The sequence below is a fragment of the Misgurnus anguillicaudatus genome, chromosome 11, assembly GCF_027580225.2.
Source record: "Misgurnus anguillicaudatus chromosome 11, ASM2758022v2, whole genome shotgun sequence".
Lineage (NCBI taxonomy): Eukaryota > Metazoa > Chordata > Actinopteri > Cypriniformes > Cobitidae > Misgurnus > Misgurnus anguillicaudatus.
Window position 1 is genome coordinate 7,577,452 of NC_073347.2, and position 111,680 is coordinate 7,689,131.

Here is a 111,680-nt window from a genome sequence, read left to right on the forward strand (position 1 = left end):
AGTACATTTACTAGACAAATTATGTGAATGCTTTGATAAAGAGAAATGTCTTAGACTTAAATTGATCGACTGTGTCTGATTCCCAAACGTTTTTGGCAAATCATTACAATACTTAGGGGCTAAATAGGAAAAGGATCTACCACCTTTAAATATTTTTGATACTCTAGGGATAATTAAGTAACCAGAATTTTGCGACCGCAGTGTATGTGACTGATTGTATTCTAGTAATTCTCAAAGATATGAAGGTGCTAGGCCATTTAAGGCTTTAAAGGTGATTAGCATTATTTTAAAATCACACTGAAGGGGCTTATTTACCCGATAACTACCGGCTGCCTTTACATTATCCCGCTTATTACACGGCTAGTTGCCACATAAGAAAAAAAACTGGACATGAATATGAATTTGAAACATTTTATTGGCATATTTGTTTTAAATTAACATTTTTATCCTTCCGCGAAACTTTGCACAGATGCATAAAATGATTGTAATACCTATTAAGATCCTCTGCTTCATACTTGTCTGTCTCCATTTTTTCTCTTTTAGCCAGTCTTTGAGAAGTTTTAATGCCCATTCTGTATTTTTTTGTGTGTTGGCTTCGTAGCTGTCATGCTCTATTTTGTCAAGTTCAGTCTCAGTAAGCTCTCTGTGTCTTGTCGTTGTTTGTTCTTCTATCCACTATTTAAATGTTTTGTTTTGTCTGTACATGTTAAAATTAATGTCAAAATGTTCCATTCTTAATTGTGGTTGTCCAGTGTTTGTCACAAGATGGCGCCAAACAGTAATCTTTGTTGGCGCGGAGGGATTTAAAACATACAAGTACTACCGGCTATGCGTTATTACTTTGGAGCGGTTATTATTTGAAAAGAACGAACCTGCAAATGTCTCACCTGCTATGCGGCAGACATTGGAGATATGACTATTGAAGGATAGACTGCTTTAGAATAGAATAGAATAGAATTTGTATGTTGTCATTGAACTGCTGTACAGTGAAACTTCTGTAATAATTATAACCAGTGTTACACTGGGGTAATAGCACTTTGGGGAGTACTTCGACTCGCCTGAAAAGTCCGCTCCCCTTCTCCCTCTCATAATGGGAGAGGGAGGGTGTTACTGCGCCGAGTCGAAGTATTCCCAAAAGTGCTATTACGCCATAAAATATAGTTCCTTTTTTAAATCCACTTAGAAAAGAGCTACGTTTTATTTTGTACCACCAAACTTGCGGATGCAGAACGTGACATATGGGTGGGCATGGATTAAGTCCGGGTGGGCCTGAATCTATGGGTGTCACTTTTGAATAAGAAACTATAACAAGTCTATAAAATTCGTCAAAACTTCAGAACACTAATTTAAACAGCATACACACACACCCGAACTGCGCGTCACATTTTTGACATTATTGATACTTTAAATTGTAATGCAACGTGACATTTATTAAGCCTTTTTGGTAAAAAAAATATTGGGCTCTCATAGCCTACAAAAAAGAACCTGCACACAGTGACAGGAAATATAAATGAACCCAAAAAAACCTTATACTTTTTTAAATAACCTATTAAAGTGTTTAAATAAATACGGCTACTAAATGCTTAAAATGAAGCTTCTTACATCATATTCTCTTCATGCAAATCACTAAAAATATATTTTGGTTCTCACATATTTAAGTTAACTTACTAAATAAAGAAAGAAAAAGGGAATTGCTAGAATAATGTTAGACTCTGGGGTTAAACGAAATGACAAATAAATAAACATTTAACATACTTTTTGATGAGCACAAGAGCAAGCCTACTCGTGAAGAGCGGAGCTAAGGAGCGCGCATATCAGACGTGAACGAAAGGAATAATGGATTTAATGCTTTTACTTTATTTCCTGACAGTTTCACTTGTTAGTGAGGATAGTAATGGCTAACAAGATGACGCCGAATTACATACAACATAATTACCTAACTAAATCTGAGAGAATGCAAACACATTACAAAATTTTTTCCTCCGCCCGACGGCCAAGGCGCATCATTTTTTTTTAGCCCGACAGGAATTCGCCATAGCCCGTAATGGACGTCGGGCAAGAGATTTTGCGAGGTTTGTTTTGTAGAAAGACTTTCTTTAAAGTGAATTTCGTTTTGTATAAATTGTATCTTAATATTAATCAATGTTTGATCAAACAATTGCCTCGATTTAATAAATAAGAAGCAAACCAAGAACGTCTGTGGTGTGGATTGAAGTGAACCCACTATATTTCCGCAGCCTACGTCTTTCTGCTTTAATGCATTTCATTTCTTAAATTAATGTCTCAATTACACAGTAGGCTTATAGGTTGTTATGATAGGCTATTTGTTGCTTAAAAGCAATAGGCTATATTGTATAAAGTGTAGCAATAAACGTGGCGTGACTTATAGTGCTGCTATATCGCTATATCAAACAACATCACTATCACTTATAACGTGTTGTTATTCAAAATACGTTTTCTACTTGCTTGCAAAAAAAGTTCTCAAAGTGATCATGGCTGAAAGCTGCTCGGGAATATTTCATTATAACGCAACATTCAACTGCTTTAATAGTTTTTAAATAGTTATCAGGCTTACTTATAATTTTACTGTTTTTAAAATAACATGCAATAGATAAATTACACCACATAAAGTAGTATACATGTCTAACTATACAGAGTAGTATTTTTTACATTTCTGATTGGGCGGGCCAGCTGTCAATCTGGGCAGATATATTCATAGATATAGAATAATGAGAGACAAACATAATGCCTAGAGTAAGGCACCATCTTTGTAAAACTGCTTTTAAAAAAACATAAGTTAAGTACTTACTCTGGCATTTTAAGTATTTCTATGAGTTACCCCTGAAGCTAATAAATGAATGTCAAAAACACAACTGTTACAACACTGCTTATTCAATGTACAATAAACAGATGATGATGATAATAATAATAATAATGTTATTAAATTCTGAACAAAAATGTAATTCAAAATAGTCTTGTATCGTGATGCGCATCGTATTAGGGCCCTTGTATTGGGATACGTATTGTATCAGGAAATTGTTGGCGATACACAGCCCTAATACGCATGGGTAAGGAGAGATTTATGAATGGCATTACAAGATTTGTCAAACCCATGGTGTGAGTTTAGGGTGTGACTATCTTTTTCCGCTTCTCGGAACAGTAGAAAATGAGGGAGTGTTCAAAAAACTAAATTGTAAAGTCACAAAAATGACAAACCTTCACCTTTAAGAATGTCAGAATTGCTCTGGTTTAAAACTCAAATTTGGTTCTGGGCAAACACACACATACAAAATGTTCTTGTCTCATTCAATCTGTAAATCTCCTCTTTTTTAGCAGACCGGCAGCGTGTCTCTGCTGACTCAACCTCTGACATTTCCACCACAGGATCTTGTGCAGTGGCCAAAACATGGGCTGAACAGCAACGTCTGAGTGTTTAGACTTCTCTTTGTTGTTTGTAATGGCACACAGACACACACTCGTTCCTCTATTCTGACTCTGAGCAAAGATTTGTTATGGCACCTGCTTGTGGCGTCTACTGTTTCATTCACTGTAGTTCATTCACTAAGAGAGAGAGGGAGAGAGAGGAAGCATGAGCTCTTTTTACATACCCTCATATAAATATATGGTAGGCCTGTTCAAGTACTGGCATCAGAGACCATTATAGTTTGATACCGTACAGTATATACCATGCAAACGCAACACAGGCCTTAAAATTGACTGTGATCCATAGCTCATCCTTTATTCTCATTACATCTGCTGACCTGTATACATTAATCATTTAAATCAGCATGGTCAGTAGCTGCTTACTGGAAACGATAAGTGCTAAAAACACTGTGTTTGACTATGAGCTAATGTTTACATCGATTGACATTGGCACACTCAAAACGCTCAATGTTGAAACAGACTGTCACTCGGGAGGGTGAAACTCGAGCACTTTCTTTTCTCAGTAAGGGATCTGATGATGGGGTAACACCTCCATCTGCTGAGCAAGATCACATGAGCTACTTCACTATACAAGACAACACACAATTCAGCTTCATATACATTTGAGATATTAATATGAACTAAGGTGAACTTTTTGAGTACACCCCCTCCAGTGACAACTATATGGACTGTTTTTGGACATTTCTTTCTTAAAGTGTAGCTGAGAGCCACAGGTGGGTTGCAGAAGTTGTACCCTTATGTAAACAACTGTCTGAAGGAGGCGTCTCCACAGGTCACAGTCAAACAGCCATTGTTGAATAAGACAGAAAAAAGTACAGACAGAATATTATAGACCCAGGGGAGGGCCTAAGGCTAACATTACCTTTTTAAGGTTATAATGTCTCTTTTAGATGAAATTCAAGACAAACTGCTTTGAATCAAAGTGCTGGAGTAAAGCCAAACCTGTAACAATACAGTCAGTAAAGCAGAAGGAGAAAATGAAGCTCTCAGACTTATCCCTGAGCTTGTAACCTTACATCCATAGGTGACACATTTTCTCGTTTGACACCTGAGGCACTAATGTACTAATGTATGTGGATTAGTGAAGTAGCCCATACAATGCACTGGATCAACACACATAAGAGGCTGTGACCGAAGCTGACAGCTGACCTTTGACGAAAAAATCTGTGGTAGATATTACAGCTAATATCTTATGGTTCTGATGGATAAAAAATTATATTCCAGCACCATAATTCCTTAATATGTGTTCCTCATTTGCAGGCCGTTGGGACTTGGGGTGGAAAACGAAGAGAGTTGCAGCTTGAGACATGATTACGTTAAAAAAAATGATCTGAGCTGAAAAATCCCACATTTATTGTCGTGCTATTATTTTGTTTTATGGTGCTACTTAGCTGTATTTTTTAAGTTATGAAGGTTTAAATCAAAACAAACCAACTGCAGTTGAATTGATATTAATTGGAATGCACAACCAAAAAACGAGATTTCTGAACAATTAAAAAACGGTGGTTATCTCGTTTTGCAACGAAACTCTTCATTTTCAGTCTTTATCTTCTACAGTAAGTTACTGGCAACCAGCTGCATAATTACAGCAAATTTTTTACAGTGCACTGTAAAAAAATTCAGTAGAAATTGCAGCTGGGTTGCCAGTAACTTACCGTAGATTTAAATTTATGTTTTTTACTGGCAACATTTTGTTCAAAGTTAAATGAACATTAAACATTTACAAGTCTTTGTCTTTATAGAGTAAAACTAAAAAAACAGCATTAAGCAAAACATTCTTGGAAATAAAATCTGAAGCAAAAAACAGAAAAAGGTTGATGATGATTTCTGGTTTCCAGAATGCTTTGCATGAGGCTGTTATTGTATAGTTTTAATCTGTAATGATAAAGACTTGTTAATATTTAAAATGTATTTAACTTTGAACAAACTCTTGCCCGTAAATCACATAAATGTAAATCTACGGTAAATTACCGGCAACCCAGCTGAAATAACATTGTAATTTCTACAGAATTTTTTACAGTGCATGATAACATAATAATAAACATGTTTTGACAAAAATGTTAAAAAATTGATTTATCTTGTTTTGCAACGAAACTCTTTAAATGTTTCATGTTTATTTAACTTTGAACAAACTGTTGCCAGTAAATAACATAAATTTAAAATCTACAGTAAGTTACTGGCAGCTAGCTGTAATACTGTAATTCTTACAGGAATTTTTTACAGTGTAGACTTCTAGATAAATATGATCAGGGTTTGATTTTTGTGATTATATACTGTAGTTTTGTGTAAATAAGGATGTTGTGTATTCAAGACGTAGATATGAGACAGAAAGTATCTGGTTAAGAATGGGGGTTTTGGGGGGTCTTTGGGAATCCAGCTGTTAGTTCTTTAAAATGTGGGTGGTCCATCACTACAGCTCCACAGCATCAACACTGATGTACATTAAATCAGGCACAGATCCATGAGGATGGGTTTCTTTTTGGATTAACTATACTTTGCTTTATCATATGGATGTCAAAGGTTTTGCTATACAAAATCTAGTTTTGGTTTTGTTTGATTTGGAGAATCATCGTAAAAAAAATTATGGAAATTGCGAAAGTGGATAATGGGTAGATAATGGACAGAGTGACCTTCAAAGTAATAATTGACTCTGAACCACAGCTGTGTTCACGTGCTGAGACCTCACCACACAATGAGATCACACCTGTTCTGGACAAAGACACAGACCAAACAGGATAGACATATGATATAAAATAGTTTTTAAAAGATGTGTAATACGTAACTAGTTTACAAGGTGGATATAGTTTTGATATGAAGTTTCATTCATATCGTTATGTTTGATCTACATTCAGTGCTGGTGCGTTTAGTGGAGGGGGTAGTGGTGGTGCTTCATTATTGCTTTTTTCGAATAATTTTATGTTTTTTATAATTCACAACGTACAAATTTGTTGTTAAAATAGTTATGAATTCCCGTGAGATCACGATTCTCTCTCACACCAAAACCGAATTTTAATAAATTCTGTATTTTTTGCATGATTAAAATGTTACATCATCATTTTGTTTGGTTTCATATGCTGATAAATACAAATACACAAAACCTACAAAATTACAAATGACAGTACAATTACAAAATACATACTGTCTTTTCTTTTTAGATATTAGCAACACACTGCAGACTGAACAGTGCCAATTACTGAGAGTGACAGATCTGTCATCATTTACTCACTGTCATGCTGTGCCAAACCCGCATGATGTTATTTCTACAAGAGGAGAATAAAGTATCCACGTCTGTCAAGCTCACGCCAAAAGAACACAATAAAAGTGCTATAAATGTAGTCCATATATGATGAACTCCTGCTCTATTTTCAAATACTTCCATAACTTTCTGTATAAAACAGCTAAAATTAAAGTTGTTATTCACTGTTATACTTTTAGTTTATGGTGCCTTTAATGTTTTTGTCTCTTCAGATGAGGTCATTATAGAAAGATATTTTACATATGTGTCACAAATGACGGTTTGTGAGGGCGGAACCAAAAGTGTGGAAGACGGGTGAGCTGAAATTAACCTGTGCTTATAACAATCACCTACCTGTGTCCCAGCGAAGGCTCCGTGTGAGCGAAGATCCCCAATGCTGTGAGTAACGTAACCTGTGAAGTGGAATTGTACTGTGCTTATAGCAATTACTATCTGTGTTCCAACGAAGGCTCCGTGCGAGCGAAGATCCCCAGTGCTGTGAGTAACGTAGCCTGTGAAGTGGAATTGTACTGTGCTTATAGCAATTACTATCTGTGTTCCAACGAAGGCCCCGTGTGAGCGAAGATCCCCAGTTCTGTGAGTAACGTAACCTGTGAAGTGGAATTGTACTGTGCTTATAGCAATTACTATCTGTGTTCCAACGAAGGCTCCGTGTGAGCGAAGATCCCCAGTGCTGTGAGTAACGTAACCTGTGAAGTAAACTTTATCTGTGCTTATAACGATTACTTACCTGTGTTCCAACGAAGGCCCGGGTGAACGAAGATCCCCAGTGCTGTGAGTAACGTATTCTGGAAGTGGAAATTAACCTGTGCTTACAGCGAATACTTACTAGTGGTTGAAGACTCTTGGCGAGTGAGGACCCCCAGTGTTGGTTTGAAGAGCCGCGTGACTAAGGCACGGGAGACAGAGAGAAAGAGGAAGAGGGGTGAGAAAAGTAGCGATCTGCAACAAAGTAACATACCAGCAACTAACTTTTATTTGATTCTGCCTCCAGGAGAAGCGGAGCGCGCCACGGATTCCCGGGCCAGAGCTCTAAAAGAGCCCTGTCCCCAGTCCTTATCCCAAGTGGCCCTGGAGGAGAGAAGAAGACCCATTAGTTTTAAATTACCCCTTCCCCTTTTTCCCCCCTTCCTTTTAAATATTTAATAAAGATTATTTTAACGATAGTTTACTCGTCTGTCTGGTCATTGGGGTGGTCTTGGGAAACTCCTCGAGGTGGAAGAGTTGAGAGGGGTGTGACCCTTAGTATAGTCGGGTCCGCCCCCGTGGTGTGACAGATTTGGCGTAGTCGGCAGGGTTTCCACCTCGAGTTGAGCGACCAAGGCCCTCCAATGGCCGACGACGAGTTGCCCGAAGCCCCGCCCCGTGTTGTGCCTGAAAGGCCGGAAACCCCGCCCCGTGTTGTGCCTGAAAGGCCGGAGACACCACCCCGTGCCATGCCCGTGTTCCTGGGAAACCCCTGGGTGCAGAAGTATAGTGGGGTCGAGTCCGAGGTCCGTTTAACTGAGTGGAGGGCCCAGATCGAGTATTTGGCCGGCCTTCAGGGGCTGAGTGCCAGTCAACAACAGCAATTTGTATTAAACTCACTAGGAGGAGAAGCCCGGCGAGAAGTACAAGCCGCCCCCGAGGCCGTTTGAGCCACCGCCCAGACCATATTCCATTTCCTCACCGAGCAGTATGGTGATACCACCCCTGTGGCCGTCCTGAGGTCGCAGTTCTTTAATTGCAAGCAGGGCCCCCACCAGTCTATTCGAGCCTTCGCCCTGAAGCTGCGCGAGCAGTATACACGCCTACAGCGACGACGAGATCATGGGTTGGGAGATGAGGAGACCCTGTTAAGGGACCAGTTCCTGCTAGGGCTACGGGAGGGCCCCCTACGTCAAAACCTCAGAGTACAGTTTAGAAGAGACCCTGAACTTACGTTTGATGACCTGAAGAAGGAGGCCATGGCCTTGGAAGGCGACCAAGCAGAAGTAAAGGAGGCCCCCGTATGTGCAGCAGTGAGTGGCCCGGCGGCAGCCGCGGAGGTATCAGACTGGAAACAAGCATTGAAGATGGAGCTCCTAAAGGACGTGCGAGATCAGATGGCCGAACTAACTAAGGCCCTGGTAGGGGAACTGCGCCTAGGGCCGGGAAGGAAAGAAGAAGGGCCCGCCCCCCGAGAACGGACGTACTCTGATCGAGGCCGAGATGTGATGAGGCGGCCCTGGCAGGCTAGTCGGCCCAGGTTCGAGTGGGACGAGCAAGGGAGGCCCATTTGCAATCGGTGTGGGACCGCAGGGCATGTGAGTAGGCAGTGCGGACCACGAAGAGCCTCCGAGGGGGGTTTTTAAGACGACCGGCCACAGTGGGTCATGTGGTCGGCGCCCCCCAAAGTGACCCCCATAGAAGAATGGAACCCAAGGACGGGATGATTGGGCTTAGCCCAACAGTGGAGGCCCAGGTATGTGGCACCACGGTGCGCTGTCTCGTTGACACTGGTTCCCAGGTCACCTTATTCTCCGAAAGCTTGTCCCACGAGTAATTTGGAGCCTACCCCGCATACAAGGCTGAAGCGCCCTGGCTTACCCTGAAGGGGGCGAACGGCTTAGAGATCCCCTACATCGGCTATCGACTTACCGACTTTGAATTGTATGGAGTACGAGTTCCTCAGAAGGGGGTCATCATCGTACAGGACCATTGCCTTGGCCGTCATCGAGCCCTCCTGGGTATGAATGTTCTCTCGGAGTGCTGGGAGGAGCTATTTCGGGCTAGGCCCGTTCAGACAATACCGAGGGCCGAGCGGCCAGGCTGGGAACGAGTAGTGGCCGACTGCAGGCGAGTGCAGCTGGCTAAGAGCCGAGATGGCCGAGAAGAAGTTGGACGAGTAGCATGTCGATTTGCATTGTCGGTGCCAGCAAAAAGTGAAGCCATAGTGTGGGCCAGGGTGCCACAGCAGCATCAAGGCCCCGAGAGCTGGGTGTTGGTCGAACCCCACGAAGACTGCACACAGGTGAGAGTGGCCCAAGGACTGACGGTGGTGCGGCGGGGCCGAGTACCAGTAAAGGTCTGTAATGAAAACCCCTACCCAGTACACTTACATAAGCACCAGCGGCTGGTGACGGTGACGTCGGTCGAGGGCCATCAGGTGCGGGATAAGGAGGATGTGAGTTTCCGGCGGGTGCATCCTGCAGTAGTTGAGGTAGCACTAACGCAAGCAGAAGGAGCATCTAGGACGAGGGAGAAAAAGGTACCGGCCCATTTGACAGGGGACTCCTTACGAGGAGAGGACCTGGAACAGGAACAGGCAGAAGAGCTGTGGAAGTTACTGGAGAGATGGCAACACGTGTTTTCTACCCATGATGAAGACTATGGGTGTACGACGGTAATACGACACAGTATCCCTACGGGAGAAGCTGCACCGAGTCGGGAGCGGTATCGGCCGATACCCCCCCACCTTATACACAGAAGTGAGGACTCTCCTACAAGGTATGCTGGAGCAGGGGATTGTGCGGGAGAGCAGCAGCCCATGGGCGGCACCTATAGTGCTGGTCCAGAAGAAGACGGGGGCATGGAGGTTCTGTGTGGACTATAGGAGGCTGAACCAACTGACCAAGAAAGATGCGTTCCCCCTGCCTCGTATTGAGGACTCGCTGACAAGTCTGACCAAGTCTGCATGGTATTCCACCTTGGATTTGGCCAGCGGGTACTGGCAGGTACCGGTTGAGGAACGGGACCGAGAGAAGACCGCCTTTACCACGCCTTTTGGTCTTTTTGAGTGGGACCGGATGCCCTTCGGTCTTTGCAACGCTCCCGCCACCTTCCAGAGACTGATGCAACGATGCTTGGGAGGTCAGTTAATGGAATCTGTGCTAGTATACCTTGATGATGTGATTGTGTATTCCCCAGACTTCGAGACTCACCTGCAACATCTGGAAAAGGTGTTCCGAGAGATGGAGAGGTACGGGCTGAAGCTACAGCCAGAAAAGTGCCACCTGCTGCGCCGTAAGGTGCAGTTCTTGGGACACGTGGTGAGTGCGGCTGGCGTGGCCGTTGATCCCGGGAAGGTATCTGCAGTTCGGGACTGGGAGGCCCCTAGGACTGTAAGGCAAGTGAGATCGTTCCTAGGCTTTGTAGGGTACTATCGGCGATTTATAAAGGGGTTTTCAAAGATTGCCAAACCCTTGAACCAGTTACTGGTCGGGACCGGGCGACCACGAGGGCGGGGATCCCCTACGGTGGAGTGGACCACAGAGTGTGAGACGGCCTTTAGGGTTCTGAAGCAAGAATTAGTACAAGCCCCGATTTTGGCATATGCTGACTTCTCCCAACCATTCTTACTCTATACAGATGCCAGCAACCTGGGCCTGGGAGCGGTGCTCGCACAGAAACAGGATGGAGTGGAACGGGTGATCGCCTACGCTAGCCGGAGTCTCCACCCCGCTGAAAGAAATGATGCCAATTACCAGAGGTGTCAAGTAACGAAGTACAAATACTTCGTTACCTTACTTAAGTAGATATTTTGGGTATCTATACTTTACTTGAGTAATTATTTTTCAGACGACTTTTTACTTCTACTCCTTACATTTTCACACAATTATCTGTACTTTCTACTCCTTACATTTAAAAAATCGCCTCGTTACTTTTATTAATTTCAACTTGTTTTCTTTTTTACATTACGGCTTGTCATCGTTAAAAAACCTATCTTGATAAATTGCATCATCCAGATGAATGCGACTGTGATTGGTTGAGAAGTATAAACATACACCATTCCGACTCCCTATTGGTTTGTACGCAATCCCCGCCCCCCAGCTGACTGCAGATGATCAAAAGTTTGTTCGATGCTGCTGCACAGAGAAACATAAAAGAACCGCGAGAGCGATTAGAAAGCATGCAGAGTGTCTCCCCTCGCGATGCTTTGATATCATCCGCCATCTGTTTGTACAGTAACAGAACGCGGCATTCTGTCTTCAAATGGAAAAGTACGAAATAAAACTCACGCATCACTTTCAGGTCAGTTCACATTCACAAGCCTGTGTAAATATATAGCTGGCTGCTGACACCAATCCATCTGTGTGATTTAAATAGTGTAACAATACATATCATGTAACTTCAGTTGTTCAACTTAAATGACATTGTGCTGCGTTGTTTTGAAGCATGGCAAAGATATCTAGGCTAAAGACATTGTTGTTTTGTATATGCTAATAACTGCCGTAAATTTTATTTGCATTAACAAAACCTACTTAGCTGAATGCTTGAGTGTTAAATCAATGAAACACATAACCATGCATACCAACTTTTGCTTTTGTTAATAGACATCAGCTGTTTCCTTAAACCTGACTTTTAATTTACTTACAATAAAGACATTTAGTAATTCTCCAAAATTGCTTGGATTTATACTGACTAAAGTAAAGTATACAAAAGTCCATTAGCTACACAAGTACAGATGCAGAAATATAGGCTTTAATATATAATTGCATATTTGTAGTTTGTGTTGCTGTCAAAATACAATTATAAATGATAACACTAGCATATTTGTATTCTCACACATACTATAGTTGTGTGTGATTTTGTTGTTTTTTAACTTAAGAGGGCACCACTGTAAAAGTTTGGCCACCAGCGGCACTGCTCTGAAGATTGACTTTTTGCACCATTACAATATTTATAGGCAACTAGTCATTATATCTTCCTCTCTATGGAACACATGTTAATGCTCAGTAGTACACATATATGGTTCTTTAATGCAGTTGTTATCAAACATTTTTTGCGGCCTGCCTTGTGTAGAGTGGATTGACATAAACATTCTAAAACTTAAAATTTGAATTAAACAAAACATTTTAAATTATACAATTTATTGCTTTTGTTTAGTAGCCTTATTTTTCTGAGGTTTAATTACACAGAATTTATAATAAAGTAATGTATTTCATAAAATATTATAAAACTGGGGCCCCTGGCACCATCTGGCGACATCCAGTTTGAGAACCACTGCTTTAATGTATTTGTTTGCATTGTATTGAAATGCGTTCATTTTTAATAGGCATATACCGTATGTGGTTGAAACAGATAGCCTAGTGCAGGGGTAGGCAACATGGAGTGCCGATGTCCTGCAGTGTTTAGCTCCAGGTCTAATCAAGCAGACCTGAACAAACTAATAAAGGTTAAAGTCACCTGAAACTACAGGTAACCAAGGTTTAAAAAGGGTTGGAGCTAATCTGCAGGACATCGACACTCCAGGACTGACGTTGCCTACCCCTGACCCTAGTGCATCCCAAATTTTTTAACATTAACATTTTAATAATAGTTATTATGGCCTTTAGAAACATTTTTTAGAGGAGATAGGGTAGTGCCCAAAAGGCCCCTGTGGTGCGGCCTAGGCTTTTTTCTCTAATGACATTTTTTTCCTTACATTACTTTTACTTTTATACTTTAAGTAGTTTTGAAACCAGTACTTTTTCACTTTTACTTGAGTAAAAAGCTTAAGTTGATACTTCAACTTCTACAAAAGTCTTTTTAAACCCTAGTATCTATACTTCTACTTGAGTAATGAATATGAATACTTTTGACACCACTGCCAATTACAGTTCCTTCAAGCTTGAACTGCTGGCGCTAAAATGGGCCCTGAGTGAGAAATTCAAGGATTACCTCTGGGGAGCCAAGGTAACTGTGGTCACTGATAATAACCCTCTGGTACATTTGCAGACGGCCCAGTTGGGAGCAGTAGAACAGCGATGGGTGGCCCAGCTAGCCAATTACGACTACCAGCTGCAGTACCGTCCGGGGCGGGAACACACCAACGCAGATGCCCTTTCCCGGTTGCCAGCAAGGGAAGATTCTAGGGGCCCGGCCCCACTCGAAGGAGAACAAAGAGAGGAAGGACTGATGGTCGGAGTAGTGGAGGCGCCTGGGAGCCGACAGGAGGCAGCACCTGTAAGTTGGGGATGGGACCCCCAGCGTTGGAAGGCTAGGCAGCAGGAGGATCAGGAGCTGCGGAATCTGGGCGAGTGGCTTAGGCAGGCCCGGCGACCGACCCCCGCCGAGAGACAAGCCCAGACAGAGGTGGGTCGTAAAATACTGGGACAGTGGGAGAGATTGAAGTTGAGCGAAGGTGTATTGTGTAGGACCATACGGGACCCGGGGACCGATGAGGAGGTTAGCCAGATTGTGGTACCGGCCAACCAAGTCCGGGCACTGCTGGAGGCCTACCATGACCAGATGGGACATCAGGGGCAGGAACGCACCATGTCGTTGCTACGCCGACACTTCTATTGGCCAGGGATGGAGATTTCTGTGAGTACGTTCATTCAAGCATGTCCCCGATGTACTCTGTTTAAATCCCGGCAGGAACCCCGAGCACCGATGGTCCCGATTCACCACCATCGTCTCCACTTCGCATATGAACAGGTCAATAAGAAGATCCAGGCGGCCGGGGAAAAGAACAAGAGGATGATGACCGGACGGCACGGGACGCCCCCTTGCTCCCTGGAGAGAGGGTACTAGTCCGGGACAATCGGCGACTAGGTGGAGGCAAGCTGAGTGATCGGTGGGAGGCGAGGCCGTACATTGTGCAACGGCAGCAGAGACCGGGGCAGCCGGTATACACGATCCGGCCAGAAGGGAAGCCTGGACCGGATCGGGTGGTTCATCGGAACATGATCCGCCCCTGTCCAAACTATCCCCCACTAGCCACAGAGGTAGCTCCTAAGGAGCCAGAGACTGCTGCTCCTTGGTACGAAGGGTGGGTTATCTTCCCAAGAGGCCCGATAGAGGGACCGGCTCAGGCGGCCCCAAGAGAGCCCGAGAACTTACCTGTTGAAGCGGGTTTAGTGAACGAAGTAGCCCAAGAGGCTCCAGGAGAGCCGGATGATTTACCTGCCGAGGAAGCCCCAGAGCCCCTACCACAGCGTCCCCAGCGGGAAAATCGAGGACGGCCGCCTATCCGGTATGGAGAGTGGGTTACCGGAAGCGGTTCTAGGGACTAGAACCATTTCGGCGGGGGAGGATGTCACAAATGACGGTTTGTGAGGGCGGAACCAAAAGTGTGGAAGACGGGTTCCGCCCGATGATGGTTCCGCCCGGACGCTTTACCCTGAACACCGGAATTTCCGGGGTTTCCCCGAAGCCGAAATTAAGCCTGATTACGCTCAGGTGGGGTTAATTTACACAGCGGTTGCTAATAGGCTGACAAGGAGAAGAGTCAGAGCTTAAAAAGACCTTTGAAGAGATCAAACGGGGTGCTTGTGGTGTACTTTGTATACGCTGTGTTGCTGCTTTGCAGACGGACTACGCTGGCTTGATCGTTCCCCTGGGGAAGAGAGAAAGGCACAGTCAGCTAGCGAAGGAATACTGGGAGACTTCACTCGTGAGAGAGCGGACACAGAGCATTCAACAGGGCAGATATTAGAAGTCATTGACAACGAAGAGTGAGTAACAGCTGTAGTACTTATCTGTATAAAACTTGAAAGAGGAGTTGCTTGGTGTGTGTTTTCCTTGTGTTTGAGGTCCCTGGCCCCACTGGAGAGGAAAGCGTGGGCGAGCCGCGGGTTGACCGGAAGCACGGACGAGACAATTGGTAGGACGCACCGTTCACCAATAAAGCAGTGGCCCTGTGGGAAAAAGGAAGCGCAGGTGAGCCAGAGGAGCGATAAACAACACGCCGGGCCTGTGAATAACACACATCTCACTCTCATTGGTGGTCCAGCTATCGCACAACTATCCTCTCGAGGTAGTCGTAGCCAGGCGGCGAGGGCGATCTAAAAAATCACGTGAAGTTGTATAAGAGTGCTGTGGGTGAGTCTCACTGATTGATGGTGTTTATGCTTTACTTGCTGTGTGTATGCTGTGCTTGTAGCGTCCAATCTGCCTAGCCTCAGACGAGCCGCGAGACGACGACATCTGTTGTGGCCTGGGCCCTAAGGAGAGCGAGGAAAATTAAGCCCTGTGCCCTGGGTGTGTCAACGAGAGCTTCGTTCTGCCATAGAGCAGACAGTGGTGAAACCCAGTGAGTATTATAGAAAGTGTACCGTGCGGATTGAGGGTTATAGCTGTGTGTGTACTGACCTTTCCAACAGAAGCTCGTGGTGAGCGGAGCCCCGACGAAAGTTCGCCCCAACTCGGGACCCCGGCCGTGGAAGTAGGAGGGGGAGTTTGGGAAGCGTTCGGCTCCGTGCCACTGGACCCACCAGTCCCTACAACGCCCGGACAGCTTGAGTGGATGGGCGAAGAAATACGGTGTACCAACGCTGTAGCGAAGATCCACTGTCTGCAAGCGAACGAAGACATCCAGTGCTGAGGGTAATGTAACTGGTGAGCTGAAATTAACCTGTGCTTATAACAATCACCTACCTGTGTCCCAGCGAAGGCTCCGTGTGAGCGAAGATCCCCAATGCTGTGAGTAACGTAACCTGTGAAGCGGAATTGTACTGTGCTTATAGCAATTACTATCTGTGTTCCAACGAAGGCTCCGTGCGAGCGAAGATCCCCAGTGCTGTGAGTAATGTAGCCTGTGAAGTGGAATTGTACTGTGCTTATAGCAATTACTATCTGTGTTCCAACGAAGGCTCCGTGTGAGCGAAAATCCCCAATGCTGTGAGTAACGTAACCTGTGAAGAGAAATTGTTCTGTGCTTATAGCAATCACCTACCTGTGTTCCAACGAAGGCCCCGTGTGAGCGAAGATCCCCAGTTCTGTGAGTAACGTAACCTGTGAAGTGGAATTGTACTGTGCTTATAGCAATTACTATCTGTGTTCTAACGAAGGCTCCGTGTGAGCGAAGATCCCCAGTGCTGTGAGTAACGTAACCTGTGAAGTAAACTTTATCTGTGCTTATAACGATTACTTACCTGTGTTCCAACGAAGGCCCGGGTGAACGAAGATCCCCAGTGCTGTGAGTAACGTATTCTGGAAGTGAAAATTAACCTGTGCTTACAGCGAATACTTACTAGTGGTTGAAGACTCTTGGCGAGTGAGGACCCCCAGTGTTGGTTTGAAGAGCCGCGTGACTAAGGCACGGGAGACAGAGAGAAAGAGGAAGAGGGGTGAGAAAAGTAGCGATCTGCAACAAAGTAACATACCAGCAACTAACTTTTATTTGATTCTGCCTCCAGGAGAAGCGGAGCGCGCCACGGATTCCCGGGCCAGAGCTCTAAAAGAGCCCTGTCCCCAGTCCTTATCCCAAGTGGCCCTGGAGGAGAGAAGAAGACCCATTAGTTTTAAATTACCCCTTCCCCTTTTTCCCCCCTTCCTTTTAAATATTTAATAAAGATTATTTTAACGATAGTTTACTCGTCTGTCTGGTCATTGGGGTGGTCTTGGGAAACTCCTCGAGGTGGAAGAGTTGAGAGGGGTGTGACCCTTAGTATAGTCGGGTCCGCCCCCGTGGTGTGACATATGTTCTCTGTTTGTGTTCCACAGAAATATTTTATGCATCCTGTAAAAAAAGATTTTTTTGGTATAACTTAAAAAAATAAGTGTTCGTGCTGCCTTAAAATTTTGAGTTAATTGAACTTAAAAATATTAGTTGATTTTTGATCACAAAAATTACACAACTTTTCTGTGAGTTAACTCAATTTAAAACTTTAAGGCAGTACCTTTTAAAGCAAACCTTGGTAACACATCATTTGGATAGGGCACACTCAAACTTTTGCTGGGTTATTTTTAATCAAATGCTGGGTAAATATTGGCTTATTTATTAACCCAATGTGTTCTGTTCGATATTTACCCAGCATTGGGTAAAAATAACCCCGCAAAATTTTAAAAGGATTTGTGTATGCATGGATGCACAAAGGTGACCAGGACCGGACTCATTTTCAGCCCTGGAGTTTCTAGACTGGCCCACTTTAGCTCACAATAATTAAATCCTCAGTTGCCTATAAGTCTGCAAAAGTGCACTGTTCTCTGCAGCCTTGCAATTCATTGTATTCTTTAAATACATAATTTTCAATTTAATACAAATACAGTAGTCTAAACATTTATTTTTTGCCATAATTGCAGCCCTACCATAAGGTATTTTAATATTATTCAATTAAACTTATTCAAAAACTACTTAAAGGCAATAAATGTTTTCTATTTTTAAAAAAGTGTGTGTCTTGAGATTACCTGTTGGGTTGAAAAAGTTTGAAACCCCTGGTATACACTACACAAGCAAGATTGATCAAGTATACAGGGGAAACAGATGGAAAAATAAAAATTCCTTAACTTAATCATGTATATTGCCAAATTACATAAGGTAGGCCTACCTTGTGTCAAAAAAGAACAAAAAATATTGGACTTTCATATTAACTTTTTTGCATCAAATAGATTTCTGTTACTCTTGCAATAGATGATGAATAATGACTATTCAGACAGTTCATTGTTACATCTATGACTTAGATTTTAAAAAATTAGAAATTGTGGTAAAAAAAAACGGCCGGCCCACCGGCAATTCTCTTGGTCCTCCCAATGGCCAATACGGGCCTGGAGGTGACTAAATCCGCTGCATTATGTGTGCCGGGCCAGTACATGACAATAGGATACACTTACATGCAACCAAATAATCCATTTGTAATCATATTGATGGCTCAATTGTATTGAAAAGCCTTCATGTAAACACCCTAATCAATATGATTGAGGATGATCGGATGCAAATTTGGATCGTATTGAAGGAGGTGGTGTAGTATGATCTGTAAACCAATCAGCAGGAGAAAAGTACGCATGTAAACGCATGAATTGTAGTATTTTTACAATCGAGTGCATAAATACATTGTGCACATGCACAGAACATTTGTGCTCAAGTTCAAGGTTTTTTTTTTTTTAGTTTTGAGCTACTGTTTAAATTGTTTTCACCAGTTGTTTTTTCTGCGGGTTAAAGATAAAAGGATTTTGTTCACAAGTTATTAAAATGCACAAATACTTATAACACAAAACGTTATCTTTACAGCATATAAAATGTGTAAAATCTCAAAGGTTTACACTTGTCAAAAATAAATAAAAGTATTTTCCCTTTATGAGAGATCCAGTTGCACAATCCGTTAACCCGGGTGCAGTAAAAATCCATTTGAAGGACTGGTCGAGTTCATAAAACCCACTTATAACCATCTTTTGATTGAGGCAATGAACAGAGTTAAGTTTACCCACATGACAACCGAGTTTTCTCATACATGTTGATGGGAGAGTCAAATAATACACTCACTCAAAGAAAAAGAGGAAGAGAATAAAAAAGACTGGCGGACCTGTGTTCAGACCTTTCCCTTTTAACACATGTTGTTAATTACACAAGCGTGTTTGACAAAGAGTTCAAATTGCAGTGTTTTCTACTCAAACAACTCGCGCACAATTATTCTGCCAAGGTTTGTATGCGTTGGCACGTCGTTTCATCTCTACTATTGTTTGGTTAGTTATTAGTGCCTGTTTTCTCAGTGCGTGTATGTGTGTAAAGTGCAGCTTCACATGGGCCTCATGATGACTAAATAAAGTCTCCTGTTAATACTCTGATCTTTACCCTGCATAGACAGCCAGTGAGAGAAACGCACAGACGCTTCCCAAGAGTATTCGGTGAACAACGATTTACAGATCTCTTAAAATATACTTATGGTTACCTCATGATCAACCAGACCATACAAAGCATCAAAGTATGTGTAGCAAACCAAAATTGCAATATATACATACATTAAAGGCACAAGATGCCGTTTTTGCCACTAGAGGTGCACAAAACAATAACAAAGATGTAGCTTGATGGTGCTGCAGGTCAAAATGCAGATGGAAATCAATTCAAGTCCGCTACTATTTAGTACTGTTCACTTGAATGCTTCCGTGTTAAATCATAAAGAGCTTTCTGTTTGGTTTATAACATCAACATTAACCTATTAATCATATTAATATGTTGTAGAGGGGAGTTAGAACAATATAAGACTTTCCCAAACACATTTTTATTGGTTCAAAAAAAGTGTCTGTTGTAGTTGCTGGCAAAGGATCCAGGTATGAATTTTTGTCAATATCGCACACACCTAGGCTGCATAAATGCGCAAAGGTAAGCTATTATTAGAGTAATAAATTATTTTACACTTTTATGCGCATGCCCAGTTACGTGATTGGTCATGTTTCATGCGTTTACGGTGTGGATGAAGATTCTTTTTAAAATGCCGTTTTTAAACACAAATGCTCTAATGTAAACAGGGCCTAAAGGGGATCGCACACTGGCCGCGCAGCTCAGCGCCGAGCCGTTCTAAAAAAATCAAACACATTGTTTTCTATGAGTATACGCACACCAGCGCCGCCAGGTGCCGCCTGTCCGCGCCACCCAGCTGTGACTCAGGAAGTTGCTCAAATCCCTGTCGCGCCACACAGCGCCACTCACATAGTTTAACATTAAATAACATCATATTTGTCCCAAATCATTAACGATTAACATTGGCTGCTAACGTATATTTAGCATTTTGAAGTAGACGCTATCTGGCGAAGCTTGCGCTATTTAATGTGCACTTCCCGTTTACGATACCTCCGAGTTGTCCTTGACACGACTCGATGCGGCGCGATGTGGCGCAATGCTGAGCTGCGCGGCTGGTGTGCGATCCCCTTTAGGTGAACTGTGTATTACTGGAAAAGGTGCTTAGTCTAGCGGTGATACAAATTATTTTCTTTTGTGTGAAATATAAACAGCTCAGAGTACAAATAATTCAGTACCAATAGAAAAGTTATTAAATATAAATGTCATAAGTTAAAAAAATATAAAAAATACTATACTGTAGTGGAGTTTTTAGAATTAAGAAGTCATCAGCTGACATCCCCGGGCCAATGAGCATTAAGCAACGCAGTCAGTGGAGAGCAACTGCGCCCGACTGCAGAATCCGACGAGCCCGCCCCGCCATCGCGGGACTTCTTTGGCACACGTCAAGTCGGACGTAACTGGGATACATTTCTAGCCAGCATGCATCTCCCGGCGATCACCGGTGATCGATTCTGTGCAGAATTTTTTCATCTCAAACGAGCCTATTATTGCTTTCGAAATGCTTTCAATGCTTCGATGTCATAGCCGACTGATCTGCGCATTGCAGCAACAAATCAAACACACCTATGATTTCTATGGCAGTAAAAGTGGAAACCAGAACATGACAAAATTGCCATAATCAGGAGATGCACTCTGCAAATAAAAAATGGCATGAGGAAATTATTCACAATCTTTAGGAAGCGAGGTCATCCTAAAGCTTAATTTCCCCACCAGAATGAAGGTCTATGTCTTCTTCAATCATCATCAGTTGAGGCTTATCGTTGGTAACAGTGCATCTGCTTTGTTGTTTGCGGCACATGGAATGAGCCGTTATCACAAAGCTAACTTTACATAAGCTCTCTTCACACAAGCACTGATAAAGAGTCTCCTCTCGGCAGAGAAGAGGGATCCTAATACAATGCCACTCTTCTTCCTGTGTACACACAGAAGGCCCATCAATATCCTTTCCACGATCTGAGTCAATAGGGAAATATTTGGCCTTGGTGTCATTGAATCGGCATGGCTGGGGTGAGCAGGTGCCTCGGTTCTGTGTGAGAATTCTAGCATGTGTGAGTCTATGGCACCTTGTTGGCGTTAGCTTGGCTTGTGTCCCAGGGACGCAGCACAGGTCGTAATGATTAATAAACATCAATGTAAGCATCAACCTTCCACTCTCTGTGCCAAGAGTCACTTTAAATCACAACTTGAAATCGATTCACTTTCTGAATTCATGTTTTATTGCATAACACACTGGTGAACAGTCTGAGCAGATTTTTGCTAAGCAAGATGTGAATGCATCTAATCCAAGATACTTTTTGAATGTTTATATCTAAATGTGAATTATGTCAATGTTTTAAAACAGATATAATAATTTTTGAGATAAAACATAAAATAAAATTTTTGTTTCATGTGGACAAAAATATTAAAGGATTAGTCCATTTTCTAAAAAAAATCCAGATAATTTACTCTCCACCATGTCATCCAAATTGTGGATGTCTTTCTTTGTTCAGTCGAGAAGAAATTATGTTTTTTGAGGAAAATCTCATTTTGATGGACTTCAATGAACCCCAACACATAAGGACTCTAAACGATCTCAAACGAGGCATAAGGATCTTATCTAGCGAAACAATTGTCATTTTTTACAAGAAAAATAAAAAATATGCCTTTTTAAACTACTTCTACATCTATCTCCGGTCCTGTGATGTGCCAGCGTGACCTCACGTAATTGCGTAATGCCGTGGAAAGGTCACGTGTTACATATATGAAATGCACATTGGCAGACCATTTTAAACAATAAAATGACACAAAGACATTCATTTGTATCATTCGACATACAAAAACGTCGGAACGCTCCTCTTTCTCCAGACTTGTAAACACTGGGGTGTAGTTTCGCATACGTCCTCCGTGACCTCTTGACATGATGACGTATTACGTGAGGTCGCGCTGGCACGTCATAGGACCGGAGATAGATGAGAAGTTGTGGTTTAAAGGTGTATATTTTTTATTTTTCTTGTCAAAAATGACAATTGTTTTGCTAGATAAGACCCTTATGCCTTGTTTGGGATCATTTAGAGTCCTTTGAAACTCTGTTAAAAAAGTGTTTAGTTAAGTGTTAAGTGTTGGGTTCCATTAAAGTCCATTAAAATGAGAAAAATCCTGGAATGTTTTCCTCAAAAAACATAATTTCTTCTCGAATGAACAAAAAAAGACATCAACATTTTGGATGACATGGTGGTGAGTAAATTATCTGGATTTTTTTTTAAGAAAATGGACTAATCCTTTAACAATATATTTTGCAGATATTTGAAGCTAACCAACCAATAGCAGATGAAGTGATGGATTTCAAAACCTTTGTTGCACAGTTAAACCGCATTGGTCAAGCATTTGTGTCTCTACATGCTTTGAGTGTTTCCTGCTTAAGCCATGCATGTCATGAATCCTGTATCCACCCAAAGCCATTTCACAGATATCCCAGCATGCTTTTCACTTGACCTCACCGTCAGGCTAAAGATCAGGCCGGGAGATTCTTCTCCTCAGTGTCAGCTGTGTTATGAGAGCAAGGTCACACCTGCAGGTACCCGTCCGGGTGATAAATGATGTTTCTTTAAACTCTAGAGACCACGGTTTTCAGGAACTGACTGGTTGCTCTCTCTTGAAGTATAATGGGAGCCTTTGAAGGGGCATGATTTCTCAGACTGGTAGAATACGGCTCGATTAGTTAATGACACATTCGGTTTAAATCAAGCATAATCACCATTAACCACTCAGGCAGCCCACGTCAACTCCGCTATTTCCTACTAATAGCAGCGCAGCCTTTAATAGCTTTGCACATCTTGCAGAAAAACAAGAGTTGGGCGAGATGTGAAAGTTTTCATTTTAAATGAATTGTATTGGTCTGGGACCAAAAGAAGTTCCAACATATGATAATATTGTTAACCATACTGTTTTCTCTCTGGTTTTAAACAGATTTTACAAACCTAAAATGGTGGTCTCAGCTGGTATGGTTTTAGATTGGTATTGGACACTCGTCCGGTGGTCAAGCAACTTGGCCGAGCTGGGAGAACAGCTAAACCAGCATAAACCACCTTAAACCAACCAATAATTTTAACAGGTATACACTATGTGGCCTTGTGCCAAAACCAATAAAGACCATGCAACAGCACTCCTCCTTCTCTGCAGAATGCAATAAATCCATTTAACCAATCACAGCGCACCATTTTACGCATTGTAAACAATAATGGTGGTGCTTTGAATACACACAGAATCCTAGTTTTCCTCATCTGCTTTGTACTTCATGATCAACAAATAAACAAAAACAAAATAACAATTTTGATGGCATTGATAAATGTGGGGGTTTTCTGTGACATGCAGGTAAAGAAACGTAAGCCATCAAAATCGAATAATTTACCCGAGAGGCACTCGGGCGAAGAAAAATGCTGGCTGTTGCTTGTTCTCACACGGCAGCATCAAGCTTCTGACCCAAGAAGATCTTATGAAAAACTTTCCATTAATTTACTTGAAGGCAACGGAAATCGAGGAGGACACAAACTTTTTACAGTTGATCGCCGTCAAAAAAGTTCAGAGACAATGTCCTAAGGATGACAGCAGCAATGACAGCGTTATTAATATGACAAAGTAAGTGTTTGATTAATGCCATTAATGTTTTTTTATTAATCAGTGTATAGCACTAGTCAACTAAATAAATATAACATGGCAAAGATGAATGCACATTTATATATTGAGTCAATAGATTTATAGCATTTTGTGGAAAAAACTGTGATAGATTTATTGGATGTTGCAGAAATAATCAGTTTTTGTAATAAATCTTTGAAAATCAAATAATGGATTTGAATTTTTAATGTTATTATAACCTAAAGATGCTATGTGAAAGTTTGTAACAGAAAATAGTGGTTTTCATCTTGTCACTTTCTTGAAATAGAATTTTTTTACCCAAATTAGTCAAAATGGATTTATTGCGTTTTGGAACCAAACTCTTCATTTGTTTTCTATGGAAGTCAATGGTTACAATCAGCTGTGTGCTTACCATCATTTATCAAATTATCTTCTTTTGTGTTCATTAAAATAAAAAATCATACATTGTGTGAATTATCCCTTTAAGCAAAGATCATTAAGAGCTGCAGGAATTGCGTTATTTTGTAGCCCAATCCGGAAATTAGGTTCAACTTCCACCAGAGATAAAAATATCAATGAGATTTTTCCATAGGATTTCCATTGGGTTATCAAAAAAGAATAAGCTCTGTGATCAGCAAGAGGGTATAAAACTGTACTTACAGATTTTGTACACTGCAAAAAATTATTTTCAAGAAAAAAAAATCTTAGTATTTTTGTCTTGTTTTCAGTAAAAATATCTAAAAAATCTTAACTTAAGATGCTTTTTCTTGATGAGCAAATGACCCAAGAAAATAAGTCTAGTTTTTAGACCAAAAATATCACATTTAAGTGTTTTTGTGCATAAAACAAGCAAAAAAATCTGCTAATGGGGTAAGCTAATTTTTCTTGAATTTTTCTTGAATATAGTGTTTACGAAAAATGTTCAATATTTTTTTGCTTACCCCATTGACAGATTTTTTTTTTCTTGTTTTATGCACAAAATCACTTAAATGTGATATTTTTGGTCTAAAAACTAGACTTATTTTCTTGGGTCGTTTTGCTCATCAGGAAAGGCAACTTTTAGATATTTTTACTGAAAACAAGACAAAAATACTAAGAATTTTTTTCTTGAAAAACATTTTTTGCAGTGTACATTAGAATAATGTTCTCAAAACGCAATGTCAATGAATTTTAAATGAAGTCTGCATTTACTAGAAATAAAATATAAACAAACTACACCACACTTGCTCAACTTCAACGTCATCACCACTAAGTTTCCTCTATGAAACTTTATTCAAAACATATTGTTGTATTGTCATTGAGATTTTCAAGCAACATGACATTTAAAGTCCCCGACAATGTCTGCAGTCCAATGTAGAAACTTTTAAGCAACCACCCTTTTAAGGACACATGAAAACTTTTACAAATCTAATTTGGGAGAGTGTCAAACCCAACGCAATACCATGCCAATTTGTAGTTTACAAAGTGGCTAATTTGCACAATGTCATTCGCCTTTGCAATGGGGTTATGGGTGGAGTTTGATTATTGCTTGTTTTACGTACACTTCACATCATACAAATTTGTATGAATTCGCCAACTTGTAAAATAGCAAAATAACTCATGTGAGATCTAGCCTGGCTCCGCCCTCCTACGTTCTTCCGCTTCATTTTCATTTCGCTTCAGAGCAACGTCTGGGACTGCTGTGTAGAGTTTCGTTTTCTCCGGCAAAAATCTGCAGGTCCAATCAGCGAACAGCGGGGAGTGGCTAAGAACGCAGACGTTGAGGTCGTGCGCCAGACTGAGCGATTGGTTATGGCACATTCAGAGTGACTCTGGGCAGATCCAATAGTTTTAAACTTCAACAGAGCACCCTCCTAAACGGAAGTAACGCTTTGCAATGGAGCGTGGCCAGACTCTCTGTACAAATGAAATGAATGTACGAGAGTCTGGTTGCACCGGGCTATGTGAGATCAGGCTGGTCAAAATAAGTGATCCAACACCGATCATTTTGCCAAATTACCAAATACATCATGGTATGAAGAATTTGTCTCAAACGGAGGCAAAAACTATACAGTGTGAATCAGTGTGAAGATTTTACACTATACTTTCAGACGGTTCTGGGCCGGATTCGCACCGAATACAGGCCGAAGTCAGCGGCTCTGGTGCAGATCTGGTGCGTCTAAGTCGTCTGCTGTCTTTGTGGACCTTTGATATTAGGGCCACCTGCATTACAGTTTCAAAACATGTTGCCCCAAAAAAGCTTCACATTCAGGTGTTGTAGGATCACGGGTCACATGATCTGTTTGCCTTGTGTTGTCTTTTCTTAAAGAAGCAGGTAGGACACGGATATAGGAGGAGAGCAGATAAATTTACAGCCCGCGAGGGTCAGTTAAGCTTCTTGTCAAGTGCTCTTCTTCAGATCCTGCCCTTACGGCACAGGCATGATGTCAGAGTGACAGTCTAGACAGCAGCTGTCTCACCGAGAGCTCTTCCAAAAACTCCACACGAGACGTCCTTCCCTCCTACACGCACAAATCATTTATCTCTATTCAAACCCAGTCAGCTTTCACTGCATAGTTTGCTTGAAGATGAGGGTTTCATTGGACCGTGTGCCCTGCAGAAACATTCCATCAAAAAATTGTCTTTAAAGTAAACATTGGCACTGACGCCTTCAGGCATAGAAGTGTTAAAAAGCACCTGTTAGGACACATATGGAGGCTAAACAAGTTTAAGAGGACTATTAGAAGAGTGAAATTTAATATGAGAAATGATGAATCTCTATTAATGTATCTGTATTATATTATAGACATTAATATATGAAATAATTAGATTATTTATTTAAAAACCCAGACAAAGAATTTAACTAATACTCATGTGAATTGCTGATGAGACGATATGCTTTCAGACTTGCGATATTTTTGTCTAGCGGACAATAACACACAAAAATTCATAGACTTACATTGAAGATGGGCTTTTGTGGCTTGTAATCCCATAGCATCAGCCCATAACACACTAGCAACCATATAACAATGCCTTGCTAACAAGCTATAACACCCGAGCATTGTGGTGACAAATTCTTTATGGGCGAGCACCGCTATCATTTTCTTGAGAAAATGTAAAGATCTTGAATTACACTTATAAGGCTTATGTGGCAAATTCCCACACCTGCGATGTGGTCTGTCCCTCCATGTAAAATAAAAAAAGAAGTCATTGAAATATCTGTCTACTAAATAAGAGTCTTCAATCTGCTTGCTTTAACTATTATTGTTCGTGCTGTTATTTATTGTCATTTGTATACTTTGTGCTAATTTGTTTACATTATATGGAGGTTTAGAAGCTTATGCATTAAGACAATGTGGTGTGCTGATAAAAATATGCTGTCTTACAGCGTCACCTAGTGGTCATTAATTGACATTTACATTTTGCATTGAAGATGCTTTAATCTAAAGTGGCTTATAAAGTGCATTACAAGGTATAGATTTGATCAGAAGGCTTATGTGTGTTTGAACTCAGGACCTATCATGCTGCTAACGCAATGCTCTACAATTGAGCTATAGGTGAACACATTTATATGTTTATAACTGTGTTTTTGTATTTTTGAAGAGAGAATGTCATTGGTTACTGTCTGACTTATAAACATACATCAACTATAAGGATTTCCTCTATTCCTGCTGACATAAAACTTTTGACAAAAATGATAAACTAAAAGTTTATATAACAAATATTCATTTAATACATTCATTTGATTTTGCTCTAGTCTCTGAACATTCAAAAATGTAAAAAAAAATCTGAATATCATTTTAAATTGTATATTGTCGTATCAAATAATTATCATAAATACGGATCTTGCATATCTTTTAGATTTGCAGAAACAAATCTTACATTTAATTCAATAAATTATGACTAGAAAATAGTAAATCTGAACTCATAGAAGAAAGAAAGTCTTTATCTTTACAGAATAAAACTATAAAATAATAGCTTCATGCAAAGCATTCTGGGAACCAGAAATCATCAACAACCTTTTTCTGTTTTTCCCCTTTGCATATTGGTTCCCAGAATGCTTTGCATTGTTTAATATTCATTTAACTTTCAGTAAATAACATACATTTAAATCTACAGTAAATTAATGGCAAACAGCTGCAAGTAATACTGTAATATCTACAGACATTTTTAACAGTGTAGATTTTTCAGGATGCACTTTTTAAAAATGCTTGGTTTTAAAAGTCAGTTTCACCTATACATTAAGTTTGACTTGTGATTAGTTGACATAACTTATAAAGACAAGTTGAAATTGCTTAACTTAATTTGTTAAAGGAAAACACCACAGTTTTTCAATATTTTACTATATCCTTACCTCAACTTAGACAAATTAATACATATCTATCTTTTTTCAATGCGTGCCTTTAATCTTTGTACAGCGTGTCATGAATGTGTTAGCATTTAGCCTAGCCCCATTCATTCATTAGGATCCAAACAGGGATGAATTCAGAAGCCATCAAACACTTCCATGTTTTCCCTATTTAACACACGAGTAAGTATGGTGGCACAAGATAAAACATAGTGATTTTTTTAAGCGAATGTAAAATGAGAACTATGTTGTATGGCGGAAGAGCACTTAGTTTGCAGCACTTCGACCTCAGCGTGCAGTAACAAAAAAGCACCACGTTTTATTTTGTGCCACCACTTACTTGTGTTTTGCATGCGCACGTGAAACTATCGCGTGCTCACGTGAAACTTTCGCTTTCGCGTGCGCCCGAAAAAGTTTCACGTGCGCGCGCGAAAGTTTCACATGTGTGCGCGAAAGTTTCACGCGAGCACGCGAAACTAAACTTAAAGGAATAGTCTACTCATTTTCAATGTTAAAATGTGTTGGTACCTTGGCTGGGAATTGTTGATGCATCCCTCTATCATCTGTGTGCGTGCACGTAAGCGCTGGAGCTAAATCACTCCTCAACTTGGCCATTCTTTGTTTTCACCGTCGCAAACGGAAATACCTATGACACAGGTTTTTTTACCTGACGGGAGGGGGTTCTGGTGGACCAATCACAGCGCTTGCAGTCCGCATAGAACTGACGCGCTGTTAAAAGTTTTGCGAGGTGCGCGTCAGGTATACGCAGAGCAACGCACAGGATACGGATAGCCTACGCCGTAGCTACGGCATAGAACCTACGCACGACTATAAATCGCCCTTAAATGCTAACACATTCATGACACGCTGTACAAAGATTAAGTGCACGCATTGAAGAAAGATAGGGATGTATTAATTCATCGAAGTTGAGGTAAGAACATAGTAAAATATTGAAAAACTGTGATGTTTTCCTTTAAGTTAAAGTAGCATAAAATATGTGTTGATTTGGCATCATTTTACAACGTGTAAACAATTTTTTACAATAACTGATAAACATTCCTGTAACTAGGCATGTAGAGCATTGTGGTAGTAGCTTAAAAGTCTTAAATGTACTGTTAGTCACTTTGTATAAAAACATCTGCCAAATGCATAAATGTCAAATATTATATAGGGGCGGTTTCCCAGACAGGGATTAGACTAGTCCTAGACAAAAATAAATGTAAAAGCTGTCCAAACTGAAAACAACTTGCACTGACATCTTAAAATACATCAGTGCCCTTTGTTTTGCCTTAAAATGCACACAAGTAATGTTTTTAGTAAGGCATGTTTGTTAAAACTAGTTATATGATACATTATATGATATGATACAGATTTAAAACCTTATAAAAGAGAAAACATCCCGTGCCAGGACATAGTAATAATCTTACTTTAATAGATACATATTTCTGTGTTAAATATATAACCGTTGAAAGTGCGCTTGAAGGTTAGTATATCCTCCCAGTCAGTGTATTACATTCTGGAAGTGGAGAGACTGCTGTATTTCAGCTACTTCATTCAGATCATAAAAGTGAAGAGCCCAGAGTTTACAACACCCTTAACTACCGTTACACTGAACTCACATCAGTGTTGAGTCTGCTACATACAGTACACACTCCCCACATACAGCCATAAAACAAACATGACACCGGGTAGACTGCCTCCCCTGATATTCAGTAAAGCAGCATTTCAATAGAGAGAAGAACTCAAAACCTAGCAAAGTTCATGATATGCTTCTATACTGTAACAGTACAGCACTAGTACAATATCAGTCCACTTATATAACATACCGAAAACACCACAATTGTCTTTTAATAAAGTTTTACTTTTGCATTTTTGTTATTCAGCTGCTGTTGTAATGCCAGCTGTTGTTTACTGGGTGAAAGTCACAGAGCAGATCTGATCCTGTACATCTGCCTTACAAATGCACGACGACACGCATTTTCCTGTAGCAGTGCGTGCATATAGACCATCCTTAAAACCTTATAATCTGTCATTTGGGAGAAATCTAAATTCACGGCCTTCACTACAAGGCAGAAACATTCTTCAGGAAATATATGTAGCGACAGCTGTGGTTCCCTCTCTCCAGAACTGCTGAATAAACCACTGTGTTGGACCGAATCCATTACACACCACCTCGCTGTGTGAGATCCATCACTGAAGAAGAACCTTACGAGGGTTTGTGGCCTTTCAATAGTTGGCAACCGCTTCAAAACCCTTACAAGCGTTCGGTCAACTTTCACACAGGTCCGCTTTCAAACTGAACAAATTAGCCTACATGCTGCTGAAAGGATAAATAATGAGCGTGGGGTATAAATGATGAAAATATCTTAAATAAGTCCCTTGCATCCATAGACCTCAGCAGACGGGATATTTAATGGGCCGTGAAAAGAAAATGAGGCTGCGGTCCAGGTCGTGTTTCACGCTAAAATCCATAGATAAAAGAAATGCAATTTAGCTTAAAGAAAATATCAAATTACTGGGATACATAAAGATGAATAATAATTAGACATAAAAAAAACCTTTTACGAATTACGGTACTGAAGTTTGGTAACATAAATGGTGTGTCAAAATGTTAAAGACGTCATATTATGAGATTTTTTTTAATGTACAATAAATCTTTGGTGTGCCCAGAGTACATATGGGAAGTTTTAGCTCAAAATACCATACAGATGATCTATTATAACATGTTAAAATTGCCACTTTGTAGGTGCGAAAATGTGCTGTTTATGGGCGTGTCCTTTAAAATGCAAATGAGCTGATGCAAACACTGATCACCATAATGGTGGTTTGTTCAAATTGAAACTCAATTGTGCTGTCAATTATCTTTAATCTTTCTCTCTCTCTCTCTACTAAATGGCAGTGCCGTGGTTGGATAGTGCAGATTAAGGGGCGGTCTTATTATAATTAAACTCGCTACCTATGTCAACAAACTATATCCTTGCAGAGAATGGTTCACCAAAGTAACTTACTGGGTTGATCTTTTTCACATTTTCTAGGTTGATAGAAGCACTGGGGACCCAATTATAGCACTTATGGAACATGGAAAAAGTCTGATTTTCACACTATGACCTAATTAAAAGGTAGGATTTTTGTATTAAAATACACCTTGGAAATCATTTTCATAAGATATGCCATCGCGGGTCTATTGTAATGGAAACATGTTTTCATGAAGGATGATTGATTTCAGAATCCACAAGTCGCTTTCACATAGCCACGAATGCAAGCTTAAGACTCTGATCAAAAACCTGCACGCGTGCCTTCAGCATGCCGTAATTTCCTCTTAATGCAAAACCCCTGTGAGTCTGAGAATAAGAAACGGAAGAGGGGGAGATGCTCGCGGGCCTGTAGGCTCCGCGGTGGGGACCGGGCTCACAGCCGAGCTGACTTTCAAAAGTAATTTGTCCCACTCAGCCCAGCGAGGGTAAATAAAAGTCTCTTATCCTGATTAATCTATCCTTCTACACCCAACAAGGTGAATAGAAGGTGGCAGAAATGAGGGAGAAGAATGTTTGGTGTGCTCGTGTAAACAGCCTCCGGGTCAGACTCCACTCCATCACTCACGGCAGGGACGGCCTCTCTTGGGTCCAAGCCCTGACAATTTATTTAGAGCCAATAACAGCACCGGTGAGGTCATGAGTAGTGATTAGACTGCGAGTAAAGGGGGAGGTAATCCAAATGAGTTTGGGGTTCTTCCCATAACTTCCTCTGTTCTTTTCCCATTACTTCTGTCATACATTCATCACAGGGGTGACGTTTGAAACAGTATACTACTTGTAGCATTTGTGCAATATTTTGTTTCAGAGCACATTAAATGTATTGCTGGATTATTTCAACTCATGGTTGGGTAAATATTGGACAAACCCAACTGTTGGGTTCTAAATAAACCTATGCTGGGCTGTTTTAACCTATATTGTTGGGTCAAATATAACATTTTCTGGGTTAATTTATGTAACTCAGTATATATAACAATGTATTCAATGTTATTGTAATGATACTGAATCAGGACACTGCCATTTTTGGACTGAATTAATTAAAGCAGTGGTTCTCAAACTGGGGGCCCTGCAATGGTGCCGGGGGGCCCCGGATTACTGACATTTTATAAAATAAATTAATTTATTATAAATTCTGTGTAATTAAATCTTACACAGCACTACATTAAATCATTTAATATGTTTTAATTCAAATTTTTTGTTTTGGAATGTTTTATGTCATAAATTTTCTTTGGGGGGCCACGAAGTGATGCACCAAGGGGGGCCCACACGCTAAAAAGTTTGAGAACCGCTGCATTAAAGGAAGAGTTTTCCAAAAAGGAAAAATCTGTCATTATACCTTTATTTGGTCTGAACATTTCCATTATGCTGTTATTTATGTGAAACACAAAATGTAACGAATCTTTATCCAGTGATTTTACATGTATATTTATGTCATTTATCTCGATAAAGTATAAAAAAATATATGATTCTTGCACTTTATTTAAAGAGTTCGGCAACTATGAACAAACTCAAATTTTGTTTCTCACTAATCATGTTCCTATTTTATAGAGGAGAATTGTTAAAACACTACATTATTGTGGCCATTGTAAACTGTCATTGTATGGGGAAGAGAAGTCTTCAATAAACTGTTGTGTGGCTAATTCTGGAGAATAACCGTGTTTGTTGGCCTGACTGTACTTTACTAAGTGTTGAGAAGTTAAGCCACCAGCGACTGTTTTAGGTTACGATACACTGCAATAGTTTTGTGTCCCCTGGCTGGAAGCAGTGAATTCTTCAATGCTAATTGTAAAGAGTGCACATATTCATTTTGGCTGTATAGGTCAAGTTTTATGAGACTACTATAAAGTTCACCGGCAGACCACCTCAGCTTATTTAAGTTTGACCAGCCGTTGACTTTCCCCATTTGAATGCCCCTTTTCCCCCACTGCAGCAGCCTGACCTTTTCATACTGACCCTGAACTCCTAGCGGGTCATTCATCTGTCACTTGTCCCATTAAATACATTGTTTTTGGTAGCACAGACGCGGACAAATTGCGAGGACAAACATGGGAAAGAAAATCAAGTAGTATTACATTGCAAACACACAGAGCAATGCTGTGCATAGGTGTGTAATTGTTTTATACACAGATTTTATCATTAATGGGAAATGTAGTTCACCGACAGATTAACTTTAGCCTGGTTTGCATTACAGATTTGTGCAAAACTTTTGCAACATTTTTTAAATCTCTATAAACATTATTGTGAAATGACAGTGTTTCCATTAACAGATGTTATACGACTACTTTTTTCCTGTTGTAATAAGTCATTCCAAAAATAACGGTGACGGATGTTCGTTTATGTATATCGCAATGACTACTACCCAATATTTTTAATCGATTGAAATAAAGGCATGTTATCTAAACAATAATTGCAAAAAAGCCTCTTGGAGCACCAATATATTCGGTGTTTCAACACTGGAAAAATACATCAAATCAACATATATTTTTATGTTACTTTAACTTAACAAATTACGTTAACAATTTCAAATAGTCTTTATAAGTTATGCCAACTAATCACAAGTCAAAACTTAAAATAGTAGTCAATTCAACATTATTTTAAGTTTTGACCTGTATATTGTTTCTATTTCAGATTTGTGACATATTCCTAAACAACTCATGCAAACCTATTTTTTTGCGATAGTTTAAAAAAAAAACATCTTTCCATTAAATTTGCGCAACTTGTATCATAAACAAGATGTATCATAAACTTTATTGTGCTACCCATTTCTATATGACTTGAAAGCAGTTTCATTGTAGAGGTACTACAGTACCAAAGCAGAATTGCACTGGAATACACTTTTATGTACATAAATATAGTAATTATGACAAAATGTTTAAATGATAAAAACTTATAAGATGACTCTCATGTCTTTGTCAAAAAAAAGCTGTTTAATTGTACATAATTACCAGACACTGTGTTGAGATGACATGACCAGCCAAATGTTATTTTTCTGAAGTCTTTCACTTCCACAACACATTAATGCTGGCCATGGGTAGCAAATACTCCTGTGAACTGGGCATTAGTAACCCACTGTGTATTTCAGTGAAAGGTAATACCAGGCTTGTGAAAATATACTAGTGTCAATTATTTATACAGTCAATTAACAATAACAGAATGGAAATAAAGAGCTGAAGGTGTTCATAGTTCAGTGAGGGACTGAATGTTTCTTTCAATCTGCCAAAAATATAAAATACTTTCAAATAAAAGGAGGCTTTAAAATTTTAATGGGGCTGCTAGTATGAATGGTCCACACAGAACATTTCAGATAACCCCAGATATAAAACACTCGCGAGACTATGAAAAACAATGGCTCTGGAAAAAATTTAACTATAAAAAGGGGTTGCATTAAATGTCTTCTTTAGTTTGAAATAAGTCAGTCTCTTGAAAAAAAAAATGATACAGTTCAGCATATGGCAGCATGGACAGTCACATTACAAAAGTTGAGCATCCAAAGTTGTTTGCGCAATCAGACGACATTATAAGTCAGCAAAATAACTTTCCACAAGGCACACAAAATGTCCAGCATGTGTGTTTTACAAAGTCAGCTCAAATCTATTTAAACCTCTTGTGTTTTCCTCTGACAGAATGCTCAGTTTTGTCCTTTCGTTTCTTGTCCTCTGCATCCCACAATGCATTTCGAACGAACCGCGAGGCTGCATCTGTGTCGAGACGTCCAGCTTTTTTCCTGTCTGTGATTTCCTTCACTTTGTTCATATATGTCCTGATTCTCTCCTGCGAGGTGAAAGAGTCGTTCCTGAATTACTTTAATTGATAACTATAAAGCATGCTTCACAAACCATAAAGTCATTTCAATCATAAAGTGACTGATATAGTGCCCTTATATATTTTTATTAAAGAATATATTCAATGCAAGGTAAATATTAAACCATTTAATAATTTCTAGCTTAGCACAAAGACTGGAAGTAAATGGCTCCAGCTAGCATACTGCTATTTTCCTATTTATATGTTGTGATTTGTAGTGTCACAGCGTGTACAAATAACAAGGTCATTGGAGACACAGACATCTTTTAACCGTATACATAGTGCACAAGGATAAACTTCATCGGTGACTAATATCAGTTTTAAAAAAAGTGCACTGGTCTTTGCACCTCAATGGTAAGTGCATTATTGTAACCATTGATAGGTGTTTCTCAATGGTCAAGGAAGGATCCTCAAAAGACAGAATTTCGAGGATACTACATCATCAACATTCGTCGAAGGACTGTTTCAATGTCAAGGATCCTCAGAATTTATGTGTTCTCCGAATGCTAAAGAGGGGCCTCGTCTAGCCTCTGAAAGAAGTGACTTGGAAGGACCAGTCCTGCCAAGGAAGTATCCTTGACATTGAGAAACACCCCATGTGTCAATTAAGCTTAACTTGTACTTAACCATGAATAAACATCCCTGCAAGTGAAATGATAAGGCAATATAGGTATTGCAGTTAGATAATCCTCTCTTACCAATTCTTGTTTGATCCCATGGTCTTTTGGATTGACTCCTTGTGTCACCAAATACACTAAAAAACAGAAGTTCAAAACCTTAAAAACATGTTATTGCACGTGATAAGTAAACTTTATGTTTAAAAACTTACTCCAGAACATTGAGTTGAGGGCATATGCAGACATCAAGTCCAATTTAGCTTGATCAAGAGGATCTAACTGGAATTAAGTAGAAACTTTAGAATAAGCCATTTAACATACATGGCTGCTCATAACATTGATGTATGCATTTATTGTTGCTTACTTTAGCCAAATGGCTGCTTCTGGATACAGACACGAGACTCTGGACCATCTTCTGTACAGAACCCACAGAGGACTCAAAATCATTCAGGTTATCCTCTATTTCAGTGGGATAATCCTCTGCTGGACCTTCATCACCCATTGTCTGTCAACACAATGAAATAATAAATTTATATTCATCCCATACTTACATGATAAATCAGGCTGTTAACTTTTTATGTTAACAATTTTAACATCTCTTAATATTTAAGAGATTTTAATTTTGAGGAGCTCTTGTCTAACTTACTACATATGAGGAGAGATGTTATGAGATACTGTACAGCTATGTACACCGTATTGATGTTAATACTTTATATTGTCATGTACTATCAAAATAATATTAAAATAAAGCAGTATAAATACGCACTGACTGGCATCGATATACTTAAGCAAGTGATTATTAAGTGAATAAGCTAAAGTCCCAAAAAGTCAGCGTGATTTCCAGCTGTTTGCACGCACGTGTCCTGGTCACAGGGTTACAACAGCACGTAACGATCCCGCATTATAAAAAACGTTTTCTACCTCAGCTTAATACGTTTTATTTACATTAGTTAAAACTAACAGTAGATATAATATAATGAGATTTACAAGCCCTCACCAAATTAAACAGGACACTGCACCTTCGTTGGTGAGCACAGATAAAACGCAGACATTCAATGGATTTTAAAATAAAAGTCGAGACTCTTAACTGTGCAAGGATGGAAAGAGAAATTACCAAATTTTTACAATAAGTTCATTTTCATCTCTGTTTTTGCCTAAAATAAATAAAGCGTTCAAAAGCGTAATCGGTTAATGTTTAATGATTACTGTAATATAACTTATAATATTATTAATTATATATCGATTTTTTTTTAGAACATTACAACATAGTTCCCACATCAGTTCACAAATCAGATTTACTTTTATACACACAGATGGCATTAAACAAATGAAATAAAGTGGTAGGGAAGGACAGTGGGAGTTCGAATTTTTTTATTATTATTGAACGTAGTTGTACCATTACAACGAAAACATCAACACATAACAACAATTAGGAGGAACATAAGCAAAAAAGGAGAAAGAACAAAAAACGAAATAAAAATTATCATGGCTCAAAACAGACGAAACAAAAAGTATACATTTAAAAAAAGGTGAGGACATTACCTTGTACAAATTAAGAGAGATCCCAAATTAAAAACATTCAAAATATTATAAATTGTGCAAATTGTACATGTTCTGAGTGCTTTCTTGTTGAGAGAAAGTAAAAAAAAATTTAATATTGTTTTAACTCTTGTAAAAATACAAAAAAGTTTGGTTTACAGTTAGTAAGTTTGCATTTTGTATATAAAACTTACGCAAAAACAAAATCAGATTTATTATAAAACAAGCTTTTGAATTTCCTTCAAAGAATCCAAAAAGAACAATTTTAGGTCTTATAAAAAACCTTTAACAACTTATTTGAAATAAACAAACCAACATTTTTCCAAAAATGAGTATAATTTGCACAACCAAAACAAATGAAGAAGCGTTTCAGTGTCATTTTGACAAAAGATACATTTGGTTTCAAAATTAGAATTGAATTTTTTTTCTTAGAAAATATTTGGTAGAGTATATGGCTTTTCAACTTTATGCAGCGCCTGAAGAACAAGTCGATGACGTCAAGTACCGCGAGAGGGATTCGAGAAATCATACGAGAAGTATAATTTTGACTCGCTCTCGCGGTACTTTGATGTCATCCGTCTGTCAGATTTTTTCGGCGCGGCATAAGTCGAACGCACCCAACACTTCAGTAATTACACGAACATATGTTACTAGTATTATATATTAATTAGGCGTACACGGTGGACTCTTCAGGCATTAGCACTCGTGTTTAAAATCTAAAACATTTCGCTTTCCCTCAAGGTACTTTTATCGCGCAACGGAGCTTTTAATTTGAAATCGTATCAGAATGACCATTTCCTTCGCACAGTCTGTTGTGTGATCACAGTCACAGACAACTGTTATCATCATGTACTGAGATTGTGTTTTGTTATTGTCTGTCTACGACAAGTAGAACTGCGAAAGATGAATTCACCTAAAATCAAGCTATTGGTGAGTAAGTTATCATTAAAAACATAATTTGGACAGAGTAACAGTGTTGTAAATATTGAGCAGATTTGTGATTCATATGTTAAGGAATGTTATATAAATTCGTGTGATTTCCCTGTAAAGAAGACTTTGTTTTGTGTTGAGATTATCAGTTTGTCCAAAACAGCTGTTTCTCCACATTGTTACATATCAGTGGTCATCAGCCCTGTTCCTGCAGAGTTCACCTCCAACCCCAGTCAATCAAGCTTTTTACGGCTAGTCGGCTACCCGAGGCATGTGTGCTGAAGCAGGGTGGGATCTAAGTATGCAGGAGGTAACAGGTTTGGTGACCACTGGGTTACTGTAGAGTTAAATATAAGCACAGTCTCTTTATTGGCCAATATTGTCTTTTTGTTTGATGTGTCAAATGATACACTTTTCTTTAAAGGAACACGCCCACACTTTGGGAATTTAGCTTATTCACCGTATCCCCCAGAGTTAGATAAGTCCATACATACCTCTCTCATCTCCGTGCGTGCTGTAACTCTGTCTGACGCAGCCCCCGCTAGCTTAGCTTAGCACAAAGACCGGAAATGCATGGCTCCAGCCAGCACACTGCTCCCAACAAGCGACAAAACAACGCGATCATTCTCCCACCCATGTGCCGCGACTTGTACAGTCAAACCGTGCACAAACAACAAGGTGATATGAGACACAGCGATCCCCCAACAGTATACACACTGAGAACCACACTCTCCGAAGACGAAGCACTGCCGCATGGGCGGAGCAATTCGCACAACTCTGACCGAACTCTCTGCTTCTCACCAGGGGCTTCTCGTGTGCTGCGAGCAGATCACTCCGCCCATGCGGCAGTGCCCCGTCCCCAGAGAACACAGCTCCCAGTATGTACACCGCTAAAAGATCGCTGTGTCCCACATCACCCTGCCACCTGCACACGGTTCGACCACACAAATCACAACACACAAATAGGAAAATGATCGCGTTATTTTGTCACTTATTGGGAGCAGTATACTAGCTGGAGCCATGCATTTCCAGTCTTTGTGCTAAGCTAAGCTAGCGGGGGCTGCGTCAGACAGAGTTACAGCACGCACGGAGATGAGAGAGGTATGTATGGACTTATCTTACTCTGGGGGATACGGTGAATAAGCTAAATTCCCAAAATGTGGGCGTGTTCCTTTAAGTAAAACCTAATTTCATTTTACTCAAAGAAGTGGAACTAAAGTTACTCCTCATAACTGCATGTTCTCTGTCTGTCTTGTGGTGTCACGTGATTGAACAGCAGGAACCCTGTGTAGAGCAAATTAGCACGTGAGCGTTTTGTAACTGGTGTGAGAGAGGGATTTCAAACATCAGCAGTTACAGAAGTCATAGAGTGCATGTGTAGTAGAGAGGGAGAGAGAGAGAGAGAGAGATTGTTCATTATAACACACGTGTGTGTTGTTCTCAATAGGATGTGATCATTGCTTTACTGTAAATAATGAAGTGAAGATGCCTACTGTATTTATCTCTTGCAGAGTTGAGTCCAAAGTTCTCCACTATGTTCTGAAAAGAAAGCATATTTCATCCATTATAGCCTCATGGTCGTTTTACAGATGAACAGCTGAAGTTTTAGTAAGTAAGATGTATACACTCCTTTTTTGGTTGTTTAGTATTGTTGGATGATATCTTTGCATTTGCTTTATTAATGGTTGTATTACTTTTACTCATACTAAGGGTGTTTTCCAAAGTATTAAACATCATGTAATTAAAAGGTGTGCTGTATCCTGTTGCAAAACTAATCCTGCAGAACTGCGCCATTATTATATTTTTTATATAAAATATTTGTGAGCTTATTTTCATGAAGATACTTTAGCCTCTTTTAAGATCATTTATTGCATCGGTAACACTTTACAATAAGGTTGTATTTGTTAACAAGTAGTTAATGCATTAGCTAACATGAACTTAAAATGATCAATACTCCTACAACGTTTATTAATCTTCTAGTTCAAGATAATTTAAGCAGTTATTTACTAATACATTTAAAATCAAATGTTCAAACTGTTAACATTAACTAACATGAATAACTCTATTGACATTAACTAACAGCCTTGATGATATAGAGCTATATCCCGACTTGGAGAGCAATATTGCTTTTATACAATAGTTCAACGCAACGGCTTTGAAAAAAAGAAAACAACTAGAAAACAACAAAGCGTCTTTGTTGGGGAACTACTTTCTTCCACAATGGATTTGAAGCTCAGAATGACAGATAACCCCTTCGGCTGTTTGTTTTGAATGTCATAATAACTCAATAGAGGGAATAGCCGTTTCTTAACATTACCGTTTCTTGGTTATAATTTGTGGTGTTGTGGTATTTTTTAAACTTTAGTTAGTGTGTAATGTTGCTATAATAGCATAAATAATATCTGCAAAATGATAAAGCTCAAAGTTCACTACCAGGCGATATATTTTCTTTAACAGAATTCTCCTTTCAAAGCCTACAGCGAACGGCCGGTTTGGAAAACAGCCCTCTACTTCCCGATTGAATGACATCAATATAAGAGTTTTTGACTAAACTTCGCCCACAGTAATACGTCAGTCGCCAGCTAAGCTCAAATGGCTCTGGCTAAGCTAAGCTGCTGTCGAATGACAACACACTAAACAAACTACACAATCAGAACTCGATACGTATTTCTGAAGGAGGGACTTCATAGAACAAGGAGACATCAGCCCGTTTTTGGGACAGTGAAAACAGCGGGATAGAGATAAGTAAATTGTGTGGAAAAATACTGCGTTTTGGTTACACAAGAACATGAACACATGTTATATTGTGCACCATAAACACAATCATAGCTTCAAAAACACAGCAAAAACGGGATCTTTATGATTAGTTCAGGTGAGAATAAATATGTATAATATTCAAATCTCGATTAGTAAAGACAGCGCCTATTTGAACATTTGCTTAGAAAGATTCGGATGTGAGATCCAGACGCAGCCAGCGGGGGCGTCAGTATTTGCTTTCCCCGCTGACCACAGCCTGATCTTGGACACTTATAATGTACTGCTGGCTCTGATGTATCCATGTTTGGTGGTCAAAAATTAGATTTTATTTGTTTTGGGTTGATTAAATCAGCAGTATTTGGTCTCATGAATCTATTACTTGTTTCTTTTATTCTTATTTAGTGTCTTTTGTCTTGTCATTGTTTTGGCTCGAGGTAAAAGTTAATAAAACTATATTTATATACTATTGATTTTTAGGGCTGTAACGATTAATCGTGTGTCCCATTAAAAATGCTGAAATTGAAATTGACTCTGAATCGCAAGGCTGCGATTGTGTGTTTCATGCACAGCTTGTGCTTGAACTACGGCATTTGGTCAGTACGAAGTTCTTATCAATCTAAAATCATTATGAGTCGGAGTCGTTTATAATGTGCATTTGAAAAAGCAACACTCGTCAAACACAATCATTCAAAATACTCTTTATTATCATGAAAATACCTGAAACAATCTGAAGAACGGCGATATAAATATTATTGTAGACATTTCCTGGAATAGCGTCATAGATATATACACTAGATGTCGCCTTGGGGCTCTGAGCATGCGTCAAAACCGCCGCCATCTTAGAACAGGGGTTTTGTCATAGTAAGTATCTAGGTAAAGCTGCTATCTCCGCCTGTACTTCGTATTCATGAACGATGCCGGACTTTTGTGCTGCCCATGGATGAAAGGGCTACTAGCACTATGCATTACAGTCAGAAAAAGTAATTTTTCATAAAATCAAAACTTTTATTTTTTCCTGTACTAAATGCTAAATACATGTCTGACTGTTGAAACGAACCCAAAGAAAACCAAGAAAATCGCGTTCATGACGATTTATGGTGATTTTATTTCTGTTACACCATTGCCTACAATGACGCTGATGCGGGATTCCCCTGTTTCAAGATGGCGGCTCTGTTTGACGCATTCGGTCCAATGAACTGCCGTAGCCAGGGCGACATCTAGTGTACATATCTATGGAATAGCGTTTGTAATGCTACTTCTTCTGTAGCACAAAGAGAGTTTCTGCAAGAGAGCGCCCTCTGGCTTTGGGATGTGCCGGAATTTCACCGTAATTCATTAAAATTTATTCATTGAGAAAACGCGCATTTGCACGATTAATCGTTACACCTAGGGATGCACAATATATAGGCCGACATATTGTATCGGCCGATAACTGCTTATTTTTAATATTATCGGTTATCCGTCTGATAGCAAAATTAGGCCGATAAATGATGGATTATTTTGGTTTGTTGAACCACTTCACTTGCTCATTGCTGGCCATGTGGAGTTTTGATTGGTGCTTTCTGTGACATAGCACGAAGATGACACGTGTTGCGGGCTTAAGAAGAGTATGCTAGTCTAGCGCAAAGACAAGATGTCCGCCGTCTGCGAGTTTTTCATTGTGAAAATTATATGAATATTTATCGGCCTATAGATATCGGTTATCGGCCCCCAAATTTAAAGAGTTATTGTTTATCAGTATTGGCCAAAATTTTCATATCGGTGCATCCCTAGTTACACCCCTATTGATTTTCCATTAAATCTTAACGTGGTATGAGCACTCGCTTTATTACTGAACTTAGTTCTTGTCAGTACTACATAAAACACAATAATTGTGTGTTTTATATTGTAACCAGTTTTTATTTTATTTTTATAGTCAGAGAGATGTTTCTGCATGCTGCTTATAGTGGTGATATCTCACAACGTGTTTTAATAGTCACGTCACCGGAAAATAAGTCATCAAGTGTTCCAATGTGAGCCGGTGTCCTTACCTTACCAGTGCCAGAGCCCCTGTACACAATATACTGGGTGAGTTCCAAAAGGGGTTTTTGCATCCTTTTAAGGGCACTTCGGGAAGGGTACACTCGTAAACAGACGCTCCAGATTGCTTTATTCGCCAAGTGTATTTTAAATGTAAACACAATGTGACGTTATTGCGGTACTCCCTCGAAAGTTTACATCCAAGAGCTCTGATCTGAGGGATAATCACTTCCAATTGGGATTCACGGACTGGTTCACGAGCTAGGGAACATATTGAGACAAACGGAAAGTGTTTGTGCTTGTGGATGTGTGTGTGACCATCTGCTCCGTTGGCAGCTTTTTCCAGTCACAGATATGTTAGTGACCTTGATGCGTGACTCAAGTTCATGCCTCCTTTACCCATTCTAAAATAACCAGTGGCGGAAAGATATGTAAAATATGTGAAATGGTTACCATTATTATAATGGTATCAATAAATATATAACGGCTATCATCCAATAAAAATGGAGAACCACAAACAAAAGTTTTTGTATAAGTAATAATAAATGCTTAAAAACTAAATTGCTCACTGTAGTTAATGCATTTACTAATGTTTACCAATACAGCCTTATTGTAAAGTGTTACCATTGCATCTTAAAAACACATTTCTACTGAAATTCATATAATCGTAAGGCATTCGAAATGTTTTACTTCGAGGTTTTTTATAATTCCCTTTATCCTCAGTTGTTACTCTCATTGGGTTTTAAATGTCATAACATTTTTCTATACATATATAATTCTGAAATGCATGAATAAAAGGCACTTTGAGAAATGCTACCATGATAATACCATTTAAAATTTTTTTTTTGCATAATTAAAGGTACAGTGCATAACATTAAGCCTGTTGTGGGCAAAGACAACAACATACTCCATTCAGAAAATGTGAAAATATAGCGTTATGTGTTTTTGTGTCCCTATTTATTTTTCTTCTTTTATTCCTCTTGGTCATCCATCACCGTTTCCCAGCTTCCTCTCTTAATTTCTTCTCTATGAGAATGGATGGCAATCAGTCATTAAAGTCCAGTTTGAACTCCTCCTACGTTCCTCCTGATATCTCCTCCATGCATGATGAAGAGGGTTCTGAGGGCGAGGACGTTGGGAGCGACGTCTCCCCTCTGCTTGGCCGGCACCACCTGGCGGCCCGTCACTCCCCGGATGACTCCTACAATATGGTGTACATCATCTTTTTCCTGATGGGTATCGGCTCTCTGCTGCCCTGGAATTTCTTCATCACGGCCAAACACTACTGGCTGTACAAGCTGAGTAACAACACCAGCCCTGCAAGCCATGAGGAAACTCACAATGACCTCAGTGTAAGTGTGTGCGTCTTTATATCTTTGTGTGTAATTCATATCACTCTTTCCTAAAAGTGAAATGATACTGTGGCTTTCTTCCAAAACATACCGAGCATAGGCAAGATCTTTATAGGCCTATAGGGTGTTTTTTAAGACCAAGTTTTGCCTAAATTCAGAAATGTACAGTTCTGAATACAAGTCTCTCAGATTGAGGAGATGAGACAGGAAGCTACTGTATGTATCCAAAGTGTTGCTAAAACATGTCAGCTGATACAGGGTGTATTTGTCACGGTAAACATGCTGAATGTTATTTAAAGAATCAGAACATGTTTGAAAGAGCCAACATCATTATTATGATCCTGCAATATTTGAGAGATTAGTCATCTTATTGTTTTTAAAAACAACTAAATAAATAGTTTTAAAGAGGATTTCTAGTCAAGTTTGTCAATAAACTTTTTGTATTTGTCATGAATAATTGTTTTCAGTCACATTATAAGCATTTATAAAGAATGATTTTATAATGCATTCCTGTTTTTTTACTCTCACTTTCATTCTGACTTTAGTTACAGTACAGGAAATGTTGAAAGTGTAGTAATATTGGAATAAAATTTGCAATAATACCATACAGTGGGCAAAACAAGTATTAAACACGTCACCTTTTTCAGTATGTCTCTAAAGGTGACCTTTTTTAATATCACCAGATATTAGTAAACAACCCATGCAATCCACACATGCGGAGAAATCAAACCATAGATAAAATAGGTTATGTGCAATCATGTAAAATGACACAGGCAAAAGTATTGGATCCATGAAGAGAAGGAGGTGCAAAAAGGCATGGGATGCCAAGACAGCCACTAATAAAAAAGCAATCGTGCCCCTTGTCAGTGAAAATAATAACAGTTGGTTCAGTCCCAACTGATGGCCTATAAATAAGTGTCTCATTTCCAAGGTGTCATGCAAGAAACATCTCATCATGGGTAAATCCTGACCCAAACACACAGCCAGGGACTCCCAATTGCTTTCAGAGAAAGAAAATAAAGCTGCTATTCATAAAAGAGGCTCACTGAACCTTCAAGATTTCAAGACGAATGAAAGGGTCAAAATCACACCTGAGCAATGCATGCAACTCATTTCTGCATACAGGAGGCTTCTTGAAGCCTGCATTACCAACAAAGGCTTTTGTATAAAGTTTTAAAAGAACAGTATGTAAGAAATATCAATTAATCATAAAATGGCCCTGATATGTCAATAGACATTAAGAAATCATTTTCATTTCAAATATTTATATCACTGCCAACAGTGGTCTGGCCAGGATATTGTCATTTAAAAAGTGGAGTTGCAGCCCTCAACTGATGTTTATGTTGTCATGTTATGTATTGGCTACCAGTTTTGGTATTGCGGTACCAGTTTTGGTCACAATCCTACATACTGTTCCTTTAAGTACATTTCAGTAAGCATGTTCAATAATTTTCCCTGTCATTTTACATTATTACATCTATTTGTGGATTTCTTTGCATGTGTGTGTGCATGGGTTGATACCAACTAGTGCTGCCTAACGATTAGTCGCGACTAATCGTTTGCAGAATAAAAGTTTTTGTTTACATAATATATGTGGGTGTACTGTGTATAATAATTATGTATAAATACACATACACACATGCATGTATATAATTAAGAAACATTTGCATGTGTATATACATGTTTATATTTATATATAATCTATATTATATATAAATATAAATATTTATTATATTAATATATTTTTTTCTTAAAAATACAAACATTTATGTGTGTGTATTTATATAAACATAATTATTATACACAGTACACACACATTTATTATGTAAACAAAAACTTTTATTCTGCAAACGATTAGTCGCAACTAATCGTGAGGCAGCACTATTACCAACATCTGGTCAAAGTTTCATATCAAAGGCATCTTCCACAACACATGCTTTGTGTTTTGATGTGTGGGCGTGCTTTTCCGGGGGAAGTGCCCATAAAAGGAATATGGGGTCACTGATACGTAACGGCTACCCATGTTAAAAAAGAAACGTTCCCAAACTTGTAGGAAAGAGAAGGCGTAACTGCTTTTTTGATTCTTTGCATTTGTTTAGCATGAGGATTACAACTCTTAATCTGTGTTAATTAGTCGAAATGCATGACTCACCCTTAACTGAGAAAATTGTATTTTTCATTTTCCCCCCTTTTTCTGTGGTTTCTTTTCTTCATCTTTCTTGTAAAGCTATATAAAATGGAAATCTTGTAAATCGCTATATAAAGAAATGTGACTCTCAGGATCAAAATTACATACCATATTTTCCGGAGTATAAGTCGCATTATAGTCAAAATGTGTTTTGAAGAAGAAAAAACACATATAAGTCACGTTTATTTAGAAAATTATTTCACAAAATCCAAGCTGAAGAACAGACATTTATCTGGAAATGCAATGTTATTCAACTAAACAATAGCACAGAACATCAGGCTAAATAGGTGTCCGTACGTTAACGTAACATAAACAGTTATTTACATGATACACAATAGCATACAGAACATACCTGAGATGCTGAATAGGCTGAATTAACATGATAAGCCAAATCAAGTTCAAAAAGGTCCCGAAGTCATTCAGCATCACTGAATCCATTGAATTACATAAATACAGGAGCAACATAGAGCGGACCGGGTGTGCCTCATAAGCCTTGAAAAGTGAAGCCTCTGGCTCTTTGATCGCCCCCTGGTGGCTGGCTGCAGTACAAGTCATAACCCCGCCCTCTCCATTCAAATGAATAGGACTTTGCTCTAAATAAAAAAAATATTTACACTTCCAATAAAAGTTTTCGAAAGATGGCTTTGGTCCTTTCAAGTAGTTGTTATCACGCTGATATATGTTCAAGTGTTAATTTTTGTGATAAGTTTCATTTTAGCTTGTAATTTGATGCTATAGCAACGGGGCGTGTCGTTATGATTGGAGTGGTTGAATTGGCCGCGCGAGCGTTTGGGCGGAAGTTTGATACCGCGGCTCCGCCTCTGGCTTCACGGACGATTCCTTCTGCGCATGCCTCGGCTCCAAACTGACGTTTTTACGTAACATGGCGGCGACCGTGGTCGGACATTTTTGGCTTCAATTCATTACAATGGTGGGAGGCGACGTCGCGTCGTCCATCTTTTTTTACAGTCTATGGAGCGGACTCTCACGGCTGTAGACGTTAATGGTTTCTCTTCGTTCATATAAAATAATTTTGACGTACAAGTCGCACCTGAACTTTAGTTCCAGGACCTGCCAAACTATGAAAAAAGTGCAACTTATAGTCCAGAAAATACGGTAAATGTATGCTGGTCACACAATGCATTTTTCTGAGTGTCTTGTTTTCATTTGTTGATCAGGACTACTTTGAGAGTTATCTTGCCATCACTTCCACTGTTCCATCAGTACTTTGTCTCATCCTCAACTACCTCCTGGTTAACAGGTAATAACACAAACACACCCACACAGCTGTCTTCATAATGCAGAACAATGATTCATCTAGTTCACACGCTGCTCAGTTTAGTCGTGTTACAGTGATTTGAGTTAAGAAGATAAGCTTTTTATTAAAAAGATACACTATCTTGCTAGTTGATGAGCTTGATAATTTTTACAACTTTGTTTGTTATGGTACCTCCTGGTTAACAGCTAATAACACAAACGTATGCAACTGAGCTAAAGGGACACACATATGTTTGTAGTTTTATGCATTTACTAGAAAGCTGCTTAGCAGCATTGCTGAATCAGGGCTTGACATTAAGCTTCTCCAAACCGCCCAAGAAGAGTTTGGTGATGAACATGATGGAGCACCTTGCCATAAGTCATAAGTGATAACTAAATGGCTCTGGGAACAAATCAATTTCTGGTCCCCAGACCTCAATTCTATTGAGAACTTGTAGCTAATCCTCAAGAGGCGGGTGGACAAGAAAACCCCACACATTCTGACAAACTCCAAGCATTGATTATGCAAAAAATGGGCTGCTATCAGTCAGGATGTGGCCCAGAAGTTGACTGACAGCATGCCAGGGCCAATTGCAGAGGGCTTGAAAGAAGAAGGATCAACACTGAAAAAATTGACTTTTTGCAACTTAATTGTAATCGTCAATAAAAACCTTTGACACTTAGGAAATGCTTGTACTTGTACTTCAATATACCATAGGCTGTGTCTGAAATAGCTCCCTACACCCCCAAATAGCGCACTATTTGAGACAACATCCATTTTATATTAAACGCATTTTTGCGGTGCATTCAACCCCACAATGCACCGCAATAATGAGTCTACATCCGATGTACACTCGCAGCTAGATGCTACTCGTCCACAGAGGTTCGCGCTGAATGAATTCTCGCTTCTCGGCGAAAGATGCCGTCTGCACTGCAGCACTTCTGCCGAGCTCAAGTGTCCGAATTTAATCACTCGTTTTCATTCACACTATCGAGTGATCTTTATAAGTGGACTAATATAGGGACTTGTGAATGAGAGTCTAAGGGGCTATGTCAGACAGCCATAGTAACATTTTAGGAAAAGATCTAAAAACACTGAAGCAGCAGATTTTGTGAAAATATATTTCTTAATGAATAAAATTAATGACTTATCCAGGCATAATCTGTCTGCATTTTTTTCAGGTTTTCCTCTCAGGTCCGGATCCTGGCGTCTCTGTTTTTGATTTTGCTGGTGTTCGTGGTGACCACAGTGTTGGTGAAAGTGGACATGTCTTGTTGTAGGATGCAATTCTTTGGGATAACACTGGCCAGCGTAGCGCTGGTGAGCGGGGCGTCCAACATCTTCTCTGGCAGTGTGTTTGGTATCAGTGGCCACTTTCCTATGAGGATATCTCAAGCACTCATATCAGGTACTGTTCAAGTCAATCTTGAGTAAAATTGATATTATTAATTAGGGATTCACCGATACATCATTTCTGTGCTGATACCAATATTTGATTAATTAGATTGACGTCTACCAATATTAATAGTTTAGCTTTTTTCTCAATTTTTTAACTCTGTTATCCCCCAATTCAATTATCCCCTAGTTTTAAAAAAATTGGCTGATGTCTGGTAAAATTTCAGTCCCTCCAGAAAACCGTGATTGTGCGATCGCGCGATATATTGCATAATCAGCCAAAGTCCGCATATTTATGCGGGGCTGCATTTTTCCAAATACGACGCACTTTCGCCGCATTAATTACATATTTCCGCGCACAAAATATGCGGGGCTTGCTTGATTTCATAATCTCTGCATTTTCGTAGTAAAAAGTCACATATATATTAGCAGAAAGTTGAAAACTGTTGCATTTACTTCCCAAAAGCGCAGCTGTGTCCTCTATTGCCATGGGAACGTTATGAAGTGACGTGATTATGTGACGTGAACATCATTGCAGCTTTTGCAAGTTTCCGCAGTTTTTGCAAGTTCCGCAATTTTCGCAAATTCCCGCAATTCCATCGCATAAATATCCCGCATATTCCATCACATTTTTTAAGAAAACGTGCCGCAAAATCGAGGATTTTTGCCCGCAACAATCACAAAAAAACTTTGCGTTTTTCTGGAAGGACTGAAATTTGAAAAATTGCTTTTATCTGCCAAAACAGATATATCGGTGCATGCCTACTATTACTATCTTAGGATATCCGTTTTGAATATAAATTCAATAAGTATTTCATGTTTTTATTATGTGTATTTTTAGTGTTTGTATAGACCGGTTCACGTCACAGGCGGTTTCCACTGCGCATGTCGGGGTCAGAACAGCCATTACAGCAGATTGAGTTGCGTATTATTCGGTATCATCAAAAATGCCTACTTACGTCGTGGGCTGTGAAAATCGCACCAGGTTTCGTTAAGTTTTCGCGATTCATGCAGAATCTCAAAAACAAAAAATTACAACATCTGCGGCTCCAAGCAATTAACGTGCAGACTGGAACAATGCAAATATCAAAGAGGCTTGTGTGTGTAGTGCTCACTTCATTTGAGGTAAGTCATCATTTTTCAGCCCTGTTAAATTATAAAGCCTGGATGGTATGAACAGTGTGACCCCATGCTGCGCGCGCACCCGATAGTCATTCAATGTTTACAAACCTTGAAGGGGTTTATGTGACTGAGATTTGTATTTTTTGCTTCAAATGTAACATCCTTTATGTAATGTTCACACTCATGATATTTAAATCAGCCTATACATTTTGAAATTTTTTCATCACTGTTAGCCATTAAACTCGGTTTGTGTCTTTATGTCAGGTCAGGCCATGGGTGGCACTATAAGCGCATTGGCATCTATAATAGATCTGGCGGTGGCCAGTGATGTGACCAACAGTGCACTCTTTTACTTCCTTACCGCCGACGTCTTCATACTGATCTGTATCTGCACGTACCTGCTTCTGCCCAGACTGGATTACTCACGGTATGTGAGTGTGCTTAACATATCACAAATCCCTTATCAGCATCTTATTTCATGGGCCAAGTGGTTTGATATCATTATGATAACTTGTATCATGATGTACATATTTTTTTGTCTATTAAACAAAATGTAGTTGAGTTGTGGTTAACATTATTTTTTGCGATAGTTTTTTTTTGTCATTACGCCATGTATTAAATGATGATGTAAAGCACCTCCTGGACTTTAGAGTTTCTGCAGTGCTATAAATTAAATAACAAAGTCTCTGCTGGTTGACACATTTTTACCGTTGCACCAGCAGTACGCCACCGTATCCATTACACTAAACAATATACACACAGTACAAACAAAAGAAACATACTTCTCTTTCATGTGCCACATGAGGATCTTCTTCATGACCACAGCACATGATCTGGACAGTGTGTTATTTGATGAGCGAGGATTGAGGGGAGACGAAAAAGAGGAACTGTACTGAATCCATGAGTTTCTGTAGCAGTCTGAGGTCAAACCACAGTTTCATGACACTGTTGTGATGTAGAGATCAGCAGATGCTGATGTGGCATAGTTGTAACACACTGTCACTGTATGAATACTGTTGCTCGGTATGAGATTCTGCCGGTGTGATGGCCGTAAGCAAAAGTGCCACGGTGTTGCGGTATTGCCATTGTAACATTAAAATGTGTCATTTTCAAATGTCTGCATATAAAAACATCAACTTTTTAACTGGACACAACACATTTTATTTTTAAGCAACATACAACGTTTATGCCAGGTAAAAATAAAGCCTTTAAATAAAAATATTCTATTAAATATATGTCATTAAAATGTAAACATGAATTCAATTACATGATTTAATGAATTTTGTGTAAACACAGCTCATTCCTTGAAAATGGTATCACAGAAAATTTTAGTTGGTTTGAAACCGTGACTCTTTAAAACCTCGGTATACCTTGAAACCGGTAACCGGCCCATGACTATTGCTCACCTTTGGGTTAAAGGTAATAAATCTGCCATACTTAACCACATGCTGTTTCAACAGACTCAAAATATCATAAAATTCCTAAAAAAGTAGCCCATTTGATTCCAAATGTTTTGTATTCCTTGGCGGGTTACTGGTTTCAAGGTATACCGATGTTTTAAACAGTCAAGGTTTCAAAACCACTAAAATGTCCTGTGATACCGTCTCCAAGGTATGAGCTGTGTTTATGCAAAATTCATTAAATCATTATGTCATGCGATTTATTTGATGTTTCCATTTAATATACATTACGAAAATATTATATTTTTTTAAAAGCATATTATAATTTGAAGGATTTTTTTCCTGGCATTTGAAAATAACACATTTTAGTGTTGCAATGGCAATACCGCAACACCTTGATGGGTGATTCTCATGAAAACTTGGTTTTAAAAATGTCAAGCATGAAAATGTAAAAATTGCTTAAATTTACTTTTTTTCCCACCAGACATTGAAAAACAAAGTCTGGAGTAAATGGGAACATTAATTTACAAACTTTTACTTATCATTTAACACTTTTTGTAACATAATTTAAAAAATTAGTCCTAAAAAATCTCATTACCGCAACAGTCAGAAAACATCAACACTGACATATTTTCAAAATGACATGACAAACCTGAAAGAACATAATTTGGAGATTCTGCACATGCATTTAAAATCAAAGTATTATGCTTCTATTAATTAAATTAACATTTAATAAGCATCTGTTGCGGTAATGATAATCAAAATGTCGTGTAAGCATTCTGACAAGACAATATTTCAAATTAACTGTAAAAAAATGATCTTAAAATGATATTCAGTAAATATTTTTTCTGTCATCTAAAGTAGTCTAGCAAAACATCCATTTATTTTTTTCTTAATATTTTTGTGTTAATTTGATTAAATTACAACATAACACATGTTCAAACACAGCCGGACACATTGCGGTAATGATAATTTCAGCAGAAAATGAGATAAAATGTACAATTATAAATTCTTATGTTGAAATCACACATTGTGCAAGGTAGAACACAGTATTGTGTTAATTCTGATGCTTTTTAATGTTACTATATTACACATTTTAAAGCTAAAATCATTAGTGCCGTGGTGTTTCAATGGTTTCATGAGAATCACCCTGGTATTTTTGCTAAAGGTTATCATACCGCCATAATCTTATTCCGCCCCATGCCTATTCCCGAGCCATAGAAAGCTTTTTGGAATTGAATATATTATTTGGCAAACATCTTCCTCCACCCTGCAGCTATTAAAAGTCATTCATGTTTGTGTTCAGATGAAACATTGAGGCAGTGATACCAAACAGAATTGATTGTTGCATGTGTCCTAACCAGGACAACTATTACTACCATTAGGTGGCACTATAGTGCTATATGTACAATACATGCCAAAAGTTTGGACACACTTGACTAAAATGTTAACTATGATCTTAAAAATCATTTCAGCTGAAGGTGTATGGTTAAATGCTTAAAATTACTTTTGTAGACAAAAATATACCTGCGCCAAACAGATGAATTTTTGTTTAATAGAAAACTTAAATATAGATGACTTACACTGAATATTGAAGAAAAAGCAGCCAATAAGAGCCCAGATTAAATATGAACTTCTTCTATACTCTTTAAAATTCATCCTAAATTGAGAATTTAAGAAGCTTCTTGAAAAAATGACACGCATGCGGTTCAGCAATTTCTAGGCAAAGGGTGACTGCACTTTAAAATATATCAGTTTTGGGGGGGTTTTCGGATGCTTTTAGTCACCAACATAATTTACAAAGTTGCATTTGTGTTATGCCATAGTTTGAATGAGTTTATTATTATTATGTTATATGGAAAAATGATTATATGATGATAAAGAACGATTGAGTGCATCCAAACTTTTGGCCTGTACTGTATCTCACCCACTTTATCCACCTGTTCAATTAACGTAGTGATGATTATTGTGTACAAGATTCCTGTATATCCAGCAAGGTCATAGGTTCAATTCCCAGAGAGCATACATACAGAATAAAATGATATCTTATGAACACTGCGTGTATACATTCATGTGCTTAACAAATAATTGCAAATGCTCAAATGGTATGATGACTATAAATGGAAGTGGATAGTGCACCCCAAAATGAACATTTTCTCATCATTATGTTGTTCTAAACCTGTATGAGTTATATATTTTGATAAACACAAAAGAAGATATTTTGATGAATGATGGTAAGCGCGCGGTTGACGGTACCTTTTGAATTTCACCATATTTGTTTTTCCTGCTTTGGAAGTCAATGGGTACAATCAGCTGTGTGCTTGCCATCATTTGTCAAAATATCTTCACAGAAAAAATAAATTCATACAGGTTTAAAACAACACGAGGATGAGAAAATGATGACCAAATTTTTATTTTGGGGTGAACTCCCTTTAAAAGCATTACACAAAGCAGTCCATTTACAGATTTCATTTTTAGTTTATGTCCACATCTGGAAAACACTGTATTTCTCTCTCTCTCTCTCTTTCAGGTACTATATGGAACAGGCTGCTACATCATGCAATGAATCTAATAGCCAAAACAGGAGCTCAGACTCTACAGCTGTATCTGTGCCACCCCTCACACCCATCCTTAAGAAGACCTGGGTGCTGGGCTTCTGCGTCTTCTACGTCTTCTTCATCTCCATCATGATTTTTCCCGCCGTATCCTCTGGAATCCAGTCGGTGAATACAGACCCTAAAAACCCTTGGACTACCACATACTTTGTGCCCCTCACTAGTTTTTTACTGTACAACGTAGCGGATTTCTGCGGGCGTCAGACTACCGCCTGGCTCCAGGTGCCAGGCCCCACCAGCCGCGTGCTGCCATTGTTGGTCATCCTGAGAACCGTATTGGTTCCACTGTTCGTATGGTGCAACTATCAGCCTCGGTACCATCTACACAATGTATTATTTGCAAATGACATCTTCCCTGTGATATTTGTTTGTTTGCTGGGGCTATCTAATGGGTATCTGGGCACACTGCCTATGATCTATGGGCCTAAAGTTGTGCCACGGGAGCTGGCTGAGCCGGCAGGCGTCGTCATGTCTTTTTTCCTGACTCTTGGGTTAGCTGTCGGATCGGCAGTTTCTGTAGGTCTTGTTCACTGTATCTGAGTGCTGCTAATGATGATAGTCAGCGAGATATTTGAAAAGTTGACACAGATTTGATCATTTACACTACAGCACTCAAGCACAATCTATTGCCAAGATTTTATAAAGTACCTTTTAATCATTTTTTATCACACAGACATTAAATACAGATCGGAAACATGAATGTACAAAGATTAAAAAGTGTTATAAAGCTATTATGCGTAACAACCCACATGTAACATGTTCTCTACAATTTAAATCTGTGCCTTCAATATTAAATGCAAGTATTCAAATTGACAGTGTGACTTGTGACAGTGAGGGGCAATGATGTTTTTACTTTAAATAGTAAATACCTCAAGTTTCAGATATAAAATATTTTATTGTTATTTTTAGGACCATTTTATTGTCATCTTAGAAAAAAACATGATTTTAGGCTCAGTTTTATATCTTTTTATAATAAAAATTTGACCAGCATTACTTTTTTGAGTGTCTATCTTGTCATACACCACTACTTTCTTTTTTAAATATTACAGTATGAACATGTTTGTGAGTTTGAGTTATGAGTTTTATGACCTTTAGTCCATGTCTGTTTACTCTGTTTATCTTAAACTAGCCTGTCTCACATGCCTCACAATTTTAAAACCTTTTGATCTGACGACTTATGCTTAAATGCTTACACAGTTGATCAATTTAAACTGTGCCTATATAGTTGTTTTTTAAAATTAAGGTGGTTCATGGTGCCTTCATGTTAGTTGAATGGTTCAATAAATTAAATTCAACATCATGCGTTTTCACAATATGTGTTTGTTGCGTCATGTGAACCATGTGCATCGCGTGTTTGTCAAAGTAAGTGCCTTCTGCACACGTTTCAAAATAAAAGAGACGCTACTGTAAACTCTGATTATGCGAGTATCTGGCAAACGCGAACGTCTCTTTTATCATATACCCTTTAGATGCGTCTGCAGCGGGCACTTGTTTTGACAAGACACGTGATGCACATAGGACGCGCCGAACACATATTTTGAAATAAGGAACCACACACATGACAGGCTACATACATGTTGTGACAATCTTTGCATCGACCGCCCTCGAAAAAGAAGTCCCCGGCCACCACTGTTTAACATTCGATAGACCTTTCTGCATCACAAAAAGACATGAAAGAGGTATAAAAAGAAATGGTTCTTCTAACAACTTTGACTAAATGGTTCAGTTTGAGGAACCCAAAAATGTTTTTTTATACAGCACAGTTGTGAAAAACCTTTAAAGAGCACAAATTACGTTGCTAAAAACTTTGTTTTCTGTATTTGGTGTAATACAATGTGTTTGCATGGTTAGGGTTAAAAAATATTTCCCACATACCGTAAATTATTGTTGTTCCTCTATGCCCTGCCTCCCTGCAGTGGCGGATTTAGCAAATTGGGAGCCCAAGGCGAAGGTATGTATGGGGCCCCCCTATCCGATCTATAAAAGAGGATGACCTTTTTTACTCCAAAAGAAAGCAGAGAACACACAAAGTGTACAAAGTCCAAACATGTTTAATGCATTAATAAATTCATTACAAATACAATTAATTTTCTTCTTTATATACTGTACATAAATTATTATTTTTTAACTTTACCATACTCTTAACATATATTTGCCTTACTGTAAACCATTAAACTTACAATCAACTCTTTATTACTGTGTTGTAAAAGCTTTAGGCTACTTTAACACAGACTTGAGTAAAGAAATCACATTCTTATGCTGTAATCACTACAAAATGTCTCCATGCACTCTAAAGATATCATTTGGCCAGGACTTGTAAACTCTAATCTGAGGTACTGAGCACAATGTTTTACGTCTTTTCTGACTTCTAGCGTGAAAACACAGCAGTGTACAGCGCTATCTTTAAGCTTTCATTGATAAAACTAAAGCAGCTGATCTCTGCCTCTTTCATTAGTTTCATTTTGCGAGCATGTGGAAGTTGCGCTGGATTATTTCATCAACTGCGCTAAAATATCATAGAAAGCTACGCGTCGTCTTCTTCGTTGGATAACTCCTCTCCCTGGACATCATGGGATAGTGAAGTGTCCATCGTATGCACACTGCAAAATCTAACCGGAGGTAGTAGGTCATCCAGGTACTTTTTGCATACTGTTTTTTGAATACTGTGTATTCGGACATGCTACTCGCCTCACCTACTGCTTTTCGCGTACTGTATAGTATAGAAGTAGGCGGTTTCGGACGCAGCAAAGTAGATTTTGTACAAAGCTCATCGTTCTAAAAAGTGCAGATTGGCTAGCTAACCAGAACGTTGTGATTGGCCTGAATGCCTCTGTCATCAGCCGGAAATGTGACGCTCCTTTGGAAGATTAGCTTCCAATGCAATGCTGACAGGAGTTAATATCGTCTTTACTACCTTATCAACACAAGCCGAATCTGATCCAGAAAATGCAGATGACCAATATTGTGTCATCGTTTACTTTGGGATTTGTACCCTTTGCATATTGTTAACATTTACTAATACACACCAACGGAAATGTAAAATCGTGAATCAGATAATAGGTGCTCTTTAAAGCACCTTATATTTTTAAGGGTGTAATAGATAAGTTAAGTAATGTAATTTTTAAGCGGTAAAGATTTCTGATCTGTCATATTTTTCACCTCTATCTGACATCGCTGTTCTGACCTTATACTACACACTGCTTTACCTTGAAACAATCACTTCATAGGCAGACAAACCTGTTTATTCTTCTGTAATTATATATCTTAAATGCTTTTTTGAGTGTGTGACCCATTTATGTAGGGTGTATCCCTTTGTGCTGCCCCCCGCCCCGCAAAAAAGCATTTTAGAACTTAACATTTGAATTAAACAAAACATATTCAATTTTAAATTATACAATGTTGTGCTTTATTTTTCAGAGGTTTAATTACACAAGATTTGTGATAAATTAATGTATTTCATATAATGTTATGTCATATAAGAGCCACTTCTGTAGCATCTGTATGGCATGCATTGATGTGCTGAATGCAGATATGAGGAGATATAACTCCTGTTTATAACAGATGTGTTGTGTTGTTATAACCGATGACCATCTCTTCTCATGGGGGTTTGGGTAGTTTGAATAAACCCAGCCCACCATGTAAAAGGCAGGACTATCGCCGGGTAGTGTATTGTCTACACTACTGCAGGAAATGGTAGGTAAAATTTTGATATTAAAGTCGAGATTTAACTAATTTATCGGCTTAACTTGAATATTTGCTTTTAAAATCGAAGGCACATAACACATTCATTGGAGGGGAATGGGCGTATACGTCCGGGTTGTTGCGCGTAATGTACAGCTTTAAACAATTTTAATCTTTGTACAGTCGCGTTTCAGATCTGTATTTAATGTCTGTTTGGTGTAAATGATGTTAAGGGTTTGTTATTAATTCTCAACACAATGTATTTTGGCTCTTCGGCGCGGGATGGGAGAGATGAGACTAGCAGTGTGCGTTTAAACACTTGACACTTTCTGTCATTTTCACTAATGGCATCGATTTAAAATGTAAGTGTGACAGAAGACACTGACCGGAAGACCAATACAAGTTTCCGCAATGAATTCATTTGTAACCAATAATTTTCATTGTCTTCGAAGGTTTCATTGTTCGTTCTTGTTTACTAAGCAGTTGTCGTAATATTAGAATTGATAAACACAAACGATGCTAATTTACTTCAGCTTTGAAATTTAAACAATCTTAGATATGGCATAAACCCATCAACAAACAATGTGTTACAGGCTCGACTAACATTTGTTTGATGTTTTACGCATACACCGATTAATGGTTTATTTATTCCTATTTATTCTGCAGCCGGTGTAGCGCACGGTTATGACGCCATTGTCACTCTGCTCTCGCTATCGCGGTACTTTGACGTCACGTTTCAACAGTCTGCGCAGCGCTGCATAATGCAAAGCACGCAAAATATCTCCAATTAAGATGTCTGCAGGTAAAATGTAATGCTGTTTGCTATCTGTATCTGTAGTCGAGTCTCTCAGAAGGAGAAATCATGCTGGATGAGGTGCCGTCCGCGGACACACAGGAGTCAGTCCCGTGTTTCCAATCTCCAGGACCTACAGTCACTTTCCATCATCTCACGTACAGCGTGCAGGAGCGACTGGGAATGTTCAGCAGAAAATGGGTTGAAAAGCAGATCCTCAAAGATGTCAGGTAATGCGTGACATTGACAATAACCATGTATGCATCTGCACAATTACTAGGCAAAAGTGGGGACACCAGGGTTGTCAACTTTGGTGATTTGTCTGGAGTGAGATTTCTCCCCAAACATGCGCATGCAGCGGCCTACTGGAAATTTTGGCCGGTGGCCACTGCTGCCGTCACCACAAGCAACTTAAGTTACCATCTAAACCTATACCGACTAAATTAATTTACAAATGTTTGATGTTTTTGTTTTGATGAGTTTCATTTTGTTCACTGTTACTTTGACTATTTGATTTATCATGTGATTGTTATGCTCAGGGCATTGCTGAAAGAAAGCTGAAAGTTCATCAAGCTCCCCTGAATAAGTATGATTGATTAACTAAGGTCACGAGGTTAATGCATGAGTGAGGACTATACATGTCATGGCATTGCATTTATTCTACTTTATCGTCAACTCATGATCTGATTCAATAGGTTGTGTTAGTAAACTCAGGTTAATACACAGATGAGGTTAATACATGGTTTTGTTTTTTGTTTGCAGTGGAAAAAAAAACAATGCATGGTGCTTATATAGTTTATTAGTCAGGCTTTAGACAGAATGCAATAAAATGTTTACATTGGTGAAGACATAATCAGTTGTTCACCAAGATACTTACTAAGACAGCTACATTCACAAATGTTATTATGTGAATTTGTTTGTTTAAGCCAAAAAACAAACATGGCTTATTTAACCCTTGTGCATCCTTGAGGACATTTTTGTCTCTTTCAGTTTTGTTTTTTTGATAACTTTGCCTGCGTTAATGCTAAATGCATACAATTTGCCACAGGTGTGCATTTTTTATTGGAATTTTAATATTTTACCTTCATTTCCTTTAAAAAATCTATTTTCTACTAGGTACACAAAATACTTCCTCTCAGGACCTTTTGGACAAAAATGTCCCCATTGAAACCCATTAAAACTGCAATTTTTAATCCCGGGGACTTTCAACTATAAAATGATGCAATCTTTGTTAACAGGCTTTCATTCTGTTGGCAAGGCTTCAAAATTTAAATTCTTACTACTTTTTTACCAGATGGTGCCATTTTTTTAGGTTTGGCATATAAAGCAAATTATCGCTTTATTATTGTTTTCTGCTTATGCATATTATAGAGCCAATTAGATATATTATGAAGCTATAATTGTGTGGGTGTGTTGTTGGTATGGATGTCAGAGTGTGGTTTGTATGTGTGTACTGAAAATTTTATGTGTGTGTGTATGTGTACCTGGTAATTATCACGTTGTGGTGACCAATTGTCCCCACAAAGATAGGAATACCAGTATTTTTGTGACCTTGTGGGGACATTTTGAGGTCCCCATGAGAAAACAAGCTTATAAATCAAACAGAATGATGTTTCTCGAAAATGTGAAGTAGTAGAAGGATTTCTGTGATGGTCGGGGTTATAGGGAATGGGGTAGGTAAGGGGAATAGAATATACAGTTTGTATGGTATAAAATGCATTACGTCTATGAAATGTCCCCACAAAACATGGAAACCAGAATGTGCGTGTGTGAACAGTTTGAATGAAAAAAAAAATATTGTACTGGAAATCACAAGACTACAACCGCTGCAAAGGAGGTGTCGTTTTTTTTTTCATAAAAAACAACAATGGCATTGTGTAAACAAACCAGCATTTGAAGGGTTAAAATTCTGAAAATGAATGAATGTTTGGTCATTGTGATTAGAGCTGATTCTGCTTAACAAAATGGCATCAATGAAAGTGGAAAAAAATATTAATCTATAATATTTTTATGACACTTTTTTGACATGGACATTTTTGTCCCCTGTGAACCTATGTGTATGGACCTGAGAGGTAACTTTTTTTTTATCTGATACTGCATAAAAATATTTGAATGCATAAAAATTTATGTTGTTGTTAATCATTGACATATCCAAGGCTGTAATACTCAAAGTAAAAAAAATCTGCTTAGCATTTTTTGACATGGACATTTTTGTCCCCTGTGAACCTATGTGTAACTTTTTTTAATTGATGCACAAGGGTTAAACTCTTTACAACTTAACCAACCTCCTACAGTTGAGTGTAGTGGAAATGAATATAATGTTATATATTTTACGTGTTGCAGTGGTATCATGAAGCCTGGAATGAATGCTATAATGGGTCCTACAGGAAGTGGAAAAACATCGTAAGTTATGTTCATGTATTTCTTATCTTCATCATATTACTGTTGTCATCACAGTTATATTTGCAGATTTATTTATGTTCATGTAATTTACCATAGTGAAGAACAGTAATTGTATCATCACTCCATCGAATTTAATAGATCATACATTGTATTGTTCATTTTAATATATTAAATGTGTTTTGATTATTTAAAGGGGTCATATTATGAGATTTCTTTTAAAGATGTAAAATAAGTGTTTGGTGTCCCCAGAGTGCATATGTGAAGTTTTAGCTCAAAATACCCCACAGATAATTTATTATAGCATGTTAAAATTGCCACTTTGTAGGCCTGAGCAAAAATGTGCCGTTTTTGGGTGTGTCCATTAAAATGCAAATGAGCCTTGCTACCTATCTCACAAAACAGGCAAAATCTAAAACAACCTAATTTTTCACATGCTTGCAAAGAATGGCTTACCCAAACTAAGTTACTGGGTTGATCTTTTTCACATTTCCTAGGTTGATAGAAGCACTGGGGACCCAATTATAGCACTTAAACATGAAAAAAGTCCGATTTTCACGCCATGACCCCTTTAATCTAAACATAAAAGCGAACGTTAATTTTAACATGTCTTTCTTTAGGCTTCTTGATGTTATTGCAGGAAGAAAAGATCCTAAGGGATTAAAATCAGGTCAAGTTCTGGTTGACAACACTATTGTGACCTCTGACCTCAGGCTCAGCTCTGCCTATGTGGTTCAGGTGGGAGAAATATATAGACTGTATATGTACAGTTGAAGTATATGTACAGTTGAAGTGTTTGTTTTCTTTATGTCAAGAAATATTACATATGGGGGATTATATGATTGCAGGTAAATTTATTTCACTATTTTTTAATTGTTTTAAGGCAGTGGTTCTTAAACTGGGGGCCGCGAGATGGTGCCAGGGGGCCCCAGTTTTATGACATTTTATGAAATACATGAATTTATCATGAATTCTGTGTCATTAAACCTTAAAACCTAAACCTAAAAAAATAAGGCTACTAGTAGGGGTGGCACAGTTCATGAAAAAAATCTGAACCGTTCGGTTCGCTTGTCTCGGTTTGGAGCGTGTGTGCGCACGGTTCAACGGTTCATGGCATGTGCAATGTAGCCTCGTGCCCTGTATGTGACCTCTTATAGCGTGTTTCACTTTCCCGAATCGCGCGAAAGAAGAGGTGACTGGTGTGGAGAATGAGTGCTGCAGCTCATGTTACGTGTAGAAATGGCAAGTGGGAGAGAAAAGGAAGTCTGTCCAGAGCATTTTTTATTTCACGTTACCTGATAGCGGAAATAAAACAATAGATAGAACTGCAATCTACAGATTGAATGTGTTCGAACAGCCACAGGAGACCGCCTTCTCTCCGCCCATTTATCTAATCTGAGGTACTAATCACAATGTTTTACGTCTTTTCTGACTTCTGCTGCTATTTTTAGCCTTTCATTGATAAAACTAAAGCGGCTGATTTCCGCGTAGTTTGCTTTTGCTAGCGTGTGAAAGTTGCGCGATCTTATTTTATAAATTGCACTTCAAAATAATCAGGACAGAAGTGGTCAATAGTGGACAAAAGAGACGGATTTAAATATTACAGGTGTAAAGGTTATGTTTCTCTGTAGTCTACATACTCTCTGCAGTTTTTAAGCAGCCTCTCAGTGATAAATCTTAGAGCTACACTGAAGTTGGCATTTTGATAAATGCAAGTTATCTTTGTGTGCTAAAAATGCACATAAGTTCATGTAGATGGCAATACACATTCTCTTTTTTGCCAAATAAATGAAAAGCATGTTGAAATCATCAATGTCTTCCCTCTTGCTGTATCAAAATCTCGCCTGGCTTTCCTCAGGGATGTTCCCAATAATGTGCTTAAAGTCAGATTCAGTTTGTGCATGATTACATGATATAACTTTTTTAATACTGTATCCTAAATTATGGATAATTAATACATTAATAAGATAATACATTTCTGGAGTGTTAAAAATTAAAAGTTAAAAAATAACAACAAGAACCGTACAGAACTGAGAACCGTGACCATAAAACCGTGATACGAACCGAACCGAGGGTTTTGTGAACCGTGCCATCCCTAGCTACTAGCCAACAGCACTATAATTTCATATGTTTTGTTAAATAAAAATTTTATGTTTTAGGACTGGTTTTTGTCCAAAAAATTTTCAGGGGGCCACAAAGGATTGTGCTGTACACAAGGGGGGCCATGCGCTAAAAAGGTTGAGAACCACTGGTTTAAGGGTTTTATTTAGCATTTTGGCATGCATCACAAGATGTTACAGATAATAACAATATATATAATAAAGGGGCAACCTTCTGATCTCTCAGATTAAGCCAATACAAAGAAAAGTCTCTGCAGAACAGAAAAGGAGCGTTTCCCAATTTTGGGGCGTTTTCAAACTGGGATTAGGCGTTTTTAACTATCCAATCAAGCCATACATCATTATTTTTTAACACCTATATCGGTTTGAAAATGTCCCAAAATTGGAAAACGCCTCTTTTTTTTTCCCACAGAGAGCCTTATCTCAATACAGAAGTGATTTAAACTGCATTTCAACTGACCGCTAGGAGCTGGATCCAAAAATGGAGTCAATTCCCATAGACCCCAAGTTTAAATGCCCAACTTTACAGCAGAAATATCTTAAAGGGGACACTCCACAAGACGTTTTTAAGATATTAAATAAATCTTTGATGTTCCCAGAGTACATATGTGAAGTTTTAGCTCAAAATACCATATAAGTAATTTATTGTGGCATGTTAAAATAGGCAGTTTATGGGTCTACCGTTTTTGTGTGTATCCCTTTAAATCCAAATGAGCTGCTCAGGTGGGCGGAGTCTCAAGCGCTCGTGCTGTAGAGAAGACAGAGCATCAAGATGGAGATTCTCTCATGAAAGAAGATATATACACTAGATGTCGCCTTGGGGTTCTAAGCATGCGTCAAAACCGCCGCCATCTTAGAACAAGGGTCTTGTCATTGGAAGTAGCTAGGTAATGCTGCTATCTCCGCCTGTACTCCGAATTCATGGACGATGCCAGACTTTTGTGCTGCGTATGGATGTTAGGGCTACTAGCACTATGCATTATAGTAGATTTTCAAAATATCAAAACTTTAATTTTTTTCTGGACTCAATGCTGAAAACATGTCTGACTGTTGAAACAAACCAAAAGAAATCCAAGAAAATCGCATTCATGACGGTTTATGGTGATTTTATTTGCGTTACACTATTGCCTACAATGACGCTTATGAGTTACATAATCCCCATCAAGACCAATATAAAATGAATGTCCATGAATTAGACTTTTTTGATGAACTATTCCTTTTAGTTGAATATATTTTCATAAAATCAATAATTTTGTTTTGTATTTCTATAGAATGATATTCTGATGGGTACTCTGACTGTAAGGGAGAACCTGGCTTTCTCTGCCAATCTTCGTCTGTCACTGAAAGAGTATTCCTCATCGGACAAAGAAATGAGGGTCAACTCCGTCATACAGGAGCTCGGCCTTAAGGATTGTGCAGACACAAAGGTAATGAACTCAAATTTTGTGGAAAAAAAATAAAAAGTTGAATAACTCAAGCTGTGTTTTCATGCTGTGTGTGTGGAGGTAAGACAAGCCCCCAACGTCTCCAGGTCTTGCTGAAGAGAGACTTGTCAGATACCACACATGTGCAAAGTCACTCCCCCAGAGGATGTCATTCTTTAATGATTGATGCTTGGCTCTTTGTACTTAAAGGCGGGACTGCAGTGATCATACTGATCTCCCCCATTCATATCAATACCAGTAATAAATAGTTTTGATCAAGATTTCACAACAAGGCCAAAGTATGGTCCATTTTTATGTATGTTTTTTACGTTTTGAATGCGTACTGTACGTGTACATGCACAGCTGGATTTTTAAAACCATGCGTACATTGTACATGTAGGTTGTGCATGTGCCTACAGAAGAATATAGTATGTAGCCCAGGACATGCATTGCATTTTTTCGCAATGTGCATGCGTTGAATGTCTGTGTACACGTACAATAGTTTGCAAGCCTGTGTGTTCGACCGTGCACGTACGTTCGTGTACACAGGACCCCCGCATACACGTAAAAAATGGACTTCGGCCTTCAGACACACAAAGATATCTTTAATCCATTCTGCTTGGGTCTTATACTGTCTTGGTGTCTTTCAGATTGGGACAGTATTTTTGCGTGGTGTTTCTGGTGGAGAGAAGAAGAGATGTAGCATCGGTATGGAGCTCATCACCTCCCCGTCCCTCCTGTTTTTGGATGAGCCAACTACGGGTCTGGATGCCTACACTGCCAACTCCATCATGGAATTGCTGCAGAAGTACGAGATCAGTTACCCGTGTCTCTGTTACATACATGTTCACTTGTAAAAGCCGTCATGAATTTGTGCATGTGCCTTTTGGCGTTCTTCAGCTTGTACAAAAATGCATTCGGATGACGTTCCACTTCATACAGTCATGTTGTTGTTTTTGTTACCCAGGCTCTCCAAAAATGGCAAAACCATCATCTTTGCCATTCACCAGCCGCGCTACTCCATCTTCAGGCAGTTTGACCACCTCACACTCATGAACAAAGGAGATATCATCTTCGCAGGGCATGCAGATAAAGCCATCAGCTACTTTGAGGACTTGGGTACTGATAAACGCACTGTACTAACAAACACACAAAAGCAAATGAGCATGGATTGACTAACTGCATCAGTGCATGTGTACTCATCTTCATAGGTTACAAGTGTGAACCGTTTAACAACCCGGCAGACTTCTTCCTGGATGTTATAAATGGGACCATCCTGTCTGATAATAATCACATCAAGAATACAGGTGCAATATATCACATTTAATAGTTTTCGCGTTTTGGCTTACTCAAAATGCCTGGCCTCTGACCTAGCTTGTATCAGTTTGTAATCTGACTTTCATAATCTGCGATTGGATTGAATTCATTTGAATTGAGAGACATTGGTGCATGTATATTTCTATAACCAGTGCCCATCTGACATTCATTTATTTGTAGAGAAGTTGAGCAACAATGCGGTGACAGAGGGACATGACGACCATCTCGCTGTGATGTACAAACAGTCTCCGTATTTCATCAGCATGAAAGACCGACTCACAGAGATGTCGGATGGGCTCGACCCTCAGGTCACAAAAGGCGACAGGGCCTCCTACGTTACACCTTTCTATTATCAGGTACAAAGGAGTTACAGTTTACGAGTGCTTAGGTTGTCAGATGACGATGGCTGATATTTCTGTGTTTGTACGTCGCAGCTTCTGTTAGTCAGCGGCCGCACTGTCAAAAACATCTTGAGGAACCCACAGACGTCCTATGCACAGCTGTTCCTCAATATTTTCTTTGGGATTTTGGTGGGACTCATCTATTACCAGATTCCAAACACTTTACCAGAGGCGATTCAGAACAGGTGACCAGTTTCATTTGACATGTTAATAGCAAATGTGAAGTGAATCTTTTTAAAATTCGAAAAAAAAGAAAAACAACCAAATGAGAATCAGGTGCGTTTCCATCAAGTTGTTCGAGCGAATGACAGTGGTATTGGTAACCTAGTAACCAACATTAACATAAACAGGGCACACTTAGAAAATGAAGACATGGGTGCAGTTAGTCACGATGTTGCAAGTTATTCATTTATTAGAAGTGCAGCTTGTGATTGCCAAACTGAATGCTGTGCACAAAAGGAGAAATGCAGTATTTTTGATGAAGACACTAGCAGCATTAAGACAACATCAAGCCCCATATATATTAAAGACAACATCAGCAGAAACGGCTACACGGTCAGTCTTGTGGGTTTAATGTTTGCTACGTCAGAATTTATTCGGCAAATGCGTTTCCATATCCCATTATTAACGTTTACTCTTTTTCACAAAGTCAAAAACCACCTCAAGTGAGCGTAAACAACAAGGATTTTTTTTAATTTGTCATTTCCATCACTCGTTTTTGATGTGATACTTGAAAATGCACATAAATCATGGTTATGGAAACATGGCTAATAATTAATTTTTTGAGAAAAGAGCACTGACCAATCAGAATCAATTATTCCAGGTAGCCATTAATAAGCATTGATATAACATGCCAATTAAAGGCGGGGTATGATCTCTAAAAGCCAATGTTGACATTTAAAAACCAAAACAAACACGCCCCTTACTGCTGATTGGCTACAAGTGTGTTTTGGTAGTCAGCCCGACTCCCTTTTCCAAAGTGTTTTTCAAAAATCATGCACCCCGCCTTTAAAGGATTACTCCACTTTCATAAAAAATCCTGATAATTTACTCACCCTCATGTCATCCAAGATGTTTGTCAGTTTGTTGTTCAGTCGAGAAGAAATTAAGGGCCCTATTTCAGCGATCTAAGCGCATTGTCTAATAGCGCACAGCGCAACGTCTAAATGGGCGTGTCCGAATCCACTTTTGCTAATTTAACGATGGGAAAAATGGTTTGTGCGCCGAGCGCATGGTCCTATTTTTTTAATGAGTAATGGGAGTATTTTGGGTGTAACGTGCAGTAAACCAATGAGAGTCTCAGCTCTCATCCCCTTTAAAAGCCAGTTGCGCTGGCGCTATGTCTAATCCCTATTTAGATGACGGACTTTGTAAACTGAAAAACTAAGTGGAGGAAAGATCCCAGTTTAAGATTAATGTTAAATAATTGTGTTGTTTTTCACTTGTATTGAAATTGTTATTTTTTGGATTAAAACCTTTAAAACCAGTTTTCTTTTAGTCATGGAAGTAAAAAAGCAGGCTTGTAATTGCTTTAAATATATGGATATCCAATATCATCAAAAAATAATTTACAAGTATGTAAGAAAAGGTTTGTACTGTAAAATACTTTCTATGTAACAAACAGGAGATAAAGAATTTACAAACGGCTCTCTGCATGTTTCAGCACTTGGACAGCGTCACAAGATTTTTTAAGCATTACTTAAAAATGTTTCTCATCTCACCATATCCACAGGTACAGAGTCATCATATACAATAAATCCGTGAGGTAGCATTTAAAATAACATTTAAAAACAGATGCATTTGTTTAAAGCAAATAATTTTTTTACTTACCAGTCTACAGGTAAAGCAGTTCTTTGCGCCTTCTAACGTCTCATAATTGGTCCTCATTTATGTCCAAGAGACTCAATAATAATGTTTTACAGTCAATCCTTTAATCTTTCATATTTAAAAGCATTTTTATGTATGTGATAAGCAAACCCGCGTTGTCGTCCCGTTTAGGCGCATATTAACAATGCGCTCTTTAAATAACAAAAAACACATTGCGCCATTGACTTTAGACTTTAGACCAGGTTTTTGTTGGTCAATGGCGTAGTCTATTTTAGTTGCCTCAAAATAGCAACGCGCCAACAATGTGCCTGAACACACCTCGTTTTCAGACCAGAACGCCCATGGGCGCAAAAGGGGGCACAAATGCATTTGCTATTTAAACAACGCGGCGCTAAATGTGAAAATTATAATTGCGCAGGGTGGAAACTAGCAAGACACACTTGCGTTACGCATTGCGCTGCATTGTGCCAGGTGTAAGATAGAGCCCTACGTTTTTTAAGGAAAACATTTCAGGATTTTTCTCCATAGTGGACTTTTTTGGACCTCAACAGTTTACAGTTTCAATGCCGCTTCAAAGGGCTCTAAACGATCCCAACCGAAACGTCATTTTCGCAAAAAAAATAAAGAATAAGTACCTTTTAACCACAACTTGTCTTGCACTAGCCGTGTGATGCGCCGGCATGACCTTATGTACTGTGTGATCACATGGAAGGGTTACACTTGACGTATGTGAAACTCCTGCTTCAGTGTTTAAAAATGTGAAGAAAGAGGACCTTTCAGACGTTGTTGTATGCGGAATGATACTAATTAATGTCTTTGTGTCCGTTTATTGTTTAAAATGGTCCTCAAGTGTGCGTTTCACATATGTAACGCGTGACCTTTTGACGTGAATGCTTAATGCATGGGGTCACTTTGGCGCGTCACACGGCTGGTGCAGGATGAGAGGTTGTGATTTAAAGGTACATATTTAATTTATTTTTTGGTGAAAATGACAGTCCCCTTTCCCTAGATAAGACCCCTATGCCTCGGTTGGGAATGTTTTAGTCCTGTGAAGCTGCATTAGAACTGTAAACTGTTGAGGTCCACTAAAGTCCACTATGTGGAGAAAAATCCTGAAATGTTTTCATCAAAAAACGTAATTTCTTCTCGACTAAAGAAAGAAAGAAAGACATAATCATGTTGGATGACATGGGGGTGAGTAATTTATCAGGATTTTTTTAATGAAAGTGGAGTAATCCTTTAATATGACTAGTCGTGGTATCCATTATAATAAATTGTCAATATAAATGTAAATGTATTGGGTTTCTTTCGTTTTTCAGGACAGGAGCGTTTTTCTTTCTGGTCATCAATATGGTTTTTGGCAACCTGTCTGCAGTCGAGCTGTTTATCAGTGAGCGAGTTCTCTACATGTATGTGAAACATTAAAGTCTGTTATATATATATTTAAAGAGTTTCGTTGCAAAACGAGATAACCACCGTTTTTTTAATTGTTCAGAAATCTCGTTTTTTGGTTGTGCATTCCAATTAATTTCAATGCAACTGCAGTTGGTTTGTTTTGATTTAAACCTTCATAACTTAAAAAATACAGCTAAGTAGCACCATAAAACTAAATAATAACATGATAACATAATAATAAACATGTTTTGACAAAAATTTAAAAAAATGGATTTATCTCGTTTTGCAACGAAACTCTTCATTTAAACAAAGACCTTTATAAATATTTCTGTCCTGTCATCCTCAGTCACGAGAACTCCAGTGGTTACTATCGTACATCTGTCTACTTCCTGTCTAAAGTCTTTGCTGACCTCATTCCAAACCGAATCCTGCCTGTGTTTATTTTCTCTGCCATCCCATACTTCATGATGGGTAAGTACTGACACTGAGCAGATGTCAATTTAAACGTCATAACTTTGTTATTAATGAGTTTGTGTGTCTGTGTGCAGGTCTGAAGGCTGATGTGGAGGCTTTCTTTCTGTACTGTTTCACTATGAGTATGGTCAGTCTGGCAGCCGTCAGTTTGGCCTTTCTGGTCAGCGCCAGCGTGGGCTCCTTCGCCATGGCTAACATCCTCATTGCCCTTCCTTTTGTCTTCATGATGGTGAGTTTATTTACATATTAAAGGATTACTCAACTTTCATTAAAAAATTTGATTATTTACTCACCCCCATGTCATCCAAGATGTTTAAGTCTTTGTCTGGTTTTTTTTATGAAAGTGGAGTCATCCTTTAACATATTAAATCCTAAAGCCAATGGCAATATATGATATAGATGTCAGTTCACCTCACAGTAAACTCTTTTAGTTAAATTAGTTAAAGGTTGTAGTGATTGTACTAACTTCTGTCTTCTCAGGTGTTTGGAGGTTTCCTAGTGAACCTGAATTCAATGCTGAGTTGGATGTCGTGGCTGAAGTGGGCCAGTATATTCAGATATGGCATCAATGTAAGCGCTTCACCGAAATATAAAACACAATCTTTATTTACAGTGTTTGCATTAAACATTCTCTACTGTAAGGAATAACAGCATACAGGTTTGCTAAATACATCACAGACCGCAGACGGCTCTGGGCCGGTGTCATGAGCAATCTTATCCGCCCTTGCAGTTCTGTCCCCCTAGGACCCCGACTGGTACCTAGCAAGAAAACCTGCCTGCTCAAAATTTGTCATTGCAATATCTTGTCTGCGTTAGGGGTCTAGCAAGCTAGTACAAAATAGGAGCATACAAAATATTTTTTTAAGATGTCAAATAAATCTTTGGTGTCCCCAGAGCACATATGTGAAGTTTAAGCACAAAATACCATATAAATAATTTATTATAGCATGTTAAAATTGCCACTTTGTAGGTGTGTGCAAAAATGTGCCGTTTTGGGTGTGTCCTTTAAAATGCAAATGAGCTGATGAAATTCAAACACTGATCACAATGATGGTGGTTTGTTGCAATTAAAACTCAATTGTGCTTTTCTCTGCACTAAATGGCAGTGCTGTGGTTGTACAGTGCAGATTACAGGGCGTTATTATTATAATAAGAGCTCCTTGGGTTGATCTTTTTTCACATTTTCTAGGTTTATAGAAGTACTGGGGACCCAATCATAGCACTTAACTCATTCACCGCCATTGACGAGTTATCTCGTCATTTATGAGTTCATATTTAACTAATAAATATGCCTTTATGGACGAATTTCAAAGTGAAAGTGTAATACCGCTTTTAACCACCAGACCGAATTTATCAAAAACTGAAGTTAAAAAGATTTAATGATTTATTTTAACTGCCTTTATGTTTGATAGTCATTAGTCATAGTCATTCAGTCTGATCTCTAACATAAATTTCTTTACAAAACGCAATTTTTTAAGCTTTTTGCTCAAAATGTTGTATTTTTGAAGAGAAATATCCATATTTCAGTGGTAAATTAAGTAGAAAAAGTAAATATATAATTAAACGTTTTTCCCCATTTTGTTTGTTTGTTTATTGTTTGTTTGAAAGCAGAGGGTGTGTTCTTTAATTTGATATAATTTGTATGTTTATATATTTATAGAAAATAATTTTTCCTGCAAGGAATTTTGTGAAAATTTTGTTAAAATAACAAAAATGCAGGTGGGTAACTTTTCTCAAAAAGGCTGACGGTGAATGAGTTAAACATGGATAAAGTCAGATTTTCATGCCATGGCCCCTTTAAATGAAAGCTTACAAAAAATAATATAATAAACTAATATTCATGTTGTAGACACGTCAGTTGTTTTGTGTCGTCATCTGCTTTACAAAAACAATACTTTTATTTTTGTAAATTATTAACATACCTTACGAAATGTCGTTTTAATAGTAAAATTGCAGTAATCGTGGCTTAATAAATGATCATTTTAATGTGTAATTCAACTTTGTAGTAATCATGTTCTTTATAAGTAATTTATTAACTTCACACAGTACAATTGTGGAAAGGGTACAGTATATAATATCTAAATAATAAAATGACACAAGCAATGTGTAGATCTCACCACCTAAAGCCTCATTTATATACTACTATATGAAACATATCATTTAAAAGACATCAATTGTAATTTTAACAACGTTCTAACTACATAAATCATAACGCGATTTTGTAGAAATGTAATAAGGCGCTTAAAAAACTACCCATGAGTTCTGTCCTAAGCGGGCAGAATTGCCGGGGGGGGGGCACAATTGCTCTTGACACTGGATCCAGACTGAAGTCATCGGTTTTGGACCGGAGTCATCTGCTGCTTGAACCAACTATTAAAACACACCTATTCATGGCAATGACTTAATCAAACTGTTCCTCTTCAGGCACTTGCTATCATTGAGCTAAAAGATCAAGTCTTTACTAGTAACTCCAACAGGTAGGACTCAAGTTCACAATCTGCTAAAAAATATCAAACCTTCCTAAAGGGTGTCGCACACCGGACACGCAGCGCTGCGCTGTTCTAAAAGATGGAATACATTGTTTAATATGAGTATACGCACACCTGGCCGCGGCGCCAAGCTACGACTCAGGAAGTTGCTCTAATCCCTGTCGAGCCACTCACATAGTTTAACAATAATAAATAACATCATATTTCTCCCAAATCATTAATGATTAACATCGAATATTTTGCATTTTGAAGTAGACGCTATCTGACGAAGCTCACGCTATTTAATGTGCACTTCCGGTTTACGATACCTTCGAGTTGTCCTAGACGCGACTTGACACGGCGCTGAGCTGAGCTGCGCGTCCGGTGTGCGACCTCCTTAAGTGTAGTAGATGTGTCCATTAGGTTGTTGTTTAAACTTCATCAGCATGTTTTCTCTTTCTTAGTGACAGAATGACAGGTAAAATGTATCTGGATAATCAAGAGATCGATTACAGCACTTGGGGTTTTTGGCAGAATCAGGTGGCTCTGGCGGGCATCATGTGCATCTGTCTGACTCTTGCTTATGTGCAGCTACGACGGATCAGTCGCTGGAGGTGACCCAGTAACACTGTGCCCTAAAAAGAAACAAATGGCCAAACCGCACAAACAAAGGTACGGTTTTGTAAATACCAGTGCACGTGCAATCCAAAGCTCTGTCCAAATCTACACGGGTATTTTCAAAAACGTACCTTTGTCTGTGCGGTTTGGCCATTTTCCACACTAAAAAGAAGAATCAGGGGACTGAAACCAAACTTTTATAAAAACTTTTGCCAGTGTGACTTTTTAGAAACTGCTACGTTGTCATGCAGGTTTTGGCCTGTGATATATGCTGAGGGGAAACTGATTGGCCAACATGGCTTTACGGTTAGGGATATATTGCCATCTGTTGGTTTGGCATGTTATTGACTGGGCTTCATACAAGCACGCAAAAAAAAATGTAAACGAAGGAGGGGAAAACCTGTGTACATAGACTAGGACTGAAACTTTTTAACGCTCTACCTCTGTCTGTAAACAGTGAAGTGCAATCTTTCAGGATTGTTTTATTAATGTTACATTTTATATACATACTGTGAACTGAATACAGATCCTGATACAAAGATGTTACGTTTGCCATGTGCTTTTTATTTTTTATTGGTTAAGGCCCATAGATTTGATCCGTTTTTAAAACATTTAAAGCCGTTTCATATCCCTTACTGCCAATTTTGGCATAAAATATGACCTGTGTGTATACATGTTTGGTGCTATAACTGGTCATTTAAAAAAAAGCCTTTTAATCACTTTTAAAGGTGCCTTTTGTAACTTTTAGAAGGATCTCTTGACAGAAATGCAAAATAATATACATAACTATATATTATAGGTGGTGTATAAAGACTTTACATAATGAACTAGAACAGTGGTTCTCAAACGTTTTCAGCGTACGGCCCCCTTTGTGTACGGTGCATTCCTTCGCGACCCCCCCAAAGAAAATTTATTACAAAAAAACAGTTCTAAAACTTCGCATTTTAATTAAACAAAACATTAAATTATACAAAGTAGTGCTGGCTTATTTTTTTAAGTTTAATTTCACAGAATTCATGATAAATTAATGTATTTTATACAAATGTCATAAAACTGGGGCCCCCCTGGCACCATCTCGCGGCCCCCCTGGGGGCCACGGACCCCAGTTTGAGAACCACTGAACTAGAAGATATTTGTCACCCAGTCTGTGAAGACCCAGCTAAAGTTGTTTATTTGTGTGATTTACTGTTTTCTAGATAAAATCATCCTACATTGTGGGAAAATATAACCATGATATCTTTAAAGGTGCCAAAGAATGCATTGACATAATCTGTTAAATTGTTCTCTGATATCTAGAAGATATGTGGCTTAATAAGTGCAAAATTATCTAGAGATAGTTTTACATGTCCATTTACAACCCTATGATTTGCCTTTAGAATGAAATGGTCTATTATTATCTTACTGAAATATACATCTCTTCAGAACAAAAAAGAAGCGTTTCCCAATTTTGGGGCATTTTTGGGGCGTTTTTAACCATTCAATCAAGCCATACATTATTATTTTTAACACCTATTTCAGTTTGAAAATGCCCCAAAATTGGGAAACGCCTCTTTTTGTTTTTTAGCATAAGAGTGAAAGTCACTTACCATCTTAAGGGTACGAAAAATAACCCATTTAAATCAAGTGAGGTGATGCAAAAATGAGTACACCCTACAAAAATTCTTAAAAAAAGCAATCTAATATTTTGTGTGGCCTCCATTATTTCTTTTTTAAACAGCACAAATTCGTCTAGACATTAAATAAACAAGTTGACAACATACAGTTACATCTTTTATTCTCCATTCTAGAACAATAACCTCTTTCAGGTCCTGGATGGAAGATGAAGTTCTGCTTGTCTTTTCAGAACTCCCCGTACCTCAACCTGTATTGAGGTCTGAATCACTTTTACCCTGTGCTTCTTCTAAAATGAATTAGTGACCTTAGATGTGTGTTTTGGGTCACAATCATGTTAAAAGATTGCCCGTTAATCAAGGGCACAGAGTGATAGAAGCATCTTCTCTTTAAGTATTTCACAGGACATCTGTGTATTCATGATGCTGCAACCGATGCTGCCGTCAACTCTCTGACACCTGCAGCACTCATGCAAGCCCACAGAGGAACACTGCCACCACAATGCTTCACTTGTGGTACCATGCATTTTCTTATTGTACTCTTCACCTTTGCCATACAGTTTGGAACACCTCAGAGCCACAAATATTCATCTTTGTCTCATTACTCCAAAGTGTAGAGAGCTAGAGATCCAATAGTCTTTACCTTTCTCAATATGATCTGTAGCAAAAGGCTTTTGTGCATTGGCTTTACTAGTGGCTTTCTCTGTGGATGACAGCCATGCATGCCTCTCCTTTGCCCTGTACGTCTATCATGTGGTGTCATGGGAAACACCCCAGATTGACTTTCTAATGAATTAGCCAACTGTGCTGAACTTGCATGATGATTTTTTCAACATCCCTCATCACAGAACACTCTTGACGTGGTGTTAACTTCAGTGGATGTCCTGGAGATTGCAGAGAGCTTCTCACAAGTCCATATTTTTTTTATTTTTGGATCCCTTTCGTGACAGTATTCAAACTTATTAGCAATGCTTAACTAATTATCTTGAAACCTTGACAATTTTGTGCAAAGAAATTCTTTTATTTCTCACGTCTTGAGAAATTTCTTTACCATGTGGTGCTATTTTGTCACCATTACATGAGAGTGGATTTTCTCTCTTAAATACCACCCTCAATTGCCAGTTATCCTGTGGCCACCTGTGTGATGATTCATCATTTTCTAGTGAATTCCTGTTTTTTGCTAACATATTCATCGGGGTGTACTCATTTTTGCATCACCCCATTTGATTTAAATTAGTTATTTTTGTAACCTAAAGATGGTCAGTGACTTTCACTCTTTTGTTAAAAAAATAAATGTTTGTAAAAAATAAAGTAAATTGGTCTCATATTTACTAACAAATGGAGAAAAATCTTAATTTTCAAAGAGTGTACTTATTTATGCTGTGCACTGTAGCACTTACTAAGTCACAACATTGTGTTTAGCATTGTAACAACATTTTACTTAATTTAATGTGTAATTTAATGTTGGGGTGTACATCTCAATTGTAACATCACAGTCGATGTTATGTTGAGATTGGCCTGTTTTCCAGCGGTCTTTGCATGCACAAGGTTTACATAAGGAGGAGGAAACTATCATGTTTGAGGCTCACTATATGTCAATCACAATGTACACAACTTTTATTATTCATCTATGACTTAGATAAATATAGTTGTTTATTCTACGGCACCTTTAATATTGACTGAATATGATTGTCAAAGATTGAAATCAATGTGAAATTAAACTTTTTTTTTAAGTCGCCATGAAACGGATGTCGCAATTGTTTTAAAAAAAACCCTGTGGTGATTTGTGTCCAAGTGAAACGGCTTCTGAAATGAAAAGAAAAAGGCAGGGCTGGACTTGAATTTGTCCATCGAGAACTGATTGGGAGTTGGGTCATTTTGCTATTCGCAGTGATCTCTTCCAGGCCCCGCCCACCTGCCATACCATATGACTGGAAGTAAAGAGGGATCATTTCTTTTGTGGGGAGGATATTTGCCTTTTTGATGAAAGATTATGATGGCACATAAAAAACACTCAAATCTAGGGCTGTCACGGTTATGATATTTGGCAGGCGGTTAGTTGTCAAAGAAATTGTGATGATTATTTGCCTGTTTTAGGGCTTTGATGATTATAGGGATTAAAGGCAGGGTAGGCAGGAATTATCTGGAAAGCTTTTTTGCAGATTTGTTTGAACTGTCTTTATATACCAATACATAATTAAAATGTAAGAACTCTGAAAAAGAGAGTATAAAAATCGAGTGTCTGTAGACCTCTCACCACTGTTTTAAACACAGCTCATTATTTCCATTCGGGACAAAACAAATGATTGGCTTGCACGACTATCACTCTCTCTCGCGACAATGGCACCACCCCTGTTGCTACGGGATCTGCCCACACCCGATTGATTTGAACATGCATGAGGCACTCTAGGAAGAGCAAAAGTACGGCAGAGAAAGAGCATTCAGAACTCACAGTACCTGCATATCCAGTCAGCGAAGGCAAACAAGGCAAATAAAGGAATAAACAAAGAAATCAAACGAGAGTAAATATCGCACAGCTTTTCCTTGAGTCGACGATGTGGTAGTGGTATTGTCTTTGGAGTGTAGTCCTCATCAGAGTCAACAATGCTTTCATCACGGAAACTCTTACATGCAAAACACCGTATGTTTTATGAATCTTCCACGAAATTCACCTACATCACAGATGTAACTGATGGTAATAAAAAAAACTTGTATCAATGCAATCTGTTTTAGCTTCGTCTTATAATTCGCTTGTTTGTTACCGAATCAAACAAAATATATTTTAAACTTTACCAGTATCGATATGCTAGCTTAATAGTGAGTACTAAAAGCCGTCCTATTTGTTTATATTCCTAGTGATAAAGTTAGGTGTGTTATTACATGTTATTGTGACATGATGTTACTACATGCATGGCTTTAGAAGAAAGGGAGGGAGGGAGTGGAGTGAATGGAAAAATGAGCTGTGCTTAAAACAATCGTGAGAGATCTACAGACACTCAAGTTTTATACTCTTTTTCAGAGTACTTACATATTGGTATATAAAGACAGTTTAAACAAATTTGTAAAAAAGTTTTTTTTTTTAAATAATTCCTGCCTATCCTGCCTTTAATTGTCTGTTTTATTGCTTTGACATTCAATTTTAATACTTTTTTCTTTATAAAATAATTTTCACATATTGTTGTGATTAAATATTTTGCAAGGTTTACCTGGTAGTAAATATTAACACACAACACATTTAAAATTAATCAAATACAGTCTTGTTTATACAGGGGCTGCAGCTCCCCCTTGTATTTTTTTAAAGAGATGTGCAATCATTGCGGTGATCTGAAATCGTCGCGATGAGGTCAAACAATCGCGACGATACGATTATTTAATCATTGTGACAGCCCTACTCACAGCTAACAGAAGTCATTTCTCAAAACTACCACAATATTCTGAAAACAAATTAGTTTTTAATTTTAATTTTATTGTGACTTTAACAGACAGGGTCACGTGTGGTTTATGTAAACCAAGGTAATGATAAGGCATTTAATAAATGAAACCAGAGTAATGGGATTTGGGTTTATTTAATTTCAGTTTAAGTTCAAAACAAAGAAAACAACATGAAGCACAGGATAAAACTGGACCATTGTTAACACATTTAGTCAGTGATGAAACATAAGTAGAGTGAGGGGGCAAAAACTGAATAGGAATCACTTTGCCCTTTAGTTCATTAATAACAGTCACGAAAGTAATAAAAGAAAGAGGATCATTTTCAATTAGGAATCAAAACTATCACCCATTAAAAGTAAAGTCACTGGCCTCACAGATGCTTGTGTTTACAGTATCTTGGGAGGCAGGGATATCAGGAGTCTCTCATTTCTCAGAGGTCTCAGACCCCCTCATCAAAAAGGCTCAACTATCACATTTCTCAAACAAGACTTGGACTGTGCGTGTATGAATTAACAAAATAAAACATTCAAAAATAAAATCCCCTTTAGAATGCACAAAAAGCCTAAATTCCAGTTTCAGTGCAAGTATTTCCCAATATAGCTCCAGGAGTCAAACCCCTGCCCCCCCAAATATTGTCCTTTCATTAAAAGCTTTACATTCCGACAACAAGCATTTAAAATTCGATATGGCATTTAAATTTCCCAATTTTAAAAGGAAAACAAGTATTGATTTGACAACAGGAAAGCAGCACTACAGCAATTCTTCTTTAGTTTCCTTTTAGTACTGCACATCCTTTAACTCCAGACGTGACGCCTGCAGTGGTCCATTGCCTGATACACAAAAAGGGAAGCTTTACTTAAAGGGGACATCTCACAAAACTTAAATGTCCAATAAATCTTTGGTGGCCCTAGAGTACGTATGTGAATTAAAAATTGAGGTGAGCGTAGTTGGATAGTGCAGATTAAGGGGCGGTATTATCCCCTTCTGACATCACAGGGGGAGACAAATTTCAATGACCTATTTTTTCACATGCTTGCAGAGAATGGTTTACCAAAACTAAGTTACTGGGTTGATTTTATTCACATTTTCTAGGTTGATAGAATCACTGGGGACCCAATTATAGCACTTATGAAAATCGCACTTTTCCATGTTTATGTCCCCTTTAAATCCCAACCTTTGACTGGAATATCATGATGGAAATGACAAGGAAATCATGATCATCAAACATGAATACTCACATTACAGCGTGAAGCGGTCTCAACGTTCTTACACCAGAATGCTGGTCCCCAGCTGCACTGGTCCAATCCCAGCAGCCTTTGCACAGCCTCAGGGCATGCTCCCAGCTTCTGTAAATCACAACACAAACACACAAGCTCAGACTGAGCTCATACTGGACCACGTTACAGTATGTTAAAGGGAGTAGTGTGTCAATCTTACCATGCAGACAAAGTCAGGATCCAGTGTTGTAAGCAGCAGCTGTACCAGCATAGGTTCATACTGTTGAACCAGCTGATTACACTGCAAATAAAAACACACGCACAGAGTTTAATTCGGACTGATGAAGAGCTCCCACCAGTGGTGATGAGATGTCATTGCTAAATAAGACGCACCTCATCTCGAACTGCTTCAGGCAGGAAGTTGCAGACCTTCATCACAGCCTCCTCGATCTCTGCTTGAGTGGCGTTCTGCTCCAAGATCCCATCCACATAACGCACGGCCATCTTACACACGTCGCAGAAACCACCTGACGTATACTTGGCCTTGTCCATTACAGCTGCAGTGCCAAAAATAACACATTAAATCTTAGAAATGAATGAATATTGTAATGGATTGTGTATTATTGAAACCTACGGATAAAGCCGTGTTTGGCCCCACTGCAGAGCCCGAGTAAAGTGCAAATGGTTTTAGGATCGGCCTCCTGCACGAGCAGCTCAATGATGGCCTTCCCGTAGGAGTCTATCAGATCCTTGCACTGAGCCGAGAGCGTGTCAGGCAAGATGCCACAGACCTTCTCCAGAACCTGCACGATCTGTTCCTGAAAAAAAAACATGCAAGATGAGCTAAAATGTACATCAGCAAGCCAAAGGCCTTCTTTTTGACAAACATGGGACCTCATACCTCAGATGTTTTATCCTGAAGCAAACTCTCAACCTCCTTCATCACAAATTCGCAGACGGCGCACTGTGGAGAATCACGAACACGCATCATCTCCTGTTAAAACAAGCAGGAAGACAAACTTAAGGAAACATACATTTACACACACTTATCTCGTTTATTTTTTTGAAACCGTACGGTTCCTCCCTAGCAGGTTTGGTCACGGCAGGCTTTTCTAGTTTGGTAGCAGGGAACATCTTAGCAGGAATGGATTTGGCGGGCATCAGCAGCTCCATACGTACGGATTTGGATTCAGATGCACAGAAACCAGAACGACTGCAGATGTCTTTAGGTTGCTATAATTGAATTTCATGAAAGAGACACAAGTTCAGCATTTCATCCAGCATTTAAAAAAAAACAAGCAGTTGTCCTTAGACATGCATTGTGAATGGCACAATTATGCAACATCGCCCATGAGGTCACGCAGCATCCATAGCCCTGCCAGTCTGCAGGCAGCCACGCATGCAAAACATAGGCCACATGCATGATGTACTGTATGATTAGATGGAGTGAAGGAGAAGCCACATCTGCTGATGGTCTAGATAGAGGTCCCAACTTATTCAGAGCACAGGTAACCTTCAATGAAGTGGATCAGTTGCCAAGGGTAGGGATGGGAATCTTAAGGAATTTGACATTTGGGTTTCGATCATAACAGTGAATAACAAATATAGGGGTGGTTTCCCAGACAGGGTTTAGATTAATCCAGGACTAGGCCTTAGTTATATTGGGACACTAAAGTAGTTTTTCCCAAACAAACAATATTGGTGTGCATTTCGAGTGTAAAAAGTGGCACGGATATAAATCAAGACGTTTTTAAATGAAGGCAGCTCAAACATGCATTATAGTCTGAGACTAGGATAAGGCCTGTCTGTAAAACCAGCCCATAAAGTTGTTTATAGTTTGAGATTAAGGTAATGGATCAGCTCTCAGGATAGGGACGCACCAAACGGATGCAAAAGTATCACAGACCATGAGATTGGCTTAAATTGCACACGTGCTGGCTGCATCTGGTTCCTAAGTTGCCCTGACACACCAAACAGATCGCTGCCAAGTAGCACGTTAGTTTTATGCCTTTGTAAGATGAGAAAACTTTTCACACCAGCAGATGTAAGTAGAAACCGAGAGTTAGTGAATGCTGGGATACAAATGTAAACAGAAGCCCACCGAGAGTTAGTGAATGCTGGGATACAAATATAAACAGAAGCCCTGTCCCAAATGGCACCCTAAATACAGTTTATTTAACGAAGTTCGGGAGGAGCATGGTCATGTAATGCAACCAATTTAGAGAGCGAGAGAGATTTATATAGCCGTCCTTGAAAGTTTTTTGCAGCATCCCTCCTCCACCCACATCAATGCCCTTTGTTTTGCCTACAATGCCTTAAGGGACATTCCACTTTTTTTGAAAATATGCTCATCTTCCAGCTCCCCCAGGGTCAAACACCTGAATCCCTCCGCCCTGGAATCCACTCAGCCGATCTCCGGGTCTGGCGCCAGCACCCCCAGCATAGCTCAGCATAGTCCATTGAATCTGACTAGACCATTAGCATCGTGCTTACAAAATAAGAGTTTGGATATTTTTCCTATTCAAAACTTGACTCTACTGTAGTTACATCGTGTACTAAGACCAACGGAAAAATAAAAACTCAGATTTTCTAGACAGGAACTATACTCTCATTCTGGCATAATAATCAAGGACTTTGCTGCTGTAACATGGCTGCAGCAAGCATAGCGATACTACGCACTGACCGAAAATAGTCCCCTGCTATTAAAAGTAACCAAGGTGACCATTTTCGGGCAGTGCGCAATATCACTACGCCCGCTGCAACCATGCATAACAGCAGGTTATTTTTTTGCGCAATGCTAATGGTCTAATCAGACTCAATAGACCGTGCCATGCTAAAAGTGGTAGCGCCAGACCCGAAGATCAGCCGAATGGACTCCAAAATGGCAAAAACCAAATGTCCAACTCCAGGGTTGCTGGAAAATGAGCATATTTAAAAAAAAAAGTGGAATGTCTCTAAGCTAATCCCTGTCCGGGAAACCATCCCTACAATCTTCCTTCAAGTCTGCACTTTTGTGATGTAACACCACTTGTGTGCATTAAGAGCAACTAGCAGATAGGAGCCAAGTGCTGGACCCGGTGAGTAGAGCATGAAAATGCTGCAGTAAAACAACAAATGGTGGTATGGTGAAAGGGTATTTTTAGTGTAACAGTCGAGATGGCAGAAGAATGCAGATATTCAGGAAACACTAACAGAGCCAATGTCACACACGTTTACAGCATTTTTATTATTAAATGTGTAAAGGTTCTGAATAAATGGATGTTTTAGATTCCCAACCCTACCTACTCTCAAGACATGTGCCATTTATGTTAAAATTAATGATTAGTTAACTACAAACCAACATCAAAACCAAACGGTTAGCTCTATCCTAACAGCCTGCATTCAGTGTAAATGACAGCACAGCCGAACGACGGTGCGAGCTAAAATAACACACGCAGCTCAGAGAGACCTACCTGTCCCTGGAGACCAGAACAAAAACCAAAAGAGAGACAGAAAAGAAAATGAGGGTGGGAATAAAACAGAAAAACAAGTGATTAGAGATGTGAATTAAGCTGGCAGACAAGCAGAGTGGCTTAACAAGACCACCAACAAAAGCAGCCTTGTTCATTTGAACGCAAAACTGCGACAAGCTTTACATATTAAAACATTTGCTATGGTCTCTCAAGAAGGGGAAGTCAGGCACTCGTTTCGCAATGGAAGGTGAACGGAACGGCTTGAACGACTGCACAAATAAACACAGCAGTCAACCACAAACCACTTACCATAGACATGAGCTGCTGGATGACCAGTGGGCCGTACTGGCTAATGTACTGTTTGCACTGTTGAAAAAGTAGAAATGAGATTAATCACAATACACAAAGAGGAATTATACTGCAGAATATAAAGAATACAAGCATGATATTCGCACATATCAGATAAGCCGGGTCCCAGTTGATCACACTGGTTCTCCGCTTGTGATAGAAGAGAGTTGATAAATGAGGAGTTGGATTTAGCCTGGTCCTGAAGATCAGTGATAAAAGTTATGCAGTCCTGGCACACGTCCCCAGTCAACTGCAGACATAAAACATCACAAGTTAACAAATGGCTCTTAAAAACAATGCATGTAATACAGCTATTAATAGAAAAAAAATCACATTCAATTTTTATTTAATAACGTGCCTACCCAAAGTTACTAATATTCTGAATTTAGGGCTGCAGAACTAAATTGCAACTAATCATTTGTAGAATAAAAGTTTGTGTTTGCATCATGTGTGTGTGTGTGTACAGTGTATAATAATTATACTTTTTTTTTCTTAAAAATACTACAGGTATTCATTCATACACACGCAATAAAAACATTATTATTATTATTATTGTTTTTTATTCATTATTGTTATTATTATTGTTATTATTATTGTTATTGTTATCATTATTGTTATCATTATTGTTATCATTATTGTTATCATTATTATTATTATTAAAAATATTAAAATATAATAATATTGTATAAAAAATATATAATAATAATAATAATAATAATAATAATAATAATAATAATAATAAAATAAAAAAATATATATAAAAAGACTACACACACACGTAAATATTTCTTAAATATATAGACATGCATTTTTGTGCATTTATATATACTCAATAATTATACACAATACACACAAATGATGCAAACAAAAACTTATTCTCCAAATGATTAGTTGCGATTATTTATGTAGCCCTTATTATGATCCCACCTATGCAAGTCCACTAGATTCCTTTGAATCAGAACAAAGTCGGGCAAATAAGTATTAGCGTGACATCTATGTTTATAAACACACACCAGTGTGCGATTTAATCGTGACTCCTCAGCTGTTTGGAGGTCTTCTTGACTATTTCCTGGGGGTAAAGCAGTTGAGGGATGTTGAGAAGATGTGGGTCGGCACGCTGGGTCAGGTCCATTTGAGGAATCTCATTGGACATGAGCTGTGCTTTACCCAGAGCTTCCTGCTGCGAGACGCACAGCCCCAGAGCACCGCACGCCACACCGGGGTCACTCTGTGAGGAGAGGGGAACAAAGTATTTGGTAAGCACGAGTGGAATGTAAACAGACATAGGACCATCATGGTCATAATCATCTTGATCACCAAGATGAGGGTGCTTTGTAGCATTTTAAGCACCGACCTAAACCCTAGTACGTGGCCTGTGAAAAAAATCTGCCTCTTCTCCAAAAGAGGCAGATTGTGAAAGAGCTAAAAAGTGTTTTTACTTTCAATACCTCTTTCCATTAACAAAAAGGTCAGATTGCGTTATGAAATAAGCTAAAGGGGAAGAGAAGAATGTTGAGCTCACTCAGCTCTCCTTGGATGATCCCCATGATAACAGGGAAGTAGTTGTCCACAATGTCCTTGCACTGAGCAGCCAAGCCCTCATCTGGGATCAGCTGACAGGCCTTCTCAATGTAACCGAGGATCTCACTCTAGATTTAACACAAAGCATTTAGATTCAGAGTCTACGTCAAACGATTCACAACTTTAGTATCATGATGTGAGAAATACCTCTGTGGAATTGTCCTTCAGCAGCTGCTCCACAACCACCAGCACCTCTTTGCACAGATCACACGGCACAGATTTCTACAAGAGAGTATTGGAGACTTATTCTTCATGAATTATTCACTATTAAAGTAAAGCAGTTTGGAGAATCAGGCCAACCCACCATCTGAGGTTTGTTCCACACATTCTGTTGGCAGTGCGGGACTGCGCCACAAAGAGAAGCGGTCTTGGCATTTTGGCACCAGTAGGGGGGGCCGTTGGCACACTGCTCTGTACCCAGTAAGGGTGTTGCCACAGCTAGTAAAGGAAAAAGATTGTGTTTTATTTTGAACATGGTCATTCACAATATTCAAATGCATTTGCAGTATGCAGCATGTAACTGTATCCCACAATGCAATGTGCTGACTGAGCTGCCAAAATACAAACAAACTAAACCTTTCAGGGTTTCACAACCTGATTTTTAACACCAAGCTGTGATTAAGTCGGTTGCAGGATTAAGATGTGATCAAAATATAAAACCACAAAAGGGAAACATAAAGGGAACAAACACTAGATAATCAAATCTCGAAAGATCTACTTTAAAAAAATAAGAAAACGATCTGAAACTTTTGCATACTGGAAAGTCCCAACAGAGGTTATTGGGTGAATGCGCAGTTAAAAAGTAAAAATACATTGCAAAAACCCAGTAACAGAAAGAGTTTTCTTTTAGGCAGCTCAAGCATTAAAAAAAAACATGTGGTACTAAAATTATGTTGAGAGCTGCACAAATATTTCAATGCATACATATGCCGTGTCATCTCACATGACACAAAAATTTTGATCGAGCACATGATCTAGTCACCGTTTTCACCAGCTAAGTAATGCACAAAAGATAAACCAACACTGAGAGTGAGTCAAGTTCACTCAAGTGACTAACGCTGAATTTTGATGAAGTTTAAGTGTAGAAATCATCCCATCAGTAATGAGTCAACATCTCATGATCCAGTATGAAACTGTGCTGTCTAATCAAACTAAAAGTGACAATGATATCAATGCCATCTCAGATATCATTTACACCTTATTTGTTAAACCACAAAGCTTCCTAAAACTTAGTGCTGGAAAGTCCCGAGGCTGTCTAGCTTACTGGTTTCAACTAAGTTGTTTATAATAAAACAATGAAATAAGCAAAGTGCAAACACTAAACTGGGCTGGCTATGGTTTTATTGCTTAAAGCATTTAAACAAAGAACTAGCCGTAAATCTGCGTCATTTATGGAGTTGCATGGCCACAATGTTCATGTTATAAAGTGTATCGTCCATAAACCACATGTAACCTATTTTTCTTAATAATAAAAATGAACTAGAAGTTATTCACTGTGAATGGTATTTAATGATAATTAGGGATACACCGAAAAAAAATCTTGGACGAAGCCGAATAAAATGAAACACTCAACTGAATACCGAACACTTTTCATTTTCCTAATTATTTTGCCATTTATATCACCATTGTAAAGGCTGCATTTTCAGAATTTCCTTTTAACTATATTTATTTCTCATTATTTAACAATGAACAGGAGACATTATAGGGCCATTTACACCGGGTCACTTCTCTGATCGGAAAGCTGATTTGTTAAAACCGTTTCATTTACATTTATATGGCCACATAAATAAGTCTTGGCTAAATGGATATTCATCCGATATTCTACTTATAACAAAACGCAAATACATATTGATTACTCCAACTCTGCGTTGGTTGCTAGCTGATCACGTCAAAAGCCTCATTGCTCAGTAAAATTTATTTTTCACTTGTTTGGCTGAACACGGAAAGAGTTTTTTTTGCTATTTTTGGCCGAATAAATTTCAGTTGTTGAACATTCGGTGCATCCTTATGATGTTCTCCAGGAAAGATAACAGTCGTTTTTGTAGCTCATTAAAAATAAGAGGTTACATACATTTTTAAACGATAAAAAGGCATTAAAAAGCACTTATGCATTGAATAAGTTTGCTATAAACGTATAACAAACATGAAAAGAAATGTCTGCAAGAACTTCAAAACCCTTCATAGAAATGAGAAATGAGGATGAGAAACCTAAAGCAGCCATTAGTCATTAAATAAGGGAATAAAAGAAGTGAAAACATGAACCTAGTTCTGAAACAACATGTTGATAAAACTCTGGACAGAAAATTAAAAAAAACACTTCCTGTAATTCTATAGTATCATTTTGCAAACAAAGGTGGGTACATTTGTACCTGTGCAACGCTTAAACTGATTTAATTTACCATGTCAGCATTTAGACACATCTTAACTGTTTGTTTTGCATATTCATCTAAGTCAATCAAATCAATAAATGATTGCATTTCTCTTCATCAAGATCATGGTGTTAGTGTGTTAAAGTGACGCAATCATGACAAGGAAATGATCCTCCACAGACGAAACCAAAACAGCTTTTAACAGTTTTAACAGCTGCTAAAGGAAATATTAATAAACCCCAACTTAAAAATGTAAAACAAAGAACCGGTTAAAACATCTGCGCAACAACGCACCGAGTTAGTGCATTAGTAGTGTCTGCCTAGCCAGTCTGCTAAAGGTACGACAAACGAAACATTTGAAAACAGACAACCTAGCAGGAAACCACTATTTGTTGAGATTACAACAAAATACAAGATAATTTGTTTATTTATCAGTAAAATAACAAATGTAAGCGCGCGCGCGACCGTAAGTAACCTACATGACATGTTTACCAATCAACCTCCGCCATTAACGTTAGCTACTGAACATTTCTGTGACTAAACATACCACAAACCATCTAGAAACAGTGAAACTCAATCATATATTACCAGTGGAGATGAAAAGCAGGGTGAGTAACATCATGGGTTGATATAAAGCCTTCTCTGGATTGTGGTGAAGTCTTGTCGGGAACAGTCGGGGATGTTTATGCTGCAGTGTCGCGTGATGAGTCTTTATGCTGATCTCACTGTCAGCTGACTTCTGTACAACCACGTGACCGGGGCGTGTCCACACAGGACTGAATTAATACAAAAGTTTTACAAAGTATATACAATCGCTTCTTTAATATATATTATTAAATGTTATATTTGATTTATTGCCGTAGTGACTGGGGCTAGTTGTCACTTGTTTTTATGGGTGCGTTCGACTTCATGCGGCCTTACAAGAACCGACAGGAGGATGACGTCAAAGTACCGCGAGAGCCGCTCGAGAATCATAAAGTAAAGTCTAATTTCTAAACACTCTCGCGGTACTTTGACGTCATCGGACTTTAAATGTTAGTTTTAATGGTGCCGCATGAAATCGAATAAACCCCAGCAGTGGTTTTAACCACTTAGTTCGAAATCAAAATTTAAAACATAGCCTTCATTATTCAGGTTTTCTTTATTGATCTTTTTGCTGTGGAGTCAAAAATGTCTAAAGATTAAAAGGTGAATATGAGAGAAAAGTTCAGAATGTCACATTTAAATTTCCACCTGTTTTAACATATACATTTTTACACTTAATCAAAAACGTTCATTAAATTTGTCCTAACACTAGGACGTCTATTGGGTATTGGTTTTAAGAAAACTTTGAGGAAAAGTTTTGATGTACTTCACTAGTGTGTGCATATATATATATATATATATATCCTACTGTGCAAAAGTCTAAGGCCACCGGGACCAGCTTTGTTGTTTTAGCAAAGTTTTAATGTCCATCCATATTTATTTTTCACTATTTTTTTAAGATGCAAACAGAAAATATAGGAAATATGTACACAAAATTAAAAACAAAAATTCTTTAAAACTGTCTTCTTCAGGCATCAGTCAGTATTTAGTGTGACTTCTCTTGGCACAGAACACATCTTAAGCTTTTTTGAGGAGACTGAAGTCCTGAAGTCATTCGATTAAAAAATTAGGTTTTAATTTTATTTAGGTTTAGGAGATCCTGCAGTTTCCTGCTATTGCTCAAGTGGAAGGGGAGTTTACCATAAATACTTGACACTTCAGCTTATACTTTTATATTGTTTTTAATACTATATACAACTTTTCTGTATTTTCTGGTTGTATTCTAATAAAGAGACTGAGAAATAATTATATATTATCACTATATAATTGCAAAAACAACTAATTTAATTCTGGCATGGTGGCCTAAGACTTTTGCACAGTACTATACTAGTCTTAGGCCACCATGCCAGAATTAAATTCAAGAACAATACATATAAATAATATAAAATCCAGAACTAAATCCAGAAGACAAAAATATGGACTTTGCATTGTTAATAGCAGCTACTTACTTCTTTTGCTTAAATTGATTAATTTACTCCATAAACTGATTTAACTTGATTCAATCAACCTTTGTGTGTGTAAACTGATGGCTTTAACTTCTCTAATTAGTTTATTCTATTGTCTTTAAAACTTTTGCTTAGTGTGAATGCCGACAGTTCAATACTGTTACAGTCTCTAGGACAAATCTCTAGGTTGAATTAGCAATACATGTAAATATGAGATATTTGAACCACTTTGTTCTGTTGCAAAAACATCACAGCCTGAGATCTTTCATTTGGACATTTCTTTCTTTCACATTTATTCAAGAATTCTGAGTATGCAATGACAAAGGCATTTTTTGAATTGTTCTGTCAAACTAAACACTCTACATAAATAGCTTAAATACACTTCTCCAGCTATAAAAAAGAATGCAGATATTTATTAGTCCATCTGGTTGCAAAAGTGGCTCCAATAATTCATGAGATGAGGCAAACTTCACAAGCCTGGCAAAAAAAAGAAATATATTTATACACCACAGACAATAACAGCAACAAATCTATTCAACTAATAGACAGAAGAGACAGAAACTTTAAAAAGCATTTGGACACTTATCACTCACTTATCGCCCTGTTATTATTTATACTCAATCTTATGTCTTACCAAACTCATATGCCTTAAATTTTCTTTAAAATTGAGAATTGTTGGTATCTGGTCTCATGGTGATGCATGTTACCATCATTTTCACACAGATGTAGATTACATTGACATAGCTATATTGCACTAACATCTGACAACTAAGTTAAATAGTGTCCAAATATTGAAAACTGAACCCCTGAAGTATGTTTGCCTACATTTTAAACAGTTTATCCAGTTTCTTTTTTTTTTTGCTATAATCTGCTCGTATTTGTTTAACTTTTCTAATATACATCTACACCACAGTCTAAATCATGTTGTAATCAGGAAGGCTTACATTTATTGAAATGTGGCGTGCTTAGATTTCTCTGGTGCTGGGCCACAGCACTGCGCTTTGGAAATGTCAATGTCTTTCTTCAAAACCGTCGGTCGCAAAACGTCAATGTCCCGTTCAAGGTGATCTAACAGCCCACTAACGATATTCGGCGAGGAGTGAAAGTCAATGGTGAAGTATCCACCATGCGTGTGGCGACCGTCGTGTTTGGAGATCTTGTAGGGCAGCCTCCGATCACCCAGACTCTCAAGACCTCGGACTATCGCCCCCCGCTCGAACAGAGTCTCTACCGTCCGCCGGAGGACAGCCGCAGTCTCCGGCCTCTGCATCGCCTTTAAGATCAAACAGAGCTCATATCGCGGCATCTTTAAAAACTATACGGGCAGTTTACATCAATTAATGTGAAGAACAAACTCGTATGAAGGTACAGATACAGCAGGTCTGAGCAACATGCGCGTGTCTTGACCTAGACATACAGATGAAAACACATATGTTTGGTTGATGTGCGCCACCTACAGTATTGGAGTAAAACAAGTTCATAAGATTACAGATCCACTTTTATTCTACGATTTTTGAAATGTTTTTACTTTTGACAAAATCATTTATTTATCTATTTATGCATTCGTGTATTTATTCCTATACTAATTTATTTATGCATTTATTTATTTTTATTAATTTCTCCATTTATGTGTGTATTTATTCATTTATCCTTAGATATTTTTTGTCCTCCAGATTTAACAAATCTCTTTTCCAAAAAAGATATGACATTTTTCCACTAAGCACAAGATTTTAAAGTGGATTTATGCTATTATCTCCCAAGTGCCTCTATCAACCTAGAAATTGTGAAAAAAAATAACAACCCAATAACTTTTGGTATGCAATTGTCCGCAAGCATGTGAACAAATACGTCATTAAAATTTGGCTCCCCTAGTGATGTCAAAAGGGGATCTTATTATAATAATACTGCCCGTTAATCTGCACTTTCCAACCACAGCACTGTCATGTTAGTGCAGAGAGAAAGAGAGAGAAAAATATTGACAGCACAATTGAGTTTCAATTTCAACAAATCACTATCATGATGATCAGTGTTTGCATTTCATCAGATCATTTGCATTTATAGGACACATCCCCAAAACTGCACATTTTTGCTCACACCTAGATAATGGCAATTTTAACATGCTATAATAAATGCTCTGTTGGGTATTTTGAGCTAAAACTTCACATACATATGCACTCTGGGGACATTAATCTTGTGAAATGTGCCCTTTAAGAGAAAAAGTATTACACAACAAATTACACATAAGTATTACATAACAGAAAAAAAACGATTTATTTAATGATATAAAGTAGATTATTAAAAAATGTAAGAACAACATGTGTGTGTAAACGTTTTGTGACGCATTTATTGTGCGCCATTCCCTTCAGCGCCTCGTGACACTGAAATAGCCAATCGCGCCGTCCTTTACACGAACGCAGTGAAGATGGCGCAGGACAGTACGGTGCCGAGCGATCTCTACCAGCATGTCTACTCGTTTCTCGTAGAAAATAAGTTCACTAAAGCTGCGAAAGAGTTTTTAAGCCAGGCTAAAGTGGTAAGCGCTTCAGTGGTTTTATAGAGCTTCGTGCGCGCGTAGTAATTGTAGTAAATCTGGCTATCGGCGCGTGTACTTGTGCACACGCGTGGGAACTGGCATGCAGTTTGTGTGAACCACGTGTTGACGCAAAGCTGAATTTATCGTGCTTGAAGACATTTAATTCATGTCGGTTGTTGACTTCTATTTAGTTTAAATTGGGAACGTGACAGCTAAGTTAGTTATACATTTACTGTTTCGCTTCAATTACAAAATTACGATTTTAATTTTTTTTTTATATAGATTGCGCGTTTAGCGCTATGTCAATGTTTTTATTTATTATTTCAAGAACCATGAGTAACACAATACATGACAAGCAAGGGAAATAGGAGGAAAAATGTAAAAAAGTACACAAGAAATGAACGTATGTGTGAAAATATGATTAACATACGAGTACAGTTCATACATGCTTTCATCTTAAATATCGATAGCGCTTTATGTTTTATTTTTGCTTTTTAACGTTTTAGTCACTATTCATGTCAATGTAACGACTGCCTTAGGGATGTAGTTAAGTTTAGATTTATATTTAATTTTACAAAATAAAAGTTGAACATATGTTTGATATAAATAGTAAATCAGATGTGAACTAATGTGTAACATTTATTCTTATTAGAAACCTCAAGATCAAAATGAGGACAGTCTCCTGGACATCTTCAGTTTTTGGGTCAAGTATGTACAAGTTGTCCCCTTTAGATATTTGTTTCTGTTCATTTGCTAGTTTTCAATAATATAAATTACATTTAATCTTACATAATCATTTCTTATATAAAGGTCCCCCGAGACCAAAAAACGCAAAGCGGTCACTAATGGCCCTGCGGCGGTCAATGGTCCATCAGCCAAGAAAGCAAAGAAAGATGCAGAGAGTTCAAGCAGTGAGGACTCCAGCAGTGAAGATGAAAAGGCGGCACCTGCTAAAAAAACTGTACAAGGTACATAACTAAAACAAGTCAACGATTCATAAGAATGAGAGCTACAATGACCGGTGGCAAGTCTTTCTAACATGAACTAGAAATGATGAGTTGTAGCAGTCTTTATTTAAACAGCATTAACTTTTTCTTACTTTTTCATTTATAGTAAAGACTCCTGTGACAAAGCAGCCTGTAGCAGTTAAAGCAGCAGCTAAAGCAGAGAGCAGCAGCTCTGAGGACTCGAGTGATTCAGAGGATGAAGCGAAGACTAAAGCTCCAGTAAAGGTAACAAGGAGCATATAAAAACATCCATACATCATAAACAAACCCAATAAAATCAGTCCCAAGAAGATTGTTTAAAGCCATTTCCAAATAGGCTTTTTCAGGATGATACAACTTTTTATTATTGGGAGAAGATCCACCAACACCCATTTTTGTCAAGCCTTTATCCTTGAAACATTTGCTATTAGATTGTGCTGTGTCCTTAGAGGAAATTATTCAAGTTTACCCAAATAAAGTTTGAGTTCATTTTTAAAATGCATTTTAAAGCCCTTATACGGTTTATCGAAAATGTTTGTCAGTCAAGTTTGCATAACATTAAACGCAAACAAACATGAGCACGCATGACATCGCATTTCATTTTGTTCTTCCACATTATTTTGTTATACAGACACCTGCAGCTGTGAAAGCTGTCGCTAAGCCTGCGGTGGCAGCCAGGAAAAAAGACACCAGCTCCAGCAGTGAGGAATCTGATTCGGATGAAGAACCTGCCAAGACTCCTGCTAAAGGTGAGCTGACGCATAACTGCACGATTATGTGAAGTGTAGGACGAAGTCAGTTATGTAACTCGATACTTCCGTGTGGTCCTCAGGAGCTAAACCTGTGACAGGAACCCCCAAACCAGGGGCAACTCCAGTATCAGTGTCCAAGAAGAAGCCTGAGAGCAGCAGCAGTGAGGACAGCTCGAGTGAATCTGAAGATGAAGCGCCAGCTAAGGTATTTTATTAATAGTGAATCATAAAAATACATTATTTTTAACCTGTTCAGTGTGTGAAAGTGGAGAAATGTTTATTGTTATAGTCGGTTTGTGCTCTTATGACGCGTTTAATGGAAGATTTAATAAACCGCAGGTGTGGTCAAGAAAGCTTAAAGGGACACTGCACCTCTTCTTGAAAATATTCTCATTTTCCAGCTCACCTAGAGTTAAACATTTGTTTTTTACCATTTTGGAATCCATTCAGCTGATCTCTGTCTGGCGGTACCACTTTTTAGCATAGCTTAGCATAATCCATTGAATCTGATTAGACCATTAGCATCGTGCTAAAAACCCCAAAGAGTTTCAATATTTTTCCTATTTAAAACTTGACTCTTCTGTAGTTACATCGTGTACTAAGACCGACAGAAAATTAAAAGTTGCGATTTTCTAGGCAGATATGTCTAGGAACTATACTCTCATTCTGGCGTAATAATCAAAGACTTTACTATTGTAACATGGCTACAGGAGGTACAATGTTATAACGCAGCTGCTGAAAATAGTCCCCTTAGTATCTTTTTCAATAGCAGGGGACTATTTTCGGGCAGTGCGTAATATCATTGCGTCGCCTCTTCCTCCAGAAAGGTCAAGTTTTAAATAGGAAAAATATTGAAAATCTTTGGATATTTTTTAGCACGATGCTAATGGTCTAATCAGATTCAATGGATTATGCTAAGCTATGCTAAAAGTGGTACCGCTCGACCCAGAGATCAGCTGAATGGATTCCAAAATGGTAAAAATCAAATATTTAACTCTAGGGAAGCTGGAAAATGAGAATATTTTCAAAAAAGTGGAGTGTCCCTTTAACATGTGTTGACCCATGAATGTAACTTGACTTTTTTTTTTAATAGGCAAGGATTTTGGTTTTGTTATGGTCTGTGTGCTTAAACACTTATGAATTGTGCGTTTGTGCTATATGTTGTTGACCTTGAGTTTGTTTAATTTCTTTCTCAATCACAGAAAGTAGTCAAAGCACCTGTCCCAGTGAAGACCCCTCCTGCCAAACCTGCAGCCCCTGCTGAGTCCAGCAGTGAGGAGTCGTCAGATGAGGATGAGGCTCCACCTGCCAAGAAACCAAAACCTGGTATCGTCTTTCTTCCTCTTTTACATTTATCTGTTTTTGAGACCATAGGGGTTTTTTTGGAAGAGATTAATCTAACAGGAGAATCTGTGTTTACAGGTAAATTCAGTGCTGTTCCTCCTCCTAAAACACTGACAGCCACTGCTACAGTCAAAACTCCCGGTAAGAGTTTGATGTGTCATTTTGTGTTATATGCCACATAATGCTATTTTACTGTTAACCATGGCTGAATAGTCTATTTTGTTATCAAGCAATGGTCCTAAAATATAAGTTGTTTTATTTGTGACGTATTGCAACTTGATGATTTAAAGAACACACAGTATGCCCATTTTTACAACATGAAATATTGGTCTCAGGTGTGCCTAGAATGTGTACACTAGGGATGCAGGGCTCAAAATTAACTTTTTTATTTGGTAGCACTGGTGCTCCCAACTTTAAAGAGTTAGGAGCACCAGCAAAAATGTAGGCGCATCCATCAAAAAATTTAAAAGCACCACAACTACAATGTAAATGTTAATAGATTTATTTTATTAAAAATAAAACACCACCACCGGGCTTTACACATCCTATGGCCAGCATTTAAAAGTTGGTCTTCTATTTTATTTTATTTTTTGCTGCATAAATTCCTAAATTAATACCCAAATGCTGTTGAAATAGTATTGCAGCAATAATAATTTAACAATTACAGGTAACATGATTAAGATTACATAGAAAATCTAGCAAACACGTAAAACACTGATTAATTGTGACATTACAAAAGTGACCCTAATATAGAAGGCTAATATATATTGGTATTGATAACTGCATTACCAGGATGCTTTTACTACTAAATAGGCAGTGTTTTAAAAAATACAACAAAAACATACCATCAGCATTGTCGTATTCCACAGCAACATGGACCACAAGGATGTTTGTCTAATGTCCATTCACCAGCGCATGCGCACATACACCATCAAACACACTTTGACAGACAGCTCGGTGTCTCCATCAATAATTAGAGATGTTCCGATACCATTTTTCTCTTCCCGATACCGATTCCGCTACCTGGGCTCAGGGTATCGGCCGATACCAAGTACCGATCCGATACCTGGGTGTGTATCTGTAAATTATACAGCTATACATACTACTAGTCCTGTATGAATGGATATAACTGTTTTATGGTGTGCTTCAGACTTATTCCTGTATAAAACATGAACAAATACATACAGTGAACTAGTATTTTTATTATCTGAAATACATTTGACAGTAATATTTATTTTTCCTAAGAGAAAACGAGCCACAAATCTAACACTGTACACTGAAAGGGTATTTTAGTTTTAGAATAATTTGAAAAATCTGCGGAATTCTGTGGGATGGTTTTAAATGTTTTTAGAAGAAATTAGAGAATTTAAGCTATTAAATATTACTTTTTAAAGGCTTACAATTAAAATGAATACACCAAACCAATGAGTCCTCTGAATTAAACTGGACCAACATGAACCAGATAATGTGCATGTCAAGATAGAATTATAGTTTGTAGCCTAAAATGACATATATTTTTGTTTATATACATTATAGCAGAATAAAAAAACTTGTGTAAACGTTCTCATTACGTTCTTCATATTCACGTATGAAGATAATTTAATCATTTTTACAACGCAATGTAAACTTTATATTAAACATAACAAGAGCATTCGTCTTGTAAACGGATTTAAAATGATGATGTGCTGTGCTGACTGTCGCGTCACATAGACGAAAGAGACAAGTAAGATCTGCTGTAAAACTCCGTAAGTTTTATTTCATCTTAAATATCAAACGGTTCATGCTCTTATCATTAAAAACAATCACAGCAAACAGCACACGCAGGGTTTATGTACTTATCAATGCTGCTCACAAACGTGCGAGGCTATGTATGTGTACTTGTTGTCAATGACAGTACTGGTCACTCACAAACGCACTCAAGCCCGGGGTATGTGTGCTTGTCAATCATGGGCATTAAATCCTTTGAGTTCTCCGCCAAAATCTGCGGGCGCGGATTCCGTTGATACATGTCGATGTTTTATTAGTCTGAAATACTAACAAACAGCAGACATACGGCTGCATGCTTTCATTTTTTTGCCGCTCTAAGTAAACAGTGGTTGCGTCACGCATGAGGTAACTTCCGGGTGTTTGCATTCAGAGCAGCGAAGAAGAAATGAGTTTCGCTTTGCAGCGTTAGCTATAACGGGCATAACTAGGTTTAGTAAGAAAATGGTATCGGATCGGTACATGGGTTCAAGTACTCGTACAAGTACCGATGCCAGAATTTTTGGTGGTATCGGCCGCATTTCCGATACTGGTATCGGAATCGGAACAACTCTATCAATAATAAACACATTTGTCATGACACGTCTTGTATTTTTGGCACTTTCGCCATGTTTAAGCAAGGTACGTCTGGCGCCTTAAAATGTTTTGATTCCGCCATTAACGCCGTTTTACAGGATTTACAGTAAACACAGTAAGTTACATTTCCATAGCGGAGACACTCGAAATCTTTAAGCCACTCTCTCTGAAAGGTTTAACGTCAACTCGTATTTTCCGGTGGTGGAGTTACATTTGAATCCGGATCGTCGTCAAAAAATACAGTAATAACCTTGGCTGTAATCGGCTCGCTCTCGTCATGCTCGCGTCGCGTTCGTCTTTTCACATTTCCGCGCCTTACGGCAACAAGGAATGACTGACACTCATATTAGCCAATCTGCGGTCTTCATTAAACGCAAGAACTTAATGGTGAAATTTGATTGGTTATGTATCGTTGGAGAGAACACTGAACCTGGGACAGCGCCAGCACGCAGGATCACAATCAACTCGCGTCACAACAAAATGAGCAGTCGCACAAATGCTCCCAAATATATTTTAAGGTCGCACAGATTAAAAATTTCGGTCGTATATGCGACCAAAATGGTTGCAATTTCGAGCCCTGGGATGTAACGATTAATCGTGTGTCCCATTAAAAATGCCTGTCGGAATTCGATTCTGAATCGCAAGGCTGCGATTCTGTGTTTCATGCACAGCTTGTGCTTGTACTATGGCATATGGTCAGTAGGAAGTCCTTATCAATCTAAAATCATTGTGAGTCTGAGTCGTTTATATCGTGCATTTAAAAAAGCAACACTCGTTAAACAAAATCATTCAAAATATTCTTTATTATCATGAAAATACCTGAAACATTTTGAAGAACAGCGATATAAATATTTCTGTAGACATTTCTTGGAATAGCGTTTGTAATGATACTTCTGTGGTACAAAGGGAGTTTCTGCATGAGAGCGCCCCCTGGCTTTTGGATGTGCAGGGATTTCACCGTAATTCATTAAAATTAAAGGGGACAGAGAATGAAAAACCATTTTTACCTTGTCTTTGCTGAATAATCAGGCATGAAAATCCCTCACCTTTCGGCGAAATTCGCCGTTTTGAAGCCAAAAAAGGTGACCCACGTGAATCATGTAGATTCGATGAGAAAACATTTTTGTGGGGGGGGGTGCGCATGTTGTTTGTAGAGTAGACGCGCACGTTGTTTGTAGACGCGCACGTTGTTTGTAGACGCGCACGTTGTTTGTAGACGCGCACGTTGTTTGTAGACGCGCACGTTGTTTGTAGACGCGCACGCGCCCTTCGCTGTCATCCAAACATGTATCCCAGACATTAGATTTGTTTGAGTTCATGCTGCGTTGCCAGACCCGACAGGCAGGCAGGTGACATCAAAGTATCACGAGAGTGAATCGAGAAGCCATAAGGAAGTCTGCTTTCGATCGGCTCTCGCGCTACTGTGATGTCATCCGCATTTCTGTGTTCTTCGTCATACAAGCTTGTTGAAGATGCGTAGAGCGACTGCCTTCGGGACGTAAAGTCAACACAAAACGCTGTAAAACTATCATTGTGGAATTGTAAGGCACCAACCAATTAAAACCACATATCTACACAGACTAACACTGCAAAGTGACCTAAAATATTTTTGTTGGAATGGATTGGAACGAATTATGGACGTACTCCTGCTTGTAAGTCATTGGTCTACGGCTGTAAGTACTTAAATGTAAATATGGTGAAACTGCAAAATATTGCATGAAATGCTGTAATAAGAACATACTATTATTAATACTGCTAATAAGAAAGTTTACAGTAACATCTAAGCGATTTTAGACTATTTGAGCGACAAAGATGCTAAAGTGAACTGTTTTCAGTGCGCATACGCGCACAAACTCAAAAGCCCACGCCCAACGCGCGTTTCAAAAATCACGCAAAGCAAACGCATATTTTTTTGGGCTTGACAGGAGATATACGCACAAACTATATTGTAATACCACAGTCTCTGCAAGTATTCTCATAAAAGCAGTCGTTTATTATACGTGAGAAGTTGATCATGTGTCAGTGTATAGATCGCTTCTCTGTTGTTAAAGGGACAGTTCGTCTCATAAGAAATGCATGTTTGAGTCATTATGTTAATCAAACTACAAAAGACAAAAGGAAAATCACTTTTATAGCTTTAAAAAGATTAATTATATTTAATTTATAGAATGAAAACAGTGTTATGTTAATTTGATACTGTTTTTTCAACCTAATCAATACTGTTAGATCTTACTTTATTTGTAACTTTGTTCTTTTCTATTTTATATGCTTGAAATGTCTTGATTTGTTCTTATTTTATTTTCCCACATCACTTTTTTGCTTATCTGAAAATTATTCAACCCATGACTCAAAAACCATAATTTAATTCATTTAACCAGTACTATATTGTAAAATTAAGTCATTTTAAATTTGATGTAGTCCTTCAGGTCCACCCTATTGCAAGGCCAACTTAAAATTGTATGGCCTTGCGACTGATGGTCAGATTATGGCAAAATAAAATGATTGCAGATTTAAAATAGTAAGGGAATGCTACTTGTTACAGCTTTCCACATTTATCAACCCGTTTAATTAAACATGGTTTCTGTCACTAGTTAAATGTTTACATTTTAAATTTGAAAGAATTAAATAATTGAAATAATGGTCATAATGTATTTTTTGCATATGTTATGGTGTGCATTTTGTTTCTGCGCACATGGAGGGATGTTGCGTTCCTTCCTTCTTTTTTGTCCTTGGCCAATCACATGCCTGAAGAATAAATAAGTTAAGTTACAGCATGTTCCCTAATGAGGCCATAATATTTATTCTGGGGGGGTCCTCCCATCTCGCGGCCCCATGAGGGGCCACATCGCCCCTCGAGCGCCCTTCTCACCTTTTTCACCCCTGACCCGTTTTCATGCCTGAATAATGGTAGTCTACCCGCATTCACGAACATACAAAAAGTGCTAGACATGCTAAACATCTGTCTCATAGAAATTCTTCTTTTAGAAATGTCAGCCAGAAAACGGCCCAATCTGAAAAACTGATGCTTATGACATCACAGGCATCTCACTGCCCCTCCACTTTAAAATAATTGGCTACATTTTTTGAGTGGCAGCAAAGTCAGCCAATCAGTAATGAGATTACAAGTTAAGCCAGTAGGGGGAGCCAAATAGGTGCAAAACCACTTGTTTAAAATCCCCCATCCTAATAGAGCTATCTGAGAGAGGTTTTTAGGAAGCTTCTAAGGCATTACAGACCCAAACATAAAAAAATTGTCTACATGTCACATCGCAGAACAAGGATAAATACCCAGTTCAATCATTCTATGTCACCTTTAATTTATTGAGAAAACGCACATTTGCACGTTTAATCGTTACACCCCTAGTGTACACAGATCATTTATCATAGCTTGTCCAAAATGTCCCTTTTTAGGAAGGAGCAAAAAGCGCTGTTTTCGTGTGTGTACCTTTAAATGCAAATGAGCTCCAACAGACAGTGAGCACTTTTGGTTAAAATTGATCTGATTTATGATTCCTGTGAATACAGTCTGAGACAATAGTATATGTGCTAACAAACACATTAAGAAAAACTGAACCAGTCAGTCAGTGGCTGTGGGTGGGGCTTTGTATGTGTGACATCACATTAACAAGAGAATCAAAACACAATGTCTAATCAGATGCTTTGGTTTAAAGGAGATTAATAAAATAAGGTTGGGGGGTATTTTAGGTTGGTTGTGTTCATACACTGCAAACACACATTTGTCTAAACAACTTGTAAAAGTGGACTGTGCATATGTGTTCTTTAATGTAAGTATATGCATAGGATATGCAGTCACATGTTCACATATCAGCATTGACAACATATCTCATCCAGCTTAATTTTATAGTACATCTTTCTTTTTTAATAGCTTATCAGTTTTTACATCTGTGTGACATTTTGTCTCCTATTAGCTCAAGCAAAGACTGTGACTCCCAAACCTGCTGCAAAGAAGGATTCGTCCAGTTCAGACAGCTCTGGTATAATCTTCTCTTCCTGTTACTTTACCATCAGCTGTTTTTTTATTATATTTTTGTCTAATGAGTTTCTATCTGTCAGATTCAAGCTCAGAAGAAGAGGCAAAGAAGCCAGCGGCCAAAGCCGCACCGGCTAAAGCAGCCCCTGTTAAAAAAGCGCCCACAAAGGTCACCCCTGCTAAGCAAAAGGACTCGTCAAGTTCAGATTCAAGTTCAGAAGATGAAGCAGCAAAGCCAGCTGTCAAGGTCACACCCGCAAAAGCCACACCTGCTAAATCTACACCTGCAAAAGCCACGCCTGCTAAAGTCACCCCAGCTGCAGACTCTTCATCTAGCTCTGAAGACTCCAGTGACGAAGAAGAGGCCAAGAAACCGGCCGCTAAAGTTGTCCCGGTTAAACCTGCACCGGCCAAAAAACCTCCAGCTAAAGTCACGCCCGCTGCAAAAGAATCTTCATCCAGCTCAGAGGACTCTGAAGATGAGGAACCAGCCAAAAAACCAACTCCGGCTAAAGCTGTCCCTGCTAAAGCTGCAACTCCAAAAACCGCAGCTGCTAAGAAAGATGAATCCTCCAGTTCAGGTCAGTTTTCAAAAAAAGAGGAATTGTCTTTTAGTGTTAATGTTTAAGTAGTGTTTTTGCTATATGCTGTCGTCTGAATTCATATATCCTTAGATATTTTAATTTAATATGGTTGTATTCATGGTGCATTTGTCATGTTTGAAGCTTGACAGTGTCCGTCCCCGTTCACATTTCATTGTTAATAAATGGCACTGATAAGTTATATTGATCCTCCATAGATTCAGATAGCTCTGAAGATGAAGCACCTGCTAAACCAGCAGTCGCTTCTAAACCTTCAGTCGCTCCTAAACCTGCAGCAAAACCTAAAGAAAGCAGCTCCGATTCTGACAGCTCCTCGGATGAAGAACCTCAAAAGAAACCTGCCGTCACCACACTAAAATCTAAACCTGCTGTGACCCCAACTAAACCTGCCTCTGCAGCCAAAGCCACCTCTAAACCTGCCGCTAAACCAGCACAGAGCAGTTCTGACAGTTCAGACAGTTCCTCAGATGAAGATGAGAAACCTCAGAAGAAAGCAGTCACCACACCAAAATCTAAACCTGCTGTGACCCCAGCTAAACCCGCATCTGCGGCCAAAGCCACATCTAAACCGGCCGCAAAACCAGCAGAGAGCAGTTCTGAATCAGAAAGTAGCTCTGAGGATGAAACTCCGGCCGCTAAGAAGACTAAACTGGCCGTGAGCTCTGCTCCTGTAGCCAAGCCACCTGCACCGGCCAAAAAGCCAGCAGCAGAGTCCAGCAGCAGCGATTCAGACAGTTCGGATGAAGAGGAAGTAAAGACGACTTCGACCCCCAAAGCAGCGACGAAACCGGCTAAGTCCGTCTCGACTCCGGCTAGCGCAAAGAAAGCCGAGAGCAGTAGCTCGGCATCGTCCGATAGCTCAGACTCTGAAACCGAGGCTAAGAAGACTCCTGCTAAGCCTGCAGTCGCAAACCAAAAGGCAGCGGCAAAAACCCCCACGTCTGCTGCGAAGACCCCGGCCAAAAAACCTGCAGAGTCTTCGTCGTCTTGTGAAAGCAGTTCTGATGAAGAGGAGCAGCCGGCTAAAACCCCAACGTTGAAAACTCCACCTGCAAAAAAAACACCGGCTGCTACACCCAAAGCAGAGGGCAGCTCATCAGAGGACTCTTCATCTGAGGAAGAGGAGACAGCGAAGACTCCCGTCACCTCAACAAATGGTAATTTATTTGCTTGATTTGATGAAAATGTGTTTGGTGCTAAATCTGGCTTTTTTATTCTTAAGCTCTTGTTTAACCTGTAGGCTCGCATGAAATCGGATGCAATTTTCAAATCGCAACAGCTGCGATTAGTTGTATTAAGGACTATGAAATTTGGAAGCATGTTTAAAATGAATCGTGTGCCGCTGGGCCGATGTTTTGCCTCACTGCGTTGACGCGTTGCCCCCCCCCCCCCCACCATGCAAGTTATTAAAAGTGCATAAAATAGTAGTAGCATTTTAAATCGCAAATCGTAGCTTTGATCATATAAAGTGCAAAAAAAACTCAAAATCGTGCAGGACTGCTAACCTGTCCTAATAATGTGAACATGCTGCAAGTTCACAAGTCTACGTTTACACAATTTTGCAGTAAAAACTGAAAAGTTTCCTTTGCACTTTACACGTACCCATGATGTCAGAAAGATCCATACTTAAATGGATGTGCAAAAACGACTGAAAACGTTGAATTATGTGCCTGGCCAGTAGATGGCGATGTTACTTTGTGAAGAAAAGAAACTTGATATTGTCTGCACACATATGCAGTTTATAGTTGAACGTTAGCTACGTCAGCTAAGTGAAGCTTGTCAGCTGACTCCTAAGGGGTTGAAAAAAACTCCTAGGAGAAAAACCCTATGAGGAAAAAAAGTCCTAGGTGGAAAAAACACCTTCAGACCTGCAAACTCCTCAGAGAAAAAAAGGTGACAGTGTCACGCGGGGGGGGGGGGGGGTTGTTGTACTTTTGGGGCGGTTACCCCAGCTCTATTTTTTTATGATTCTGGACGTGACTTAACAAAAATCACCATACTTTAATCAAAAATCAATGTTAAAACATCCTTGAAGCTTAAGGAGAATGACACATTTAATATTTTACAAATGTTTTTATTTACAACTCATGGAAACGCCTGGAAGTGTTGTGAAGCATGACACTGAAATAAAAAATAACAAGAGACAGACAGAAATAAAAAAAATATATATATATTTTGCCGATGTTCGTGCGACAGAGCCACTTTGTCCTCAGCCGGCATCTGTGCAAGGATGAAGATGACGGGCCATTGTGAATGGCAGTGAGTGCTCCACCAAAGTGCCCAGAACCATTGCCTGAAAGTAAATTAAAATCATTAAAATATAACCTTGCAAACTATCATACATAGGACTAATATGATAAAACAACGTGTCTCCATACTGTATGGCTGATATGCAGTGAATATCAACATACATTTCTGTTCAATAATTATAATAATAATGCATTTTATATGTAGGGCTCCTTACATTGAATAAACAATCTCAAAGTGCTAATGTTCATAATGTAAATTCAACTTACAACACAATGTAAAGATTTCATTGACAGACTTTGATGCAAAATGTTGTCCTAGGCTAATAATCTTGGTGTATTAGCCTAGGACAACACGCTCGCCAGATTGTTTTGTCTAAACAGCCCTGTTGTTAAAAATTACTGTTTACCAGGTATATAGCAACCAGGAATGAATGGGGCTAGGCTAAATCACATTCACAACGCGATGTACAAAGATTAAGTGCATTAAATGCATTTAAAAAAGATAGGTATGTATTAATTAGTTTAAGTTGAGGTAAGAACATAGTAAAATATTGAAAAAACGGTGGGTTTTCCTTTAACATTCCTCTCGCATCAGCTATTGTGTAAACATTTACCCACATCACGAATGACTGCCTGGCCTGCGCAAGCGCGCACGCCAGCCACCGTAATAAAGTTACTCAGGGTAACATTAGCTCAGAATTCGAGTAGTAGCCGTATATCTCGGAACTCAGGGCAGGGCACCCGGGTAAAGATAAGCCTAGCTAACAATCGTCCTGCTAAGTTAGCTAACATTAGTCATTTTGCTCGAAGCATAGGCAAACTTTATGCAAGGTCTACTACGTTTGTGCATTACTTGGCGTAGACTCGTTCCTAAAAATACAATATAAGCGGTAGCTAACGCTAATTTAAATCAAGCAAACAAATAGTTGTTGTTTTGGGTCCAAAAAAGTTGACTTACCTTGAATAAGATGGTTCCTTTACGTTAAAAGTGTCCATCAGACTCGCGTGGTAGCCAGGTGTGTCTCTCATCCAAAGGACCGCGCTCGCGCGCTGTCTTCAAGATTCTAAAGGAAGTGCTAAGATTCCGATTGGCCCAGAGAAAAGCAAATGCCAAGATTCCGATTGGCCCAGAGAAGTGTCAATTATAATAATTATCCAATAATGTTTGGCAATTCTAGCCCGCATGGCATTCAGATAAAGGGCAGCCTCCCTACCCCCCCGGCACCACCTCCAAAAAAAAACTCTTCGGTTCTACGCGATTCACGTGAATGACCCAATTGACCAAGAAAACGGCGATTGTCGCCGAAAAGCGACAAGTTTGCAGGTCTGCACCTTGAGAGCTGAGCAGACTTAGCCAATCCTATAAAAAAATATACTTTATATGAAATACTTAGGGGTGTCACGATTCTCCAAATCCTCGATTCGATTACATTTTCGATTCTAAGGTCACGATTCGATCCGATTCTCGATTTTTACATAATTTTTATATGGCATATAATTTAGACAAAAATGATATGCCATTATTTATTATTATTATTATAATACTTTAACATTAACATGCACATTGCACAACTCGCATGGGAGTTTGTGGGCTTCACTTAACGCGAGAGCTTGCAGAGAGAGGATTCCTTCTTGCACACACATGGACTATGCGCGGTTGGCAGTTACATTGATCGGGCGGATGACGTGACGAAAAATAATATTTTAATTTAATTCGGGCGGGTGCCGGATCGACTGCTTGTTATTAGCTCTGTCCTTCTAAGCATGCGACATCTCTGTCTTTCATAGTGGCAGCCTCAGAAGTTCAAGAAAAGAACTGAAATGAGACGGTCTAGCCTTCTGAGGACCCAAAATTTGCGTCACCTGCTGCACACGCCCCCAGTAGCGCCCACCGCGCCTGTCAGCAGAAAACAGCAGAGACATTTCTGACTTATTAAAATAAATATGTAATCAGAAAAATATTAATTTATTTTAGAACATATGACACATTGATGTAGATTAATCTATTCAACAGCATATCAAATAATCAACCTAGAAATATACGCAACATAAACAGAATAATATTAACACAAAACATAACTTATAATACTAAAACAGTGACAAGAAAATGTTTTCTAATAAATACACAGTTTTATTTAATAAAGCTTTTAATTGTTTGGGATATCCTCGGCTGTTAAGGATCCATTCGTTCTATCATTAACAGCGCGGAGAAATGAGGATGCATTTTGACACAGCTCTTATCAACGCTGGCGAAGGAGGAACGTGGCAAACTCAAAAAATGAGAATTAAAAACAAAGGAAATAGAATGTCAGAAAGGGTTGCCTGGAATAAGTTTTACAACGTGGTAAATTAGGAGGACACCAGTGCAGGCTATGTAATTCGTGCGTTTAATTTAGGCTATTTATTTATTTATTTTTGTCCCTGTGCTGCGTAAATCGGAGACGGAGTTCACTGCTGATATTCAAGAGGTTTCTAGTCTCGCGGCTGTCATCAGCAGCGCCTTGCATCGTCCAGTCAGCGGATGGCGGGCGGGTGCGGTTTTGAAAACTGGTCAGAAACGTTGGTGCGGATGGATGGTGGACGGATGATGAGTTTTGTTATGCGGTTGCGGATGAAATAATAGTCCATCCGCGCATCTCTAACATGGACTTAATGCACATGGACTTAATGCGTGTGTCTTGGACTCATAGCATCTGAAATAAATCCAGCATAATAAGCAGCTGCGCTTCTCTCTGTCTCACGTGCACGTGCTCGCATCTGTCCGAAGTCTGAACAGAAACTAAAGTAGTAATCCTTATGTATTTGTTCAGTTTTATGCGTTTCATGCAAGCTGAGGCAAACTATCCTTTTGTTTAAAATATAACCCGCTGCATCTCTGCGCCTCCCTCACTATCGCGCACGTGCAGAGAGCTGCACTCTGTCCAAAGTCAGATCACTGGTAATCCTGTTTATGATATGCATTTCAAGGAGTTGTAGCATCCCTCGTGTTTAAAATATGATCGCGTTCCGCTGGACAGATGTTTTTAAAGGCATCTCTGAGAGTTTTTTCCTCGCTTGGCAAGCCGACCGGACGTGAAATGGGGGCGTGGCAGCATCGACGATCCCATTTTTTAATTCGAAGTTCGAAGCTGTGACTTAATTTCGATCGATTTCGATTTAAAATCGAAATCGTGACACCCTTAGAAATATTATATTATTTTAAACTACATATAAACTCTACAAACACAGTTCCTATAGACCACCATTGTTGTTTTAGTTATACTCGCACATGCATATAGACTAAATTAACACATGAGCATGGTGTAGATTCACAGTTTTGTAGTTTACACAGAGACTTTAAGACCCGTCTTCAAGAGTCTGTGTTTTCAGGTCTCCGAAACACCATTGTCGTGTCAACAAACAGCCAAACCGCATAAAATTTTTCCTGATTTTGGCTGAATCATTGTCGTGTAAATGGCTCCTAAATTGTGACTCGGCGGTTCGCAACATTTTAATATCCAGCTATGTAGATGTGGGTTTGAAGACCAATGGCTTTACGTCCTGGAAAGCCCGGTCCACAATGCAGTGACAGCAATTGAAAATATTGTCTCATTTTTGTAATAATTGTAATTTGATTTTTTAAAACTTATACAGCATTTTATGGTATATTAATTATTTAAAAAATAGAAATTGAAGTGAATTAACAGATTTGCTTAAATCTGCCTTCCAAATGCTTCATAAAAAAGTGTATAGTTTGCTTTTTTAATGCATACACAAGTGTACGCGCTAATACACGTGCGCTAATGTTCGCAAAATTGCAATACCTCTCGTAGCCTACATACTCCTGTGTGCGCATGACTATACTTGGACCTTAAAGGGATAGTTCGGCCAAAAACAATATTAAACCCATGATTTACTCACCCCCAAGCTGTCCGAGTTACATATGTCCATCGTTTTTTAGACAAACACATTTTCGGATATTTTAGAAAATATTTTAGATATTTCTGTTCATTAAATGTAATGTTGCGGGGTCAAGTAATAGTCCACGACCTTCAAGTCAAAAAAAGTGCGTCCATCCTTCACAATTTAAATCCACACGGCTCCAGGATGATAAACAAAGGTCTTCTGTGGGTAATCCGTGAGGTGTTGTTGTAGAAATATCCATATTTAAAATGTTATTAACTTTATAAACTAGCTTCCGGTAGCGCCGCCATTTTGGAGTGATGCGCATTCAGGATGAGAGCTTACGCAGCGTACAGAGTTTCTCTGCTGCTGCTCGGTGCCCCCGCCCTCCGAATTTGTCATACGTCACTAAGAAAAGTGCGTACACTACGCTAATCCTCTCTCCTGAGTCTAAGATGGCGGCGCTACCGGAAGCTAGTTTATAAAGTTAATAACATTTTAAATATGGATATTTCTACAACAACACCACACGGATTACCCACAGAAGACCTTTGTTTATCATCCTGGAGCCGTTTGGATTTAATTTGTGAAGGATGGACGTACTTTTTTGGACTTGAAGGTCGTGGACTATTCCTGGACCCCGCAACATTACATTTAATGAACAGAAATATCTAAAATATTTTCTAAAATATCCGAAAATGTGTTTGTCTGAAAAACGATGGACATATGCAACTCGGACAGCTTGGGGGTGAGTAAATCATGGGTTTAATATCGTTTTTGGCCGAACTATCCCTTTAAAGGCGGGGTGCATGATTTTTGAAAAACACTGGAAAAGTAAGTAAGTCGGGCTGACTACAAAACACACTTGTAGCCAATCACAAGTAAGGGGTGTGTCTTTCTACTAACCAACATCGTTGCCTGGGTTGCGTATGTGTGGGGCGGGTCTATCAAAAGAAGGTCCAGATTCTGTTGGGGTAGGGGTGTGTTTGTTTAGGTGATTTCAAATAACACCATTGGCTTTCAGTGATCATGCACCCCGCCTTTAAGGTTAAGAGTGCAATACAATTTTACAGATAAACATTCTGTCAAGCTTAAGCAATACAAAGCTAGCAGAAAGACTAGGCTTTTTTGCTAATTTTCCATCACATTTGAAACCGCAATCTGTACATTTTGCCTTTCTATAGCCATCTCTGTTTGAAAAATTAAAATGCAAGCATATATATATATATATATATATATATATATATATATATATATATATATATATATATATATATATATATATATATATATATATATATATATATATATATATATATATATATAAACATTTTTTTTTTTTTTTAATAATAAAATAACAGACTGAGTATTGAGAAACTTCAGTAGTGTTGATACTTCAGTTGGTTGACTGGTTGCACTTCTGCTTGCATCTTGTGTTGTGCACCTGGTTAGGATGGTTATATAAGTAAAATGACACTATGAATATGAATGTGCCAAGTAAGTGTAAAATTAATTCATGTTTCTTTATGGTCCTGTAAAGCATTCAGCTGTTTTAAAGCTGTCATGGTTTTGGTTTTCCTTTTATAGATTTTTTGTTTATTTACTCAATGTGTGAAAAAACACAATTAGGAGTCAGTCATGCTGCTCTGCATTGTCACATACTTCAATGATGTTTATGAAAAGTACTGAGCTCACTTTAAACAAAAGCTATGAATTCTTACAATCTCTTTTTATTACAGGCAAACAGAGCAAAACCGAGGAGAAAAAGACTCCCAAAAATAAGAAAATCACCACGTCGACACCTCAGACTTTTCCTAAAGCCAAAGAAAAGGTAAATGGGCTGTACATTGTCAACCCAGAGTTCCCTGTCATAAAACCTGGAATTGTCCAAGATGAAAAATTATTTTACTTTTTGCATTACTTTTCTTTTTTTAATATTCAGATATATCAAGGCATTAATATAAAAAAATGGGAACATTGTGGTTTCCTGTGTGTAAAGTGCATATTCAAACACAACCCAAACCAAATGCATTGCTGGGTTTATTCATTTACTCAGCAGTTTACAGAGGGATAGACATTCGATTCATTCACAAACAAACCAGCAGCAATAATTCAAATCATCATAGATTTGTTTTACAAAAAACCAACAGTAAATCTAAGTAGTACCATTTTAAAAAGATCAACCAGAGCAAGTTTAGAAGGCAGTCAGTTCAGTGAAACTTGTTGTGTTGTTTGCTTATGCACTTCTGTTTAAATGCATTTTCTGTTTGTTTGTCTGTGTGACCTCTAAAGGCAAGCAATGCTCCTTTCCGTAGAATAAGAGACGAGGAAATTGAAGTGGACCCTCGCCTAGCAAACAATTCTTTTGATGCAAAGGTAAGATGTCAAACATCTTTACACTTGACATTAACACCTAAATCATAAGTCGGCACACTGCTGTGCTTGCACATTCTTTCGTTTTGATCCAACCACAAACAAGAATGATGAATTGCAAAGTTTAAAACCTTTGCTTTTAGTGTAGTTTCTGTATGTTTATCGTTTAAGTTTCTGTTTTAACATTTTTAAACTTATATTGAGTTAACGTGTAATCATATAAATGAGGCCTTGCAGCAGGCTACAGGTACTGTAAAGACATTGACTCGTGCATTTCTTTACTTTTAGATGGGAGCCAATGGCGACTGGGGCCAGAAAGCCAATGACATTCTTAAATTCACCAAGGGCAAATCTTTCCGCCACGAGAAGACAAAGAAAAAGCGCGGCAGTTATAGAGGCGGCGCCATCTCCACCTCCGTGAACTCCATCAAATTCGATAGCGAATGAGATTTAAACTTTAGGACTCCACTTGACTTTTATCTTTGCAGTATGAGGACCGTTCTGATCCGTCTGCTCTCCTACATCTGATGATTTATTCAATCTGATCTGTGCTCAGTACAGCTGGACCATCAAAGACTTAAAGGCTGAAACTGAGAGTGATTGTCAGATCAACGGTTCAATCTTTCACGCATTTAGACATGGCAACCACATGGTGGCGCTAGTTCATTGAGTTTTTCCATAAAAAGCCTTTTGATTCATTTCCTTGTAAAAATAAATGGGTTTGGCTTTACTGTAAAATGCTTTTTTTTTGGTAGTTGGATTTGACAGATTATGTATGGTCGTTCTAATGGAAAAATTGTAATCTCATACTAGAAGCAGTTTTTATGTGATATCCCTTAGTTGGGAGAATTAAGGATTAACATGTTAAGCTGTCTTTGTGATGGTTATATCAAATGTAATTTTTTATTAATGCGTACTTGCGTTTGAACCTTTTCGTCTTATCTCATTTAAAGCCATGTAATAATTGACTCCGCCCGCTTGTGTTTGACTGACACTGGAATACCACCCTTGAAATGGCATGCAAATCATTTATCCAAATTTGATTTTAGTTGTTTTGATATTTTATTAATTCACGTCTGTGTTAAGCAGGATTGTGTCATTTGTTATTTTTCACATCAGTATTCTAATTGTAATTAAAACTGTGACTGATGGAACTCAACTCATCATCTGCTTTTGCTCAAATCTCATTTTCAAAATGTTAGAAATCTACACCTGCTCCCTACCACGTGTAAATGGTGGGTAATTTAACATTTAAACGCTCTGTATCTTAAAGATAAACTGTGACAGTGCATGTTTATGCATTATGTACACTGATGGAGTGTAAATGACTGGATTGCGCATGACGTCACAATTGTGAAGCCACCGCGCCGTCATATTGGTATGACCAAACATTCTATTAAATTAAAAAGACATTATTAGCTTTCAATGATAAAACGCTACAAGTCTCCATTTTTACATCTGAATTCTCCCTGTACATTATTACAACGCAAACATAAAGTTATTTATTTTAAGTTGTACACTGAATTGAACTCACCGTTTAAAAAGTAC

General features: G+C 38.6%; 6 protein-coding genes and 1 long non-coding RNA gene across 12 annotated transcripts; 3 read left to right on the forward strand and 4 right to left on the reverse strand.

Moving 5' to 3' along the window:
• Positions 1-7,058: 7,058 nt before the first annotated feature.
• On the reverse strand, positions 7,059-17,058 carry LOC141368777 (uncharacterized). Its single transcript, XR_012372035.1, has 3 exons — positions 16,478-17,058; positions 16,022-16,378; positions 7,059-7,506 (listed from the first exon to the last, which is right to left on the reverse strand). It is a non-coding gene; the product is annotated as an uncharacterized lncRNA (long non-coding RNA).
• A 17,318-nt stretch (positions 17,059-34,376) lies between these two features.
• On the reverse strand, positions 34,377-36,673 carry c1d (C1D nuclear receptor corepressor). The gene is made up of 5 exons (XM_055171098.2): positions 36,546-36,673; positions 35,913-36,053; positions 35,761-35,827; positions 35,630-35,685; positions 34,377-34,901 (listed from the first exon to the last, which is right to left on the reverse strand). Exons 2-5 carry the CDS (start codon positions 36,048-36,050, stop codon positions 34,722-34,724), a joined length of 441 nt encoding a protein of 146 aa, XP_055027073.1. The 5' UTR covers positions 36,051-36,053; positions 36,546-36,673; the 3' UTR covers positions 34,377-34,721.
• A 1,213-nt stretch (positions 36,674-37,886) lies between these two features.
• Positions 37,887-55,116, forward strand: slc29a3 (solute carrier family 29 member 3). 3 transcript variants are annotated; one of them, XM_055171096.2, is made up of 8 exons: positions 37,887-38,017; positions 39,529-39,625; positions 42,690-42,841; positions 43,799-44,145; positions 47,512-47,594; positions 48,773-48,999; positions 50,373-50,535; positions 54,039-55,116. In XM_055171096.2, exons 4-8 carry the CDS (start codon positions 43,822-43,824, stop codon positions 54,661-54,663), a joined length of 1,422 nt encoding a protein of 473 aa, XP_055027071.2. In that variant the 5' UTR covers positions 37,887-38,017; positions 39,529-39,625; positions 42,690-42,841; positions 43,799-43,821; the 3' UTR covers positions 54,664-55,116. The 3 variants fall into 3 exon arrangements, with proteins under 3 accessions (XP_055027071.2, XP_055027069.2, XP_055027072.2); XM_055171094.2 differs by lacking the exon at positions 42,690-42,841; XM_055171097.2 differs by lacking the exons at positions 39,529-39,625; positions 42,690-42,841.
• A 2,567-nt stretch (positions 55,117-57,683) lies between these two features.
• abcg2c (ATP-binding cassette, sub-family G (WHITE), member 2c) lies at positions 57,684-73,583 on the forward strand. 2 transcript variants are annotated; one of them, XM_055171090.2, is made up of 16 exons: positions 57,684-57,816; positions 58,643-58,827; positions 60,941-61,000; positions 61,618-61,735; positions 64,389-64,544; positions 65,192-65,349; positions 65,509-65,660; positions 65,753-65,848; positions 66,039-66,214; positions 66,293-66,444; positions 69,406-69,495; positions 69,828-69,952; positions 70,030-70,184; positions 70,436-70,525; positions 72,380-72,432; positions 72,888-73,583. In XM_055171090.2, the coding sequence occupies exons 1-16, from the start codon at positions 57,814-57,816 to the stop codon at positions 73,039-73,041; spliced, it is 1,923 nt and encodes a 640-aa protein (XP_055027065.2). In that variant the 5' UTR covers positions 57,684-57,813; the 3' UTR covers positions 73,042-73,583. The 2 variants fall into 2 exon arrangements, with proteins under 2 accessions (XP_055027065.2, XP_055027066.2); XM_055171091.2 differs by having other exon boundaries at positions 72,894-73,583.
• Positions 73,584-78,198: 4,615 nt separating this feature from the next.
• Positions 78,199-87,799, reverse strand: psap (prosaposin). The gene is made up of 14 exons (XM_073872935.1): positions 87,639-87,799; positions 84,986-85,119; positions 84,829-84,903; positions 84,618-84,749; positions 84,143-84,322; positions 83,204-83,350; positions 83,062-83,115; positions 80,381-80,533; positions 80,202-80,291; positions 79,935-80,118; positions 79,694-79,857; positions 79,521-79,601; positions 79,322-79,429; positions 78,199-78,913 (listed from the first exon to the last, which is right to left on the reverse strand). Exons 1-14 carry the CDS (start codon positions 87,670-87,672, stop codon positions 78,878-78,880), a joined length of 1,572 nt encoding a protein of 523 aa, XP_073729036.1. The 5' UTR covers positions 87,673-87,799; the 3' UTR covers positions 78,199-78,877.
• A 1,544-nt stretch (positions 87,800-89,343) lies between these two features.
• On the reverse strand, positions 89,344-90,524 carry mrps6 (mitochondrial ribosomal protein S6). The gene is made up of 2 exons (XM_055170271.2): positions 90,025-90,524; positions 89,344-89,557 (listed from the first exon to the last, which is right to left on the reverse strand). Exon 1 carries the CDS (start codon positions 90,384-90,386, stop codon positions 90,027-90,029), a length of 360 nt encoding a protein of 119 aa, XP_055026246.1. The 5' UTR covers positions 90,387-90,524; the 3' UTR covers positions 89,344-89,557; positions 90,025-90,026.
• A 930-nt stretch (positions 90,525-91,454) lies between these two features.
• nolc1 (nucleolar and coiled-body phosphoprotein 1) lies at positions 91,455-111,291 on the forward strand. 3 transcript variants are annotated; one of them, XM_055170207.2, is made up of 14 exons: positions 91,455-91,613; positions 92,266-92,321; positions 92,424-92,581; positions 92,727-92,845; positions 93,231-93,348; positions 93,432-93,556; positions 94,554-94,677; positions 94,774-94,836; positions 100,965-101,030; positions 101,110-101,607; positions 101,826-102,785; positions 109,499-109,590; positions 110,052-110,135; positions 110,421-111,291. In XM_055170207.2, the coding sequence occupies exons 1-14, from the start codon at positions 91,503-91,505 to the stop codon at positions 110,577-110,579; spliced, it is 2,733 nt and encodes a 910-aa protein (XP_055026182.2). In that variant the 5' UTR covers positions 91,455-91,502; the 3' UTR covers positions 110,580-111,291. The 3 variants fall into 3 exon arrangements, with proteins under 3 accessions (XP_055026182.2, XP_073729037.1, XP_055026183.2); XM_073872936.1 differs by having other exon boundaries at positions 100,971-101,030; XM_055170208.2 differs by having other exon boundaries at positions 110,075-110,135; positions 110,421-110,646.
• The last annotated feature ends 389 nt before the right edge of the window (positions 111,292-111,680 follow it).

Coding starts and splice junctions, on each gene's coding strand:
- c1d (XM_055171098.2), bottom strand. CDS start 36,050: ATGGGTGATGAAGGTCCAGCAGAGGATTATCCCACTGAAATAGAGGAT. Junction 35,686..35,760: donor CCTCAACTCAATGTTCTGGA/GTAAGTTTTTAA, acceptor TCTGTTTTTTAG/TGTATTTGGTGACACAAGGA. Junction 34,902..35,629: donor ATGGGATCAAACAAGAATTG/GTAAGAGAGGAT, acceptor TTCACCTCGCAG/GAGAGAATCAGGACATATAT.
- slc29a3 (XM_055171096.2), top strand. CDS start 43,822: ATGAGAATGGATGGCAATCAGTCATTAAAGTCCAGTTTGAACTCCTCC. Junction 47,595..48,772: donor AACTACCTCCTGGTTAACAG/GTAATAACACAA, acceptor CATTTTTTTCAG/GTTTTCCTCTCAGGTCCGGA. Junction 50,536..54,038: donor CCCAGACTGGATTACTCACG/GTATGTGAGTGT, acceptor TCTCTCTTTCAG/GTACTATATGGAACAGGCTG.
- abcg2c (XM_055171090.2), top strand. Junction 66,445..69,405: donor CCAGAGGCGATTCAGAACAG/GTGACCAGTTTC, acceptor TTCGTTTTTCAG/GACAGGAGCGTTTTTCTTTC. Junction 70,526..72,379: donor TATTCAGATATGGCATCAAT/GTAAGCGCTTCA, acceptor GTTCCTCTTCAG/GCACTTGCTATCATTGAGCT.
- psap (XM_073872935.1), bottom strand. CDS start 87,672: ATGATGTTACTCACCCTGCTTTTCATCTCCACTG. Junction 85,120..87,638: donor CCTGCTTTTCATCTCCACTG/GTAATATATGAT, acceptor TTCCTTTACTAG/CTGTGGCAACACCCTTACTG. Junction 84,750..84,828: donor TGAAGGACAATTCCACAGAG/GTATTTCTCACA, acceptor TGTTAAATCTAG/AGTGAGATCCTCGGTTACAT.
- mrps6 (XM_055170271.2), bottom strand. CDS start 90,386: ATGCCGCGATATGAGCTCTGTTTGATCTTAAAGGCGATGCAGAGGCCG.
- nolc1 (XM_055170207.2), top strand. CDS start 91,503: ATGGCGCAGGACAGTACGGTGCCGAGCGATCTCTACCAGCATGTCTAC. Junction 91,614..92,265: donor TTTTAAGCCAGGCTAAAGTG/GTAAGCGCTTCA, acceptor TATTCTTATTAG/AAACCTCAAGATCAAAATGA. Junction 93,557..94,553: donor AAGATGAAGCGCCAGCTAAG/GTATTTTATTAA, acceptor TCTCAATCACAG/AAAGTAGTCAAAGCACCTGT.